This window comes from Sceloporus occidentalis, unplaced genomic scaffold, assembly GCF_023333645.1.
Source record: "Sceloporus occidentalis isolate IW3139 unplaced genomic scaffold, rSceOcc1.0.p SCAF_3, whole genome shotgun sequence".
NCBI lineage: Eukaryota > Metazoa > Chordata > Lepidosauria > Squamata > Phrynosomatidae > Sceloporus > Sceloporus occidentalis.
This window is the reverse complement of record NW_028316983.1, coordinates 79,831,596-79,975,774: the sequence shown is the minus strand read 5'-3', so window position 1 is coordinate 79,975,774 and position 144,179 is coordinate 79,831,596. Positions and strand designations below refer to the sequence as shown.

Genomic DNA, 144,179 nt, shown 5'->3' with positions numbered 1-144,179 from the left:
CTTCTAAGTGGAAGGAACTAAGCTGTAATGGATTTGTTTTGAATAGAGATTTGATGGCTGGAGAGGGGGGAAACCCTACAAACATTCGGCGGGGGGGAGATCTCAAATTTTTCTGAATTTTTTAAAAAAACGGATTATGAAATATTGGCTTTTTGAATGAGAAATAAAAAAATAAGATAAGGTGTAAAAATATTTACTCTCCCCAAATCATTTTGAAAAACTGTATAAGAGGATGTATTTTATGTAAGTCTATATACAGTATCAGATAATTACAATTCCTGGCCTTGGTATCACTCCTCTCCCCTCTACTTTGTTTAATGGAAACAAATGCATAATGTCTGCTTGACACTATGGAGAACTAATGGAGGCCAAATAATTTCTGTTGAATCTGTTGAAGAAGAATCAGACCCCTTCCAAAAATGCCCAGTCAGGCTCCAAACTTAATATGGCAGTCCATACAGCTTCCTAATGGCTTTCCCTCCTGCTTTTGAGGTCCTTCCTTGTTATTGGGATGAATGGAACCTGGATGTCTACCATGGAGTCCTGCCAAAAAAGGAAAAAAAAAGAAAAATGTGTGAGGAAGTAAAATTTAATTACAGTTGTAAACTAGCATACAAATGTATAACTATCCTAAGACAGAATGGCCCTTTCTTTTCTGACAAATAGGCAAAGATGTTTTAGACAATAGAGGGGAAAGGCATTTGTAAAAGAAGTAGGACTGAACACTGGATTTGATATATTTTAAATTGCTCTGAGCAGTCAATGTGAGCTATTCTGTCACATCTTTGAAAGTCTCTTGCTAGTTTATTTATTTATCTATTTTAAAAACCTACGGTACTAATGTAACCTCAACAAGGAGACAAGAGATGTCACTTTCTTGATGGCACCAGTGACAAGGGATATGTCACATGTGAATAGAAAATCACTTTCCAAATGCACATCTCCTTTGCTGCCTCCTTGTTTCACATAATCTGTACACAAATCACTTCCACACTTCATAAAATTCACGTACTTCTTTCCCTCTGGGGAGAAGTTTTAAAATTGCTTGAAGTGCCCCCGGGAAATGCCACTCAGCTGTCAAGAAAGTTTTTTAAACTTTCATAGAAGGAGACAAGAAAGTCAGAGTTTGTAAAGTATTTGTGAAGTCGAAGGGTTTCATGGCCAGCATCCATAGTTTTTTGTGGGTTTTTCAGGCTATGTGGCCATGTCCTGGCAAAACATCAGGAAGAAACTCTTCTAGAACATGGCCACATAGTCTGAAAAACCCACAAAAAACTATGTAAAATATTTGTTTGTTTCACTCATTTGCTTGTTTTAAATCAACTGAAATTTGAAACTTTGTCAGAGAGCAAGGAGGGAAAAGTCACTGATTTAATTAGGTTGGACTCACTTTGTCTGCGATGTACATTTTTATATCTCCATCTCATTTACTTTTCATCACCCTTAGGCCAGTCCAACTGATTTCTAGCTGTATGCCTGCTTGCTCCATTCCTGCCCTCAAAACTAGTGGTTTCAGTAATTCCCATCCTTAAATGTAAAAGGAGCATTTTGCTTCAAAATCTGCAGAACCAAGTTCTGTTATGTAAGCCTGATGGCACAAATTGCTTTTGTAGCATCCACTGACATCTTCAGTTGCCAATGATCCCTCTCATCCACCTCTTTAGCTGGCCTTGGTCCTTGGCAAGACTTGCCTTCAATCAGGTGCTATCTACCTCTCTTCTCCCATTGTATGGATCATAAGATCTTCTGGAAAACAGGTACTTGCCTTTCTCTTTGTCTCTCTGAATAAACTTGAATAAGATGACTTTTAATAACATGAATATCAAAAGGCTTAGCATTCAAATAAAGAACAGCAAAGTAGCCCAATTTCTTAAGAGAGAAGATGGAACATTGCATTTCTCCCACCCATTGCATAAAGACCAACATTCTCCTTCCTTTATCAGTCTGAATTTAGGGAAAATATGTACCTCTTTTACAGGTACCAAAGCTGTAGACATGGTCATTTATATTAAATCAATTATATGCTTTACCTCAGGGGGAAAAATTATTCAAGTGGGAAATTTGTTATTGTGAAGGCGGTAATAGAAGAAGCAAGAAAAATAATTTTGATAAAAATGCCATTCACTGGCAAGATCAATTTTACAGTCCTTTTAAAGTGCCTTCATTTAAGTAGAGGAGATTGACTGACAGGGGCAATGAACCCTGGTAGTTAAGGTTTTGCTAGAACATAACTTTTTAAAAATAATTTGTTTCATTATTCTTTATAAGCCCCCCAAATAATTTGTTTCCATTAGCTTTTCATGTGGTTCAAATGACATGTTACCATACTATTTTTGTTCCCTGATGGTTAGGTACGGTATGTAACTATACAAGCTGGTTGGAGGGGCTCTAATTTTTTTGCTTTTTAAAAGGGACTGCACTGATCAAAGCAGAACAGAACCTATCAGGTCCAGCCAGCGGTATTCTGTTTAGAGTAGACTAAAATGATACAATATTCTAGTTACTCTACAAAGTCTGCCTGCCATTCTTCAATCACTTTTCTGGACCATTTTCACATTACCCAGTTATAGCACTATGATTTCATTTTAACTATCATGGCAACATCCTATGGAATCTTGGGATTTGCAGTTTAGGGAGGGATATACAAGCCCTGAGATTCCATAACCATGACAGTTAAATGGAATCAAAGTACTACAGTGGGCCCTTGGTATCCTCTGGGTTTGGTTCCAGGACACCCCATGGATACCAAAATCCATGGATGCTCAAGTCCCATTGAATGTAATGGCATAATAAAATGGTGCCCCTTAAATAAAATGGCATAATCAGAGTTTCCTTTGTGGAATTTATATATTTTGGGAATCCTGCTGCTCCAGAAAATAGGACCTGGAACAATGGATTCAAGCAACAGGAAAAGGTATTCCACCTCAATATTAGAAGGAACCTTGTGACAGTAAAAGCTGTTTGACAGTGGAACACACTTCCTCAGAGTGTGGTGGAGTCTCCTTCCTCAGAGGTCTTTAAGCAGAGGCTGGATAGCTATCTGTTGGGGTGCTTTTATTGAGAGTTCCTGCATGGCAGGGGTTGGACTGGATGGCCCCTGTGGTCTCTTCCAACTTTCTATTATTCTATGATATTTTTAAAATATTTTCAAGCCATGTATACTTGAATCTGTGGATAAAAAATAGGTGGATATGGAGGGCTGACTGTATATTGTGTGATGTGAAAGGGCTCCATGAATGTTTTAGTTTGGTGGTTCTCAGCCTTGGGTCTTTTAGGTATTTTTGACTTTATTTCCCAGTTGGCCCTCTGTATGCACAGATTTTTTTTATCCACATATTCAAGTTATTATTATTATTATTATTATTATTATTAAGCTTTATTTATATAGCACTGTAAATTTACACAGCACTGTACATACAATCTTTTAATTAGACGGTTCCCTGCCCTCAGGCTTACGATCTAAGAAGACACGACACAAAAGGAGAAGGGAATGGTGGTGGGGAAGGGGATCAGGTCCTGGAGTTCATCTCTCCCTCTGAAGCCTGGACCAAGGCAGATGGACTGGAGGGAGGGCTCTGTTTCTTAAGGATAAGCCCGATCAGGGATGTAGCCAGGATTTTGGGAAGGGGGGGGGGTCCAGACTAAGTGCTACCATTATAATGGGGCTTGGGTGCAGCAGCGCAGCACCACACACCATTCGTTTTATCTAATGGAGGGGGGGTCCGGACCCCAAGAACCCCCCCCCCCTTGGCTACATCCCTGGCCCGATGGTGTTGGGCCTGCCATTTCACTCCCTCCAGGCTGGATGGCTTGCCTTTCTGGTGGATGGAGGGGTGGGCTCTTCTTTCAGGGAAAGCCTGATGGAGCTGGCTTACCCTTCTCTCTCTCTGGATGATGGTGGATGGAGGGGTGGGGTGGGGTTATTAAATACAAGAGCATAATATAATGGTGTCCCTTATATAAAATGGAAAAAATCAGGTTTGCTTTTTGGAATATATATATATATATATATATATGAACATTTTCAAGCTGCAGATGGTTGATTCTGTGGATAAAGAATCCATGGATATGGAGGGTCAGCTGTAATTGTACCCAATGGACCTAAATTTAGTGCAAGTTCTTGGCACGTGGGGGCCTGGGTGATATTGCACCTTATAGCCTGAGAGAAGCAGTGATCAGAGCAATCTGTCCACTATGTGGAATGATAGCAAATAAAGTGAAGTTATAAAATGAGGAAGGTAATAAGGAGGAAAGTATCAGCATGGTTTTGGGGCTTGAGTGTTGGAATAGGACTCTGGAGATCAGTGATTTGTGGTTGTTGTATGTCTTTCCAACCCTAAAGTGAACCTATCATGGATTTTCTTTGTTTAGAGGGGGTTTGCCTTTGCTTTCCTCTGAGACAGAGAGAGGACAAATCCTGCCATGATAGATTCGCCTTAGGGTCACCAGAAGTCAGAAACAACTAGAAGGCACACAACAATAAACAACAACAAGCATTTTGGAAATGATTGACAAGCAGATGTGCAGGGAGTAGAGACTGGAAGCTTTGAGGTCAGTCCAATCAGAATGGCTGGTATAGGGTTGAAAGGAGGGGAAATCCTAGGATATTGGTAAAACAAAAGTGGAGTTTATTACCAAAGGAGTCAGTTTCAAAGGAAAGTATCAGAAGGTAAGTGACGTACAAGAATTAAACGTCTGAATGCAGAACATTGAAGAATGATAGACAATTTCTCAACAGAAGTTGACTTCAAGGAAACTATCACAAGGTAAGTGTTTTGCAGAACATTTGAGAATTACTGAGGACATTTCAGCAGAAGTGATCTTCAAAGAAACCATCACAAGGACTGAAGCTGCAGAATGCAAGAAAGCTGGTAATATCTGCGCGCATCCCATCACTCACAACAAGGTGAAGCAAAAGTTTTGTTTCTAAACATTCTGGAAGCCATTTGCAACATCACCCATGCCGTTTCAGGCACTATAAACATTGCATAATAAATTGTTTTCTTTCCAGCATATCAAGTGAAGCTTCATGAAACCCTCCTCATGGCTGGTAGATATGAACAGCTGAAATTATGCACCTATTAGAGCCACCAGTTACAGAAATATCCATCAATGCCATGACTTCCATTGTGATGCGCTTATTGTTCTATGGCAGTTAGGGCTGTTCAAGGTACCCAGGAGGAGGCAGTTAACTGCTGACATGTGTCAAGAAAAAGGCAGCAAATGGCTAGGTATTTCAAGTTGTTATTTTAGCCTTCCTTCTGGGAAGGGAAGCATGGGAATGTATCACACGGGGCTTTGTGGGGATTTTTGGAGCTCAGATCTGGGGTGACTGCAGATCCACAATGTGAATTAACGTTATAACGTGAATGTGTTATCAGACAAGATTCCTTTCTATGGGTGCTCCTTCCGTGACGCTTCCGCAGTGATTCCAAAGTGACCCCTCATTTTGGTAAAATTGGAAAAAAGTGAATTCACAAAATTCGCTTTCAAGCTCACTTCGATTTCACTTTAAATTGGTCTGGTGTGGAAGAGCACTCTGATGTCGCCCCCCTTAGCCCCCTGCATCTTGCTCCCTCATCCCCCTTCTCCTCCTTCATGCCATCTCGTCCTCTCTGCCACCCTGCAACCTATCCCATCATCCCCTGCCTTCTGCATCCGAACCCTGGCCCCAGTGACCCCCTGCAACCTATCCCATCATCCCCTGCCTTCTCCTGCATCCGAACCCTGGCCCCAGTGACCCCCTGCGACCTATCCCATCATCTCCTGCCTTCTCCTGCATCCAAACCCTGGCCCCGGTGACCCCTGCAACCTATCCCAAGGTCTGACTTAAGGCAACTACCCCCCGGGGGTGGAGGACCTATTAGGATGGTCCACCCTCAAAGGCTGATGGAACCCAAAAGGTTCCAAGAAGCCTTAGAGGGGTTTATGGTTGGATCTGACGGCGATTCTGTTGATGCCCTGACCAACATCTGGGATAACAACCTCTCCAGGGCTATATACAGTATCGCTCCTAAGGGTCCTTTCCGGCCCGCTTCTAATAAGAAACCCTGGTATACAGATGATCTCCAGGAAATGAAGCGGGCCGCGCAATGACTAGAGAGCAGGCTCTTTTGAAGTCCTATGGAGTGGCAATAGGTACAGCAAAGAATTCTTTCTATGCTGCACGTATTGCGTCTGCAGAGTCACGTCCAGCAGAGCTGTTCAGCCTCGGATACCAGCCTATCTTCAGTGGCAGGGTTATATTTGCTCAAGGGAATGGAGGAGGACATTTGTTGTTCAGCAAATCTCTTTAGTCAGCTTTGGCAGGGACAATACTATGTGATCCATTCAAGAGAGTGGGCCAAATGGTGGAAAGGAGAAGGGAAAACTGGTGGGAGGGGATGGATTCATGTTGGAAGATGAGAAGATCCAGAGGGAACCATCCAAGAGGTTTCAGAGGGAGCCATCCATGAAGAGTCTGACCCCCAAATGTCTCACTACTTCCCAACTGCAGCTACTGCCACTGTGACCCATGACTCCTTTCTTTTGGACTCATGTCTTCCAAACCAACTACTAAGTCTAGTTTGCTTGCTGGTCTGTATAACTTAAGAGATGGCTTCAGTCAAGTGAAGCTGCATGAAACTCTTCTTATGGCCAGAAGATACGAATGGCTGAAGCTGTGCACCTTCAGATGCTCCAGCTGGTTTGGCTTCATCACCAGGGAAGGAACTTTGCACCCAGAAATGTGAGTATTCCTTAATCCTAAAAGTGACGGTGTCCTGGCAGACTCAATCCTCCAGGTGAGTATTCTCCACTTCACTTCTCCCACAATACATCCTCTAATTTTTGTGCAAACTGACATCTGTGCATTGATGCTTCTTTTCCTTCATCTTGCACTTGAGTGACAACAGGACTGAAGTATACAAGAAGGAAACGGTAGACAATAAAGTTGGGAATGTCTGAGCACAGCATCCCATCACTCACTACAAGGTGAAGCAAAGGTTTTAGTTCTAAAATTTCTGGAAGTCATTTGTAACCTCATTCCTCTGTTTTGGGTACTATAAACATTGCATAATAAATTGTTTCCATTGCAGTATAACAGGCTCCTGCAGGCGAATGAGGAGAGGTCATAGAGAAAGCCCATGAATTCATGGAAACATCTCAACAGAGGTCAACTTCAAAGAAAAGTATCAGAAGCTAAATGATGTACAAGAAAGAAATGTATAAATGTAGAACATTGAAGAATGACGGACAACGTCTCAACAGAAGTTGACTTCAAGGAAACTGCAGAACATTTAAGAATCATTGAGGACATCTCAGCAGAAGTAATCTTCAAAGAAATTATCACAAAGACTGAAGCTCCAGAATGCAAGAAAGCTGGGAATATCTGACCACAGCATCCCATCACTCACTACAAGGTGAAGCAATTCGATAGAAGTCAACTTCAATGAAAACTATCACAAGGTAAGTGATGTCCAGAAAATGAACCCTGTGGGTGCAGAACATTTAAGAATGACTGAAAAGAATTACTTCTTTCCCTCCATCTTGCAGCCTTGGAAGACTACAGAAAGACTGAAGTATATAAGAAGGAATTTGTATATAAGAATGCTGGGAATATCTCAGTACAGCATCCTATCACTCACTGCAAGGTGAAGCAAAATTTCAGTTCTAATATTTCTGGAAGCCATTTCCAACCTCACCCTTTTCTTTTCAGGCACTATAAACATTTTATAATACATTTTCCTCCAGCAAACCATGCAAACCGACAGCTGTGCATAGATGCTTTTTCTCCTCTATCTTGTATACTTGGATGACAACAGAAGGACTGAAGCTCCAATGTACAAGAAAGCTGAGAATATGTGGCTGCAGCATCCCATGTACAACAAGGTGAAGCAAAAATTTTGATCCTAAAATTTCTGGAAGCCATTTGCAATCTCACCCTTTTCTTTTCAGGCACTATAAACATAGTGTAATAAATTGTTTTCATTGCTGTATATCAGTTTCCTGCAAATAAATGAGGAGAGGTCATCGAGAAAGCCCGTTAATTCATACAAACATTTCAGCAGACTTCAAAGAAACTATCAGAAGGCAAGTGATGTAAAAGAATGAAACCTGTGAATGCAGAACGTTTAAGAAGGATGGAGAACATCTCAACAGAATTTAACTTCAAGGAAACTGTCACAAGGTAAGTGATGTCCAGAAATGAACCCTAAGGATGCAGAAAAGGGCTTATTCTGTGAGCCTTAAGGTAAGAAGGAATGTTTGGCCTGAGCAAGAGTTGGCAGGTTGGTGGTCTGTGGTCCTTGCTGACATGCCCAGGGTAGCACTGACCGCCACTTTTGGGGTCGGGAAGGAATTTTCCTCCAGGGCAGATTGGCCAGAGATCTTGGAGGTTTTTCGCCTTCCTCTGGGCATCCAGCAGCGTCCACCTGTTAGGATGTTTGAAAAATTATTGTATTTTGTTACTGTTGTTGTTAACTGCCTTCAAGTTGATATTGACTCAGGGTAGCCCCATAGATGAAACAACTCCAAGCCCCTCCATCTTCAACCATTCTGCATACTTTTTCAGGCTTTGAGCTAGCCTCCTTAACTGAGTCTATCCATCTGGTATGTGCTGCACCTCTTTTTCTCCTACCCTCTATCGTTCCAAGCATTATTATCTTCTCTAGTGAGTCGTGCCTTTCCATAATGTGACCAAAATACGACAGTCTTAGTTTGCCCCTCCTGGCCTCTAGGGAGAGTTCAGACTTGATTTGTTCCCGTATCCATGCCTTCCTGACCATACATGGTATCCTCCACACTCCTCTCCAGAACAACATCTCAAATGAGCTGATTTTCTATCAGCTCTCTTCAGTGTCCATCTCTCACATCCATAGATGGTGATGGGAAATACAATGGTATGGATGATGCTTACTTTAGTGTTCAGTGTTATAGCTTTGCATTTTATGATCTTGTCTAGTTCTTTCATAGCTGCCCTTCCCAGTCCTAGTCTTCTTCTGATTCCTTGACCGCAATCTTCGTTCTGAATGTTGATGGAGCCAGGCTATGAGAAGTTTTTGCCTTTTTCAATGTCATCATTTTCTAGACTGAATTTATGTAAGACCTCCATGACCATTACTGTTGTAAAAACCTGACAAGTTGAACTTGGCAGAGAACAACAAGACTCTGAAAGAAAATTAATTAAAGATATACATAGTGATTTTTGAAGCCCATTTTCAAAAGAAGAAATGCTACAAGGTCTTCAGAGATCCAAATAAGAAAACCCTTACCATTTGGAAATGGGGTGTAGCAAGATGTCGAATATTATTCGCTGCAAAATGATACTCCAGTAAGAATTAGCTGATCCATTTTTTAAAAACCCTGCTTGCTAAAATAGAATTAGATAGCAGCACTGTTCTCTAAATTTAAAATAAAATTTAGAAGAAACATCACGCTGTCAAGACAGGATGGCTTTTCCTTGATGATGAAGATGGATCCTGGAGGATGCCAGCATGTCTTCTACATGGAGAGATGGAAGGAGGGAGCCTCCCCATTTTCTTGCACAAGGAAGGCCCTTGTCGACATGCCCAGGGTAGCACTGGCCGCCACTTTTGGGGTCGGGAAGGAATTTTCCTCCAGGGCAGATTGGCCAGGGATCCTGGAGGTTTTTCGCCTTCCTCTGGGCATCCGGCAGGGGTCACCTGTTAGGCTGTTTGAGAGATTCATAAGAATTAAATGAAGCTTATAACTTTTAAAACTTGCCAAACTGAAGATGGCAAATAGACATAACAACCATAATGCAAAATGAATAAAAATCAGAACCTTGTAAATAATTCTGTTTCTTTCTCTTTTGTTTCCTCAGTTTTTGTGTTGAAACATACAGTTGTGGTACTGCTCTTGAGTTCAGTTCAGACAGAACAACATTGCTCTCCCTTTAGGTGGAACTTTGTGTCACTTTAGAAATCACTGGGCTCTCAGACTGTTGTCCCTCTCACCTGTTCTCTCCTGGAAAAAAAGTGTTCAGGAAGAAAGGAATTTGCAGAGGCTTCAGTTCTACCAAACAAACTAGATTTGACACTGCTTGAATTATCATGGCTCCATCCTATGAGATCCTGGGATTTCTTGCGGCACCAGCACTCTCTGACAGAGTATGCTAAACAACTCACAAAACTACAAATCCCAAAATTCCATACCATTGAGCCATGGTAGTTAAAGCAGTCTCAAACTGCATTAATTCTGCAGTGTAGATGCAGCCCAGGGGGATGTTTGGGATTCCACATACATTCTAAACTAGAACTCTTTGGCAAGGAATTCTAAATCCGTCACCAAATAACAAATACCAGGATTTCTTAGGGTGTAGCCACAACAGTCAAACTGATATCAAACTGCTATTGGTGTGCTATATGCATTTGCCCACATTCAAAATAGAGGACTCTTCTCTACAAAGCAAGGCACAATCCTGCTATGGGTTGCCTTTTACTATAACATATTCTCCCTATCAATTTTGGGATTTCAGATACCCAAAAACTGAACAGATGGCCCAGTTTAAAAGGTCCTAGATACCAGCTGGGGAAACAGATAAGAGTTTAGGAAACAGCCCTTCCAGATCAGATCTGTTCATACAAGAGTCAGGTAGTTGGCTATAGGAAAAACCAGAAGGAGGATAATGTGTCCAGCAAAAGCACCCTCCTGCTTCTAAAACTAAAAGACAAGGAGATAAAAAAAATATGAAAATAATGTCTTTTTAAAAAAGAGGAAGTAAGGGCAGAGGACAGGAGGAGTGAGTCAGACAAAAGGGTTTTAAAAAAGAAATCCCCACATCAGCATTGTTCGGAGCTGTCCAAGTTCCACAAGTTGCTTCAGGTCCTTGAGATCTGGCTGAGAGCAAATGGTCATTTGTGCCATACAGCCAGGGATTGTGGATCAAGATAATCTGAGAATTAATAGCCCTGGTGGTGCAGTGGTTAAATGCCTGTACTGCATCCACTCACTCAAAACCATAAGGTTGCGAGTTCAAGATCAGCAAAAGGGCTCAAGCTCGACTCAGGCTTGTATCCTTCCAAGGTCACTAAAATGAGTATCCAGATTGTTGGGGGCAAATTAGCTTATAGTTGTAAACTGCTTAGACATTGTTTAGGCGGTATGAAGCGGTTTATAAATGAAGCTTGTTTGTTTGTTTTAGTAGCCACAGGATGGAAAGATACCAGGTGCAAGAGAGCATGAGCTTCCGGCAGGGAAGAATCCTTCTGCCATTGATGCATTTCGTTTTCTTGTTTATGGGCGATTTGACTTTTTCAAGAGACCATGCCCTCTTCATTGCTCTCCTGGAAGAATCCTGCTCTAGGCCTAGAAATGTCCTCTGTGATCTCTCTCAAGTGAGGGATCCACAAGTATGTTTTCCCCCAAAGTGCCAGGGATGTGGAGCCAATGGCTTGAGGAACACCACAGGTTCACAGCACATCACTTTCAATAGCATTGATCTAGAACAGAGGTTCTCAGCCTGTGGATTGTGACCTGTTTGGAAGTCAAACAACCCTTTCACAGGGGTTGCCTAAGATCATTGGAAAACACATATTTTCCATGGTCTTAGGAACCAAGATGAAAATAATTTTAGGGTTGGGGGTCATCACAACATGAGGAACTCTATTAAAGGGTTGCAGCATTAGGAAAGTTGAGAACCACTGCTCTAGTTGCACCAGCCACTAATACATCACACAGAATCTCAAAAATTAAACTGTCAGTGTAGAAGTCAGAAAAATTCCATGAACTAAATAATAAGTAAAATTATCACACTAAAATTTTAAACAAACAAACTAAGGTTCAAGGTACGGTATTAGAAATCATTATATCAGCAGCCACCAGTTTTTTTTTAGCAAACTTTGCTGTTATCTGTTTATCTTGCTCCACAAGGAGAAAAGATAAATACAAGTCAGATGAATGCCTTTGTATAGAAACCAATAGTGGGTAATTACAAACCTCTATAAAAAGAAGCAGAACAATAGTACATAAGCAAGTGCAGTATTTCAATACCATCACCACATCAAATAGCGCACCAGTGTACCAATGTATGTAGAGGGCAAGACAGAAAATAGGGCTTAATCATATGAAGGGTATGTTTTTCTTATGGCAGACAGGTTACTACCTTGTTCATAATCATACAGATGCTGCCTTACTAATGCATCTTTATCTTTACTGAGATTGGGAATTAATGACTGTTATGGTGAAAACCCAAAAGGGTAAAGCTGAAATGTGATGGCTTACCTTTAGTTGCTGTTGTGAGAATCAAGCAGAACTAAAGGAACCAAATCAGAGAGGGTTATATTTAAATATTGCTAATAATTTAATGCCCTAAACCAGCTCTGAATGGAAATAGAGGGAAGACCAGATTCCAGCTGCAAAGAGACATTTGGAACACAACATGTAACAACAAAATTAACTAATAATAATTGTGACTGTCACTTTTGTAATTATTTTAAATTGGCATTACCTTCTATTTGACTCCCATAGAACAACTGACCCAAGGCCATGGCCTTATAGATCTTCATCACTGATATTATATGATTATTACTATTTGTGTGGGAGAAATGCATTAAGCTTGTAAAACCTTTTGCTCAGCATATTCCTTCTGGGTCTGCTGATGCTTAAAGAATCATGCCAAATTACTTGGAAAGTCTGACTTGTTCAATCAGCTGTTTATTGAAAGACCATTTATGGAGTCTATGGCATTCAGAGTACATTGTTATATTTGTCCAGAAAACATCATTATTTTTGTCTTATTGTTATTCACCTCTAGGTGTTCTTTTTGACAATATTTAGAAAATGCCCTTAACAATGCTAGACTTCCTCAAGTCTGAGATAAGAGTTGAGCCTCATCTGCATATAATAGATTGAAACAGGTTTTGTTTGTGGACATGATAAACTGGAGAGATCAAATACTCAACAGTGTTATTAACATTAAAACTAAATAATGTATGAGCTAGAGTATAGCATTGCTTAACCCCCTTTGCAGACAACAAAGGATATGTAAGACGTACCTCTGTGTAATACACTACACCTCAGCCAAGTATTATTATATAGCCTTTTATCTATAGCTGAGAAGGATAATATTTTTCCAGAATCTTTGATATGGAATTGAATACAATACTCCTTCAGATAGACATATGTTACATAAAAAGCATAATCTGTTGGGTTTTTTTAAAAAAATATATATATATGTTTGACATTTAGATGAGTTAGAACAAAACAGTGATCCCAGAGTCCCAGCCTGGGAGAAAGGTGAAATATAAATAAAGTGGTGATGGTGGTGATGATGATGATCTAAGATGGAGCCACCCTTATTAAACCTGCCTGTTCATCTGTCACAATACTTCTATCTTTTATCAGTTTCTTGTAAAGATGCTTTGCAGAAAGCTTGCTAATTACACATAGCAGACTAAGTGGGCAGTAATTTGCAGGAGCAGACAGCAATAATTACAGCAATAGCCAGAGCTTCAAGTATTAAACCTTTTAGATCAATTTATGGAAACAAAACTGCCAGCAAAGGGACCCGCCATCTAATATTCGATTTTAACTATTTTAGTGGTAAACTAATGCTTTATTTTTCAGCAAAGAATAAAACTCTTAAGACGTTATCAGACATGGGAAACTGGAAGTATAATGCAATGGCAATCCGAACGTAATCATGGGGTTTAACGTTATTGCATGATAGACTACCACACGCAATTTCGGGCAATGGGAAGTCAGTCTGAACGCAATCATGGGGTTTCACGTTATTGCGTGAGAGGTGATCACACGCAATTTTGGGCAATGGTAAGCTATTTTCGGGCAATGGGAAGTCAGTTCGAATGCAATTCAAATTCACGTACATTCGCTGAACTAGCGAATTCACGTGAATGCGCTCTGGCCCCACTTTCTTTTCATTTGAAATTAAGAGAAATCCCTCCCGTGTGATAAACTCCTCTGTGTCAGCCACTGTAATTGGCAACCATTTAGGTAAATTTTGTGGAATTTTGGTATTTGTCAAATTTGATGTAAGGGTTAGAGAAAAGCAACAGAGTACTGCAACCATTTATCAGGGCCTATTATACATAAGCAGAGCACACATTATCTATTAAATCTATTATTGTACACCAGAAGAGGCACCATCCTTAACACTAGAAGCTTTTATCAGAATTTGCCTCACATTTTTCTTACTTTCTCTCTCTCTCTTTCTCAGCAAGTACTTAAATATATGCTTGAAAGCAACATATTTGGCAAATATCCTGTGCTGATGTTCATGTACTTGTGATGGCTTTTCCTCAGCTGACATTTGTTGTGTTTGAATTCACTATTTAATCAACCTATTGTAGAGATTCTTCTGAACCACTGTTCTTTATTTTAGCATTTAGATGGGTTCATAGTCTATTAATCAAGGTGTGAAATAAATGTAATTGGTGATTGTGCTGGTTGAGAGAACAGAATTATGAAAAGCTATGAATTCTTCAGTCACTAAAAGATAAGGAGAATGTCCACTATTGGTCATCACAGGTGGGATACAGACCACCCAAAAAGGGTGGACTGCCACCGCCTTCATTCCGCCAGTGCAAAGCCTCAGCCGCCAAACGGAGAGGCTTCCTGGCGGCAGAAAAAGAACCCGCAAAAAGCCATTTTAACGCCCCCATCATGTGCTAGGGGTGAAGCCAATATGGACAGTGCATCCTCAACCAATCCCTAGCACATGACGGGGGCACCGTAAAGGCCTGTCTAAATTGGGCCACAGTTCCCTTAATAGAGTCACATCTATATCTTTGATGGACTACAACTGAAATTCTAAACAAAAACTGCTGTGTACTGAACATGCCTATATGAGAATCAGAAGCAGATATTTATTTTCTATTTCCAGGTATCAAAATGAATACCCCACATTTGCAGAATAAAAAATCGTTACATAATGAATTATATTGCCACTCCATTCTGCAGTTAGTATCCCCCATACAGCTCTCCAGCCGCAGTTCTTTTATTGGTACATATTGGTTTCCATCCACATCATTAAAAAACATTTCCTGATTGATTTGTGCATTTTTCTGTTAGTGGGAAACTTCCTAGTCGCAATGGAGTTAAACGTGCCACTTCATGTCATGTGAGTCAGTGGAGAGCACTGTGTTTAATCAGGGTTTTTACTGAGCTATATTCCAGTGTGGCATAATGGTTTGAGTGTTGGACTATGACTCTGGAGACCAGGGTTCGAAGCCCAACTCAGCCATGGAAATCCACCAGGTGACTTTGGGCAAGTCACTCTCTCCCAGCCTCAGGGGAAGGCAATGGCAAACCTGTTCTGAACAAACCTTGCTAAGAAAACCCCTTGATAGGTTTGCTTTATGGCCACCATAAATGGGAAGTAACTAGATGGCACACAACAAAAACAACAACAGAGAAGCAGAATCATCAGAGATGGGGAAAGTTCAGCCTGTGGATTGCATGGCTCCTCTGGCCTTTTTCTTCTTCTTACAGTTTCTTAAGCCTCAACTTCAACAGCTCTCATAAACATTTTAAAGTGAAAATCCCCTGCCCCCTTCCCAGCTCTCATAAACATTTTAAAGTGAAAATCCCCTGCCCCCTTCCAAATGAAAATAACAATGCAAAGAAAGCCACCAACATGCAAAAATATTGTTAAAATGCTAGCACTCCTGATGGGAACAACTGGTTGTGGCTTCTAGGCTATTTTGAGGGGGAAACCAGCAGGTATGGCCCACCCTGGGGGCAAAAATTGTCCCTCACCCTCCAGTGATGTTGTCCATCTCTGATCTATAACTGTAAATCTCCCAACACTGCTTTTCTTTACCATACAATTTGGTACGATGGTATATCAAAGTCTACTTGATTTATCCTGTTCTTCCTGATGGCTTACAAGGTCAAAACAAAGTATAGCTAAAAATATTATTACCGGTAATACAAATATTTAAAAACACAAGTAAAAAACAGTTTTTAAAACACATTTAAAAATAATTTTAAAAATGGTTACACAACACATTCTATTAAAAGTTTTGTCTGCTGCAACAAGTTACAAACCAAAGACCTACCTAAACAAAAAGGTATTTGTTTACCAGTGGAAAGAAAGCAGGAAGGGGCCAACTGAATTGTCTCCATGGAAGGAAGTTCCATACCTTGGGGGCTTCCACTGAAAAGGCGCTCTCTCATATCCTCAGCAAACTTGCCTTTGATGGTGGTAGGAGTAAGACCAAAGGAAATAGCTTCAGATGTTGTTTGGCCCAACAGTCCCAATTGAGAAATGTCCCTTTAAAAAGATATACATGGACTATAACATCACAAGGGGGTCATTCAGATATGTTATAAACCGGTTTGCAACCCGGTTTAAAAGTGGGTCATTCACACTTGCATTGGGTTTTTCCAACCAGAATTGGGGTGAGCCCAGCGCAGATCCCGCTTAACCCAAGTTTTTCGGAAAGAGGGATTTCAGCATGTCTTTTCAAAAGAACTGGTCTTTTTCTACCGGCAGCAAATGAGAAATTGCTGTCAATTCAGTTTGGTGCCAAGGAAGGGAGGGGTTAATGCACAGAGGGCTACCCCTTTGCTCTCTCCCTGTTAGCCAAAGCCAAAGCCAGTGAGAGGGTTCTCCCAGGAAAATCATTAGTGTACTAATTTTTTTAAAAAAATGAAAATAAAAATTGACAGCTTATGCGCACCTTTGCTATTGCATGACCACAGTAGACAGTACCTTTGAATACTCACATCGCCAGTATGACAAAGGTGTGCATGATATGTTTGACATTTTTTAAAAAAACAATCAGTGCGAGTGGGGGTTAGGGGTCATTTTTTCTTCTTTTCTCAGAAATAAAACCACATCAGACTCCACTCCCAAGTTTTAGTTATATTTCATTTATGCCCCACATTTAAATCTGTAGGGGTTTCTTGGCTGAGAGAGTTAGCCCCCAAGGCTAATCTAACCCAGGGTTTCTTGCCAAGGATTGTTCTGAAGGGTTTGCCAATATCATCCTCTGAGGCTGAGACAGTACAAATCTCCTGAAGGCGAACCTAGTGAGGAGCATTCTTGGCAAGGGTTCTTTAGAGGGGCTTGCCATCGCCATTCTCCAAAACTGTGTAGCCCCCCCTAAGGCAAACCTATAAAGGAGCATTCTTGGTAAGGGTTGTTCGGAAAGGCCTGCCAATGCCATCCTCTGAGGCTGAGACAGTGTAACCTCCTTCTAAGGCGAACCTATCGAGGAGCATTCTTGGCAAGGGTTTTTCAGAGGGGCTTGCCATTGCCATCCTCCAAGGCTGACAGGGGGGAGGTTGGATTCACCTGAACAGTGTGACATAGGTGCACATCATTTGATTGAGTTTTTTTAAAAAAGTAAACCATGTTTACCAATTGGAGAAAGAGAGATTACATGGCTAAAATCACTCTCTTCCTCAAAGTAAAGACATATCTGTTCATCTGTTTCTGAACATTGTGGGTTAATCTTTGGTGAGACAAATTCCCCAAAATAACACTTATTTAGTGATGGTAACAACTATTTGTCCAAACTCCAAACCAACTCCAGAGTCTTTTCAAGTTTCACATATTGATAATTTCTCACTTTTATCAAACACATTTCTGTTGAAATAACTTCAGTTTAGTGACAGACTGTTCTCTGCAGCACTACACTAAGGAAGAATAGCTGGAACTTGCTCAACCTGAGAGTGGTCTGCAGATGCACCAGTGGAGAACCATTGGATAAGAACCATTTAGCTCTAGTGCTTCAGCTCATGCCCAGAAGAATCAGACCTGTGGCAAACATTTCCCAATTACACAGCTAAGGAAAAGGGACTGCAGTCTGTCCGATGTTATGGATTGTTTAATCATAAAATATAGAGGACTGTCCTCCGACAACATCTCAAAGAGAGAACTGCTCTGTATTAAGTAGGATTTATGGCCACGTTATAAATCATACAGCATATATCATGGTATGGAATGAGATCTATATTATAAATAGTGCAACAGGGCAAATTTTAAATGTTGCAATACTTTTTTAAAATGGTACAACAGTAGAGATGTAAATGGCAAACAACACTTTCATTTTTTTAAGATGCAGATCATGAATCTGGTTTTCCTGTGTATAGTATATTGTCCTTGGCACTGCATACATCCTAGAAGTGCATAATCCACGAACTGTCATGGTAACAAATGTAGATGAGTAACATTAAGAATGCAGGATACATCACCTTGTCCTATAAATGTCAGGCAATCGAGAGACAAAGGCAGCATTGAGCTTTGTTCAAGATACTGCAGAAAAGTAATTTAGGTGCTTCTGCTGTAAAATGAACTTTTCAATGAAATTTATAACACAATAGAAAATGTTAAACTACATGAAATGTAACAAAATGTCTGCATTAAAAGATGGGCACAGTTTACGCTAAATGAAATTTTAATTGCTGCTCAAATTATAGTGGTTAAGTGAGAAAGAAATTTACAATAAAAAGTATTGAGTACCGCTTCATACAGACAAAAAGGATTTAGACTGTGGAGTGGCAGACACAATAGTTTCATCCTTAATGATGACTCTGGATTTATTATCTGGATAATATCTAGGACAGATGAAATGAAGAAGAAAAGGACCTGCTACAGAATGGGCAATTTTAATGCAAAAAGAAAAAGAGGTAAAAAAAAAAGTTAGTTCTAGTATTGGGAATAAGGTGGGGACATTTTGTTCAGTTCAAAAAGGAATAATCTGTATTAAACAATTGAAATGGTAGGCATCCATGTGTATGTAGGCTAGTAGTCCTCCACTATTTTTCTTTTTCTTTTCCTTTTCCTAAAAGACTAGCTGGGTATTTATTTTAATCTGATAAGGCTATAAACTAATTTTTCCAATTTTCCACCTCTGATGCTCTGTTATAATCCAAGAATATGTGTGTCACAAATCTTTCCACATCACGGGCTTTGTTAGGTGTCACATAAGACAAATTCGATTTTACATTGGATGAGATATTAATTCAGTAGCACTTGTTTATTTTAATTAATGGAATGATTCAGTAGAACATTTTTGCATTTGCCTTAAACAAAGAGAATGAAAGGACAATTTTTTAAAAAAAAAAATCCCAAATAAGCATTCATACACCAGAACTCAATTTTATTTTAAGACTAATAAAGTTATGTGCTATATCTAAAATGTTTGATTTCCAATGCTTTCATATATTTACTTTTGACCAGATTGATCAAATTGTATAATTAACATTTGTATCTATGTGGCTACTGTAATTGTCACAAATTTATCTTGATTAGATAATAGAAATAAATATTTTAATCTATATGCCATCACTTTAAATCAAACATTTAAAAGAGGGGAGAAAACTGTGACCTTCATATACAGTGGACCCTTGTTTGGTTTGGTTCCAAGATCCCCAGTCTATAACAAAATCCGTGTATGCTCAAGTCCCATTAAATATAATGACATAGCAAAATGATGTCCCTTATAAAAAAAAAATGGAAAATCAAGGTTTGAGATTTGAAATTTATACTTTTTTTGGGAATATTTTCAAACCATGGATGCTTGAATCCGTGTATAAAAAATCCATGTATAAGAAGGGCCAACTGTACTTTTTTTGTTTTTGCTTTGTATGGTTGAGGTTTCCTTTTGATGTGGTTCTTTCCACCACTGAACCATTACACTACATGGGTTGTTTCAATGTTGTTGTTAACTGCCCTTGGGTTGACCTTGTCTCATAGCAGTTGTATGGATGAGACATTTCCAAGACTCTCTGTCCTCCTCTGCTCTGCTCAACTCCTGCAGGATAGATCCTCTGGCCTCCCTGATTGAGTTTAACCATCTGACATGTGGTCTTCCTCTCTTTCTACTGCCTTCTACTTTTTCCAGCATCATTCTGAGTCATGCCTTCTCATGATATGTCATCCTGGCTTCCAGGGAGAGTTCAAGCTTGACCTGTTGTTTGTCTTCTTGGCCATCCATGCAGTCTTCTCCAACAAATTAATTTTCTTTCTATCAGCTTTCTTCATTGTCCAGCACTCACATCCATATATTGTGAAGGGGAATACAATGGCTTCAAACACCCTAACTTCAGTATTAAGAGTTATATTTTTGCACTTTAGGATCTTATCCAGTTCTTTCATCGCTGCCCTTGTCAATCCTAGCCTTCTGCAGTTTCCATTCTGATCAATATTTAATCCAAGGTATGGAAACTCTTTGATTATTTCAATTTTCAATTCATCTAGGATGAACTCTTGTAGATCTTCTGTAGTAGTTACTTTTGTTTCTCAGTCAACATTAAGTCTACTTTAATACTTTCCTCCTTGACCTTGTTCAGTAATTGTTCCAGGTCTTTGTTGTTTTCTGCTAATAGTACTTTGTCATCTACATATCTTAGGTTGTTGTTGTATCTTCAGTCCTGCTTCCTCTGAGTCTAAGTCTGCTCTGCATATGATATTTTCTGCATACAGGATTAATAAATAGGTTGATAGAATGCAGCACTGCCTGACTCCTTTGCCAATTGGGAATTATTCTGAGTAGATTGGGAACTATTTTGTTTCCTCATATTCTGTTTTGACAAAAGCATCTTGTCCTCAGTTATGCATCAGGTTATGCATCAGGACAATCTAATATAGTTGCTCTCCCAATCCCCTAAGAGCAACCCCTAACTTTTTGTGATCTATGCATTCTAAGACTCTGCTAGAATCAATAAAGCACACGCAGATTTTCTTCTCAAATTCTTTGGTGTTCCCCATTATCCAATGCATGTTTGCAATGTAATCCCTAGTGCTCTTTTCTTTCCTGAACTCATCTGGCACCTCTGGGATTTCTTGCTCCAAATATGGTAGGAGTCTTTGCTGCAAAATTTTGAGCATGGCTTTGGTTGCATGGGGAATTAGTGCAATAGTTCTGTAATTACTTCAAACTTTCCTTTTCTCCTTTTCTATGGATGGGAATGTATATTGATTGCTTCCAGTCTGTGGGCCGCTGCTTTGTTTTCCATTTTTGTTGGCAGATTTTGGTTATAACTAAACTTGATTCTGACTCTGTAAATTGTAGCAGTATGTCATCTGTTCCTGGTAATTTATTCTTCCCAGTTCCTTTGAGTGGCCTTTACCATTTCCTTTAGTTCCTTTACCATTTATTTATTAAATACTTTAAATGTGATGTTACATTTCAAGGTTTCTTTGAAACGGATGCAGCATAAGGTGATTTGGAATTGGGTACAGAATTGTTAAAGGCCAATGAAATTGTTTCATATTTGTGGCCTGTACTCTATTCACATATTTATACCAGTACAGAATGTTCAGAGTACTAGTGTACATTCCAAGAACAAGGTTAAGGTCAGTGCTTGTTAAGATATAATGTAATATACCTGGAACATAATAGGTGTATATGTACAATGATGTTTTTGGTGGGTAATAAATGCTAAAACCATTTCTGTGGCCTTGGCCAGAAAGGCAGAGTAGAGACATCTTCAGTCAAAATGAAATACATGAATTTACTAAACTGTTAAATACAATGGACCCTTGCTATCCACTGGGGTTTGGTTGCAGGACCCCCCATGGATAGCAAAATCTGTGGGTGCTCAAGTCCCATTATTTTCAATGGCATAGTAAAATGATGTCCCTTATATATATATAAAAAAGACAAAATCTGTCAAAATCCAGGTTTGATTTTTGGAACACACACACACCTTTATTTATAGAGCGCTGTGAATTTTACACAGTGCTTAACATGATATAAATCAAAATAAAATAGCATAGTAATAGCAATAAAACTTGCCATATGGCATACAATCTAGAACATCAATATTACAAAATAAAACAATTCTACAATAATACAGCAAGGAAAATAAATGGGCACAAAGACATCATAATGGCTTAACAACCATTAATATGGAATGCCTCCTTAAACAAAGTTGTCTTCAACTCAGCCTTAAAACTAGACAGGGGAGCGATAGATTCCAGGGAGGAGATTCCAGGCATAGGGAGCAGCAGAGAAGCGACTCTAGTATTCTTTTAAAATTCAGTTACAAACAGAAATGCTAAACTTGGACATTTTAAAAAGAAATATAATTTCCCCCCTAAGGAGTAGAACTGGTTTGACTGTTACCAATGTAAGGCTCCTATCATGTTGTCTGCCATAACTATGCAACTGTATAGTTGCATATAGCATATAGCAATAGTGATGGGATGAAATAGCTGTAGGTGCATTAACAATGTGTGCAAGCTGTGAGTACAGCAAAGAAATCTTTCAGAACCCTCACAATCAACAGTATTGGAGGAAATACATCTAGACAATCTGGAGGACACGGTGTTGTGAGAGCATTGTGACCTGCTGCTCAAACACTTCCACCTATTGAATAAAATCATCCTAGCTTCACATTCTTAACTATTGAAAACATGTCTATCGTGAAAGGACCTAAAATTTCCTCCAGTTATACAGACATTTTGTGACTGAGACTTCATTCTCCTGGGAGAACCTAGTATCTGCTTAGATAATCTGTTTGAATGTTCAAAGATCCTTTTACACATGACACTGAGATGGACTGAATTGTTGCTTCTAGCAAGATCAGGTGTTTGGATGCCTCTTTGATTAACCAGCTGGACTTCGAATCTCCCTGTTTGTTTACATATCCGTGCTTGTTTACATATGTTGTCTATTCAAATCTGCACATTTTCTCTTGGAAGTTGAGTAAATTCTTGAAATACAAGAAGGCTTTAATACTAGGTAGTTTATACTGTGCTCACCATCTTGGGAAAACCAATTGCCCTGGATATTTTCTGCTTTAAAAAGTGCTTCCTCAATCCCCACCCAAGAAATTGCATTCATTGTCATCACTACTTTGTCTGGTTCTGAAAAAGGATAGCCTTCTCTAAGTTTTTCTGATTCCCTAAGGAATGACTTCTTTAAACCTGTTATCCAGGGACGTAGCCAAGGGGGGGGGGGGGTTCTTGGGGTCCAGACCCCCCTTCCATTAGAAAAATGAATGGTGTGTGCTGCTGCGCCGCCACACTCAAGCCCCATTATAATGGTGGCACTTAGTCTGGACCCCCCCTTCCCAAAATCCTAGCTACGTCCCTGTGTTATCAATTCTGCCTGAGAGTAACATCTGTTCAGTATTGTAAACTGTTGCATCTGCAGAAACAGCATACCTATTTTCCTTTCTCATGCTTTCAGGCTGCAGTCTATAAAATTCAGGTTGATTTTTCTTCTGATTGTGTGTGTGTGTGTGTGTGTGTGCGCGCGCTCCATTAGCCAAAATATACTTATAACCACCAGATCTACACCTAAGGAAAAGTGTGTTGACAGTGCATTATTGAGTAACTACATGGTAAAATCCAATTAGCCCTACTAAGGCACTACATGGCAATGCACCAGCTGTTTGTCCATGCTGCAACTGGATTGGGGTGAGGTGGGGTGGGGTGGGGGACAAGGAATACTCTGCTGTGCTATCACTTGAACCATTTCATCAGTACACATTTGCCCTCTTGAAGAGTAAATTAAGCTTACCAATGTCCTTTCCCCCCTTTGTTGTGGGGCATGCACATATATCTGGATTGATGCAGAATGATCCAACACCACTTCCCATGGCTGTATCCCTAATTGTCATTTCTGACAATTTCCCCATGCTCTATTCTGGACTCCACTCTAATCTGAATCTCACTTCTCCACAATATGTCAAGAATCTACTCATGCCAGACACCCTATGGCTTTGGTGCTGTGTTGAGGTTCCAACATTGCAAATGATCCTTGCCAATAGATGTGAAGATGCAGATGTGCTCAGAAGAATTTTGGGGGAGGGGGGCAAAGAAGCTGGTAGAACAGAACAAAGAAAAGGAAGCAAAAGAATGCACATGGAATGGCAGACAGAATAAAATGGTAACAAATGGAAGGCAGAAGAACAGAGGTGGACCCAGGTACTGATTAGCTAATAAGGGGAAAGCCTGTGGAAAATGAGCAAGGGCCACTGGCAAAAAGAGGCATGCCTGCAAAATGAATAAACTCCTGTAAATGATAACACTGCAAATGAAAGAAATTAACTGGACTTTCACAGAAAATATGGAGTAAAAGAGGTTCAGAAAATGCTGGTCTAAAGTGAAATTTACTGTGTTTGAAAGGGGCTTGTGTGTGTGCATTAAAAAGGGTGGAGCTGATATAACACTGTTTTTCCCACTGGTGTAGATCCAACTAATATGATCTCTAGTGCTTCCTTTTCTGAACCTAACTTGGACCCCTGGCGTTTCTTGCACCATGTATGCTAAAACTCTTAGATGTAAAGTCTTTGAGCGCCACTTTGCATGGACTGGAGATTAATGCAATGGTCTGATGGATGCTGTATTTCCTGGTATTCCTTTTCATGGAAATTCAACTGTATATTGTGTGCTTCCAGTCTGTGGGCCATTGTTTTGTTTTCCATATTTTTTGGCAGATGGGTGGATTTGATTTCTATAGCTTGAAACAGCTCTAATGGTATGCCATCTGTTATAGGTGATTTATTTCTCCCAAAAGCTTTGAGAGTAGCTGCCAGTGCACTTTCTAAAATTGTAGGTTTATTGTCGAAAGGTTCTTCTTTGAAGGATTCTGTCATTGTTTCATCCTTTTGTGTAATTCTTCAATGCATCGCTTCCAATGTCTTTTTGTTTTGTTCTGATCATATAATGTGTTCCCTGATGGATCATATGCCTTTGGTTTAAATTCCTTTTGACTTAGACTATTTGTCTGAATAATATACTTTATTATTTTCTTTGGGGGAAACTATTCTGGGACATTTCTCCTATTTCTCTGCTTGATCTGAATATGTAGTACTGCATTACTGTCTGCTTACATTCTTTACATACAAAGGGGCAAAGGAATGAGAAGTTCATCAGTAATTTACAAATCATTAAAAGGTCTTAGGCATTTATACAGCTGGGCTGTTTATCAAAACTTACTCAGAAATACATGGGAAGGCCCCTGACACTGTCAGTTTATCTGGGTGGAGCCAAAGAAGAAAAGGTTGTCTGGAAACTGGAAGACGTAGCAGCACTCAACTGGGACTGAAAAATATTGTCTTAATAAAATATAATATAATATATAATATAAAAATATTGTAATAATCTGGCCGGACTGCAATGCCAGGAAGCAGCAGTTGCAAAGGATGGGCGCTGAGCTGAAGGTGAGTCAGGGTGGAGTGTGAGGTTTAAAAGGGAAGAAAGCAAGGAGGTGGTGGAGGCGGGGGGAAGGCATGAATTGAAAAAGTGTAGGATGCAGCAGTGGGGAGTTACAGCTGAGGGATGAGACAGGAGATATGGAGTGGGCAGTTTGCACCATTGCCCCTTGTTGCCAGGCTCTAAGGCAGTAGCCCCCAAACTGTGCCCTTTAAGAGATTTTGGTCTTCACCTCCCAGAAGCCTCAGCCATGTTGGCCAATAGTCTGGGATTCTTGGAGCTGAAGTTCAAAATCCCTTAAAGAGTACAGTTTGGGGACAACTGTGCTAGGGGCTCAGCCCAGAACTACATGCTGGAAGTGAGGATGAAGAACCAAGGGAGGGAGGGAGGGAGGAGACAAGGAGGCATTGCTCTCTTAAGCCTGCTCAGCAGTGGCAGCCAAGTCAGTGGGATGTAAGACAGCAGGAGAATGGAGCTGGAAAATCAGATCAGAGGCAGAAATCTTGCAGAGCTTCAGTATGTAAAGCTGAGGTTGGTACAGAGGGCTACTGATAGAAATGCACAAGTGGGTGAATAATGAGAAGGAAGGCCAGATTATTGCTTTGCAGGAAAATTAGGGACCAGGCCATGTTGAAGGCGAAGGTTTACAGACTCAGGTTGGATCCATACCAACAAAATAATACAGCTCCAGTGTACAGTACTCAGCCCCAGTTTCACCCTGTTTACACAACAGCTACTGGTAATACCTCTGACTCAAACTGTATTGATAGCCACACATTTCCACTGCCTGAATTCAAATTGGTACGAAGGGGGCAATTCTTCCCATGTCTGAATCAGAGTATTTTAGGTTACATGGTGTTAGTGGCTGCACTTCTACCCCTTCCCAGCATTCATAAACCTATCATCCAATAGCCTACCAGGGGAGGAACCCACTTTCTGTTGGATCCCAGTGCTTGGATTATCTTGACAGTGGTGAGGTGAGCTTAACCCAATTCAGCAAGAGTGACTATTATTACTCACTTTAAATGAAACCTTGCCAACTCCTCCTTTTGTGTCATGGAGGTACATGTGGGTGGAACACTCTCATGTGGGGGCAGGACCATAACAACATGCAATCAATATTATACTACCACACATGTGGACCTTTTCATATGGGCAAAAGAGACGGGAGCATAGTGTGATGCTCCCATCAGTGTTGTGCGATTTGGTGAAGATTTTCAGATGACATTGAGTGACATCGCAAAAATCCCGCCATTATCTCATGTACAAAAAGGCATTTTTGAGTCACTTTTCTTTCATGGAAAGTTCCGTGAATGAAAAGCGGCTGAAAATGCCTCTTTGTTCACAGAATAATTGTAGGATTATTGTGATATCATCTGAAAATCTTCACCACATCGTGCAACACTGACGGGAGCATCACACTATGCTCCCATCTCTTTTACCTGTATGAAAAAGTCCATATATATTAAAAGTGCCATCATCAACAACAAAGGCAATTTATGACACCTTGCCTGCTAATATCAATATTTTTGTTGTTATGTGCCTTCAAATAATTTCCCACTTATGGCAACCCTAAGGCAAACCTATCATAGGGTTTTCTTGGCAAGATTTGTTCAGAGAAGGTTTGCCATTGCCTTCCCTTGAAGCTGAGAGCATATGACTTACCAAGGTCACCCAGTGAGTTTCATGGCCAAGCTGGGAATCAAAGCCTCGTCTCCAGAGTCCAACACTCAAACCACTATGCCATGCTGGCTCTCTTGATATAAATATGCCATCACCTTATGCTTTTATCAAGTCCCTTCCTTCAGTTGAAATGGCAGCTTCAAATAAGGGTTATGTTGCCCCCTGTTAATATCTCTCATCTCAATATCAACAAGGTCTTTAAAACATCTTTATAAAATTCACCTTGCCACTGAATGGCATAATGATTAGAATTATTTTTGTTGATGCTGTTCCCATTCACAACAACAAGTTTCCCATTTAGCTTTTTTCTGATGTAAAGTATGTAATTGCTTTAATATCAGTGATCACATCTATTATTTAAGTAACCTCAAAACAAGTGTATATTTCTCCTAAACCCAAACTAATGTAGTAAGAAGAATGGTGGTCCTTATGCACTGGGAGAAACAAAATGTTCCCTTTCCCCTCAAATATAGGCCTGCTTTATTTGAAAGCTAATCCTTTAATGTTCAAACTTCAAAATGTTCATGTTCATTCAAAGCAAGGAGGGAAGAAAACTAACCTGTTTTTGTTTTCTAGAAGATATGATGGTGTGGACCATACAAAGAGAGAATGAAGTAAACTTACCAAGGACTAAGCCTAGCCAAAGAGGTGGATAAGAGGAGCCCTTGGCAACAAGTGATGTTAGTGGATACAATATAGACAATTTATGAGATATGGGTCACATAATAGAACTTTATCCTGCTGGGTTTCCCCCCCCCCCCAAAAAAAAACCCCTCAGAGTTATATATTTCATGCAAGTATTTTGGGGACAGGAGTGAAATGAAGGTGCAGTGGATTTCACTCAGTTTCAGTGATGCCATTTTTGTCAGTCAGAGTGAAAAAATCCTCCAGGGCTTGCTCAGTAAATGTTTTTTTCACAGAGTATCCTCAGTGGGTCTTGTGAAATTCATGCTGGCCAGGGTGAAAGATGTATATATACATGTACTTGGGCTAAGATGGCCACACCATGATAATCCCATGGCTAACTAGCAGTATGACAATCCTACCTCAGATTCCCACACCTTCCCTAAAGGTATTGCTTCTACCAAGATCCACTTCCACTAAAGGGCTATACAGACCACCTCAAAGGGGCGGTCTGAAACTGCCCATTTACTGGCTGGATTGGGACCATGGCAATCTCACGCCACAGCCCCAATCCAGCTTCCAGAGGGCGCAAAAAAGGAGCTGCAAAAAGCAGCTCCTTTTTGTGCTCTCCAAGCGGCGCCATAGCCATGGCCATGGCCGCATGGCTTTATGACGCCCCTTCGGTGCTGCATTGTGTAGTGAGTCATGTCATCATGCCATGCATTGTGTAAACCAGCGTGCACCAAACTGGCACCCTAGGGGTGGAGTTAAGGCGTCTAGTGTGCAGATGCTGTACCCTATCTCCACCCACAGACTGGTAGAAAGTGCTGGTCTGTATCGGACCTAAGTCTTTGTATAAGGCTATTCTAAGGAAAGATATTTCATTTTGTGCATTTTTTCCCTGCTCAATCCCTACCCTAAAACACAAACACAAACCCCTTGATTCTGACCTGTTATCACTGAACTCTTACGCTGTTATAAAATAATTTTGTTTTTGAAGAGTTAGTATTCTTGTGATATCAAGATACCGCATTTTGTGGTATCCCCAGTTCCTACCTTTTCTAATAATATCATTGGGCTTTAGTGTGATGTTGACCTAGCAAGCCTTATGTTAGGATGAACAGAGGGTCAAAGGCTTTCTTTGGATATCCACAGAGGTCTTGTTTATAGACAGTGTGCCACTTAAACATTGCCAGAGAAGAAGAAATGCTTCACCTGAAACAGGACACCAATTTGCCAACAATATGTGTAATTTGCTGATTTATAGATAGAGATGCACATATAAAAATAATGGCTACATAATTGGAATAGAAATATATCTTCCCACACTGATAAAGACAATGGGTCAAACTGCACACTTGAGCAAATTGCTTGCACCCTGACATAACTCTTTCTTTTTCTTCCCAAGTATGTTTGTACATACATAATTTGGATTAAGACCAGTTTGCAGATGCTAGAGGGGTGTTAGACCTTCTCTAATCTGGTTCCAATTTATTAAATCTCTCCCCCCCCCCTTCTCTCACACACCTATGCAGAAGTTTAGAAAGAAATAATAAAAACCCAATTGGTTACAAAGTATTTGTCCTCCTTTTTTAACCTTAGTATAGTAGAAGGTTCCCTACATTTTAAAAAAATCTACTGACATGGGTATGGGATGCATGTAGTCCACTGCTTCCCCATCACCCACCATTATTTGTTATATTAGCTAAGGTAAATAGAGTTGAAGTCCAGCATTATCAGAAAGTCCACAGAATTTGCACCTCTGCTGTAGCATATCAGACCCATTTCTAAACTTGTTAATCCTGATGCAGAACTAGCTGCTGGAAGTATTTGCTCCAATATTCATTATTCAATAGGTTCAAGCTTGATGTACGGTCTAACTCCCATTATAAGAGATAAGAACATCAAGTGTGGTGCCTAATGCTGTATTTGAATATCTAATCAAATGCTAAATTCCTACATAAAAGTACTGTACTTTTCTTCATAATTAGATCAATTCTGAGGCAAGAAAAGGGAAAATGAAGACTTTTTTTCTCAGTCACAAATATACTCTTTGAAAATGATTTTTAAAAAAGCCAGGAAGTTTAGATAACTGAAAGTTGAAAGGAAAAAAATGTTAGTTATTATGGTCAAAAATCATCCTCCACAGTCAGAAAATAGATACAAAATGAACATGTATACATTACAAGTCTAGGAAAGTACAAACATATACAGGTACAATGACAAAAACATAAATGTCCTTAGTAAGGAAATGATTTGTATTTAGCAGAAAGTCATGTTTGGAATGGCATCATTTAATTACCCAGATCTATGCACAGACTAAAGCCTAAAAAGCTATGTAATCCTAAATCAGATCAGAGCCGAGTATTTCCAGTTCTAACTAGCAGCATCTCTCCAGAGTGTTTCAGGCAGGATTCTTTCCTAGTCCTGCCTGGAGATCCTCTGTGATCTCCCATCCAAGGTTTAACTAGGTCCAGCTCTGCTTAACTTCTAAAGTCAAATAGGACTGGGTGAGTTCAGGTTCTGGTACAGTAAACACGTGTATTACCCAAGTGAGCCACCCAAGGAAAGGCAGGCTATGCACATAATGGAAATTGCCCATTTTCTTAAAAGCAGCAAAGATAGCTCTGCAATCTAGATTATGTGGGGATCCAACAATCAACTTTAATTAGAATCAATGGCAATGACTGCAGTTATTCTCTGTCTCCTTTTTACAATTTCTGTTTTCTGTTTTTGTTTTGCTGCAGAACTGATAATGCTGTGCTCTTGAGGAATTCCTGTTTTCATGTATCAGAAAGCTCAGGGGAGAATCAGAGATTACATACCATCTCATGCTAATAAACAGAAGTATAGGAGGAAGAAAAGATTTATGCAAATTGCATAATTGCTATTTTCCTCTAACATAATAATTGGTAATGGAAACATGATATCAGACTCCGCTGCAGACTTGGTGAGTGCTACTAATAAGTGAACAATATTGCTGGTGATGATCCTACCCCTTGTGATACAATGAAAAAGGAAAGGAAGCATTTTTAATATATAAAGAAAAAGATGGTCCTATATCATGGGGAATCCTGATGAATATCTAAGAGTGTTCAGGTGATGTGATCAGTTTGGCATATCTATTCATTTCACAGCTAAAACTCCCAGAATTTCACTGCCGACACAGCCAGGAGCCATGCTGATCAGGGATTCTGATAAGCATGATGCAAGCACAACTTTTCTAAGCTCTAATGGGGATTCCGTCCCTCACAAATTCCTTTGCAGACTAGATGACAGCAAAAGGTATTGCCATAGCCCAGGGATGTAGCCAAGGGGGAGGGGTTCTTGGAATCCAGACCCCACTTCCATTAGAAAAATGAATGGTGTGTGCTGCTGCGCCGCTGCACCCAAGCCCCATTATAATGGTGGCACTTAGTCTGGACCCCCCCTTCCTAAAATCCTAGCTACGTCCCTGCATAGCCTATGAAGTCCTCCACTCCCCAGCTGAAGCACCATCTGAAATTTTACCAGTCAGCACTTCAGCCAAGTGACAGCTTTGATTGTGCAGGCTTTTACTAGCCAAGAATTCACTCTTAGATTATTTTATGACATTCAAGTATACTGGGTAGCTCTGCTTTAGGCCCTTTCTGCACAGGCCAGAATACGCTGGGAGCAGCTGAGTATTCTGGTCCCAAAGCTGTCCCAATGTCCCTCTGTTACCTGGGACCCTTCAGTGCAATTCTGTCTGGCCGTTTGCAGGGACATCCCACTGTTCGGCCTAGAAATCTAGGCTAGAAATGGTCTGATATGATACATTGCATGGCTACTACCACAACAAGTCACTGTTTTGACTTCAGAGTGAGAGACCTGCCACTGGTGTGGCTGTGCCATGTGGCACAGTGGGATGCCCCTGTCAACAGCTTCCCAGCATCACAACAGAGGGCTCTGGATCTTCTAGGAAGATCTGGATCTAAAAGCAGTTTAATCCATTATAAGGAGGGTACTGAACATTGTCTGGACTGTTCGCATCAGAACTGGGAGTTGGGTTGTGTGTCATCCAGACTCCTCTGAGAGGATGGAGGGAGGATGTTTCATTTGGCCAGTGCAGACAGGGCCTCAGTTACTTGCTTTTCCCAGTGTAGGCAATTACATAACTGCAGGACACCAGCTGCATCTGACAATCTTTAAACTTAAATTTCCTCTGCCCCATCCCGGATTCGCCCCTTTTTACTTTCTGCCCCTCACTCCTGGAACCTTCTTCCCCCACAAGCAAGAGCCATCACTTCTTTAACCAGCTTCAAAACGGAGCTGAAAACCATCCTGTTCAGAGAAGCATTCCCAGGCATTGCATAATTGTCGCTTACTACTTGATGTTCTTTTGGTGCCTGTTTATCAAACCATTTCCTGTATTGCTATGTACTATATATGTATTATCCTACTTGAGAGTATGTATTTTCCCTGGAAAATGATTAACCATCCATTATGAAGCCTCACCCTCCCTCCAGTCCATCTGCCTTGGTCCAGGCCTTGGAGGTAGAGAGGAACTGCTGGACCTCTTACCCTTTCCCGCCACCACTCCCTTCTCCTTCTGTGTCATGTCTTTTTAGATTGTAAGCCCGTGGGCAGGGAACCGTCTAACCAAAAAGATTGCATGTACAGCACTGTGTAAATTTACAGCGCTTCATAAATAAAGGTTAATAATAATAATAATAAATGGGTCACAGACAATGTTTGTGGTACAGAGAGGAAACACATCATTGTCATGTTTCTAGCTATTACTTGAGAGACCAGTTTTCTTGCCTAAAAATCACACTATGTTTATGTGTTTCCTATGTACTGATTACAGCTTAGCACCTCTAGTTTACTGTAGTGTGTTACATTAGTTTCCTATTCAGAACAAAGTTAAATGTTTTTGTTACTGAAGTGTCACTTTTTTATAGTCAGAAACAAAAATGCTTCTTCCTTCCACATTAGCCAGCTGTCAGGAGTGGAGAAGAAATAGCCCTAAATTTGTTTGATTTTTCCCCCAATGGCAAGATTGTTTGATGTACAACACGTAACTGAGACAGTAATTTCTTTTAGCCGAAATGTATGCTGAGGCAAACAAAAAAGTGCTGTTTGGATAGCAATGTTGTATTTTTAAAAAAATCTTCTTAAGTTTTTTCAGATGTCAATCCTCAGTTGTTTCTCTTGATGTTCACAAACTTAATTTGCATATTTCCAGATACAATTAGCAGATATATGTGAACTGCTTTTGAATGAATCCCATGCTTCTTGTCCAGCTTAGCAGAGATGCTGAGAAGAACTGAGAATCCCAAATGAAACCTTATATAACCTGTAAAACCTGTATACAGACAAGAAAAAGCAGTATGATCCAGCAAGATCTCACAGTAGACCAGAGGTATTAAGCCTTCTCCTAGCCAGATAGTATACATCTGGGTGATTTAGAGTCATTACGAAAAAAACAATAGCTGCATGCAGTCTGAATGACTAGAATTTTTTAAAAAATTGGCCAATACTTCAGGCACACACTTAACTGATTATTTTTCCCTTCCAATATCTCAAGGTAGTACCGTGTAACACTATTTCTGTGTGACAGCCTAGACAAATGCATATAACATTTTTATGTAACAGTAAACCATACAAATGGTTTATCATGCCATCGTTGCCAGCTACATTTAAGTAACAAGATTCTTGATAAAAGTTAGCAGACTATCACCTACCTTGGCCACCAAAATAATGAATTAATTCTCGTCCAGTTACTAGAAATGGAGTGTGCTATACATGCATCACATGAAAGAAATCAAAGCAAATTTGTGTAGTCTTGAGATTTGCAGATGTTTCCATTTCATAGTCTTCAAAAATGGAGATTTACATTTCCCCTGGGGTAATGTATTTAAATATCCATGAGCTTCTCTAGTAGACCAAATTTTCTTCAGGAAACTAAGCTGTGCTCAGCAGTCCATGTATGATTTGGGGGGGGGGGGTATCCACTGAATGTGGAGGAAACTAGAGTTTGAAAATATTGAAATATTCAGTATCACAGTTACGAATGCATAACCTGGAGTTAAACATCCATAACTGATCTTTATTTATGATCCCTACAGAGTCATGTTACCATTCAATCTTCATTTTAAAATTAAGTTGCTGAGTGCAGACATTGCAATTATATGCACAATGAATTTCACATCAGTATGTTCTTCAGATGCTTTTGCTGGCATACAATATTCAAGTCAGTAGTGTGTTCCATCAGCACACCTGAAGAAGTGGGTCGAAACCTGTGAAAGCACAAGGGAGAATAAATTAGTCTTAAAGATGCTGCAAGATTCTTCCCTCTCTCCTTTGTCCCCTTTTTATACTGAAGCAGACTAACACTGCTTTCTCTTTGAAATCTATATGTATATTTTACAGGTATGTTAATTAAGATCTGTTTTCATGTCTGTGCTCCATGCTTCCTAATGTAGTGAGAGTGCCATAGCAGTGTCTTGTTTGTTTTTATAAAGAAATGCAGGGGACATGCACAGTTAAAAAACTAGATGTCTCACCAATTTGAAGGATGGTTGAAAATTGAGACATCATGAGGGTAATTCTGAATTGGTTTTATGTTTACTGACAACACCATAGAATAAAGATTGCATCAAAAAGTATCATGATTCTTTTGTTGTTTCATAGGTTTATCGAATGCACTAGATAACTTTCTCTCTTGCTCTTCTTCCTTTACATTCTCTTTTGGTTACCAAGGGGATGGCTGGATAATTGGCATCAGATCCAAGTTATCCTGGTCTTTCAGTACAGTATAATGGTGTTGTTTCAACCTTTTCAAGCTAAGCAACAAAAATGCTAGAAGAGGGGATTGTGGTGACTTTGCTCTTGTTGTTGTTAACTGCCCACAAGTCAGTCTCAGCTCATGATAACTTTGTGGATCAGCCCTCTTGAAGACCCCCTGTCCTCTACTGCTCTGCTCAGGCCCTAAAGGCTCAGGCCTGTGGCCTCTCCGATTGAATCCACCCATCTGGCATTAACTGTCTTTTCTAATTATTTATGGCTTCTCATGAAGTGGCCAACATACGACAGCCCCAGTTTAGTCATCCCGGCTTCTAGGAAGAGTTTGGGCTTGATCTGTTCTAGAACCACTGGTGACAACTCAAAATGTCAGGGGAGTCTTGTAACCCCATGCAGACCAAGAAGTTATTATATCATAAACTTCAGATGTATAAAGAGCATGTATACACATGTTTAGTATGGCTAGGATCAGTAATTAGTGAGCTCAGGGGGAATTAAATGTAAAAAATACAGCAATACTTTTTAACAGTGGCCATTCACAAAACAGAACTTGGATGAGCTTCCATTGTCTATTTTCTCTCCTTGATAAAGCTGTCTATTTGGGATGGGATCAGGTGTCCTTATTATGGTCTTGTTGATACCCATTTCTATCATTTTGTAGTCTAAAGGGCAAAATGGCACCTCTTCTTAATCTGTTGAATGGACTGCCAGATGAATCTTACTTTAGCAACACAAGCAATAGAATAATATACTCATACCCCCATAGATGATACAGTACACAGTACACTGCTCTATTGTGCAACAGACAGGAGTTTACCAGGGGCCACAACCACTTACCCCCAATATCTATTGTCTGAAATGGTCACCTCACTCTGCCTAATGGCAGGGGTGCTTTTAGTCGCCAGATACATTATTCTCCATGGTTCAGCTACCAGTCTTCTTCATGCTTCCCACCTCTAATAGCTAAATCTCAGGAGCAGGAATGCATTTCACTGCTGGGATGTACATATTCATGACAATGTATATGGATGGACACTAAAGCACTATATAGTCTACATTACAGCCTGCCAGCTGAGATATATTTTGAACTGTCAAAAGCAGATTCAGGACAATAATGTTTTTCTAACACAGTGGTTCTCAAACGATGAGGTGGGACCCCCGGGGTGTGTGCAAGAGTTGCTCGAGGGGGCTGCAAGATTTGAAGGCCCTGATCCCTTCTCTTCCCAAACCTTTTTATGTGTACAATTTACACATATATTGTGCCAAATACTGAATTTAGTTAAATAAAACTATTCTAATTTGAATGATGTTATTTACTTATAAAATGTTAAAATATGAATATATATGAATGTACAAATGAAAATATAGACATGAAATAAAAAAATATTTTTATTCATCTATTATGTTGAGTGGGAAGCCACAATATCTACATCTAGGTGTAGATGTACTGTAGATGTAAAGCCAGGATGAAGAGAAAGGGGCATGTTGGGGGTAGGGCAGTCATCTACTGGATGGTTCCCAGATTTTTAAAATTTCCCCTTCTGTTGAAATCAGTAGTTGAGAAAAGAATAGCTTAAACATGGGGCCCAGCCCTAGGGATTAACATGAGAAAAAGGGAGCTTTTCATTCAATGGATCCAAAACTACCTGCCTCCAGAATCCTGTATTTCATAGCCTGCCACTGGCGACTCCTGGTGGTAATATTGTCAGCAGTAGACATGTTCCTATGGCTGTTTCCATGGGCATAAATGGGACCTGCAGGACAGACAGTCTACTCCACAGGTGTAACTTCACTCCACTGGTAGATGGGAACCTTTTTATCAGCCTAACTCCTTCCAGCCAGCATAAGTGGGTTTTAGGATTGTACAGTACTCTAATATAGGCAGAGTGGTAATAGCTTTAGGAACTATTCATCTATCAGGCAAGCCTTGTTGGAACACATTAAAATTCCTATGGGGTACAAAAAGTAAATTCTGCCTATTTTTATTTCTCCGTTGAATGGATTTGTAACACTTTTAGTAGAAGAAAAACTTACAAATTTGCTAGGGGGAAGGGACATAAGAGCTTGCACAAGCCAAAAAATTAAGGCAAAATATAATTATGCAAAAAGTTCTGTTTCAAAAAGCCTTTCAAATTAAGCATATTTAAGTAACTGCATCAGAGATAAACTTGAAAAGGTGAAGCAACTGGAAGCCAGCATACACTGTGGGTTTTTAAATGTCATTATTATTTAAGAGATGTTTTACAAGGGCATTGGTCTGTAGAGAGGAATACATTTGTATTGATCAGTACCACAGCTTGCAGCCTACTAGCACTGTATTTTTATCCAGTTTTTTTAAATATATATTTTTTTCTGTTTCCCATATTAGTCAAACTCATACTGAGATAGCATTATTATTTTATTGAATAATCAATGCTGCAGTGAGTTGTTCTGTCAGTTTTCAGTGCTCAGATGCCAATTTAAAACTAGCAACCCTGACAACTGGTGGCTTCCATTTCAAAGACCAGTAACTCTTCTTCAGGTTTTAGTTTGAACGTTAAACAAACTATCCAAAGTGCTGAACCTTATACACAAAATAGTCTCAGTATCTAGTTTCTTTAAAGTTTAACTGAAGCAGAGTTGATTCACTGTCCAAGATATGGAAAATATCACTCACCACTAATTAGCCAAAATGTCACTATTAGCTCTGTGTTATTTCCTAGCGATATCTATCTGGACACTTCTGAAAACAAGATGGTTGAAACTGATGCTTGGTCTGCTATGATAAGTGTTTTGGGTCCAACTTAGGGGTGATGTCCCTCACTTGTTCAAGGTTTGTGTAAAAATATTTTGATATTGCCTCTAATTACATACAAGTTTTGGTACTGCTTCATTTCTACTAAACTCCAGTGGGAGTATAAACACTGCATACATTATGGATATGAAAATACTGATTCAAGTTGCATGCTGAGGAGACCCTGGGCAAGTGACACCTTACATCAGGGGTAGGCAACCTTTTTGACCCGGGGGCCGGGTTGTTGTCCCTCAGGCAACTGGGGGGCCGAAGCCAAAAAATTAAATAATTTTTAACTGGGACAAATGTAGGACAAAATTTTCAAATGGAGGACACTTTTTTTAAAAAAATGGAGGACACGCTGAAAAAATTGCTGATTTTTTAAAAAATGTTAATATAAATGCATGTTTCTGAGGCTTCTATAGACAATTGCCCCCCTTGCCCCCGCCTGCTCCCTCTTGCCTCCCTTGCCCGCCGCTTGCCCCCACTTGCCCGCCTCCTCCTGATAGGCCAAAGGCCCCGGCGGCAATCAGCGGTGTTGCTGATTTTAAAAACAATTTCGACTTAACGCTTAATGCTTTCAACTTAAGGTGACCCTAAGGCAACTCTATCAAAGGTTTAATTGACAAGATTGTTCAAAGGGGGCTTGCCTTTGCTGTCCTCTGAGGTTGAGACTATCTATCTATCTCTGTCATTTATTTATGTCATCTATCTACCTACCTACCTATCTCTGTCATCTATCTATCTATCTATCTATCTATCTATCTATCTATCTATCTATCCACTTACCTATCTCTGTCATCTGTCTGTCTGTCTATCCACTTACCTCTATCTATCTATCTATCTATCTATCTATCTATCTATCTATCATCTATCTATTTATCTATCTATCTATCTATCTATCTATCTATCTATCTATCTCTCTCTGTTATCTATCTATCTATCTATCTATCTATCTATCTATCTATCTATCTATCTATCCATCCACTTACTTATCTATCTCGTCATCTATCTATCTATCTATCTATCTATCTATCTATCTATCTATCTATCTATCTACTTACCTATCTATCTCTGTCATCCATCCATCCATCCATCTATCTCTGTCATCTATCTATCTATCACTATTAGAGAGAGAGGATCCATAAACTTGCCTGGTTCTGGCGAGGGCTGAGCCTCCCAGATGCCCTCCTTTTCCAGGGCATGTCCTCCATTTCTCCCTCCTGTCCAGGAGGACTTCCAAATCGCCCTCCCCCTGCCTTCTTCTCCCACCAGCAGCTCTGCTCTTCATTAGAGGCTCCATTAGAGGACAAGAGAACAGAGCAAGGAGGGAAGTCTGTGTGTATCCGTTTAAGAAGTCTTCTCTCCCAGGGACAGCAAGGCCACTTGCGAAATCAGATGCACCTGGAGCCTTGCATTATCATACAGCAGCCATTACCAGAGAAAACAGAGGTACTCATAATAGGCTCCCCTAGCCTGGGCAGGGAAATTTGTCATCCTGTCCTAGATGGGGTTAAACTTCCCCTAAAGGATACAGTTCGTAGTTTGGGAGTACTCCTGGATCCATCTCTACAATTATCATCTCAAGTAGATGCGATGGCCAGGAGTGCTTGGTACCAGCTTCGTCTGATACGCCAACTACGTCCCTGTCTGGACCGAAAGGACCTAGAAAGTGTAGTACATGCACTGGTAACCTCTCGTTTGGATTTCTGCAATGCGCTCTACATGGGGCTACCTTTGTATCAGGTTCGGAAACTTCAATTGATTCAAAATGCAGCAGCCAGGTTAATTACGGGGACGGCGAGATCTGACCATATAACACCCGTCTTAAAATCTCTTCACTGGCTGCCAATCCGTTTCCGGTCCCAATACAAAGTGTTGGTTATTACCTTTAAAACCCTAAATGGCTTGGGCCCAGGTTACTTGAGGGAACGCCTCTCCCTGCATAATCCACCCCACACTCTCAGGTCAACAGGAAAATTGGTACTCAGTCAGCCTAGGGTGAGATTGGCAACTACCCAGCAAAGGGCTTTTACAGCAGTAGCGCCTTCTCTTTGGAACGCTTTACCCAAAGAGATCCGCCTTAGTGGAACGGTGGAAGCCTTTAAAAAGGCATTAAAAACTTACCTCTTCCTACAAGCCTACCCTCCCAATTCCTTGTAATAAAGTTTCCCTCCCCTTACTGTTTGATGATGTAGGTATTTATAATTGCGATTTTAATATTGTGGAATGTTTTTAGCCAATATTTGTGGAATTAATGGGTATTGATGTGTTTTAATATGTCATTTGTTTTGTATTATATTTACCTTTATATTGTACACCGCTTTGTTCCTGGGAAAAGCGGTTTATAAATAAACAATTTATTTATTATTTATTTATTACATGTGAGCAGCCAAATGCAAGGAAAAAGGGACAAGTGAATCTGGTAGTTTTGCGAGTTTACTTATTTCCAGATTGACCTCATATTCACCCTGGATTCTCATCTGATTGGCTGCAGCGTCATGTGGAAAGCAGCTGCGAATTGGTTCCTAAGTCCTGGATGACCTTCCATTGGCCCTACTTTAAACTTCCAATTTTGCCCCGTGTGAAAACGACCTATGACTTGACCAAAGCTACCCAGTGGGTTTCCATGACTGAATGGGGATTTGAACCCTGGTTTCCAGAGTTGTGGTCCAAAGCTCCAACCATGCCAGCTCTCTGGGCCAATTTGATAGTCAGTTATTGTAGTAATCTGGTTTAATGCTGCTCAGAATGAGGATCCATGGACCAGTGCCTATCCACAAGCCATAAGCTGCTAATCCATTGTGAGTTTCCAGGGACAAAAATAAAAGCAGCCAATGGGCACAAATATTGTACTGTTTCTGGCACATTGTGTTTGGGGGGTGGGGGTGCTAGTCTCCCACATCAGATAGCTTAAGAAGCACTGGTTTAATGTTGCTGTTTTGTTCCTCAAAATAAATGCTTCATTTCAAAACTATTTTAGTTTGTTGTTTGCACAGAGTATCACAGCACTCTACACACTGGAATGAACAGTTCCAGAAATAAAATGTAAGCAGAACTATAAGTTGTACATTCTAGCAGACAGATTGTTCTGCACATGTAATGCAGTGACTGACGAACTAAATACACTGTAGACTTATTGACTTGCTTTTCACTATCATTCAGAGGTGGGGGAGGACAGAAAAAGAAAGAAAGCAAGGGTGGGAGCTGATGAAGCAGTCTTATCTGCTCACCCCTTTTCTCTTGTTTTGCTGTTCATGAATGCTCTGTAAGGGAATTTAACAGCAGCTGCTGTTTACAGAATGCTGGATGAGATAGACCTTTGGTCTAATGCAGAATGGTTCTTCCTGTGCTCTAAAAGACTGCATCTTCATCAGCACAAGCAATCTTCAAGAATAGGTGCTAGCTGTCCACTTTCCCGCTTTTGAAGAAGCTTGCAAGCTGCTACTGAGAACTACAATTAAAATACCAACATAAAATCTTGGATCTCTTCACTGTGCATCACTTATGCACATCTGCATGAAGCAACAACGTTTAAAAGTATGTTTGTTGCTTGTTAACTGTCTTTGAGTTGATTTTGACCCATGGTGACCCTGTGGATGGGACATCTCCAAGAACCTCTGTCCTCCACTGTTCTGCTTAGTTCCTGCAAATTCATACCCATGACCTCCTTAATAGAATCCACCCATCTAGCTTGTCCTCTCTTTCTACTTCCCTCCACTATTGCTAGCATTAGTTTTTTCCAATGAGTCGTGCCTTCTCATGATGTGTCCAAAGTACGTCAGCCTTAGTTTTGTCATCTTGGCTTCCAGGGGGATTTCTGGCTTGATCTGTTCTAGGGCCCATTTGTTTGTCTTTCTGGCTCTCCTTGGAATTCTCAGCACTCTTCTCCAGCATCTTATCTCAAATGAATTGACTGTCTACCTATCTTCTTTCTTAACTGTCTCACTCTTACATCCATACATGGTAATCAGGAATACGATGGCTTGTATGAGTCTAATTTTTGTGCTCAGTTATATATTTTTGCATTTTAGAATCTTTTCTTTCATATTCTTAATCTTAATTCCATACTCTTCATATTCTTAATCTTCTTCTGATTTCTGGCTGCAGTCTGCATTTCAATCAGTTTGATCCCAGGTACAAGAATTCTTTTACTATTTCTATTTCCTCATTGTCTAGGTTGAATTTGTGTGGTCATTATTTTTGTTTTCTTTATGTTTAACAATAAGCCTGTCTTTGCACTTTCTTCCTTTATCTTTCCTAGTAGTTGTTCCAGGTTTTCTGCTAGTATTACAGTGTCATCTGCGTATCTTAGGGCTCAACAGACAGCTCCTAAGGGGTGGCTCAGTGCCGCCCCTTTCCTCATCAGATCGGGGCTGTGACAACCACACACCAAGGCCCCAATCTGGCCTTTCCACGGTGCAAAAAGTGGCTCCTTTTCGCACCACGGAAAGGGCGCCCTAACTGCCATGGTGGCAGCTTTTTGGTGTTTCTTTGGTGCAGCAAGTTTAAACACAGTGTGGTTGGGTACAGGGCGTGACACCGGTATGGGGGTGGCTGGCATGTGTATTCACTTCCTCCCTAATGGCTGATAGTCTATTACTATCTTTTCCCTATCTGCTTTCTGACAGAGTCAAGCTTGGCCAACTGCCCCCTTCACAGGCAGATGCTCAAAGCCAGAATAAGTTTTCCCTGAATTTCATCTTGGTGAGAAAACAGTACCTACTCCAGAAATGAGATGTATGTGCTTCCACAACAATGTCACCACTAAATCAATGGATGGCTGTGCACACCCTTAAGTACCCAACCACTGAGTGCTAACTGAACTGGATTCCTTAGCCACATTTCTTCAATCAAATGGAGCCCTTATGTCAAGGTAACTAGAAGCTACTGTTTACAAAGGAAGATTTCCCCCTTCTAGGCCCACTTGTCAATGTTGAGGTATGCCGGGTTTGTTTACTTGAAAGAGACAATAACCACCACTGGAACTTCAGAAATAATGTCTTTAATGTATTCTGAACTGACCCTGTTAACAAAGGATTAGTGTTGCATATTACAGTGGTAGTATGGAAAAGCTGTCACACAGAGATGGCTGCCAGTAGAGATAAGACACAGGAAGAACAGAGTACTTGACAAACATCACAGGGTCCAAGTCATTGATCATGAGGATATGAATAATACATCTGGCCTAAGAAAGTTGTTTGCATCTTTTGCACCATTAAGAACAGACACAGTAATTCCAAGAATACAAAGATAATACAGATTTTGAGATTTCCACCAGAATGCACATTTTCTCAGCCTTCCTGAACTTTCCTTAAAGCACCAGGGTGCACTGCTTTTGCTCAGATGACAAGTCTTTCCCAGCAATGGGGACAAAGGAGATCAGCTCAAAAAACTTGTGGGCAAACCATGCAGTTTCACACTTTTATTTATGATCATAGTTTTAAGTCACTTGCATAAACTCATTTCTGTAAGTGTTACATAAGCATAGGTGGACAAATAACAACTTTAAGATTTGTTGTCTCTTTTTGGTGTTGCTGTCTGTATGTTTTCTGACATAGGAATAGAAGGCCTTTAGGATATTTTGAAAAAAATATTCATATCATTCTCATTTCTAATTTTTTTTATGACAAGAGTGAATGCATGACTATATGAGAACTGAAAACATAATTTTCTGGGGAGGCATTCCAGAAAGATTGCACTATTGGCTTCAGAAAGTCTGTAATATGGACACATATTTTTTAAAAAAAGAACTCCACCCTTTAAAAATGCCTTCACTACACAATCTCTGTTCCTTCAAATAGTCACACACCAGCTCCCATCAACCCAAGACAATGATAAGGGATGATGGGAATCAGAGCCCTATGACATCTGGAAGGGATGCTGTTTGCCCATTCCATTCTAAGCAATGCAACTTCAAATTATCTTTACATTAATTTAAATGTACTGGAACATAGAGTGAACATTACAGAAAGAGAAATATGACAATATTAGGTGTTGAAAAATCATGAAAAGAGGTGACAGCTTATAAATGGGGATTCAGAGAGACCAGGGAGGTGGAGAAGCAAGAGGTAATAACAGATTGGAGGCAAGAGGCTCATGATGATGTGAGCAGAGGCAGAAAAAGAAGGGTCAGTTAAGAAATGTGGGGTCCAGAGAAAGAGAAATTCTAAAGAACTCCATCATTCTGTGCAGGTGTGGCTAGGAAAAGGGGAAAAGATGAGCAGAAAGGGGGGTTCTGGGAAATCTGTACAGGTGAAAAATAGGAACACAACAATATGGAGCACAAGGGGAAGGAATGTCATAAAAAATGAACTGAAATCACTGAGTCCATACTGCACAACAAAATAATTTTCTGTGGATAATGTCATGATGTGGTTCACTTGCATTAGCGTTAGTAGAAACAGAGAAGTGAGCCCTCAGACTCATACAAGTTGTACATCTGTACTCTACACAATATCCCTTTCCTGCTATGAAAATAGATTTGTAGAAGTGGGTTCCTGTCTGCTCACACTCACAAGAAATTAATTACTGCAAGCCTTGAAAAATACAAGTGTCACCTTGTAACACTTGTAAACAAAGTCACTAATTATAATGTGCTACAAATTATAAATATTAGACTTTGATGCATAAGGCAGGAAGCTGTTACCTGAGTCTGCATAAATTCTTAAGAAGGTAAACTGGATGGGTAGAGGTGGTAGCCTGGACCCCGATTCATTTGGGGGGAAAGCCACACCTCAATTCAAAAGTGAAAACTGGAATTTCCTTTCAACCCCCCTTCTCCACAAGAAAAGGGTTTCCTTGATCATAGTCAGGGCTTAACTGTTTTACCTCCACTGAATAGAGAACTGGCAAATTGGCTGAGGCTGGTACATCCCCCATTTGGAGATACTGTACAGCTTCCAGAGATGTTGGGCAACCTGGATTTGAAAGAAGGCAAGTGTCTATACTTAATTGGGTTTATCTCCATTGTCCTCTTATTAGTGCCTGAAGGGCATGTTCCCATTTGCCTTTTTTCACAAGCTTTGAACTCATCATTTTAAGCACGTTTTTGTTTTTTGAACCCTTCATAGAGCAACTGAGGTCATGTTTTGCCCCACCCAGAGGCACTCCCTTCACTTTAGGAGCCAGCCTCCAAGTTAGGAAAGGTTAAATGCAGTCACACACACACACACACACACACACACACAGAGACTCTGTGGGACCTGTTTGCCTGCCTTATGCTGCTCCAATATCCAGTCATCTAGACACCACATCAGAGGGAGAGAAAATATGTGTGTGTGTTTTAGTCTGTAGTCCCTTAAGCTTTACTACACACACCCCAACCCTCTTAGATTGATCTCTTTGACCTTGATAAACAGCTTGCAGTGAATATAGACTGTTCTGGCAGTTGCTGCTGCTATTTTTTCTGTCTTTTTAATAAAGAAATTATTGGCGGGTTACAGACCGCCATAAAGTACGCGCTCTGCGCGTACTAAGGTTAGGAAGGGCCATATTAGGGTTAGGAAGGGTCTTACCTTCCTCACGGCCCTTCTCCGTAGTATGCACGGAGCGTGTCGTAAATGGCAGCGCCCATCCACATGGGCGCCGCCATTTTGACGTCTTGGACGCATAGCGTCCAGACGTGTCGCGGTGGAAGTGACGCCGCGAGGGCGTGCTTCGCTCCTCGTGGTGCCACTTCCGTGTTTTGAAAAGGAGCGCCATTTCGGCGCTCCTTTTTCGCTGCGCCGGGAAGCCTCACGGTCTGGCTGCTGGGGCTTCCCTCCGCAGCGAATGGCGGCGGCAGGAGAACAACCGCTTGAGGGCGGTCTGTAACCCGCCATTGTTTTTGCTGCAAAATCAGTTTTTCCTTCCCTTTTACCTGGTTTCTTCCCTTTTACTTCATTTTCACTTGGAGGCACTCTGGTTAATTGTCCATTATTAAACAATCAGCTTGTAAGGTCCTGGAAAGAGTTAGTGACTGGTCGAACCTCCCCTCCATGCAAAAAATTAAACAGTGCACTGCCCTTAACAAATTATAATAATACTCATTTATTTCTCAGCCAACTTCTCTATGGATTGAGGCATAGAACAACAGATTAAAACACAGCAACAAATAGACACATAACATAGTTAAAAACATGAACACTAATTAAAAATACACAATAAGTCAAAAGAGCATTAGCATCAGTTAAAAAAAGCATACATATTAAAAACAATCAATTCATAATTTTAAAAGTCATGATTTAAACACCATTTAAATAGTCCTGGCAGAAGAGTTTGGCCTTCAATGTTGTTGTCTCTTCCAGCAGGTCATTCCATAATCTAGGAGTGGCTGAAGAAAAAGTCATCTGGTTAACAGTTGCCAGTCCTGATTGACCTTCAGAAGACCCAAATATGCATGGCAGATTATACAGAAGACAATCCCATAGACCCAAACCACATAGAGCTTTAACCACCATTTTGTATCTTGTTTGGAAGCTAATTGGCAGCCAGTGGAATAATTTTTATACAGATGTAATATGATCACTCTTAGATGCACTAGAAACCAATCTGGCAGGCAAGTTTTGTACTAATTGGAATTTCCAAACTTGGAACAGAGGTAGCTCAATGTACAGCACACTGCAGAAGTCCAGCCTTGAGGTTATCAGCATGTGGACTATCATTTTGAGGATCTCCAGCTCAAGCATGATTAGCATGCTAAATAAATATATAGAATTCTTAGTCCATTGCTTATTTAAGAACAAACTGAAAAGACCCTATTAATCCTCTAAATAGATTTCTTTTTATAACCACAAGAAGCTGAAGAACATCCTTGAACCATTAGCTGAAAAAAGATGTAAACTCTAAGATTATCTGAATTTTTGTTTTATCAAATCATTTTAACTCAATGACTTGCAAGTGCTAATTTGTACATTTCCATTTAGGGTTGTGTAACTAATAGATGTCTTCAATTTTGAAAACAATTCTTATTCTTGTTTATGGTGTTGTTTTGAATCACGTCTTGTCATTTTTGTACTGAAATTTGAATTACTATATCTAACTTAAAAAGTATATACATATTTGTAGAAGTGATCAAACGGCCACGTTTCAGCCATGTGAAGTGAAAACATGAGTGAAATGCTAACAAGCAGCAACGAACGGAGCACTCAACAAGCCACACACTGTTTGTTACAAGAGCTTGTACGCAGGTAATTCTAGGCAAATAGTGGGGCGCAAAAGTTTACTTTCTTACAGAATGGTATGCAAAATTAAAATACACTATTTCATTCTTGGCACAAAAATCCTGGCATATAAGGAAATCTGTATGAATGTGGGTTGTTGTTTTTTTAAAAAAAAAAACAGACCTTATTACTCATCTCTTTTTTAAACAACAGTTTTTTAGTTAATCTAAAATTCTTAGTTTGCACTTGTAAGACAATACTTGTCTCTAAAAAGGGTCACTGCATCAGGTCCTACAATGCTACATCAATGGTTACGAACATTATTTTATATCCTTGTGTATATACATACTGTATGTTTTGGCTAGCCGATAAGAACAGACTGTCATCACAGTGGCTGTAAAACAAATTTCAAAGAACTCTCAGGTTCTTGCATGGGATTCTCACCATCCACATTATAGTTCATACATTTATTTTTTTCTGTATGGCTTTGGAAGCTGCTTTGCTGGTACCTCCTGAAGAATGCAATTCTCTTCTAAGGAAACAAACAGAGAGCACTGTTATGGACACACTTTCCAAGTCATCTGGCTAAAAAGAAATATGAAGCAAGTTTTCTATACAGGAACACTCTAATGACTATAGCAAGGACTCTGAGAACATTCTGTATACAGATTTCTTTTTAAAAAAGATAATGACCTACAGTAATTCTATGGTGAAGCACAACATGTGATTAACACTATGCTGGAATAATGCATAAGGAAGACACCAAACAAAATGGGAAATACATAGAGCAGAATCATAAGAATGGTATGCTTCCACTTGCATCCTTCACATCACATTTTAACCTTTACTTCTGATTTAACTTCAGACAAAAAGGCTCCCAGAGTAGTTTGCAAATAGTTAACTTGACAGTTCTCTGCCCTTAGATTTACAATCACAGAAAGACACACCACACCATAGAAGGAAATGGCAGTGGGGAAGAGGCTTATATCAAGCAGATGCTAGCAACTCTTCTCTTCTATAGAGGCCAGAGCTGTGGTAGCTGGGATGGAGGGAGGACCTTTAACCAGCCTCCGGGGCCTATGCAAAATTGAGCTGTGCCTGCCTATTCTTTGAGTTGTTTAAATCAACTGCTCTCTGTTGTATGTACCGTCAACGTATAGACAGATAGAAGCTGAAGCTGAAGCAGGAAAATGCTCCCTGACACTCTGCTGAGCAGGATGGATCAATAGTGCCCTGGGATAGAACTGCAGCGTGACTTGTATTTTAACAGCTAAAAATGAAAAACCTTGTGGAAGAGAACTAGGAACCATCACTATACTATAAAGTAGATTTATTTTGTCATTACTTTTATATGCTGCCTTTTCTGCAAATGATCTCAAAGTGACATACATGGCTCTTCTCTCTTCACTATATCCTTATAAAGTAGATCAAGCTGAGAGGGAATGACAGGCTGAAGGCCAACAATGAATCTATTGCTCAATCAGGACTAGAAATTGGATCTCCCAATTCCCAGTGTGATACTCTAACTGATACACTTTACTTCACCTGTCTGCTAACAAAAATTTGGCATCATATGCCATAATCAGACCTGCCTCCTCCTCCACACAGATGCCCCTAACGGAATATGCCCGATGGCAGGAAGAACACTCCAGGCAAATGTAGACAGATTGCAGAGCCAGAAACACATCAGCACTGGACAGCACCAGAGTAAGGATTCTCCTGACACCAGCTGGGGTCCTGATTTCGATGCCACTGAAAAAGGCAAATTTTGGGGGATGTTTCTTTTTGGAATTAGAGCTTCCTTAATCTCCCAGATAATATGGCCAAAATGTGGTTCACAATTTTGAAGTGTACAGAAATTGTACACTGACTCCTTTCTGACCTCTATATTTTGTTATGTATTTTGGTCTCTGAAAATAAATGGCAAAAACCACCCAGTCCACTCTGTGTCATCCAAAGTAATGCAGACGCAAAATAATATATTCCATTTATTGTCTAGGACATGAAAAACAGGCTAGCTACAGATTTTTTTTAAAGCCCCCTGGGGTTTGGATGTTTTCCTTTTACTCTAAATCCTTGCTGATCAGTTCTTGATTCCTTCTTTGAACTAACTCTCACTGAGTGTGAAATCCTAAACTTTCGCCACTATAAAAGCAATTCCCATCTATTCAAATGAATCTGTATTTATCTCATAGCTTCCCTCCAAACAATAAACCATACTGCTGAATCACCTCCTCTATGATGTTTCCCTGCCCCTCAAGCCGATCTTTGCTATGGTACACAATCAGGATTTAGGAAGCAGAACAATGCTAAACCTCTTAACTCAAACTTCATTCTAAGGGAATCCTATCTTCCTAACCCAAGAGGCCACAGGTCTGTTGCAAAAGAATAACTTTCATGAAAATGTTCCACTGTTGGTTTCCATAATGAGTTTTAATACTTCTAATGCCAATTGGGAAATTATCTAATTTGATATAAAGCAGGAGTGGGCAACACACTGCCCACAGGCCACATATTGCCTCCCTGCCTATTTTCTCAGCTCTCAGTGCCTCCTGCTGCTACTGCCAACAAACAAACAAAAAACAGAGATGCATACCACTAAATTTAACACTGCTACAAAAAGATCAAATTTCCTCCTTTCCTTTTCTGCTGAAAGGGAAGGAAGTATTCTGTCTAATATGTCTGTGTTACAGGGGACACTTTCCTGCCCACAAAGTACAAGCAGATGTAAAGTCGAAGGCTTTCATGGCCGGCATCCATAGTTTTTTGTGGGTTTTTGGGGCTATGTGGCCATGTTCCAGAAAAGTTTCTTCCTGACGTTTCAGCAGCATCTGTGGCTGGCATCTTCAGAGATGCCAACCACAGATGCTGGCGAAACATCAGGAAGGAACTTTTCTGGAACATGGCCACATAGCCCAAAAACCCCACAAAAAACTACAACCAGATGCCTATGAGAAGCCCAAGGCCCTGGTCTTAGGTTGCTTACAGGCATACCTCAGAATAGTCAAATGTAGGACTGCTGTTCTTTCTGCTGCAGCCTGTGTTCAGATTCATCCCAGCTTTGCCGCTGAACTAAGACACATACAGCTTATGGATCCATTCCCCACTGCTTCTTTCTGTTCAAATCTCCTTCTATAGTTGAAGCTATTTGCTTTGTTTTGGAGTACAAGCCATTGTCTTCTGACTAAAGGTCTGGTGTTTTATTTCTATTTATTTATTCCTTTGTTGTTATTGTGTATCTTCAGGTCATTCAGGGTTCTCTTGGCACAAATTGTTCTGATGGGTTTGCCTTTGCCTTCTTCTGAGGCAACTTGCCTAAGGACACCCAAGGAGAAACAAAATACACTCATCCCTCTATATTTGCTGCTTTGATATATGCGGATTTGATTATTCACAGATTTGATTAATATGTTCTCTCTAGGAATATCTAGGTCCTCCAATGCAACTCTATGGTCAACTTTAACTAAAGGTTGCACTGTAGGACCTGGAGATTCCTAGAGAGAATACTCTACTATGGCTAGGAGTGCCTGGCACCAACTGTGCCCCTACCTGGACCAAAAGGACCTTGAAGCAGTGCTACATTCACTGGTAACCTTTTGTTTAGATTTCTGTAATGCACTCTACTTGGGACTACCCTTGTACCAAGTTCGGAAGGTTCAATTGCTTCAAAATGCTGCAGCCAGATTGGTACACCTAGGTTTGACCATATAACACCAGTGTCGAAATCCCTTCACTGGCTGCCAATCAACTTCCAGGTACAGTACAAGGTGTTGGTTATTACCTTTAAAGCCCTACATAGCCTGGGCCCGAGTTACTTGCGGGAACACTTCTCCTTACATAATCCACCCCACACACTCAGAACATCTGGGAAGAATTGATTGAAATATTATAACAGTAGATTAACCACAACTTTCCATAGAGCATTCACTGCCGCAGCCCCTAAATTGTGGAATAGTCCTACGAGAAGAGATCTGTTTTATTACTTTAGATGCCTTTAAGAAGGCACTCAAGACAGATCTCTTCCGGCAGGCTTATTCATCTGATTCCATATAAGAGATTATGGTAAATGCTCCACTCCTGATTATGACTGTATGATCATTTGATGAATGGATATTTTAAAGAACTAATAGAAATGTTGTAATTCAGTATTAGTATTTTATAGATTGTCTCTCTGTACTTGTATTATTTTAATGATGCAATCCCGCTTCGATCCTTGGGTGAGGCGGGAAATATAAATAAAAATTATTATTATTATTATTATTATTATTATTATTATTATTAGGCATTTGTAGCTCCTCCAGTGCAGTTCTATGGTCAGTGTCTGTTGGACGCTGACCACAGAGTTGCACTGGAGGACCTAGAGATTCCTAGAGATGTAAAAACATGGTGTTTTTTGTTATTTGCGGTTTTTCCATATTCACGGGGGTCTTGTGCCCCTAACCCTAGCAAATATGGAGGGACAAGTGTAAATAAATAAAATAATAAATAAAAAAATTGCCATAGTACCCTGTTCAACATTACAATATAGTGATAATAATACTGACTTAATATGCAAAATTGTTAAAAGGACTGTGCAGATGGAATATTACAAACACTCCAAAATAGAAATAAGTGTTACAACCATTATCAGAAGTGGCAGGTATTAATCATTTCTACAGCAAAAGGTGCAGAATGGTTTGTAATCTTTCTTTTTCAATAGTTGAAGTTCCATAGATTCTCCCTCCTGACCATATAGAACCTGATCTAAAACAGAAATACAAAAGAGGAGAATAAGGGATGTATAAAAAAGAACACTGTACCTATTTGAAGAACTGGTATGTACATATCCTGTTCTGTACATCTTTCTTTAACATAAAGAACTCCTCCTAGTTTCTATATCTGAAAAACAAAACAAAAATAGTTTTCTAAGTCCAGTTGGTATAAACCAAACATTTTTCCATGACAGGCCCCAAATGATAGGTCTGGGGGTGGGGAGGAGTATTATTCTACTGTAGTAAAAATAACAGAGTCTTTTGACACCCTAATATTTTTAATTGGCATAAATTTCCATGAACTGCCACTGAAGCACATTTTAACAGATGCATGGAATTCTGTCTCAGATAGTAAACTGTTACACACATTTTTATATAACATAAATAAACCATGCCCATGTGTCTATATAATGCTGATTTCATGTATTTGATGAGATGACCTGCAATTCCTAGAACCTTACGTGCTAAAATATACGTTACCAGGCCTGAGGAAAAATACTCCAGTAGTTAGAACAGGGGTGGAGAACCAGTTGTGTTCCAGATTTTGTTGGACTCCAGCTCCCATTAGCCCCAAGTAGTATGGCCACTTGCCAGTGATTATGGGAGTTGTCACTCAGAAACCTCTGGAGGGGTTTGTGTTTACTCCACCAAGTTACTCAGTGGAAGGGCTGATTGAACCTATTTCTTTTCTAGTTCTCACGTCCAAGTTCCTGACATAAATGATAAGAAAGGATGATTTCCCATGAGCTGTTACAAAGTCCTCTTCTAGATTATTGAGTTCCTTCTATACCCCAAACACTGAGGTTTCTGACTCATACTTACCAGGGCAGTTTCAAATGCTTGGCTATTTGTACTTAAGTAGATTATATTCATTCAAGGCACCGGTGTCTACTCACAGATTAAATTAACATATACGTGATTGTGCTAAAGCAACCTTATCAATAAATCTTGAAGTAATAATTAAGAAGATGTCAGTTTAACTGCCAAGGTTGTACTGACACACAGAAATTTAGTAGAGTAGCGGTACAATCCTATATATACCTACATAGGAGTAAGTCCTACTTAACTGAGACCTCCTTCTGAGATGTGTATAGCTCTTTAGTATAAATGAATTTCTAGCAAGATAAGGGATTAAAATAAATCCCTATTGATACATGTTTCAAACCAACTTAGTTAAGGTTGCCATAGTTACCAAATGTGCATGTGATCATTCTTAAATCATGCAGATGAAATTACAAATTATTTTATCTGAAAAAAGCACCTTTAACTGACCCAGACAAGTTTGGCTGGCTTGAAAATTCTCGTAATTTTATCTTTGTTGACAACATTTGCTCCCCCAACAACAGAAATTAGTACCTTTATTTCCCTCCTATTTCTTGGTGGCAATCTTTATATTAATGATCAGGAATGTCTGTAGGGGTCCTCTGTTCAAGGGAAGGATGAACAGGGAATTCTTGCAGATATAACTGAAACTTTTAAATTAAATTCACAAAAATCTAAAATTTAAAGGGGGCTAGCTCCTCCCTCCTTTTCCTAACAAGGTTCCTATGCTTTTATATTTTAAAATACACATACATGGGTATATAAAAATAAAGGGGAGGAAGTTGGCTGTAGTTCAGAGGAAGGAACTAGCAAAACCAGCTCTGGGTTTTCCGTGCCTAAGAAAATCCTATGAAATTCATGGAGTCAATTAAGTCAACAGACAACTTGAAGGCATGCACACACATATACACTCACTGTCTTTATGAAACAGGAAAGGCTGGTACATTAGGCAACAACAACAAAAGCATGAGAAAAAGAAGTTTTGAAATGCTGTCTTTCTTTCTTTCCAGCATATTTCAGTACTCCTTACCAGAGGGGCTCATATAATAGCACCAACTTGGATACTGGCTTCTTGACACTGAATATTCCTGGATCACTTTAGACTGAAATCCAAAGGATGAGGGATGGAGAAGGATTCACTCTGAGGTTAGGGCTTTTGCCCAAGGCATGCTGAAATCTTTCCAGCAGAGCGGAAGCCTTAGCATTCTCCCCTTTGTGAGGGTTGTTCTTCCCATGTTCCCTAGTTGTTAGACAAGGGGTGAACAACTCAAGAGGATATGAAGACCACCCTCACTGTTTTAAACTATTACCCATAGAAGGTGGTGGTGATGGTGGGAACAATTACACACCTTTGAAGTGTATCTAAACCCTCGAATACGATAGGAATATGGTTGGATGTGAAAAGTCACTGGCTTAAACAGATGCAGAATCCCTTCCCTCCCATCCACCCACCATCACATTCCCATACCTGCCCCTTCCTGTTGTCAGACATCCAGCAAACATTGACCACGGAATTGTATTGGAGGATGTACAAATGCTTGGAGAAGTATTTTTTTCTTGGAATCTCTAGGTCAGGGGTAGGCAACCTGCGGCCCGCGGGCCAGATGTGGCCCAGCGAGGCCTTGGGACCGGCCCCAGCCCGGTCCTGCCGCCGATTGCTGCCGGGGCCTTTGGGGGGCAATTGTCTATAGAAGCCTCAGAAACATGCATTTATATTAACATTTTTTAAAAAATCAGCAAATTTTTTGCGTGTCCTCCATTTTTTTTAAAAAAAGTGTCTTCCATTTGAAAATATTGTCCTACATTTGTCCTGGTTTATTTATATATTTAATTTTTTTTAATTATTTAATTATTTATTTTTTGGCTTCAGCCCCCCTTGAAGGCATACAACTACAAAGACAAAGTAAGCTGTCTAACTTTATGGTCTAATTATGCAAAGTGGATGATAAAAGGGGTGATTTTAAAACTGCAGTCAGTGTAACTGGTAAGATTAATAACTGCATTTTCTCCAAGAGTCATATTTATTTATTATGGAGGCAAGAAACATTCAAGGTAACAGCCTCAAACTAATACATGCATGTCTATACAGAAATAAGTCCCTATGAATTAGATGCTGTATAGAACAGGTAAGCTGTTATAGGATTGTGCCCTAAGTAATGTCAAAGAACAAGGCTACTGAGGACGAAACAATTTTACTAACCCTTAACATGGGAAGAAGCAAAAACAACATATAATTATGCTAGTTTTGTCCAACATCACAGGCTAAACAAACATTAAAAAGCAAGAGGACAGCTTTGCAAATAAAACTGGTGCAATTAAAACATTAATAAATCCATTTTTAATCCAGTGGCATTGCCACCAACCAGCCTAGAGTACTGTGCTGCCTGAAGGCAGCCCCCAAAGGCCTTCAGGGTCTGATGCAGCTGCTCACATCGGACAGTGAAGGCATCCCCCACTACTGAGGAGGGCAGCACTGCAGCCTCCGGAGAGCCAGTTCAGGGTCCAGTGTGGCTTCTAGGCAAATAGAAAAGGGTGTACCACCCCACCAGGAGACACCTTCTTCTAGGGTGTCACCCAATGCAGTCCATACCTCTCATGACTCCCTGTGACACCTGCACTAACTGTGGCTGTGTTTCTACTCGTATCTACCCAGTAACACATTCTACTGAGTTCAGTGGGCTTGCTCCTAAGAAAATGCACGTAGACTTACAGCCCAAATCTACCTATCTCTGTTTCTTGAATAATATTTATGCCTTTTTGTTCTCCTCTTACATCTAGTATCCAGGCAAGCAGATTGAATGACAATGCTAGTACCCTAACCAAATAAATTTATTTTTAAAATGACACAGCCTCTGAAAATAATCCAGCTGAAATATAAATTACGTTGAGATTATTTATATTTTTCCTCTAGTGTGTTCTTTAGGGCCATCATTTTCAGTATAGAAATTTAAAAGATGGGTGTGTTTTTGTTAATCAAGTCTGAGACTATTAACAACCCAAAACAGTGCTCAGATCAGAGGCAGAAAAACTTTGGTCCTTCAGATACTCTGGACTACAACCTCAAGAATCCCTTGCCATTGGCTGCGCTACCTGGTTTTTCTGTGAAATGAATTTCAAAACATATGGAAGGCCAAAGTCTGCTACCCTTGATTCAAATGTTTATCAGACTTCACATGTACTCAGTGAGCTGTATGTTTTCCACTTCTTGCAATGACAATAATTGTGCTGTTGAGAACTACAACTCTCTGTAACTATTATTTTTTGCATCTATTAACTTTGAAATATCAAAATAATTGCTAGGAAAAAGCTGATAGCTTTTCTTATTTTGGCTTTTCTTATTCTGGAAGAAATTCAGTCAAGTTCCATAAATATACAGAATAGATGCTTTGACTAAAATCATAGAATCATTGAGTTGGAAGAGACCACAACGACCATCCAGTCCAACCCCCCTACCATGCAGGATCTCACAATCAAAGGAAATAATGTGATAAAAAGGGCAGGATACTAGCATTGAGAATAATCTTTTTATTAAACAGCAGGCTTCTCTACCTGGCATCTCTTGTCAATGTCCCATTAGGAATCACTTATAAAGATGTGGCATGCTGTTTTTGTCTGAAAGAGCTTTCCCACTGAGGAAAAAAGAATGATATCTTCTAATTAAAATCAAGTAAGAGCACTGCCCTTGATCTCCATCATTTGCAGACTGCACTCAAAAGCCTTTTTGCACCTATTTATTGGGACCAGGACATTTTTCGTTTTAAGAAGTTCTTTTCCTTACATAAGATTCAGGATTCTGACTAAAACTACCCATTTCATGCCTCTTGAGATTTGGTGGGAGACAAAGTACATCTTCCCTCAAAATATTTAACATTTGTGAGGCTTGTGGTGTATTTCATATGCACTAGGCATAAATGTTAAAAATGTGAATGATTGAAATGCACCAGGAGGCATGCTATTGCTCTCCACTGTGCATTTTCCAGGATCACACAGTGGTGCCAGACACAATTGCTGCCATTGCACTGAGAGGCAAAAACTGCTAGCTTCAACCAGCCTATTACTCAAATGCACTATTTCTTTCTTAAAAACATTACTTCTTTCATGGCTACAGTGTTCACTTCTGGGCATAGGGCCACAACAGGTTTCTGGCCAAACATATGAAAGATGCACACAAACAGGCTTTAGACAATGAGGTAAAATGTGTACAAAATGTGTGCATTGGAAAGGATGTGTAAGTGAAGCCATACATTTTGTAATATATGTATGGAAAATATGCACCAAACTCAATGTGGTTAAAAAAAACCAGGGTTTCATTACATGATTCTAACAAGACGAGGGGGAGATACAGGTACGTAAATTAGATTTGGAGAAATGTAATGCAAACAGGTTTTTCACAACCTGTTTTCCTTTCTAAGCTATGTCTAATGCTCCTTCAGCCCAGATGAGGGTACACGTCAAAGAGGGTAAGAAGAGGCCTGTTTTTATAAGGAAATTTTGGCTTCTATCATACATTGTAATTTATGTAATTCACCATTATACTAAGATGTGAGATATTTAATGAAGATAATTTTTTACATTTTCTGCAAATGAATAGGCAGGAAGGGCTTATCAGTTGCACAAATCCAGGGCTACTCAATCCAGGACTTGCTGAAAGTTGATGAGAGTCTATAGTTTGTAAGTGAAGCAACACAAGACAAAAGTGATTAACTTAGGACATACATGCTTCAGAGAATGGAACTGCCTAGGATTAGGGTATCTGATGGATTGCATTTGATGAATCAATTTGTGGTTTAGTATAGTATAGCTTCTTGTCTTCCCTCCTAAGCCCACCCTTCAATATTTCTTTTCTATCACTGTTGACAACATCTCTATTTAGCTGGTTCAGGAAGTCCGCAGTCTTGGTTTCATTTTTGACTCCTCTGTCATTTATCCCTCAGATCCAGGCCACAGCCAAGGCCTGTAGATTTTTTCTCTATAATATTTCCAAAATCTGTCCATATCTCTCTGCTTCTACTGCAAAGACTTTGGTCCATGCCCTAGTGGTCTCGCGATTAGATTACTGCAACCTTTTCTTGGCAGGGCTTCCTCTCTCTCACCTCCACCCATTGACTTCTGTTCAGCACTCAGCTGCTCGTATTATCTCACTCGCTCGCCGGTACGACCATGTCTCCCCCGTTGTCATCCCTTCACTGGCTCCCCTTTCCCTTCCACATTCAGCACAAGCTTCTCCTGCTCAATTTTAAAGCCCTGCATGGGCTGGCCCCTCCCTATCTCTCTGAACTTCTTTCTCCCTACATTCCCACTCGTTCCCTCCGTTCTGGTAGCCAAGGTCTCCTGTCCCAGCCCAGGATTTCCATGGCCCCGTCCCGGATTCGTCCCTTCTCTCTTGCTGTTCCTCACTCCTGGAACCTCCTCCCCTTACAAGCATGACTCAACACGTCTCTAACCAGTTTTAAAACCGAGCTAAAGACCATATTGTTTAGGGAAGCATTCCCAAGGAGTCTGTGATTGTGACCTGGTTGTTTTGATGCTTGACTCAATATTTGATATTTGCTGTTTTAACTTTTCTTATGATGTTTTTAACTGTTGTTTTAACCTCTAGATTATACGCAATAGACGGGCTTTTTATATATCCTTGATTTTATGTGGGTTTTGTACAGCGCCGTGTACATTTACAGCGCTTTATAAATAAAGCTAATAATAATAATAATAATAATAATAATAATAATAGTCCTCCTGGACCCAATACCATGCCCTTCAAATGTCTTTATTTGGCTAAGACAGCCCCAATTAAACCTTTGTCCCAGTATTTTAGTTTCTTTAAAAATGTCCCAGTTTCTCTCTCCTCCTCCTACATTCACCCTTCATCTGCAGCATACTTCAATTGCTGCAAACTGAGTTTAAAGTGCAAAGGTAGTTTGCACTGCATTTACTCAACAGGAAGGAGAGGAGGGGACAGGATCTTGCCATTCCCAGAATGTTCAGGCAAAAGCAAACTGCTGCAGTCTTTTCTAGCTTGTGTGTTCTTCCTTATTAATAACTTTTGCTACCTTCACCACACTCTGATATTGCTTGATCACACGTGTTCTTGTTTTCATCTGTGAATGTTGGAGGGTATGCAACACAACCTTTGGACTCAGCTGTCACTAAGTGGACATTTTATCAATTTGTATATTATAGCTATCTTTAAACCTACAGTCAGCCCTTCTTATACACAGATTTTTTATACACAGATTCAAGCATCCATGCTTTGAAAATGTTCAAAAAAGGTATAAATTTCAAATTATACTTTTGAAATTATACTGGTCTTAATAAAAGCATTGTGGATTTTGGTCTTCTATAGTATGCACCCTTCAGATATTTGTAGCCTTCTGTAGATTTTTGACTGGTCCTACTAAAGATATCATCCAACTGTGGATGTATTAGACAAGAGACATAAAAGGAAAATCCAGCACTGTTGCCCATAGGAAACAAATGAAAGGACAAGATCATATCTGCATAAGCTTGTGCCACATTCATCCAATACAAGATACTGTGGTGGTTGATTTATAGGCAAAAAGAAAGACACTGATTTTCTTAAGCAATACAAATTATCATTAACAGAGATGTGAAGCCCAGGTATGTCTCTTTTCTAGTGAGTGATACAACATTCTTCTCCCTTTCTTTCCCAGTCAGAACAACATGGAGACCTGCCAGTTTGCATGACTGAACTGAGCTGAGAAACTGAACTAGGAGTTTTCTTCTTTTGCTATATATCCCTTCAATGCTTCATTTTCTTTTCACCAAACTTTCTTCAGAACTGCAGCAGGGGTAAACGCTACCTCCACCATCTGTTCTTGGAAGGTTCGAAAGGATTATTATTGATGGAAGATTTGCAGAGCTGTAACTCAGAACACTTTAAAATCCAAGTGGAAAGGTACATCAGGCCTACTGAATATGTCTGAATATGCTCAGCTGAATGAGGGAGTCTTACCTGCTGTCTGTAAGCTTAAGCTTAAGCCTGTCTCCAATTTTCTGCGTGGCTTTGTGCTGATAAACAAGTAACAGAGAACACACACAGTGATGATAAAAGCCAGCAGGACCACTGCTGCGACTGACAAGCCAACAAGTGCTCCAACACTAAGAAAAGAAAAAGCAATGAAATTTAATGAGCCAGCTAGTCTGAGGATACTGTCAGGCCTGCAGCCTGGGAAAGCATTTTGGGTACATGCATTTAATGGAAGAAGATAGACATTTTGACAGTATAGGGACAAAATGATTTACCTTTAACGTTCTTGGGGTAGCCAAAATCATTTCACAACAATTCATTGCCAGCCCATCCTGACATTATTTAGATCTGTAGACCAAACCACATTATTGTATTATCTAGCATTAATGAATTTGACCAGTGCTGTTATTTAAACATGTATAAAACAGAACATACTTCTTTGAAATCAGGGAAATTAAATGGAAGTAAATTTAATTTGAGTAAAGTTTCTGTCTATCCTTTTTGTCTTCTGAAAATAAATATATAAATGGATAAATGAGACGGATTGTCTGTACATTCTCAAACACTCATCTTAAATAGGCAAAAAAAATCCTTCTGTCCAGAAACAAAATATCTCTGAGCATCCCTTATCCAAAATGCTTGGGACCAGAAGTGTTCTGTATTTCAGATTTTTTTAAATTGTGGAATGCCTGTATTTGCATATAGGTATATCATGAAATATCCTAGAGATCTATACACAAAATTCATTTCGGTTTCATATACACCTTATACACATAGTCTCGAGGTTATTTTATACAATATTTTTTAATAATTTTATGCAAGAAACAAAATGTGTTTACATTAAACCATCAGAAAGTGTCACAATTTCACAATCCATGAAAAAGGTTTTGGTTGTTGGAATATTTTAGATTTCAGAATTTTAGATAAGGGATAACAGGATTTCTGATGGGAGGATGTAAACACCCTGCATGGCTTGCAGTTAGGAAGTCATGGGCCAGGAGCTGCAAGACTGGGACCCAGAGGACATCTGATGAGGAGGCAAATCTTCCAGAGAACAGCCTGCAACTCTCCCTGTTGCAGAGGAGCCTCAGCCAGCTCTCCCTTGATGAAGAGCCTCATCCAATTCATCCTGTCGAACTGCAACCTCAGCCAGCAGGACAAAGGCAAGATGCACCTGTTGATGAGGCAGAGGACACAGCTGGGGTCCTAGGTCCTCAATTAAGGAGAAGGGACAAAAGGATGCAACAAAGGATACAACAAAGATGCTCAGCCAGGCTGTGGGCCAAGCAGCAACAGAGAAGCTGATTAGGACAGCGGATGACAGGCCATTTGAGAGCTGAGTCTGCCCTAAGGTGAATGCTGGAAGCAACTCATCTTGTTTCCCGACCAGCTTTCCTGTCCCTGATACCTGTTTCCAGACTCCTGCACTTCATAGTTCAGACTTCCTGGCTTCTTCAACCCTTGGACTGTGTTGAACTTGATTCGTGTTGCCTCCCTTGACTTGGACCACTTGACCAATACCTTTCTCATAACGGTATCCCATAGGCAAGGATGGTTCCCAACCAGCCCTTGTGGATGTGTTTGGTGAATCAAGACAAGCAGTATCTTATGGAAGGAGCCACACATGTGATGGGTAAAATGTCATCCCCTGATTCGAATCTTGTCCTGCCTGGTCCTGCTTTGACAATGTAATTAATTTCCTCTTGAATTTCCCACACACAGATTTTTTTAAAAACAAAACAAAAACCTGTATACTTAATTTATTGTATTTTTAGCTGATTAGTCATTAGGTCAGTATACCAAAGGGAAAAGGGAACACGTGTTTTAATCTTGTGAATATCCCCAAATTCAATGATTCAAAACACGGAAGATCAATTTTTCTTGTTTTAAAGGATATTGCCTACCTATGCAACCCATTCCTAAAAGAAAAGGAAAAAAAATCAAATCCAAGGTTGCTTTATAAGGAATAAATTAGCAGATCTGTTTTTGAGGACTATTTCAGAGCCCAAGAGGTTTGGTGCGAATCTCTCATACTCAGCTCACATATCAAAAAGTGACTACAGTCACCCCTCCGTTTTTGCGAACTTGGAGTCCGTGTCCTTTGCCCATTTGTGGGCAGCAAATGGAGGGGGACAAAATGAGGCAAGTGCCCACGGGAAGGTGCCACCATTCAAGTCAATGGGGCTTGAATATTGGCGATTTTCCATTTTCGTGGGGGTTTGTCTGGAATGGATCCCCTGGAAAAACAAAGGGGCAACTGTACTTCTGGCTGTTGTTTTCCAGTGTGCGCTATAACAAAGCTGAGGATTTTCTAGCCACACAAACCATGAATCCAGGAAGGAATTAGGAAACCAGAGGGCAAGCAAAATCAAGAAAAATTTAGATAGGGAAACTCTTGTCACAGGAACTCCCAGACCTGCTCCTTGGGCTGAACCCAGTAAACCCCTTTGTCCACTAGGCTGGTTTTCTAAAGCAGGAGCAGGGAAAGTGTAGCCCATGGGCCACACATAGTCCTCTAGGACTATTTGACGTCCTATGACATACACACCCCACATACACACACTTATCCATGTTTTTGCACATCCCTAGGCCATTTTAGGCCCAGGAAAAGCTTTTTTTCAAACACAAAGTAAACTGTAAGTTGATTTCTGGTTTTCTTGTGCCTCTCAGGCATAAAACATAACAAAAGGGGCCAAAGGCAGAGTGAAATTACTTCCTGCAGACTCCCTGGGGGCATGCAATAGCTTTAAAAAAGGTTTTAAAAAACCCAGAGTATATGGGCAGTGTCTCTTCAGTCCCCATCCCAGTCCCTGGCAGTTGTCCATCCCTGTTCTAAGGAGTTTGTAGCTAAATTTAGGAAAGTATGGGGGTAAAAATTGCATTTGACTGAAATATCAAAACCATCTCTACCAACTCAGCATGCTATCCCCCCTTCTCCTGCATGAGTGAACCTGGCCAGAATGTGATACCAATGAGAAATAAACCCAGTAACTCCTCTTTGCAAGCCTCTAGAAAAATTTGTCCAGCTATTTCATTCAGATAATAAATAGTATGGGGGACAAAAAAAGAGTCCTATAGAGCACCACCAGCACAAGTATCAAAGTGATGGACTAGTCACTATAGTCACCCAGCACTATAGTCACTCCCTCTGGACTGGAGGTCACTGTTTTTGGAACTGAGTTGGAGGTTTCTTGGACTGCACCATTGCCCTCTGGTCACATAGAGCACTAGTGCACTGCCAGAGCCTGATCCTAAAATATTTAATCAGAATAAGGCCCTTCAGATATACTAAGAATTGCAAAGCAGGGCTGCTTGTATTCTAGAGAAAGTGCTATGGTCAGTTAATTTTTATTTCCTTTTTTATATCCCTCCTCACTCAGAACGGTGCCCCAAACTATGTCAACTTATCTTCATGGTAGGTAATCATTCTTTCCCCAGAGATTCCCAGTGTTGGAAGTTTAGAATATACTAGATGTGTTATACAGTAAACATGATTCTAATGTTTCGGGTTCTATTCCATTATTGAATTAGTGGGACCACAGAGGTCTATAGTTTCATCTATCTATGTAACTCTACAATCACACTGCTAGGTTCACCAGCAGTATAATGTTCAGTTTGGTTGCTGCTGCTATTTTTAGACACAGTATTATAATTCTATATTAGATAGTAATCCAATTTACATAGGATAATGAAAGTGATGAGGGTACACTTTTATTACAGTAGCATAACTATTTAAAAAACTTAACAGGTTTTAGTTCACTTTTTAAAAAAAATATTCATTTGAAAATCTTACATCAGAGGTTTTAAAGAATAATTTGTACAAAAAATATATTGCTAGGAAGAATGCACCCAAAGCCATAATTAAAATAATTGTGTTATCTTGCAGTTGTAATGAAAGAATCTACAACTTAAATAGCTAGAGAAATAACACTATCTGTCCTGGGAAAATAAAACCATTAAAAATGTTTATTAAATTTACAATTAAATCATATACATGTCTATTTCAAAGTAATGACTTCATTGGGACTCACTCCTAGGGAAGTATGTACAAGATTGCAGCTTTAGCATCTGTAACACTGCTGCCATCCTTCTGTAGTGAAATGACTGGTAATACCCCAACATCAATTAATGGAATTTGGGCTCTGAATTAAAATCTATGGTAGATGATCAACAGAGACCCTACAATGAGCAAATTCTTAAGCAATGCATTAAACAAATTTCTCTACTAATTTTTGTCATGATATACCACAGCCATGCTCTTCTCCAGCTCAACCTGACAACCACCTGAGTTCTCCAGAGGTGCAGGAGGTAGGAGAGAAAGTTCCATGTCTGAAGGAAAGGTGAAAGCTTCAGTATTTGGCACAAACCCAGTCCCTCCCCTGCAGAGGCTGCGCACACACAGTGAGGAAACACCCTCCTGAAATACTGTACAGTCTACAACATCCAAACAATGATACCTTTATTGGGCCAACTAAAATGTACAATTACATGTTGCAAGCTTTCAAAGTCATACTGGCTTCTTCATCAGGCAAACAGGAGAAAGAAATTGAAGATGTTATTCATAGGCCTGCATTTTCTCTTTCTGGTCTTAGTTCAGATGGTAGGGAGGCTAGCACCTCCCCCTTTGGCCATGTGGTCACTAGTAGATTTTCAAAGTCAAGGAAATTTAATGTCCATTTGCAATTCAAAGAAGATATTTCCTTGGAATCCAGCATGTCTCCTTCCTTTGTGGAGCCACAGGCTCCTATGTAGGTAGAGAACACTAAATTTCTGGGAAGCAGTGCAATATTGGAAAGAGGGGGCCCTTGAAAAAATTAACATGCTACATTTTAAACAAACAAAAACAAATTATTTAATTTTCATGTGATACATTGCAGACCATTGGGACTTGCTACAGGGTTGTGTGGCCAGACCAAACAATGCAGCTACAAGCAAGAAACAAATGCACAGAGATGTCAAAAATAATGAATAGAGGAAATCAAAACACACATCCTTTTGCCAAGGGGGTCCCTAAAAAAACACACGCACACACACACAGCATTAAACTAAAATAATGATTTGATAAAGAAATAAAAATTCAGCACAGATATTTTCCTCCTCTACGCTGTATGCATTTTTCCGTCACTTCTCTGAGAGCTACTGTTATGCAGGAAATGTAACACAATTGCTTTAGCCTATTTATATTTGGATTTCATACACTGTCCTGTGTAAAGGCTAGGAGACTGCCAGGTATATGGACCATTTCACAGCCAAAAGTTAAATTAAACAATTTTTGAAACATTTGTATCTGTAGTTCTATATTTTAACATTCCACACAATGAAAAGGCCTTTAACTTTGTATTTCAAGATCAGATTTGTCAATAACTAAGGCAATAGGTGACTTGAAGATGCATAAACATGCATCTTCCCAGTTCCTCCCCCATCTTCACACTGGTGTGCAGTCCACATGCCAGTGAAATAGTTTGCCCATTCCAGCTTGGTGCAGAGCAAACTGGGCTATTTTTTGTGCCAGCAATTAGCCTCAGAGCAAAGCTTGGTTCCATTTTCCTCCTCTTTCGCCACATGCGTCATGTGAACAGGTGGGTTTCATACCAGGGCAGGGCTGTTTCTTTTAGCCCATCTGGACAACTCCTCAGTCATTAATTATAATAGAGACTGCATTCAAGAAATCAGAAGAAGACTAGGATTTGGAAGGACAGATGGGAAGGAACTAGACAAGATCCTGAATATGATTGAATACTAAAGTTAGAATTGTCTGTGCCATCATATTTCCTATTTCTATAAATGGCTGTGAAAGCTAGACAGTGAGGAAAGCTGATTGGAAGAAAATAAACTTATCTGAAATGATGCTGGAGAAAATTCTATTCTTTAGATACTGGGCCCTAGATAGGGTTGCCATATCCCGGCGGGGGGCGGGACTTTCACGCTTTTGGACCGTTGTGCACGGTCCCGCCACGTTTTTGCCTTTGTCCCGGGCGCCCTCCCGGGTTTTGTGAGGCCGCCGCGGCCGCGGCGCCTTTACCTGCTTTGGCGGCGGCGGCCCTCGCTTGCTCCCCCTTGTCCGCCGCCGCCGCTGCCGCCAAGCAAGTCCCCAGAGCTCCGCGCCGCCGCGCGGGCAAAGAGGCGCAAGCGAGGGTCACCGCTGACCCGCCGCCGCGCAAGCCCCCAGAGCTCCGCGTGAGCGCGCGGGCAAGGAGGTGCAGGCAAGGGCCGCCGCGCAAGCCTCCACAGCTCCGCGCGAGCAAGAAAAGGCAAGCGAGGGCCGCCGCCGATCTGCCGCCGCTGCGCAAGCCCCCAGAGCTCCGCACAAGCGCGCGGGCAAGGAGGCGCAGGCAAGGGCCGCCGCGCAGGCCTCCACAGCTCCGCGCGAGCAAGGAGGGGCAGGCGAGGGCCGCCGCCGCCGCCGCAGCGCAAGCCCCCAGACCAGACTAGAGCGCGCAGAGCTCAATTGGAGGCTGGAGCTCTGTTCTGCCAGGGGGCGGGGCTTTTCCAGGTCTCTGCCCCCATTGGCTGCCCAGCTCATAGAAGAGGAGCTCTCCCCTGTTTGTTCCCCGGCCGGCGAGGAACTGAGGTGCTCCAGGCTAAGCGGTGATAAGAGAAGGCAAGCGAGGGCAAGCGGGGACAAGGGGGAGCAAGGGAGGGCAATATTATTAGCACCCAAAGACCTAGCTCTGTGACGTCAGTTTGCAAAGGGACCTTCCATGATTGTTGTTGTTGTTATTATTATTATTAGTCAAAGACCTAGCTGTGTGAGTCAGTTTGCAAAGGGACCTTCCATGATTGTCGTTATTATTATTATTATTATTATTATTACTCAAAGACCTAGCTCTGTGACGTCAGTTTGCAAAGGGACCTTCCATGATTGTCGTTATTATTATTATTATTAGTCAAAGACCTAGCTGTGTGATGTCAGTTTGCAAAGGGACCGTCCATGATTGTTGTTATTATTATTATTATTATTATTCAAAGACCTAGCTGTGTGAGTCTAGACTAGAGTAGGGCTGCCCAGCAGATGAGCAGGCCTGGTTGTGGCCCAGGGGACTGGTCACCCTACAAGAGGTGTATTGGGGAGAAATCTGTGTGTGTGGATTATGGCTGTGGTGTGTTTATATAACTTGATGGCTGTGGTGTGTATGTGTTGTTGCATGCTTTCAAGTTGTTCAGGACTCATATCACACTCTCTCAGCCTCACAGAAATGGGGATTCAAAAATGGGTTTTTTCTTGGCAAGATTTCTCTTTGCCATCTTTCTGTGAGGTTGAGACAGTGTGACATGCCCAAGGTCACCCTCTGGATTTCATATCTGAGTTTGCATTCAAACCCTGATCTCCAGAGTCATGATTAAGTGTTCAAACCATACAGGACACTGGTTGCCATAGAATAAATTTACAGGGGAAAATGATGATGGCAGAAGAGTTACAAGCCTATACCCCTTGGAAAATAGTGAAAGCATCATTATTAACATATTTCTGGATCCGGTTTCCTTGGATATCAAGCCTGCAAATGTGGAAGGCTGACTGGATTGATCATATATTATGGAATGTAGCTAATAAGAAAACATTTTGAACCCTGTATTAAATTACTTGAATATCATTGTTGATCTGATTAAACTGGACATCAGTATTAGTGAAGTCTGTAATTTTTATTACTTGACAGGTGGTTGGCCACTGCTTGCTCTCCTATTAGTCAAGTGACCCACAGCAACCTACAATCATCCTCCATTTTCCTTGAATTTACTACATTTTGACTACATTTCACTATCCTAAACCTATGGGCAGCCCAAACAGCCTAGCCGACCTTAATTTCGGCCCCTACCTCCTATCCAAGTTGGGCACCCCTGCTTTAGCACCATGCAATTTCTTTCCCAAAGAAGGAAAGGAAAGGGCCCTTTATTTTTTATTTATTTTATGTATTTTTTTTAATTGTTTCATAACAGAGGTCTGCCTTGTTGTGGCAATGGTGATGATATTGATACCATCAGCCTGGTATCAGTATCATCACCATCAAGGCTTTGCGATGATCCAAAAACTTTTGGAATGGAGGGGGGAGGTTTGGCCAGAAAGGGAAGTACATTTCTGCCATCTGTCTAGGAATATTGCCAAAATGTCTTCCATTTTGATCATGCCTAAGAAACATGCATTTATATTAACATTTTTTAAAAAAAAAACAGCAATTTTTTTGCGTGTCCTCCATTTTCAAAAAGTGTCCTCCATTTGAAAAATCTTGTCCTACTTTGTCCTACATTTGTCCCAGTTTAGAGGTCCTGACTTATGGCAACCCTAGCCCTAGAGCAAATCAAGCCTGAATTCTCCCCCAAAAGCCAAGATGACCAAACTGAGGCTGTCATACTTTGGCCATATCATGAGAAGACATAACTTTCTAGAAACAACAATAATACTTGGTAAGGTTGAAGGTAGTAGGAAAAGAAATAGACCTCATTCCAGATGGATACTCAACTTGGGGAGGGAGGGGCTCATTCACATGGTTGCCATAAAGCAAAATTGACTTGACTGTAGTTAACAACAAAAGTTGTGCTTGCTCTCACACTCTCGTGTGCGTGCAAACACACACACACGGAGTATGGTTCCAGGCACCTGTTTGCAAGAAACAGATATGCCTCTAGAACTGGGCAAGAAAATTTTTTAAATGGTATGTGAAAACATAAAGTTGGAGAACCTTCCCCCACCATTTGTTTCCCAAACAAATCCCTTAAAACTTTATTTAAAAAAATTATATCAGGGCTTTGTTACACACATATTTGCATACCCATGTTTGTTCCTTGACTGCAATATTGACAAGATGCCAGTCTCTAAAAGAAATTGGGTACAGAGGCATGCTAAAGAAATCCAGAATTAGATATTCCTGCTATGATGACAAAATTATGAATGTTATGCCAAATTTTATCAAAGTACTGTTTCAGCAATCATGTTAGAGATTAAACTACCCCTAATTTTCTTCTTCCAGTCACAGTGCTTTTTTCAGTTATTAAACTTAGATTCTGCCCTTTCTCCAAAGAGTTCAAAGCAATACATACATTTCCAACCCTGGAAATGTACGTTATTTTGAAGATAATTTGCTAACATTAAGCTATCAATTAATTTAGCATTAACTATTTTAACAAAAATTACAAAATTAATTTGTCGCATTTTTATATAATAATGTGATGGTTACACATTAGTTTTATATATTTAAACATTTATTAAACTTACTAAAACAGTAAATACCAAAGAAATAATTAAAATAAGATGAAATGTTCATAATTACTCATCCTGTTAACTGTGATGGGTGTTTAACAATTTAAATAATGATTTCTAAAACAATTTTTTTAGCAAATTAGGAATAATTTGATGTAATTACAATAATTTATTTCTAAACTCTGTTTATTTGAGCCTTACAACACAATTTTGCAGTATCCTAAACTAAGAGAATGATTAAGACCAGTGTTTATATTAGTACATCAGTACATGCATGATGTTACACCTGCACAACCTTAATGTGCTTCCTTCTTAGAAAAATCCCTTTGTCTCATGTAAGCAGCACTTATTTTAGATTATTTAAATATGTCATTTGAAACGTATGAATTGTACAAATGAATTGCACAAATTGTACAAATATGAATTGTAGATAACTGCTTACACAAATAGTCTAATTTACATGCACAATATGCAATCTGTTATTCTAGCTATGGGACACGCAAAAGCCAAAGAGAACATCTGCCAGCGCATACGGGACATTGAACTACAAAATCATAAAAGTGCAGCCTCTTTACACTCAACTTTTAAAGACAGTGGGAGAGGCTTTGTCATTGCTGCATATCTGAAAAATCTAACAAATCCAAAGTATAGGAAAGCCTTTACCTTGGCCAAATTTAATGTACTTCCATAGGCCTTACTTGCAGGAAGGTATAATAACAAACCATTCTGTGAACGTTTATGTCCTTGTGGGCCTGGGGGGGTAGAAACAGTGAGGCATGTTTTATTGTATTGCATCTTTTACCAGGATCTGCAGCATTGTTTTATAGTACCAATTTTACAAAAAATACCAGGTAAACCTGATACATTTTACATTGATTACCTTCTGGCCGATCAGCAGCCAGGGATTACAACCAAGGTGGCAAGTTTTTGCGTTGCTGCAATAGCTTGTAGAAGAAAAATGGTGTCTTAATTTTTAATTTTTACTCTATTGATTTCACTCTATATAGTTATTTGAATTTATGGCCTCCAAGCTGTATTCCTGTTGTATTTGTACTGTACCGTTTGCATTATTTTGTTTTTTCCTATTGGGCATTGTATAATATTGTACTCTTTTATATTGTTTTATGCTGGTCATCGACCGTAATAAAAATTTTATTATTATTATTGTAGTGAGATTGCAATACAGTCATAAAGACAAAAATCAAAGTAACTTTTCTGTCCATGAAGGACAGACATTCCACTGCTCATTAGCAAAAAATGGCCCTAGTCAAATGTCAGCTGAAACTGCCTGTAGTCCTGAATAAACTTACTTTTGAGTTTTACTTCCAATTCCCATTAAAGTCGGTGCAGTTTATTTCTTAGTAGGCATGTTCAGGTTAGTGCCCTACACTGCTATTTTACTCTGTATACAGGGTATATAATATAGGCAATCAGAGGTTAAGATGACACATATATAACAGCCCTGATTTATGAAAGGTTGAATAAGGGGGGGGGGGTTAGAAGTGTTTTACAGCCATTTAGCACCAGCTGGTATTTTGCGTTATGATATATCTTGTAAATACCCAAGCACTAGGCTTGCCTGTGCAGATTATGAATCACTTCCAGGTGATTAGAAATAAAATATTCTCTTTTTTTCTCTTGCTTTTTTGAGTCACAAATAAATAATGCAAGTACTATTGGAGAAAGGCTAGCCAATTCCTTTTTTTATGAGCTTTTAAACTTTGGCATGCTTCTATAAGGCTGCAATATTGCAGCAATCCTTATCACTGCCAATAGCTTTCCCACAGTCAACTTCCATATTGCAAATATAAAAAAGACAAAGTACAGCTGCTTGCCTAAGGCCACCTAGGTAACAGATGATTGAAATGGCTTTTGGACCAAATCAGTTTCTTGCCAAGAGTCTCTTTCACTCACAATTCACAACGGGACCATTGTACAAGACCACAACTGTCATTTGAATTAATTTTAGTTTAAAATAGTTAACACTACTTCCCTTTTCTATATCATTAATATGACATTGCATCTATCACTCAGTAGGAAGCATGCAATGAAAAAATAGGTAGAAATCCAATGTTTTATTAGCCACCAACAAAGTGGTTAGAAATATGTTAAGGAGAAATTGTGTTTTTGTTGCTATCAGGAAAGAGAGAAGATAACCCCACATTAACCACTCTGCTGTAAACACCTGCATCCTTAAAACTGTGGTAAATTATTCTTCCCCCTCCACATAATTCAGTAACCTCCATAGCAAGCTCTAGCCAGATGTGTAACTGAGGTCCCAAAACCATTGTCTGTGCAGAACCATCTGCAAATGATTTATAGCTTGAAGTAGAGAAGGTGCATATAGTACCCAAGGGCCATGGAGCTGTTTTCTCATATGAGCCTGAAATTCTCTGACAGTAAAACAGAAACATAGCCATCTCAGTATGCAAAGAGCTCTTCTAGTACCTCTGAGACTGTTTGAAAGAAACTACTATGGAGGTTGGTGAGCTATGGAAGGCTTCGTCTACTTATGAAAGCTTATGCTGCTACAACTTCTTTCATGCAGTTAGCCGGTAAAAACAGAGTAAAAGTAAATAAGGAGCTATTTGCTGGACTGTGAGGACACTTCAGACCTGTGATATTTGGAGGCAGCTGGGGAGAAAAATGGAATATAAATGAAATAACTATATGGCCAGCCCTGAGTTTGTGCAGCAACACCAGTCCTGTGTGTGTATGTTTGTATGTGCCTTCAAGTCACCTGTCAGTTTATGACAACCCATTAATTTCATAGGGTTTTCTTAGGCATGAAATACACAGAGGTGGATTTGCCAGTTCCTTCCTCTGAAATATAGCCTACAGCATCTGGTATTTGTTGGTGGTCTCCCATCCAAGAACTAACCAGAGCTAACCCTGCTTGGTCATTTCCTACTCTAATCATTTCATCTCTAGAACTCTTCACATTCTCAAACTTTGATTATGGCCAGAACCTAACCAGCTGTTAAAGAATTGTCTGGAAAATCAGTATGCAAAGGGACCTTGTAGCACACGTTTTTGTAGACTTGAGCATGAGCATCTGACTGCATGCAGCTGAGAAAGTAGGCTCTAGTCTTCAAAAGCTCATGCTACCAATTTCTCTCTTTCAGTTAGGCTGCATCTGCACTGCAGAAATAATCCAGTTTGACACCACTTTAACTGCCATAGCTGAATGCTATGGAATCCTGGGAGCTGTAGTTTGTTGTGGCACCAGAGCTCTCTGACAGAGAAGGCTAAATGTCACACAAAACTACAAACCCCTGAATTCCATCACATTGAGCCATGGCAGTTAAAGTGCTGTCAACCTGGATTATTTCTGCAGTGTGGATACAGCCTTCAAAGGTGCTACAAGATTCATTTGCACAGCTGTTAAAGTGCAGTACTCTGAGCATGAGCAGCGTGCACTTGTCCTTACCTGACTGGTGAGCAATTCCAACCTGTACTTGCAAACTGAGATTATGAGAGGGCTTCAGGCTCCTAGAAAAGAAGTAGAAATGTTTTTACTTACCTGTGATATGTCCATTTCCAGCAGAAAATGTCCAAACATCCTCTATACGTTCCCAGACCCTTCACCATTTTAGTCTCCAGTTTCTCAACATCCTTTTTGAATTGTGGTGCCCAGAACTGGATGCAATATTCCAGGTGGCGCCTGACCAGAGCAGAACTGAGTGGCACTATTACTTCCCTTGATCTAGACACTATACTTTTATTGATGCAGCCTAAAATTGCATTGGCCTTTTTAGCTGCCACATTGCACTGTTGTGGACAGTGTTGCCAACAAACCTCAAGGATATCCCCTGGAATGTTTTACCAAAATCCCCAGAATTATTATTATTATTATACAGTCAAAATCCCCAAAAATAAATTAATTAAATTCCCTGGATTCCGGAGAATTCCCTGGAAATTGGCAACACTGATTGTGGATTTCTTTTCCTTAAGAGAGACCCAAGACTAGCCATGTTTGAAAAGGAGACATAGGGCCTGAACAGACAAGCCAAAATAAAGCTGCTTCAGGTCTCTTTGGAGGTATGCTGTTTAAATGACACATGCATCTTAAGAGGCCAGAAGCTGTGCCAAAGCTGCACTCCAGTCCTTAGGACTTTGGTGCAGCTTCTGGCCTCTTAGGACGCATGTAGCATTTAAACAGCATACCTCCAAAGCGACCTGAAGCAGCTTTATTTTGGCCTATCTGTTTGGGCCTGTTTATATTTTTAGCTGCAGCTGTTGTTGTTGTTGTTATTATTATTATGCTTTATTTTTATAGTGCTGTAGATTTTACAAAGTGCTGTACATACAATCAATAAAACAGATTTAAAAAAATTAAACCTGCCCATGGCGTACATTCTATGAAATAATAGCATAATACATATAAAATAATAATACATAACAATACAGGAAATGGTTCAATGAAATAAGGCAGGCAACAAATTAAAAACATCAAATAACAATCACGCAATGCCTGGGAACGCTTCCCTGAACAGGAAATCTATTATCTACCGTCCCCAAACTGTCTATGCAGTACTTCCTTTTATTTGAGTTAAAATCTCAAGTTAGGAGCCATTTCCAGATTGTTTACATTCTATTACAGAACATTTGACATGACCTGGAATAACAATTATAATTTTAGCTCCTGAGCAAGTAAAATTCTGAATTTTAACTATGCTACCACACCACAAAATGGAGGACCTTCTAGAAAGAAATTGGGGGGGGGGGGGACCTGGCGAAAGAAGGAAAAAGGAAAACTTTTTAGGCTGCATCAGTAAAAGTATAGTGTCTAGAGTCAAGGGAAGCAATAGCACCACTCTATTCTGCTTTGGACAGGCCTCACCTGGAATACTGTTTCCACATGAATAGGCAAGAAAATTGGGCCAAAGCTAACAAAATGAAACTCAGCACGGAGAAATGTAAGGTACTGTACTTAGGGCAGAAAAATGAAATGCAGAGACACCTGGCTTAAGGAGACTACATGTGAAAGAGATCTAGGAGTCCAAGCAGACCACAAGTTCAACATGAGCCAACAGTGTAATGTGGCAGCTAAAAAAGGCCAATGCATTTTAGGCTGCATCAATAGAAGCATAGTGTCTAGATCAAGGGAAGTAATAGTGCCACTCTATTCTGCTTTGGTCAGGCCTCACCTGGAATACTGTGTCCAGTTCTGAGCACCACAATTCAGAAAGGACATTGAGAAACTGGAGCCATGTGTCCAAAGGAGAGCGACTAAAATGGTGAAGGGTCTGGGGATGTTTAGCCTGGAGAAGAGTTCCAGCTGCCACCTGGGTGACCAGGTGAGGGAGGTTTCAGGTGCACCAAAGTAGCCAACCTCTGGTCCTTTCAGTTGGGGGACGGAGGTGTGCCCAAATACCACCCAGCAGTCTTTGCGTGGTCTGGGATGAAAAGTTTGCACAAAGGGGCACTGGGTACCCTATTGGGGTCGTCGCAGCAATACCTGACGTCCTGGAAGCTGCAGGTGATATGATAGCCCTGTTTAAACATTTTGAAGGGGTGTCATATTTAGGAAGGAGCAAGCTTTTTTTCTGCTGCTCCTGAAAGCAGGGCATGAAGCAATAGATACAAAGTAGAGGAAAAGGGATTCCACCTCAACATTGGGAGGAACGTCCTGACAGTAAGGTCTGTCTGACAGTGGGACAGTGTGTGGAGTCTCCTTCCTTGGAGGTCTTTAAACAGAGGCTGGGTGGCCATGGGTCACAAGGGGTGCTTTGAGCCAGAGTTCCTGCATGGCAGAATGGGGTCTCTTCTAACTCTGTGACTGTAAGTGGTGGCTTGGTCCTCCTTGGTGCTGGAAGAGGCGTGTGGATGGTCCCCCTGGGAAAGAAGTTTCACACACACACACCACACACACCCCCAAAGCGAAGAAGAGACACAGAGTGTGCGGCCAGCCCTTCCCTTGCCCTTCTCACCTGAGCCACCACATGTAGCTGTGCTGGTAAGGGAAGAAGCTGTTGGGGTCGTCGCAGCAGTACTTGACGTCCTGGAAGCCGCAGCAGTAGACGGCGCTGGCCTCGTCGCCCTCCTCCCTCCGCGGGCAGCGGAAGGCGCTCACCAGCACTTGCTGGGCGTCCATGTAACTGGCGCAGTCGGCGCTCATGGCTGCTCAGGACGAGACCCCTCGCCCTCCTTCCCCAAACTCACTTCTCTCCCTTCGTCCTCCTCACAGCCCTTTGGCGGCTGGTTTTCTTCTCTCCTGAGGAGACTGAGGCGCCTCAACCGTCGCCACGCCCGGCGCCATTATGCCCCGCCTCGAGCGCCTCTGGTCTTCTTCTTCCCCTCATCATCATCATCATCCTACAAGAATAAAATAATGTTTGAAAAACAAAAATGGACCCAGGAAGGGTTTACTGTGTTTGTTTATTTCGTTGTTGTTTTTCTTGGCTGCATCCAGATTAACTGAACATGTTAAATAAATTTAAAATAATAATAATAATAAAGTTAAAATATTTTAAAATAATAAACAAATTAAAGATTAAATTAAAAATTAAAAGTAAATAAATTTATTTAAATTTAAATAAATTTATCTACTTGTTGTTTGTGGCAGCAGCTTCTCTGACAGCTCACTATCTCGTTTGTGTGGGGTTGTTTGTGTTTTGCATCCCTTCAAGTTGATTCTGACTTATGGCGACTCTAAAGTATCACTATCATGGGGTTTTCTTGGCAAGTTCCTTCAGGGGTGGTTGCCATCCTCTGAGGCTGAGAGAGTGTGACTTGCCCAAGGTAACTCAGTGGGTTGCTTGCCATGGCCAAATGAGGATTTGAATCCTGGTCTCCAGTCTCCTAGTCTAATGCTCAGATCCCTACACCATGCTTCCCCCCTCTCACAAAACTACAAATCCCAGGATTCCATAGCATGGAGCCATGACAGTTGAAGCGCTGTCAAACTACATTGTTTCTGCAGCGTAGATGCAGCCTAGAATGTGTAGTTTTGTGCAGGCTTACCGATGAATATAAAACCACACTATGCTGTTATTCCACTTTTTCAGCTATGGCTGCCTCCTGTGAAATCCTGGGATTTGTAGTTCAGTGAGTGGTATAGTGGTTTGAGTGTTGGGCCTGAATCCCAGCTCAGCCATGTAAACCCAGTGGGTGACCATGGGTAAATCACTCTCTTCTCTCTCTGCATCAAAGGAAGGGAATGGCAAAAACTCTCTGAAGAAACTTGCCAAGAAAACCCCATGATAGATTTGCCTTAGGATCTCCGTAAGTCAAAAAATGACTTCGGAGGCACACAACAACAACAAAATTGCAAAAAGGATTGCAAACAAGGACATAAAAAGAATGGTTAGACAAATTTTGTTCTTTTAGCCAGAACAGAGTCGGTTCTCCTAATATAAACCATCAGGTTTTGCTTGTCCTCAGACTGAATTGCTTGAGTCTCATTCCTGGGAGAAATGTGGAACATAAATCAAATTTTAAATAAACAAACAAAGATCCCCGGGCTTTCTCTCTTCTCAGTTTTTATTCAGCCAATGGCATGGACTGAGGAATCTCATAACAGTAAGAAACTGTTCTGTTTCTTCAGTTTCTCTTTTCTTCCCCATCTCCTTTTCATTTTGTGTCCCATTTTTAAGACTATCCAAGAGCAGCACCTGTTTTATTATCTTTATTGAGATTCTATGAGCCTTTCCAACTGTAGTAGTAGTAGTACCTGTAGTAGGTAGAAGTAGTGTTGGAAGAGACCACAAGGGCCATCCAGTCCAAACCTCATAATCAATCCAACCCACCTGCCATGCAGGAACTCACACTTGTGTTCCTTGAATTTGTTTCCAAGTGATGGCGAACTTATCATGGGCTTTTCTTGTTAAGATTTGTTCAGAGCAGGCTTTGCATTTGCCTCCCTCTTAGGATGAGAAAGTGTGACTTGCTTAAGGTCACCATTAGGGTTCCATGGCAGAGCAAAGATTTGAACCCAGGTCTCCTGAGCTGCAATCCAGCTCTGAAACCACTATGCCAGACTGGCTTTCCAACTGTAGAGTGAAGTATAAATACTATAACACAACCAAATATATCCTTATCACATTTGTTCTAGTCAGTGCAAGTCAATACATGGGAAAACAAAATCCCATAGGGCCAGTTTGTTGCACTATTGTTGTTTGAGTGCTTCCAGTAATTGCAGTCCAGATGTATAGTGCTCTTCAGCTTCCTTCCAACCTATATAACTGACAAAAACAGGCTTGGAGCCACTGAATATTGTCCATGATGTGTGGCTTCTTATAGTTCAGGGTCAAACTCTATTCTAGAATGTGGCCCTAAATGCCAGCTTTCCACGAAACCATAGTCCAAAACACACTGCAGAAATAATCCGGTTGGAAACTGCTTTAACTGCCCTGGCTCAGTGCTAGAAAATCCTGGGAACTATAGTTTATTGTGGCACCAGAGCTCTCTGACATTGAAGGCTAAATGTCTCACAAAACTACAGTTCCCAGAATTTCCTAGCATTGAGCCAGGGCAACTAAAGCGGTCTCAAACTGGATTATTTCTGCAGTGTGTTTTGGACCCATGTCTGCATAGGCACAAGTAGGTGGTTCCTGTGGAAAGTCTGTGGCTTCTGGCATCACTGCCATTTCAAATTGTGTGCATCTGTTGAACGGGTAGGTGTCACTTGTTATATTGCATACATACATTGGATAATTTAGCACATCAAAGAATCTTCAGAAGAAAATAAACCTGTGCTTTATAAACTATAGTAAAGCCTGTGATTGTGTTTAGATCATTAAAAACTATGAATCGTTCTTAAAGAAATGGGCGTACCACAAAATTTGACTATCCTAATGGGTAGTTTATACTCAGGACAGGGGGCCACTGTCAAGACATAATACAGTGTAGAGAAACAGAATGGTTTGCCATTGGCAAGGGGGTCAGGGAAGGCCTTTTTTTATCACCCTATCTGTTTAATTTGTATACTAAAATAAACAAAGTTGGATTAGACTTGCAAGGAGGCATGAAAACTGGAGGAAAGATCATCAAGTTTTGCAGATGACACCACACTGCTAGAAAGAAATAGCAAAGGCTTGGCACAATTACTGAAGAAAGTTGAAGAAGAACACGCAAAGGAAGGCTTACAGTTTATTTACTTAGCTATTGTTACAGACATGATTGTATATATACAGTTCAGTAAAGGCAATTTTCGCTAAGTTTCTTTTCTGGCTATTATTATTATTATTATTATTATTATTATTATTATTTGTTTCATTGCATAATTATAATTGGGGGGAAACTGTAAAAAGGAAAAAAAATGATCCATACCAGGTGTCAAATTTACTAGGCATGCCACTGAATATATATGACAATTTCCCTTTAGGGATGTAGGAATTAACTTCAGTGTAGGTGGACAAACCAAGCTACTGTTGCTAATCCACAGATCTACAACACCAGAGCAAAATGTCTCTATATAGGGTTGGCCCATCACAATTTTGCTATTAGAAATGAAGAACGGAGCCTTTCACCACTCCAGGTATGGAAGTGTACTTGACTAGCAGCTGAATCTTCCTTCAAAGTTTGCAATGAGCAGTGCCCCGTCCGTGTCATGTTAGAGGGAGCATATTAGTTTAGGTGGCTCAGGGCAAATTATGTAGCGTACACATTTTTTGCCTGTCAACATACTAGGAAACAGCAAGGCAGTTCAGGAGGAACAACCAAGATGCTGCTATTTATGCCCTACTACAACATCTACTACCTGAGTTTGTATCCAGGAATATGTCACATTAAACATGTAATTGTAAAAGGACATGTCATTTTTAGTTTGAAGGGGAAATGTCCACAAGTGAGGAGAGTGAATGTTTGTTTAATTAATTAATTTTATTACAATATTTATAGCTTGCCTTATATCCAAAGATCTCAAGATACTGTTATTCATGCCTTCCTACAGCATCTACTACCTGAGGTTATATCCAGGGACATGTCACATTAAACATGAAATTGTAAAGGGACATGACATTTTCAATTTGAAGGGAAAACATTCACAAGTGAGGAGAGTGATCATTGATTTAATTAATTAATTCTATTACAATATTTATAGCCTGCCTTTTATCCCAAGATCTCATGGTAACGTACAATAAAAAATATATAGAACAATTTAAACTTGACAATAATTTTAAAAGACTAAAAGCATCTTAAAATACGTCATTTTAAAACCAGTGAAAACATTTTAAAAGTAATGCAAGCCTTAGTGTATATGCAAATGAATAAAACCAATAGGTCCCAAAGGCTTTAATCCAATTTGCACTCCCTGTGTCACCTGAAGAGATCAGAAGTACAAGCAGGTAGCATCTTCCCAAATGAATGAGCAAGTAAGCAATCAGGGAGACAGGTGGGATCACTTGTTCAACAACACTGTGCTAGACTCCAGGATTACAGTAATGGGAGGTGGAAGAGACAGACACAAGAGAGATCAACATGTACAAAGACAACATTTTTACAATATAAGCTACATGAAATAGAATGCTGCAAGGAGTGGGGAAATGGGGATTTAGGCATTAGGAACAATTGGATGTAAAGTTGAAGGCTTTCATGACCAGCATCCATAGTTTTTTGTGCATTCTCTGGAGATGCCAGCCACAGATGCTGGTAAAACATCAGGAATAAAGTATTTTAGAAAATGGCCACATGGCCTGAAAAAACCACAAAAAACAACTGGATGTAAGTTATGGTTTTTCATCATATGCACAAATCATCAGAGAAACCAGATATCATCCAATGGAACATTCAGTCAGAGGACACATAGGATTGGAAGCCGCTGATACTGTTCAAAAGGATGCAGAAGTTCTAAACAGTTCTAACTGATACAGAGAAACCAGTAGCATGATAATATATAAAGGAAAGAAACAGAGCAAAAAGTTTGGTTCAAAATGGTAAGTGAATGAAAGGCAATGAGAAAAAGGTGGGATATAGATTTTTAAAGAGCCAGTAATATGAAATTTAAATGGGCAAGTTATTTTAAAAAAGAAATCACTCTTCTTCAAAGGGAGCTGAGGATTAGAAGCCAGCTTCCTCTTGGGACAGAACACTCATCTCCAATCCCACTCTTCTTTATTTTAATTATTTTTTTATTACATTACAAAGCAAGAGTTCATCTACCTTGGGATCTATCTGCAATTCCTCTTGCATATTAGGCTATTTCATAACACACCAATGGACATCCTCCTTTTCTGGATATGTCCACCATTTCAACCCTCTGCCCATGAGGAATTCCAAAATCCTCCATTTTGAGCATGGTTAAGAAGCATGAATTTAATATTTATATGAATGTGTTTAGCTTTTATTTGATAATGTCTTCCATTTTTCTTAAAGCTCCTACATTTCACGGTCCCTTGACCTCCTTTGCAGTGAGAACATCTGGTCACCCTGCCAATGCAAGAATATTCCCCATTGATTTTCTTGCTTCTATTGGACCAGACCACTAACCTGCAGACAGAACCCAAAAGATCATTTTGAAGGTCAGGTCCTCAACTGAGCCCCAAAGCTGCAATGCGGTGGCCTTATGCCAAAAAGTTCAGTGAAACAGAGCCACCTGCAGATAGGGTAGTTGTGTCTGTGACTTTGGTGTATAGCATGGATTCTTAACATGTGGTCCATTTATCTGTTCGGGGGGTCCATGGATTGGCTTCAGAAGTCCTTTAACTAGCTGCAAAATAAATGTTTTTCTTCTTTTTCCTTCATTGTATTTTTCTGGGGTGGGGTTTCCTAGCTTCATCTGGTTCTCAAGGGGATCCATGATCCCCAAGGTTAAGAACAACTAATGCATAGGAAAGACTATTCCTTTGTTATGGAAAACAGAGAGAACCCCTCCGTCATTTCAAATCATTGCAGACATAATCTGGTTTATTGTCTTTCTCAGATAGTGTCTTTCAAAAATGTCTTGATAGTGATGTTTCCATTTTTATTTTCAAAGTAGCTTTGTGTTCATTATTTTTAAAGAGAAAACAGAAACATAAGATGTTGTAATTATAGAAGAGGTGGAGATGATGATGAAACAAATCGAATATCTAATTACTACTTACAAAACTATACTTTTCTATTAAAACTAGTGGGACATATTATTTCATGCTCTTTTCGCATTGCTAGATCTACAGTTAATTTATTCATCTTCTTATCCTTTCACTTCCTCAGAAAGTTTGTGAATGTTTTTGGTTTATGGAGAGCTATAACATTTCTCTTTGAATTACCCCTAGAATTCCTCAAGCTGTAGCTACACAGTGAGTGGTGGGTGGGTGGTGAGTTGTCTTGCCCTTCACCAAGGTATTTTGGGTCGCAAAGTATTTGGGACCTGATTGTATTCATTTTACTTTGTTTTGGCTGCTTCATAAAGATAATGCATTCTTTACACTGCACTAAAGTTTCTGCCCTAAAAACAGTGCTGCCTTCTGTCACTGAATGGAAGTACTGAATCCGCCCAATCAATCTTCTGGGAAGAGGAATGACTAAATATTTATGGATGGCACTTTCATTATCTGTGTAACTAGATCTTTTTAAAGGATCTTTACCACTAATGGCATTTTAAGCAAAATCGATCAATACAGCCTAAATGCCATCTGCACATCAACCTCTGAGGTCACCTTGAAATGACCAGCATGGCCATGTAAACTATTTCACTTGTGTTTCTGTTTCATAAATTTTCTATTTTTTTAAATATTCTACACACAAATGTAATTTGTCTGGGTTCTTATGTGTCTTCTAATCTGCTTTGGATGCTTCCAGACTGATTTTTTTTAAAAAAAAAACCTAGAAAGCCCTGGATTTTATTCTTATTCTTTCTAATTTTATTTTTGAGAGCCATGCACATTTTGTTTATGCCAAGATATTTTCTATCAGCTTCTTGTACAATCAGACACATTTTATACCCACTTCCCAGGTCAGTTTATTGTAAATCTGTATAAAATAGGACAGAACAGGAACAAAATCTGGGATTTTAAAATCAGTCTGGATGCATTTTTCCCTGTCTTCTTGCTAAACAGCCATCTTAGGAAATGAAAAGAGTTTGCAAATTCAGATATGCTAAGCAAAGTACATTGAACTGTCTTATATAAAATGCCTTTCTCATGGGAATTTGGATGACTAAACAGCATGAGGTAGTGGTTTGAGCTTGCACTATGACTTTGGAGACTAGGATTTGAATCCTCACTCAGCTATGGAAAACAACTGGGTCTCTCTGGGCGAACCACACACTCTCAGCCTTGGAATAATAATAATAATTATTATTATTATTATTATTATTATTATTATTATTATTATTATATGTGTTTATATCCAACCCTTTCCACATAACTGGGACTTAGAGTGTAATAGGACCCTGTGATAGTTTCATCTTAGGATCACCATAAAATGGATTATAAACGATTTGAAGACACCCAACAACAACACACTTGTAGGATGAGAAAACAGCTAAAGTCACCAAAAAACGGCAAGAAAGAAACAAAGAACTGGCAATATTTCGCCCGCCTGCCCCACATAAAACACAATTAGGAAAATGACTTTTCTCCTAGGCATGTTCTGCATTTTCCTCTCAGTAATACATTTGTTATGCAATAATATAAGCAGAAGCTAAAGTATAATGTTTAAAACATATCTATTATGAATTTTTTACTTTTCAATTAATGCAATTTTCTGTGCACAATTGAATACTAAACTGTGTTTGGCTGGGAAACAGGAGAAGCTTATCTAGAAGGGAGATTGTAGACTCAAGGTGGTTTTTAAAATGGACACTAATACATTTGCACCACTATAAATTACCCTTTCTGCTCCATTTGCAATCTCAACTTTCCAAAGAAAAGTTAGGAACTGTTACTCCAGAGGCTCTCAGCAAGTACAGTTCTCCAATTAATCACAGTAAATCTTCCCCCTCACCATTGAAATATCTTTAAGAGGCTCTAAACAAAGGTAGGACGTTAAAACTGGAAGTAACTAGAAAAATCACTTCCAATTTTAAAAAAAATAGCAATGTGCTGTCCATAGTTCTATGATGTCAAAAATGCATTATGTACAAGCACAGACCTTGTGGCTGCCTGCCCCCCTCACAATAAGTATTTAGATCTACTTACATGATTATGATTGTGGATGGAGGGAGTGATACTTATTTTGAATTAATTAATTGAATATACACTATATTCTGCTAAATACCATTTCAGTTCTATCTTCCATAAGGCCATTGAAATTAATTATAATTGTTAATCACAACTAATTTAAGTCTTATTCAGTTCAATGGGTTTACTCTTGGTAGGAAAGCGAGTTTGGTATAGTGATTTGAATGTTGGACTAAGACTTTGGGAGTCCAGGGTTTGAATCCTTGCTCAGCTATGGAAATAATCTGGATTGCCATCAATCGGAAACAGCTTGTACAGGCCACAAACATCTAGTTAGCACTCAAATTAGATTTAGCACATTATTTTTATGAGTTTACCTTCCTTATGGGTACCAAAAGATTTTTAAAATGTCAGTTACAGAGTCATGCATCTGCATTCACATGTTTTATGCGCCTTAACTAGGCAAAATTTAGGGTTGAACTAGATACAGTCAATACATATTGCATTGATGGGAACAACTTTTAAAATGATACTATTCATCATCCTCTATGCAAGATTTATACTGCGATAGGCAGGAATTGTGGTTTAATGTTTCTGCTGTACCACAATCCTCTGCCCCTTGAGTGTAACACCAGGAAGGGAAAATGAGGGCATTGTTCACCCCCACAGTAAGAATTCAGCATCCTCACAATGAAATTTTCCTTCATTCCCCAAATTTCTAGCATTGCAGAAAGTGAGGATTTGAAAATCCTTCACACCTAGTGTTTGCATTCCCTTTGCGATTTTGCCTGTCCCTTTTTTTTAGATGCCTAAATTATATTTCTAAATGCTCAACTGAAGTTTTATGATACTGTGATGCCAGAAATTTGGGAATTGAAGCGAAATTTCTTAGGGGGGCATCATTCTTATTTTGCGGCAATGTCCTCACTTGTATGAACCTGAGAGCTGGACAGTGAAGAAAGCAGATAAAAAGAAAATCAGCTAATTTGGGATGTGGTGCTGGAGAAGAGTGCTAAGAATACCATGAACAGCCAAAAAGACAAACAAATGGGTCCTTGAACAGATCAAGCTTTAACTCTCTCTGGAAGCCAAAATGATAAAACTGAGGCTGTGGTACAGTGGAGCCTTGCCTTATGCAGGGATCTGTTCCAGACCACCCCCACCCCAAGTAAGGCAAATACAGCGTAAACTTGTGCTCGCACTGGCACGACATGCACTCACCATGGGCACGCGTGCCATTCAATGTATTGTAGTGCGGCTTCCACATAAAGTGGAAGCCACATATGGTGCACTCACGTATGGAGCGGGCGTGCTGTACTTTGGTCACATCATGAGAAGGCATGACTTGTTACAAAAGACAATAACTCTAGGAAAGGTAGAAGGCAGCATAAAGAGAGGAAGACTGCATGTCAAATGGCTAGACTCAATTAGGGAATTCATGGGCCTGAATCTACAAGACCTAGGCAAAGCAGTGGAGGATGAGGGGCATACAGATGTCTCATCCACAGGGTCACCATGAGTCGAGGTCAAGTTGGGGCAGCTAACAACAACAGCAACCCCTCATTTTGCCCCTCTATAGTTACATCTCCCCCATACTTCCCCTATACCAAAGCTGATATTAGTTAAAAGAGTGATACTTTCCATTGGTGCCTATAGGAAATTCCTTCTTGAAGCAAATTTTGAGGGGAATGTCCCACACACTTAACACCCTGCTTCTGACCGTACCCCCTCCCCATGATTTTTAACATTTTAAAAATGTGCCCATTAATTGATTTAGTATAATAAAAGCCTCACACTTGGCTTTTAATCCAGAGTAAAGGAGTCAAGAGAATACTTTGCTTCCTCTTCTTGTCTTATTATTTGCTTAATTTCATATTCTGTCCTTCAATAACCAAGCCTGCAAGTTCCTTTCAAATAAATTATCTCTGTTGCTCCCTTTTAGCCTCTCAGTTTCCCTTCTGCTTGTTTGTATTGTTTTTATTGTACTTTAGCAGAGCTTTGTCATTTTTAAAAAAGTAAAAACAAATGGTTCCTAGAGTAGATCAAGCCAGAGATCTTCCTGGAAGCCAAGATGATAAAACTGAGGCTTTCATACTTCGGCCATATAATGAAAAGCGAGGACTCACTGGGGGGAAATGCTAGGAAAGGTGGAGGGAAGGAGAAAGAGAGGAAGGCCACATGCTAGATGGATGGACTCTGTTAAGGAGATTGTGGATATGAGTTTACAGGACCAAAGCAGAGCAGTGGAGGACAAGGAGTCTTGGAGATGTCTCATCCACAGGGTCACTATGGGTCAAGATTGACTCGAGGGCAGTTAACAATAACAAAAAACGGAATATATAACATACAATAGTAAAAAGCACATAAAACATAAATGGCAACTGTCCACAAGCAATTATGTCACACATACAAGGACAACAACTTTTTTTTGCTTTAGATCTAGGGCCAGCTCTACCACTAGACCAGGCGGTGGGGATTGAAGCCTGTGGACTCCCCGCCCCACAGCTCCCAAAATTTAGGCAGCAAATGCCCCCTACAATCTGTGAGAGCAATTTTTACATGTTATTTTATGCTTGTTAACTTCTAGATGACTTTCTGTTGGAAACAAAAGTTCTCTCCTGGGCTTAAAATATCACAAAATATCACAAAATTTCCTCCATTTCCCTGAGGGAATATTGAAGGCATTTGGGAACAAAAACTGTTTTCATTTTGGGTATGTGTGCAGAAGAGGAGATGGCTCCAAAAATTTCCGGGGGGGGGGGCAGTGTGACCTTCCCAACCCACAAGAATTGCCCACTTGTATTAGATAAAATGAGGCAACCACCTCAAACAGCTTGGGGGAACAGAGACAGCAGGGTTCTCTATCTTCTTGGGGCCTCTAAAATAGTCAGCTTTCACAGAACTGAAATAACAATGCCAACACAATTGGCTTATCTAAAAAGATATGGTAAATGAAATGAAGCATCTTTGTCTCAGCCAAAGAAATGCCTCAGGCCAACTCTGTTACAATCATATCTGAGAATTTATGAACTGTTTATCCAGTGATTTCCAGAGCTCATTTAGGAGACAAACTGGTGCATAACTGATCTGGTTTTGTTTTGTGGATTTAAAATTCCAAGCTTCCATGGCTATTCTCCCTCATATTATACCGTTATTGATTTCAGAAGCACTAACACCCAAGAAAAATATATATATATCTTTTTAAAAATCTGCTGATCTCATTTTTTTTGTCTTAATGTGCCAGGAACCGTATGATGAAATTGAGACAAATGTTAATATTATCAATGAAAGACAGCCACTAAGAGTAACATATAACATCAACAGAAAGGTGTACAATGAAGAAGAATTCGAAAAAGATCATGACCGAAAGACTTATTCCCCAACCAATAAGGATATCGAGAGGCCTCCAATTGGGCGAAAGATTCAATGCAGGTGAGAGTCAAACTTTTGTTTCTTTGAAGATAACATGTCACCTTGTATTTTAAGTAAGCGGGCAGAATATCTTTTCATTTGCATATTGATGGTTCTCAGAACTGCAAGGTAAAATGAATAAGAATATTCAGATAATAACAAATACAAATAAGCACAGAACAAAATCCTATTCAAAATATAAAACACATGGCAAGGCTCCTGTACCTTTAGTAGTTGTATTTAAGAGAGAATTTCAGAAGATGTTGCTTGTCATGCAAAGTCCGCTTGATGAAGTTCCCTTTTCCATTAAAGGCATAGGGGTCCTGTTTTTCACTCAGCACCCTTAATGGCACTGCACTCAAACCTCTCCTGGTGATTTCTTACAGAGTCCTTGGGGGTTCACGTCTATCCTACAGAAGGTTTGATACACCCCACAGGAAGTCTAATTTATCCTACAGGCATTGATGTATTAACTTCTTTTACTCCAAGTCTCATGTCAAGTCTCTAGCCTCTACTTTCAAGTCTCAAGTTGAGTCTTGTCCTTTCAAGATAATTTTAAGTCAAGTCTCAAGTTAAGTCTCAAGTCTGGTAGCCAACTTTAACAGGTAAAAAAGGAGGTGGTAGTGTGGTGGAGGGGGTAGATTTTCAATAATTAGAAAATCAAGAAGTGCACAAAGATAGGTTTAAAAAAATCTCAGAGGGGAACAGCAAATGTGTTAGGCAACCATCTTGAGGCAAATGGATCATTCTAAAGCTTTTCAGAAGGCTCCTCTAATGTTCAGCAAGGAGAAGTTGCTGATTAGACATCAACTCTCACTTCAGTCCCATTGCCTAATGTGTTTGCTGTTTCTGAATGAAGTTAGGCCAGCAAGCTGGTTGCTAAAAAAATATACAAGTCTCAAGTTAAGTCAGAGCGTCATTTATTGCCAAGTCAAATCCAAATCAAGTCACTGAAGTGACTCAAGTCTAAGGATTTTATCGCTCATCTTTTAAATCTGGGGCTGGAGCCGGGACGAGGGATGAAGGCCAGGATTATCGCTCATTAAATCACCGCCGAACTACCAGCCACCATCAGCCCGGGTCAAAGCTCGGTCCCAGCTGCACTCCGCCAGCAGTTTTTAGAAACCGGAAAGCTTCCAGCTTCTAAAAGGTGCTGGCAGAGTGCAGCACTTCATTTAATGATGAAAGGGAGGGAGTTGGATTCTAAGATATATTTGTAACATTGGAGCAATCTTAGACCGGGGAAAGTGTTGTACCATTCCATTGGAAACCCATCAGGGCCAGGATATTTCTTAACCTCAGGTCTCCTGTTTAACCATCACATAAGTAAAAACATGTAAATCAGATGGTGTATATGTTGTATTGTTGATATTTGGTTCATATGTAAGAACACTAGAAGAGCCCTGTTGAATGAGAACAAAGGCCTATCTTGTTGAGTATTCTGGTCACACTATGCCCATCTAGTGGCCTATGGAAAGCCAACTAGAAGGAAATGACTGCAACAGCACTCTTCCATACTCTCCAGCACTGTTCTCCTGATTTCTTATACTGGATAATTTCATACATTTCTACCATACATGTGTATAAGGGAAATTATATACCTCATCATCTATCATTGTTGTATCATAAGAATAGGATAAAAACATCTGAAGTGGAAGTAGGAACAACTTTCCAGATGGGAAGATTGTCTAACTATTCAATCCAAATTGTTTCAGATTCTCATGTGCACGGTGCAAAAACTTACTCATTAAGATGTTTCCCATTCTAAACTGGATTTGTTCATATCGTGTCAAAGAATGGATTCTAGGAGACATACATTCTGGCATAAATGTGGGCATGGTGCAGATTTTTCAAGGTAAATAAGATATTCTCTCTCTCTCTCTCTTTCTCTCTCTCTCTCTCTTTATTTTTTGCTATAATTCCTCCATTTTCCTTTAGTCAAATTGTCAAAATTAAAATGGCCATCTTTTGGTAATACAAGCTTCAAAGGTGGCTAATATTATACTCCATAAGTGTAATCCTCTTATCTTTACCATCTATTGAACAATGTCCCAGAGCAGAGTTCCTTTCTATACTATGAGATGAGGAACTGTGATTCTCCAGACATGTTTGGTCTACAGCTCACATGAGCCCTAGCCAACATAACTGGCCTATATAACAATATAAAGGACATACAAGTCAGAAAATATCACAATAATTTATATCCAACACTGAAGAAAAAAAGATTTACAAAGATAAATACCTAGGAATTTGCTAACCTTATTTGATACCCATTTTCTGGTCTCTGAGGTGGTCACTTCACTTTGCCTAATGGTAAGGAGAGTCATGCCACTGAATTTAATGAGTCTAATTACAACCCAAATCTCTTTAGTAAATCTAAAATTTGTACATTCGCTTCAGGCAACTATTATCTGATTATTCTACATTGGATAAGAACACAAATTTATCCTGTACTACTTACTATATACTTTATGTGTGGCTGATTGACAGTATCAAACAGATTGTAGAAAGATTTGGTGTGGGTGGGATTCAGCATCTTAGTGCATTCTGTAAATAAAAAGTGTATTGAGTAAGTCAACAGACCATATCAGAAACAGACAATAAAAATACCAAATACTTACAAATTATAGTAAATGTGAAAGAAAAGGAAAGGGAATCTATTATATTACTACTTTCATTAAAAATGCTTTTCTTTTTTCCCTTAAACTGGATGCTTTAACTACAAATAGGGCAACTTTCTGCATCATTAGTTCATTAGAACCTTGCAGAAGAAAATTCAAAATTTTCTCAAAACTCCCCCACCCCAATTTCCCATATGTAAAAGGAGACAAATAATGTTCTCTAGAATTGGAATACAGTACAACTGGAATGCCAGTTAAGTAGTGGACCAATTTGTCCACATGAGTTGCACAATGTGTGAGATTTAAATATATCATACAACTGACAGAGATTCTCTTTCATTTTACCAGATTGTGGCTGTTGAACATCTTTGAAGTTAGGACTGAACACTGGGTTGTGCAACAAAAAACAGGGAAGGGCTAACACCTATAAGGCCTTTTGTGCCTTGGAAAATTCCTTCAATTTTAAAAATGTTTTAAGATGTTTTAATGTCATTTTTTAGAACTAAAAAGTTCTGAACAATGGCTTGCAATGAGGAAATGTTAAACACCACAATTAAAAAAAATCTATTTACTAAAACTATTTAAAAAATTGTAATCCTATTGTCTTTAAAAAAAATCCATCAAAATGTTAACCTAGCTACCAACACAGAAATGCAGCTGAACTGATCATATGTCAAAGACAAATTAAAACAGACATTTATTCAGGTACTATCTGAAGGAGGTAAAGGATAAAAACATATCACAAATTAATTTAATAACTGATTATGACAATGGGTGAAGGTTGGCTTACCATCTCCCACCAGAAATTAATAATGCATTTTCCCTCCAGCACCATCTGATCAGCATGTTTTTTTTTAAATGTATATATTTGCAGGACTATCAGGAATATTGTTAACTGGGTTACCACTACCAGTTGACAATACTTTTTATTCTGCATTTTGCTGCTCTTTAACATATGTCATATTTGGAACATCACGCCACATATCAATTGGTAAGTACTGTTCTTTTAATTTAGACTAAGTAGTTATTTGAGAGATGGCAGGCAGGCCCATTTTTATATTGTTTTAAATTATATATTTATTTTATTTGTATCCCACTTTTCTCCTAGTACAGGACCAAAGGCAATTCATATTAGCAATAAAAAAGGTAAAAATGCACTTTAAAAACTTTTTCATATAAAAGTTAAGGAACACTAAATAAACATTTCTATTAAAAAGACTAAATTACAGCAGTTACAAATATTTATTTTAATATGGCTCATGGTTCATTGAGATTGGTAAATCTGTGGCCCTTCTGTTATATCTGGCCTAGAAGCTTATCATATACATTTTCCCCCCATTATGGGAACAGGAAGGGGACACTTGGGGCCACACGTGCTCGAGAAAAATTGGATTTTACCGCACACCAAAGTGTCCTCAAAATGGCCCCATTCCATTCCCCAGCCCCAAGCTGACCTCATTCAAAGCTGAGGCATGCCATCTTGCTCGGCCTGAAGACTTCCCACCCGAACATTTAACGCCCCTCAGCACTGTGGTAAAAAAATTTTCTTGGTTACGCGCAGCCCTGAGTGTCCCCTTCTAGTTCCCATAATGGGGGGAAATGTGTGCAATAAGCATCTGAGTCTCTGTAAAAGACAACAAGGTCAGATTGAAAACTGACATGATGCTGAGTTTCTGCTTTTTAGCTTTTTGTTTGTGCTTCTGGCTGGAGCCACTCCAGCTAAGAGACAAAAGACAGAGGTGTATTCGGTTACTGGTAGGATGCAGTAGTGCAGATACCTTTTCAGTCTGGTGTCACATACTTGTGTTTATGAGAGAGAGTGGATTTCTTTTTCTCTAAAGCACAAAGCTCGCGCGCACACACACACACATTTTTTATGGATTGCTGCAAAACCTGATTTATCTGAGCATGTAAATCCATCCTAGGAATGAAAATATTTGGTTATTTCAATCTCACACACAATAATGAAACATTTCAAATGTTTTCTCCCATCTAGATAAGATTACAAGATGGCATTTCGGGGGATGGAGTGATATTTTGAGATCTGGTGTAGTGTAGTGGTTTGAATATTATTATTAACCTTTAACCTTTAACATCGAACTGTGACTCTGGAGACCAGGGCTTGAATCCCCACACACACACACACACAGTTGGCTATGGAAACCCACTGGGTGACCTTGGGCAAGTCATACTCTCACAGCCTCAGAAAAGGGCAAAGGCAAATCCCCCCTGAAAAATCTTGCCAAGAAAAACCTGTGACAGATTTGCTTTGGGGTTGCCATAAATCAGATAAAACCGAAAGCACACAACAATAGTGATATTTCACATTTCATGACTTTTTGTGAACATTTTGTATAGGAATTTTGGGCACCCCCCCCCCCCCATAGAGTACATTTTTGGGGAGGGTATTTTTTTTTTTTTTTTTTTTTTTTTTGTTCAAAGTTGTCCTTTGCATGCATGCATTCCCCCACATAAAAGTTTGGACATTTCTGTCTGATGCAGAATTCCTGCAAATTGTTCAAGGTTGTGGAAGCAGAGTAATACATGTTATGCCATTGCACATGGATGCACATTGTTTTTATTAATATAGAACTTCAAATTAAATTGACTTTGATTTCATATTTATTTATCTTATAATAAACACACAGACCACAAATTATTTGTGCTGTTTGCACTGCGGTATTATTTTTATCATTACAATTTATTATGGTAAAATGTAACCTTACTTATGTCAAGAGGCTTGCACAGGTATTCAAGAAAATGTAATAAAATGTCAGGACTGATCTATCTCTTCACTTTACCAAATCTGATTTATTATTATTTAATTACATAATGCTGTTGCCAATTCTCAGGGCCAGGACTGAATTCTCAGGAAATTGCTGTGCTGCTCCAAGTGGGGAGACAAATCTCAAGGCAAGCAGCATCAGAGGAGAAAAAATATTAAATGTTTGCATTTAATAGTAATTTAAAGTTGGCTTTAAAGTAAACCGGCTTAAAAATGCCAGCCCTAGCAGAAATGGCAGCAACTGCTGCAGCTACTGAGCAGATCTTCCCACCTACCTGGCCACCAAAAAAAAAAAAAAAAAAAATCTCTCAGGGTAGAGCTTGTTTACCTGGGTTTCACCCCAATAGAATAAGACACTAGCCAGTCCAAAGTTCAGGATTACAGAAAGCAATACTACCAGTCTAGTCCAAGATCAAGAGTGCCAGAGGGTTGGTCAAAGTGTGCATTCTGAGGTCAAGGATTCAAAGGCAGTCAAGGGTCTAGGAAGCCAGGAGTCAGATCAAGCAGCATTCACTAATGAGAACTAATAGTCTCTGGCAGGAGAGCTCAGCGTCTGCCAGGTGTCTTATATCTAGCTCCCTTATCACAGCTGCTGAGTAGCTAATGAGCGTTTCTTAGCAAGCCTCTTGGAACGCTGAAGGCACGACTTTCTGATCTCCTCTGGCTAAAGGTAGGTACCTCAGTGCTCTGCTGCTCTATGGCTCCCAAGTCTGGCACTTCTACTGGGGCAACACTGGGCTGCTGAGCCCCAGGCTCCACTGGAGGAGATCCCACAGAGCTAGGGTCTGGCTGATCCAAATCCACTGAGGCTGAGAGAGCAGAGCTGGGACCTGGCAGGGCAGAATTGGGGCCTGGCACAACCTCAGGTTCCTCCTGCACCTGAGGAGTCGAGTCCTCCGCCTCATCCTCTTCATCCTCCTTGTGGCTGGCCATGACATCTGCCTTCATGTCTCTTCCAACATCAACTGACCCAGAACTGATTCCATCCTGCCTCTTAACTCTTGCTTGCTTTACCTCTGTGACAAGGATCCAGCACTATGATATAGGGTCTATCATTGTGACAACACAAGGACCTACCTTTTGAATTTGGAATCTCAGTGAATGGGAAGCTGCTATCCTCGGAACTATTACATAATTATTCTTCTACTTTTTTCTCTGAAGTGTCACTGCTACATTTACTTTTGTCTAGATTTGGCTGCTCGGTTTGTTTTATAAAGGGATGCAACAATGCACAAAGTGAGGTTTTGAGGTGACTGCCACGACATTCGCTGTGGTGGTTTTTCTGGTTCCTGGGAGAAGCAATTTATCAATGAAATAGGCTGCAGAGGTCTCCTGCACTGTTTAAGCTCCCCTCAAAAAACTTTCTGTTCCCTTTCTTTTTTGTTGTTGTTTTCATTTTTTGGAACCTTTGTAACCCAATCTTTTGGGTTAAAAGATTGCCTCCTTGCACCAACTGCACCTGGCCGTGCCTGGGACAGCATCACTCTTTGGATATGTCTCTGTGGGAGGAAACTAAACTGGATGGTTTTTAAGGTGTACTTTGAAGCCACTGAGCAATCATGAATGGCTGTCTCTTGTCTTCTGTGACACACTCTGAAAGATACTTCATACCCTCCAGTGCTTCACAGGTGAAAACTAACACATGTGGACAAGCAACATCAGACTGTGGTCAAGATGGCAAAAATGATTAATGAGGAAGAACACACAATCTAAAAGATGCTACGTTTGCTTTTGCCTGAGCCTGCTGGGAAGGGTAAGGCTCTGCTCTGCCCTCTCTTCTCCTCTCCTCTTCTCTCCCCGCTGCTGAGTAATTTGAATACAAATTATTTTTGCACTTTGAATACAGTTTGCCGCAACTGAAGTAAGCTGAAGACAAATTGGGAAAGTGGGAAAAGGAGAGAGATAATGGGACATTTTAAAAACAGTTGAAAAAAACGTGATGAGAGATGATTAATTGGGACTGTCCCTACCAAATCAGGACAGTTGGAGGGTATGATATTTTGTTCATTGGCTCCTTGTTAGAAGGGTAAAATAACAATTACAAGTAATAAAGGCATGTTAGTAAGTAAAGTGGTAGTTAGAATTGCTTAGTCTTTTTTCTTCTTTTTGGTAACAGGTTCTTTCAGCATTCTGAATGCAATGGCAGCAAACTTTCATAACGCTCTTAATTTCAACGTTAGATTATCAGGTAATGTCAGTCTGGCCAGTTTCTCCGATGCAGCTTTTATGAAAAATTATATGGAAGCATTAACTTACACTGCATCTACAACATTTCTTGTTGGCATGATTCAGGTAGGAAATGAAACTGGGTTTTAAAAATTTTTATGATTATTTGTTTAAAGAATACTGGGTTGAACTAATGATATGTGGAAAAATTTGCTGAAAAAGTTCTCCCAACATCTGTGTATACAATGTATGTAATGTATGGACATCAATAAATGGGGCCCTTTCAAACCTGTAAGTAACATTTTTCAATAACTCATTTCCCATTATCTATCTACATTCATGAGATGAAAATAGGCTCTGCATTAATAGACCTCTAGGTTAAGAGGTGATATGATAGCCCTTGTTTAAATATTTGAAAGTGTGTCAAATTGAGGAGGGAGCAAGCTTGTTTCCTCCTGCTCCAGAGACTAGAATGCGGAACAATGGATGCAAACTGCAGGAAAAGAGATTCCACCTCAACATTAGGAGGAATTTCCTGACAATAAGGGCTGTTCAGTAGTGGAGTGGAGTGGAGTCTCCTTCCTTAGAGGTCTTCAAACAGAGGCTGGATGGCCATCTGTCGGGGATGCTTTGATTTAGATTTCCTGCATGGAAGGAGGTTGGACTGGATGACCCTTGTGGTCTCTTCCAACTCTATGATTCTATGAATCTTACCATGACTGGAATTCCAGTTCATGCAAATACTTGTAAACGCATTCTCACATTTCCCTAGAGATGAAAAAGTTGAGGGAGGGCTAGCACGTATCAGTACATCGACCCCATGCATACAAATAGATTACATGGGAATGTTTATATCCGGGGGAAATGTATATATCTTATGCTCAGTTCTTTGGACATACTAAATTTAGTGTTTTAACAGTTTTCAGTGCCTGAATAATTCAACAACATTAGGGGATAGCATGTTATTGAACTGTTATTACTTTAAAACAGTTTCATATATTCCAAAAAAAATAATCCTACGGTAACACATTAATAATATTTGAATATAACATTTAAAGTGAGTTAAGCATTAATTTATTATTATTATTATTATTATTATTATTATTATTATTATTTTCTAATCAAATATTGTAGTTAAGATACATTTGAGTGGAGGGGGGAACCTTATGTAGCATGTAAAATGCTGTAAACAGCATGTACAGTGGACCCTTGTTATACGCTGGGGTTTGGTTCCAAGATCCCCCGTGTATAACAAAATCCATGTATGCTCAAGTCCCATTAACTATAATGACATAGCAAAATGGTGTCCCTTATAAAAAATGGAAAATCAAGGTAAATTTATACTTTTTTGGAACATTTTCAAACCGTGTATGCTTGAATCCGTGTATAAAAAATCCGTGTATAAGAAGGGCCAACTGTATAATGTTGTATATGCAAATATTTGTCAAATCAAATATGTAAGTTAAATAAAATCCTGGTAGATTCAGACATGAAATATTGTTGAAAGAAAAGTCAGAAAATATTTTAGATTACATGGTTTTTTTTTTGTGGGTTTTTCGGCCTATGAGACCGTGTTGGTTGAGAGGAAGCGATTTAAAGAATACCGTGCAGCTGTGGACAAGTCTACATAGGGACCACCAAACACAGTATTAAAACACAAATAAAAAAAATGAGACACTGCAGACTGGGTCAGCCAGAAAAATCAGCAGTAGCAGAACACATTATAAACCATCCTGGGCATAAAATAATGTTTGAAAACACTGAAATTCCAGATCATGCCAACAACTATCAGGTCAGAATGCACAGGGAAGCCATTGAAATTCATAAACAACTGGACAACTTCTATAGAAAAGAAGAAAGCATTAAAGTAAACAAAGTTTGCTTACCAAAATCAAGACCCAGCAAATGCAAATGAAAAGCACCCAGGATGAGGGGGGTTTCCCAGCAGACAATGGATCATTAATTAAATAGACACTCTGAGGCCTTACCATTCAGCCAAAGAACAATACACAGATTAACATGTAAATCGCTTCCTCTCAACCAACAGTATATATACCCCACTCTCTTCCATGCCAGCATTCTTCCAAGATGCCAGCCACAGCTGCTGGCAAAACATCAGGAATAAACTCTTCTAGAACATTGACTCAAAGTCTGAAAAACCCACAAAAAACGGGATGCCGCCTGTGTAAGCCTTCCACTTCACATTATAGATGACATTTTTCTGAAAAGCCCACAGAACTGATTTTAAGTAATCAAACAAATCTTTGGTTGGAAATCTACAGTGAGGATAATTGCTTTTAGATTTATGTAAGTAATGTATTATCTTATTGAAGTTCCAAAAATCTGGGGCCCTAACTTGCATTTTATGCAATTTATAAGATAATATATGGAATGTAGACTTTAGAATAGAATCCTAACATCTTCAAACTCCCACTGGACAATATGCCAAACCTCTGTAGGGAAAGGTGGTATTGTGGGAAGTTTCAGTTTATGTCTGAGCCTAAAAGCTCTCCTTTTCTTATGCTGATGCTCTCCTGTCTTCCTTTTAGATGCTTTTAGGTGTTTTTGGCTTGGGATTTGTCACAATGTATGTATCAGAAAGTCTCATGAATGCTTACCTCACCGCAGCAGCACTGCATGTTATTGTATCCCAGCTTTCTTTCATTTTTGGAATCGTAATTGACTTTCATTCAGGCCCTTTGGGATTTTTTTACGTGAGTAAACCAACCTTTTATTCATAGTCATGTTTATTGGTACAGGAAGGGAAGGTCAGCTTGAGAGATCACAAAGGAAAGGCTGCAAATGCTAGTTTAAATGTTTCTTCAAATTGCCTTATCACAAATGGGTCCAATATTGTTGACAACAAGAATATTGCTGTTGCTAGTATTATTCAATGAATATCCCTGCCAAGATGAAGTTAATCTCAGAAAAGAGAGATAGAAATATAGACAGAGTGTGAAAGACTCATGTGGATCAACAGACCTTCTTCATGGGCTCAGCTCTTTTGAAGACCATAGCTTTCAAGGGTAGTTCCAGGAATTAGAATGCCATGTTATAGTAAATGAGAAGAAGATTGTGGGGTGTATGCTCCACTCATACAGACAGCTTCCACTTGGCTTGTGGATTGTGGACTCTGTATAATCATTCTGACTCCTTAACCCCACATACCCATGCTAGGCTGGGTAACATGCTAAGTATTGTATCTCTAGCCATAGAGGCCCGTATTCTTCTTTCCCTCTTGGTCCTTCCTAGAAACAGCAAACAAAACAATAACCTGTTTTATATATTTTATACCCATTCCACAGTGAAAAAAAATAGTTGCATTGGGTTTTAACATTATATTGCTTTCAAATGTCTCAGACTGAACTGTCTGCAGTTAGTTGTAGTAAGTAGAACCAAACTGGGGGAGAGGCAGTTTACAATAGTAGATCCTGTCCCCCATTAATTCATTAGATTGTGTGCACATTCCTATACATATACAAACTGCAGACATAGGCATACATATGTGATTACATCGATGCGTGATTTGTATTCAACCCTGTTGAATATTCATACAAGAACTGTACATGCAGTCTAGTAGGTGGATGTAGTTGTGGTCAGGGCTGTTTTTTGAGATACTGTTTCCACTTCCTGCACATTTATTCTGCTTGTTTAGAATGTTTATATAAGAGTTTTGTCTGGATTTGCCAATTCTAATATTAGTTTAACTGAGTTAAGGTGAAGTCGACTAGACTATGATGGTGAAGCACTACATGCTTCATCATTGGCAATAGTGAGCTAATTCCTTCTCATTTTTGTGGGAAAGAAGTATGGCATTCTTTGTTTTCTCTTCTGACCTTTACCGCCGGTCAATTAACACCTTTGAGAATAACTGAAAGAAAGAAGTTGGCAGCATGAGCTTTCATAGACTTAAGTTTACTTCTTCAGATTCATTTGGTACCCAAATTCCCCAAATGCATCTGAGGAAGTAGACTTAAAAGTTAAAAATGCATTTTGGTATCACTCTTACAAGTAATTGCCAGTTGAAACAACCACGGCAAGTGCTTAATGACACGATTAGGAGTATTAAAGTTGAAGCTGATGAAATCTCAGACAGATATTAGAATTAGGTATTGCACACCCACAATCTCTATCAACCTTAGCAGCTTTTACCGAATCCATAATTTCCAATATGAATGGAAAATAAAAAGGGGAAGTGAACTAATGCATACAAAAAATGATTAATGATGCAAGCCTATTCTGCACTTATTATGGTGTTCAAATGCCTTTGCACTAGTAGAATACCAGCAATAATGGGATAGTGAAGTTACATCATCATTGCATAGAAGAAAACCTGAGACAGCAGACATGTTATGACAGTGGACAACACAAGGTGAAGATAGAAAATAGGTGGAGTTGTAAATGTGGTCTGAGAGGATCAGGCCAATGGAACTATGTCCAGTATATTCTAAGAGTACTCCTGCTTCCTCTGCTAGTGCAAAGTTAAAAGCAGAGTCAAAAGTAAATGCACACATAGAGAAGACCGTGAAAAAAAACCTATGTGTATACTATATTACCTCTTCCTTCAAGGCACACTGTCAGAATTCTGACATATAGTCAAGCTAACTACCGCATAAGCCAAATGCTGAGCTGCTTTCCACTCTGCTGAATACATCTCTGAAGCAGAAACTCTGGCAATTAAAATTCAAGACATCTTTGTGCAATAGTGTGTTGACCCTCATAAGAATGAGCTCATTCTGAATTTTTCCCCCTTTATATTTTCTTTCCCAGAATTTGACATATTATTGCATGGGCCTTCCAAAAGCAAATTCCACTAGTATACTGCTCTTCTTGCTTTCTTTGCTAATGCTGAGGGTCAGTAAATGCATTAAGATAACTTACAAACATTACCCTGTTGAGTTTCCTATGGAGCTTATTTTGGTATGTATTTTAGTTTTTTTAATTACATTTGAATTATGTTCCACTGATCAGCCTTCCCTTAGTAGTTTATACCCTTGTTACATGAAAAATAACAGCTTTGTCCTTTAGGTCATAGAACTGGATGGTAGAACAACGGTCTTTAAACTTTGTGTTATCTTTAGACTTTGAAATAGAGAAAAGAACACCCATAAATGGTGAATGAGGTGGGGCAATGCACCTTAAAAGACCAATAAAGAGACACCCTGTATCTCTATATGTATATATGCATGAGCAACTTATTGTGAGATGTGTACAGTGGGCCCTTGTTATATGCTGGGGCTTGGTTCCAAGATCCCCCGTGTATAACAAAATCTGTGTATGCTCAAGTCCCATTAAATATAATGGCATAGCAAAATGGTGTCCCTTATAAAACAAATCGAAAATCAAAGTTTGATATTTGAAATTTATACTTTTTTTAACATTTTCAAACCATGGGTGCTTGAATCCATATATAAAAAATCTGTGTATACAAAGGGTCGACTGTATCTGAATGGACAACAGAAGGTAGTTTTCAAAGTAGTCTTGTTTGTCAGGATCCATGCTTGCTGCCATATGCTTGCCTTATTTCTTTGTAATGCTGATTGCAACATGAATTACTCTTGCCCTGTCTGCTGTGATCATACCTTAATTATGTCACTTTGCAAGTAGTATTAGCAGTTGCAGTCCACTTCCTCATGCAATCAGAGTCTTATCAGTAAAGATAATGTATTTATTGCAAGAGGATGAGAGGGAGACACACATACAAGCACAACCAGATAATTAGTTTTTGGATCAAATAATTTCTGATCTAGTGGATAATTCCATATTTTATTTTACAGATTATTGTATTTACCATAATTTCTACTCAAACACGCCTGTATGCTGAATCCAGTAAAGGAGTTTTTACAATGTCTCCACACAGGTTGGTAATCTACAGCTAATACAACATATCACATTACTCAGTACAGTTGTTCAAATTTCACTTGAGGTTTTACATAGCTGTATATAGGAGTGCTCTCAAGGGTCATCTTCCAGATTTGGTATTCCTTTCCATAGAATGCTTGTTTGAGCTTGAGTCTGAGGTTGAATTCTTGCAAATCTCTTGGTACTTATTAGTCATGTTTACTGTCAGTCCACACTGGTTTCCAGCTCTTTGCTGCAGTGATCATGTCCATGTCCTTTGCTTTCCAAAGTCAGCACAGTTAAGTACATCTGAATTATTACAGCCTGTTTCCTTCTCAGCATCTCCCTGTAATAAATATGCTCACTTACCAAATTTAAAGTAAATTGTTCTATGTTCTCATAATTATTGCTGTGCATGTACCACTGGGAATCATGAAATTGTGTAATTACTGTGGTGTTTATTAAAGTATACATTTTCAACAGGCGTTCAAAACACTTGCACAGTATGGTGGTGGATTAATTTCTGTTTTAAATTACAGCTAATGATAAATACTTAAAATTAGGTGTTTGAGGCCTAAAAGTCTTTTCTCATTTCACAACTAATCTCCACTATTCTCTTAGTAGTCAATCTGTCTGTGGTGAAACAGAAAGTCGTAATTCTACAAATAAGCAGACCTACAGGCCTTCATCATGAACAGAGTTATCAAGACGTTTCTTTGTAGAATGGAAAAAGAGACTCACAATATCTCTTTTATTTCAGCTTTCTGCATCCTACATTGCCAGACGTTTCAAAATGGAGCAAGATTGCACTACATGCTACATCATTGGCAATAGTGAGCTATTTCCTTCTCATTTTTGTGGGAAAGAAGTATGCAAATATTCATAATTATCACATCAGGCACACCCAGGTATGAGTTAAATGGCATATGCCACCTGGGGGATTCTGGGAATTGTGGTGCATACAAAGTATCTTCTCCAGTATCTAGATGTTTAGTCATTACTAGGATATTGTACGTACTGAGGTATAACATCATATAAATGTAGCAGATAGAAAAATATTATTATTATTATTATTATTATTATTTGTTATTGTTGTTGTTGTTCTGCCTGAACGAAAACAGCAACAGACACATCTAGGGAATTCAGCAATGGGCTGCCACATCAGAAGAGATTTGCCCCTTGTAGCCACCTGCTTTACAATAAATTAGGTATTCTCAGTACAATTTAGAATAAATTGTAAGATTCTGTTTCATCAGAAAGAGCAGATATATCTATAGAAATGTAGGTCCTGAGGATAGGAGGACATGATGGAGAATTCTTCCTAGGTACTTTAAGGCAGAGTCAGTGCTTACAGAGATTTCTAGAACATTCACTGGAACAGCTTCTTTCAAATTTTGCCCTGTGGTAACTGAGCCCAGAGGGCCTGGAGGTGAGCTGAAGAGGGAGGGTGATGGGACTCTCTTCCCCTGGAGAAAAACCCACTGCTGTTGAGATCAACTAAGCTCAGAAGTCCTGAATGTGAGTGCCAGTGGGAGAGAGAGCTCAGTGGGACTCTCCAGCAGTCAACCATCACCTCTCTCTGCTACAGGGGAAATGCAGCCCACCGGTGATAACTTCTGCTGCCGTTGCTTAAACCAGCATGGCCCAGAGGACTTGGAGGGCACTCTGAGAAGGACAGAGGGCTGACAGGGAGGCTGGCAAGACTAAACGGGGAGAAGGACATGAGGGGAGGAAAAACAAGAGGGTAGAACCAAAGTATGGATGAGCTGATGGCAACTGAAAGATCAGAGGGAAAAGGAGGTGAGAGAAACTTGATGGGTCGGGGAGGGGAAACAACCCAGTCGAGAACACACAGGTATTGGGCATCTGGAGTAGCGGTAGGTGACATTGATGTAAGATCTCACAGAGAGAACAGCAGCAAAACCATAGCAAATACATGTGCAAAGAGAAGCAAAGGTGAACCTCCTTGTGAGACCTTTTCACCAAGAAAATGTGAGATAGCCCCAAATAAAACAAAAGGAAGGATTAATACACAGACAAAGGTAGTTGTGGGAAATCACAACAGAAAGTTGATCAGGGCACAGGAGAAGTCAGCATGTCACTAGACACGTTCAACAATGCAAAGCTTGTCTGAAGCAGCACTACACGTATTACAGGAACATGGAATGTGATAAGCATGAGCCAAGGGAAGCTAGACATAGTAAAATAAATAAATAAATTGAATGCATAAACACAGTAATAGTAGGGATGAGCAAGCTAAAATGAACAGGAATTGGTCACTTTGATTGAGATAACCATGTATACTCGACTATGTCGACTTCATGTACAAGTCAAGAGCAGGTTTTGGGGGCAAAATTATGGATTTTGATATGACCCATGGATAAGTAGAGGGTAAAATTTAGGGGCATGTAACAAAGGATGCAAAGGATGATGCAAAGGAAAATGATGCAAAAGAACTTAGAAAATTCTGGCAGGCATAACCTAAAGGCTGGATGGATGAGAGAGGGGACCCATGCTTCCTTTTGATGCTCCCAGGATGGACTAAGCTCTCACCTTTTACAACTCTATTCAAAGAAAGGCGTGACTCCGTGTGTGTGTGTGTGTGTTAAAGTACAGTACTTACAATGACCCGTGGATAAGTCAACCCAGGGTGTTTTGTTTTAGGTTTTTTTTTTTTTTGGGGGGGGGGGTTGGTCAATTTTTTTGTCTTAAAATTTCTAGACTTATACATGATTACATAGAGTACATAGTGTTCTATTCAGAAATGAAGATATTTAAAGAAACGGGGTAGCTTTCTATGCTAAGGAGAGATATAGCAAAAGTAGTTAAAGGATACAAAAAACAAAGTCAGACCAAACCATGCCAGTAGAATTTAAAGAAAAACTTATAAATATTGCCATAATCCAAGTATATGCATCAACCACAGAAGCAAAGGAAGAAGAAATTGAAAGATTCTATGAAGATGTCCAGGAAGAAATTGACAACACACCAACACAGCACTTCAAACTAATAATAGGCGACTATAATGCTTAAGTAGGCAGCAAGAGGAATCAAAAACAGTAGAAAGATTTGGACTAGATACAAGAACAAAGCAGGAGACCAATTGATAGAATTTTGCCAGACCATCAACCTATTCATTGCAAACATCTTCTTCATATAACCAGAGAGGAGACACTGCCAGATGATCAATACAAAAATCAGATAGATTATATAATTGGAAGCAAAAGACGGAGAACCTCCATTCTTGTGGCCAAAAGGAGATAGGGTGTGGACTGTGGTACAGATCATGAACTTCTTATATCAAAGATTAGAGTAAAGCTGAAGAAGAAAGCAAAAACAGTTATCATAGCAAAATATGATCTGAACAATATTTCAACAGAATGTACAGACAATTTAAGAAATAGATTTGCACTATTAAGGGTAATCAACTGGGAACCAGAAGAACTATGGTCAGAAGCCAAGGACATAATCAAGGAAGATTGCAGAAAGACACTATCAGTGGCCAAAATGAAAGAAAAGGAAAACGAATAACAGGAAAGAAAAGCAGAAGAGAAACAAAACCAGAAATATGAATTCAACAGTTTAATTACTAGTGTGCAATAACAAAGAATAGTACTATAATTATAAATGCAGAGAAGTAGAAGACAATAACAAAAAAGGAAGAATGAGAGACCCACAAGATTTATTCCTTTATTCCTTCAGTGATAATTCTCTAGTCTATTACACATTTGGTAACTGAGGTAATGGGGAGGGGCTTCAGAGAAAAAAATGAAAAGAAAAAAGGAGAAATTATAACATTGCTTCTACTATTAGAAGTCAGATACTTCCTGAAGGCCACAAATTCACTGCATTGCAAATAACAGATACATGATCAAAATTCTTACTGTTTCTTCAAAAGATGATTCTCCAAATTGGTGCCCTACACAAAGTTTTGGGATGTTCCTCCCATACAGACCATAATTCACACTGCCTAGAGTTAATGGGTATTGAAGTCCAAAACATCTTGAAGGTGCTGGATTGGAGAAGGTGATTCAGATCAATATTATATCCTATGACAGTGATGGCGAACCTATGGCACGCATGCCAGAGGTGGCACTCAGGGCCCTCTCTGTGGGCACACATGCTGTTGCCCTAGCACAGAGTTTGCCATGGTTTCTTACTAGAAAGCCAGAGGGACGTGGCACTTTGCAATAAATAAGTGGGGTCCAGGTTGCAGTTTGGGCACTCGGTCTGTAAAAGGTTCTCCATCACTGTCCTATGAGATTTGCTTTCAGTTGTTTCCCTTGAAGAATAATCTATGCATTTTCTTTGAGTACTGCAGATGCATAATTCTTAATGAGTGCAATATTTATTTTTATCACAATAATCTGAGTGGGATTAATTTTCATTAATTTATCATACAGGATTTAATGGCAATTGGCTTGTGCAATGTCTTCAGTTCATTTTTTAAGAGCTTTGTTGTCAGCTGTGCTATTTCTACAACTGTTATTCAGGAGAAAACAGGTGGAAAAACTCAGGTGAGTTGGTTGATTTAAAATACAGGGTCTGCAACATTGGTGGCCTAGTGAACCACAGATTTGATTATCCGAGGATCGCCACACCCCATATTATTAAATGGCAGCATGTGCTACAGATGCGCTGATGCAGATATGCACCCATCACCACCCACTGAATAATATTGGGCATAACCATCCACAGTTTTTTTCATCCATGTGGGGAAGGCAGAACTGAATCTCCGTGGATGGAAAGGATCTGCTGTAATTGAATCTTTCAAATTTTCCTTTAGGTTAATTTACTTGGTACTAATTTTTCTCAACACACTACACACCTGAAATAGGTTCCAAATATTATTGTTCAGTCTATCTGAATCACATTTTAACTAGAGTATATATTTAATGGATTAAAATCTCTGTGAGATTTAGGAACACTTCATTCAAGGTAATTATTTATATCTGCAAAAACATTCTTAGATCACTCTTTATCCCTAAAAGTGTTCCACAAGGCAGTTTTCAACCATGTAAAATCTTGCAAATAAAAAACAGATAAAGATTAAAAACAACTAAAAATGAATCCCATCAAAATGATTCTTCTCTTCTCCCTGCGTGATTGAAGATAGAGCAAGCCTCTGAAAATGAGCATAACTGACAAATAATTGTTCAAATATTCTAATTCCAAGTCATTCTGGTCTTAATGATAATCTCAGCAACTTGAATTCTGCTCAGAAAGAAACTGACCATCAGTGTGATATGAAAGTGCCACATAATTAACTTGTTGTGTGAAACAACTGATGTAAAGTGATATCCCTCTACATGGTTAACTACTAACATAGCTAATGATGTGATAGAAACTGGCATTTTAGCTTACTAATCTCCTTTGAATTTATGGCTTTGAATGTAGTATGAAAAAGACGAATGTTGTGGCTGACACAACATAGACATCTACTGATGAACTCAGCAAAATGTGAATGTTACCAGAACAAATGTCTAAAGTAGTATTGTTGTTTTTTTTAATTAGCTTGCAGCTCTAATTGGAGTCTCCTTAATGCTTGGGGCTGTACTAAAATTGGGATACTACTTCCAGTTCCTTCCTAATGTAAGTCAATGTGAAGCAGAATCTCAGTAAGATGATATAAGTAATTGGACAAATGTATGTAATGTTAATTTAGAAGATGGCTATTTATAAAACACTGGGTTTTCCATTACATGAACATTAGCATATTTGTTGATTTTACAAGATATGTGATCCATGATCCCTCCCCCCTCCCTTATTTCCTACTTGTATTCATTAAATGACTATTGAATAAAATAGGTATCACAAAATACTTCCTTTAACAGCTCTCTAGGTCAGATATACAGTGGGCAGTGGTAATTTTGAGGTTCATCATCATCATCATCATCATCATCATCATCATTATCATCATCTATTTATATTGTGCCATCGTATTATATGGCGCCATCATGGTGCTCCAGTTTAGAAACTCATTTATGCAAGTCCTCACAGTCATATCCCACAAAGTGACTCCAGAGATACAGAGGTTTATAAGGCAGATCTCATAGATACACTCATAAGGAGAATCCAGAAAGGCAGGCAACTTTGTTGATTTATGTCAGCAAACCAGCTGTGAAGTTTCCATTGTTGTTGTGTGCCTTTTAGTTGTTTCTCACTTCATATCTGTAATATGAAGGTTTTCTGGCCAAGATTTGTTCAGAGAGGGTTCGCCTTTGCCCTCCTCTAAGACTAAGCCCAAGATCACCCAGTGTGTTTCCATGGCTGAGTGGGGATTCAAATCCTGGTATCCAGAGTTGTAGTCCAATGCTCAAACCACTACACCATGCTGGCTCTCAACAGTTTATGGCCCAAACCCAATTGTTGGTCCCAACAAGAATATAGCTGTTAGATTAGTAGGATTTACTCTGTGTTAACTCACTATTCAACAATCGATTGAGTGGATCTACTCAGATTGGGACTAGCCACTAAGGGGCCAAACAGGTGGCCCAGAAAAGCCAGCTTCTAGGTGGCTTGGGTACATGGCGTTTTGATGCTGCACACCCCAAAGATATCTGAAAGACACCCAGCTGTTCATATGGGGGCAGCTTCAAGCTGCTCTGGGAACATGGCATTTTGATACTGCACACCCCCAGAGTGGCTTGAAGCTGGTTATGCCAGGGCAGCCTAAGGTGGTCCTTTACTATCCCAAATAGGAGCAGATCTTTTTATCCAGTATTTATTATCAATATATATTTTTTATTTTTAGGACCATTGCAGTTGCAGATTATCACATTTGATAATAAAGCATCACCAGTAAATATAATAGTTGATGCTGTGGTGCAACCTTCCCCAAACTACTGCCCAATACAAATACATTGGACCACATCTACATCATCCCCATCTGCAAGTTGCCTAGGACAGAGCTTAGGAGCATTAGTGATAGCACCTCATCATTAATATTAAACTGTTAAAGAAACAGTTCAATTGGCATTAGATGACATTAAAACACTGAGGCTATTTACTCATAATTCAACATGAGAGTTCAACATGAGAATCAGTTAAATCACTAAACTGTAAAAATAGGTTAGTGGGCCCTTGGTATCTGCTGGAGGATTGGTTCCAGGACACACATGGATATCAAAATCCATGCATACTCATGTTCCATTATATATAATGGCATAGTAAAATGTCCTCCCTTAGATGCAATGGCAAAATCAAGTTTTGCTTTTTGGAATTTATTTTTGAATATTTTTAAGCCCTGGTGGCACAGTGGATAAATGCCAGTATTGCAGCCATTCACAGCCACAAAGTTGTGAGTTCGATCCCGGGTGGGGCTCCAGTGTCTACTCAGCCTTGCATCCTTCCGTAGGTTGCTAAAATGAGTATCCAGCTTGCTGGGGGCAATTAGCTAACACATTGTAAACTGCTTAGGGAGTGGTTAAGTCCACCGATAAGCAGTATAGAAATGTACTTTCTGTTTCTATCGCTGAATCTATGGTTGCACAATCCAGAGTACTAAAATTATCAGTAACAAGGTAACAGGCACTAATTATTGTTATTTAAAAATGTTGGTGGTGTTTAATTACTAAAATAAGAATTCTTTAAATTGTTGACAATTTTAATAATTTGGTGGCAACAAATGAATTCTTCATTAGTTGTTTCCAAGCTCTGATCTGGGCAAAATGATATTTGTATTTCATCAAATCTGGACAGCATCAGTTTGAAAGGGTTGCTCTAGAACTGCACAGTTTATATGCTAGTATAACATTAGCTGGTTAACCAAGCAAAAGCTGTTTGTTCCTAGTGAAATATCTCAAGTGTTTATTCTGACAGTATGTGTACTGTTCAGTGTATTTTGTGCATAGTATTACTCAGTAAAAGCAAAATAATCTTTTTTCCCTAATTTGCACAGGCTGTTTTAGCAGCTATTATACTGGTCAACATGTTCCCATTTCTTGAGAAATTTATGGATATCCCTTTTTTGTGGAGACAAGATAAATATGATTTTGTAAGTATCACACAATCTACAAAAGGTTGGAAAGAGAAATTAAATGTGCTGGCAGTTTAATGTTATACCCAGGTTGTGGAGAGATTCACTTCCATGTGTCTTTAAACTCTGTTTACTGAATGGATCCATTTAGATGATATGAGAGAGAACCATGATTAGAATTCCTTTCTATATGGGCATGTTTACATGGACCAATTAAACCAGTCCCCCCCACCCTTGCCATGATCTGTCTTCAAAGCACCATGCACATGAAGCCAGTTTACAACATGAAGCCAGTTCCACATCAAATCCTGCCTTAGAATGGTTTTAAAAGGCCTACCTTTTGCTCCAGATTTTCCAGGGAAATCTGAAGTGCTCCACAGCAATACCAAGCAGCTGTTTACACATCGTCCAACTATGCTGCCTGGTTCTGCCACCACTGGTCACTCCCGCTGAGGTCACAACGATGTGCCCAGCCATGTGATCAACACTGCACCCCTCATTTTCAACTTCAGAGGGAGCGATCCATGCCAGCCATGGCAGGACCAGGCAGCAGAGCAGAACATGCGTGTAGACAGCTGCCCAGCATCCCCACAGAATACAAAAGTAATGGGGAGCTTTGAGGCCAGACTAGTCCAGGAGGAGCCTGGAGTATTCTGGTCATTTTAGACCCACTCTTGATATATATTTTTACTAATAGGATAAGGAACAGCTCCCAAGCTAGGATCCTGGGAAAGGTAAAGGTTTCCTTCCAATCAAGATATGAGTCCAGCATCAATTCTTGGAAATCATATCCTGGTTTGGAATAAGTGCTTAAACCATAGTCTCACAGTTCAAATGTCATAGAAAACTGATTTTAAGAAGGTCGGAAAACTGAAAAATGAGCACAAAAGCAAGTGAGGGAATTCAAGGGGTAAAGATATATGGACATATATCCTTGTTTCAGCTATACTGAAATATGCTTTATCAGCCAGGTCCATCATCTCTCAACTGAACTATTACAAACAACACCACTCAGAAACAGAGCTTGGAAAGTAAAATCGAAAGTTTTCATGACTGGCATCCATAGTTCTTTGTGGGTTTTTCAGGTTATGTGGCCATGTTCTAGAAGAGTTTGTTCCTTGTCTGCAGCTGCATGGTATGCTGTAAACTCCTGCAGCTGTGAGAGGGTTTACCGCATACCATGCAGCTGCAGACAAATCTACATAGGGACCACCAAACGCAGTGTTCAAACACGAATCAAGGAACATGAGAGACACTGCAGACTGGGTCAGCCAGAAAAATCAGCAGTAGCAGAACATATTACAAACCATCCTGGGCATAAAATGCTGCTTGAAAGCACTGAAATTCTGGACCATGCCAACAACTGTCAGGTCAGAATGCACAGGAAAGCCACTGAATTCCACAAGCACCTGGACAAGTTCAACAGGAAAGAGGAAACCCTTAAAGTTAGCAAGATTTGGCTACCAGTCCTGAAAAACACTAAAATCAAGAGGCAGCAAATGCAAATGAAAAACACCTAGGATTAAACAGACAGTAATCCTCTTTGCATATCCTCCCACCTTGAGGGCTTGCCATTCAACAACAGAACAATACATAGATTAACATGGAAATCACTCCTCCCAACCCAGGGTCATACCCACACTCACTTTCAAGTCAGCATTCTGTGAAGATGCCAGCCACAGTTACTGGTGAAAAGTCAGGAACAAACTCTTCTAGAACATGGCCACATGACACCAAAAAAATAAAGCTTTGAATACTGTTTTGATTACAACTCCAGCAATACTTACCATGTTGGTGGGGATTTTAGGAGCCTGGCCCAAATATTAACTTTTCCAAGTGCTGCACAGAAATATCATCAAGCAGAGTTAAGGACCCCATCTTAAACTAAGACGTGATGGATTTTTAAAAATTCTTGAGCATCTGCTTTCTCAGTGGAAAATGGAGGCCCTGTCACACCTGTATTGTTTAGTTTTCTAAAATTGCCAGTATGGTGCCTTAATATTATACTTATGCCTTATTATAATACTTAAATAGCTAATACCATTCCTATTTCATCTTTTCTTAAAGGGAATTTGGATTGTGACATTTCTATCTGTACTCTGCCTTGGTCTGGATATAGGCTTGGGAATTGCTATGGGATTTGCCTTTTTCATAATAAGTGTCAGGTCACACAGGTACTGTCTCCTATTATAGTGTAGTATTATTTAGCTGCAGATAGATGTATGTGGAGAAAAGAAACATATGCAGAGTATATTGGAAAAGTGTCCAGAAAGATTGCTTTTATGTGGAGGGGACCTTCCTATAATATGATGGGTAAATATGGCAGCTAAAAGGAATACATGTAGTGCCTAGTTTGTTAGATTCTTTATCTGTTGATATTGGTTGGGTAAACATCAGTGGAATGTTGTAAAAATAGAAATAAAATAGAAATATTACAGTGCGCCCTCAGCTTATGCGGGGGATCCATTCCAGACCCCCCCACGTAAGCCAAATTCCACACATGCTCAAGCCCCATTGGAATGAATGGGGCTCATACATGCAGTGGCATGGTGGCGCAGTGGTGTGCACATGCCTTTGGCGCACACCCCATTCATTCCAGTGGGACGTGCCGCCCCTTGCACCTCGCACGCTCCTGCACGGCTCTATGCAGGTTTGAGCATATGCTCAAATCTGCACATGATGCGGGCAGGCACACTATATATCCTCTGAATCCCAGGCTTCATTAACCAGGTTGTAGCTTCACATCAAGCATCTTAATGTATTGGGAGGGGGGGGGGTTTACACTACACTCTGCCCACAATATTTGACCAAATGTTTTCTTCCATAGTGGAGTAAGAAATAAGACCAGCCTTTTAATATCTCCCCCTCTTTTTCTTTTCTTTCTTTTTTCTTTTGGTCATATCTATTTCTCATGAAGAAATAAGAAACTGTGAAGAATTGTTGTTGTTGTTGTTACTGTGTGCCTTCATTTCATTTCCAACTTATGGCAACCCTAAGGCAAACTTATCATGGAGTTTTCTTGGCAAGATTTGCTGAGAGGTGGTTTGCCATTGCCTTCCCTTGAGGCTGAGAGTATGTGAGTTTCATAGATGCATCTAATTTGTACAATGGACCTGAAGTTTGGTTCCAAGATCCCCCGTGTATAACAAAATCTGTGGATGCTCAAGTCCCATTAAATATAATGACATAGCAAAATGGTGTCCCTTATAAAAAATGGAAAATCAAGGTTTGATATTTGAAATTTATACTTTTTTTAACATTTTCAAACCATGTATACTTTAATCCATGTATAAAAAATCCGTGTATAGGAAGGGCCAACTGTATAAACATTCCACTATTTTAAAGCCACAATCCCATTTATGTAGTTGCCTATCCACCATATTTTCTTTCTTTTGGTATAAATAAATGATTATTTCACTACAAGCATATTCCCACGTGGGGAAGAGGGGAAAGTATAGCATTTAGAGCAGTAGGCTCCACACATTAAGAAGGGCAATCTAACATGTATTTTGTTTCAGAATGAAGATGCTGACACTAGGCCAGATTCCAAACACCAATATTTATCGTAGTTTTTCTGACTACAGTGAGGTAAGAGTGGGGAGGTAAATATTACTTGCTATAACCAACCGCCATCACTGGCATACCTGTAAGTGATACATCAAATTTAATTGATTCCAACATTGGTATTCTGATCAAGCACTGAAAATAATTACCACAGTTGTGACTGGAAGTGAAGAGCTATATTTGAAAAAGCACAGTTGCTGGCATCCCAACAGCAGTTCTGAAAAATATGTGACATGATGCTCCTTGTGTCAGAACAGAGTCAACAATTACAGTGTGTACAGCTTGCTATTGCCTTGTTATCCTGACATGAACAATGAAGCTAGATCTGTGGCAAACAGTTTGTGATGCTACTTGTATTTGGTTTGCAGAAGTACAGAAAGAATCAGAGAGGTCAAGGGAGGAAAGCTCAATAAATACTAAACATGCTGACTGACTCACACAGGGGCTACTGCCACACTGTAGAAACAAAGCAGTTTGACACCACTTTAACTGCCATGACTCGGTGGAATTCTGGGATTTGTAGCTTTGTGAGATATTTAGCCTTCCCTGTTGGATTGCTCTGATGCCCCACAAAACTATAAATCCCAGAATTCCATAGCATTGAGCCATGGAAGTTAAAGCAATGTCAAACTGCATTATTTCTGCAGTGTGGTAGCAGCCAAGGAGACAGAAAATTACAAGATGTAGGAATGGAATAGTATATTCTTGGACTCTGTGCAACATTTTTTTTGCAGTTCTTGCAACATTTTGCTTTGCTTTTTAGGCTGTAGAGATTCAAGGGTTAAAAATATTCCAGTGCTGTGCCTCCATTTCATCGGCAAATATGAAACATTTCAAAGCCTACATTTTACAAAAGGTAAGCAGTGCTTTTCTAATGACAATGGCCAGAAATTCCAAACCCCTGACTTCAAAAAAATTGCTGTCTCTGATAAGCTATCTCTGTTTCTGTTTCAGATGAATATGAAGGCAGTGCCCCTGGATGAAAATGAGATGAGAGCTTTGATCTCAGTCAGTATGTCTAACGTTAAAGGACAGAAAAAGGATTTAAACTGTGTCTGTGTTTGTGACCCCCCTGAACCATTACCCAGGGTCAGAGATTTCTTTTGTGTGGTTCTGTTTGTTTGTTTGTATGTTTGTTTCATCACATTATTTCAGTGTTCCCCATCAGAAGTCACTGGGGCAAGTGTTTTTATATTCCACAGAGCTGAAAACTACAGCTACTGGGTATGCATATATGCATAGAATCTGATAAAAATAACAACCTTCAGACTATTCGTATACACGAATTAAACATGATACTCCTTAGGAATATATAATTGGAAGAGACAAGACAGCAAAGCTGGCTGCTATACCATTTATATTGCTCAAAGTATAAATGAGCTCATAACCCCTAATGCAAGAGGATTACTTTTCCCTTGCTGTGGGGTGATTGCACTTATGTACCAAGGGCAAAAGCTCTTGGTTCATCTGTACAAGAAAGATCTTCTGTGGCACACGAATTGTGTACACAGAATAGAGAAGAGGATAGAGCAGTCTCGTCGAAGATAATGATATCAATATCTACCCTGTGGTGGTATATTATGTGCAGTAATGGTCCTATAGGTTATATTCAGAGGACAACAACAGACTGATAAATAATGTTTCTTCTTGTGTTTTTTTGCCTTCATTCCCTTGATCTCTTTCTTTTAATGGCTTTTTGGCTTCCAACAGTTAAAGCTATTGTTGTTGCTTTTTCTTTTGGAGTCTAAAAGTGCCTTTGTTGGTATGGAAAGACGGTATAGGAGGAAGTCCACTCATTCTCAAGCACATGTATCAGGATAAAAAAGCCATTTTTAGTCCAGCACTGAATGAGAATTATTATTGATAGTCATCCAACAATAAACCTGGCATAGGTTGCATCTGCGCTGCAGAAATAATGTAGTTTGACACCACTTTAACTGCCATGGCTCAGTGCTATGGATTCCTTGGGATTTGTAGTTTGTAATGGCACCAGAGCTCTCTGACAGAAAAGTCTAAATATCTCACAAAACTATGAATCACAGAATTCTATAGCACTGAGATGTGGCAGTTAAAGTGGTATCAAAATACATTATTTCTGCAATGCAGATGCAGACATAGGTACATACTTATAATCTGCTTTCCAGTCCATTGTTCTTTATCCATCAAAACAAGAATGTTTGACATTAAACTTTCTTTCAGTTATGTTACTAATACAGTTTAAAATTAACATGTTTGCAGGTAACACTCCCTTATGTAGGTCATTTATAGTCTAATCTTATGGTTTGTATATTGAGAAGACCCACTGAACTCAGTGGGTGTATTCTGTCCCAAATTCTGTCAAAAATCTTAAGTGGAGAATAGTAGAAATTTTAGATGTGTCGAGATTCTGGGTGTACAATTGTTTGTTGTTGTTGTTGTGTGCCTTCAAGTTGTTTCTTATTATGGCAACCCTTAGGTAACCCTTTCATGGGGTTTTCTTGGTATGATTTGTTCAGAGGAGGTTTGTCATTATCTTTCCCTGAGGCTGAGAGCATGTGACTAGCCCAAAGTCACCCAGTGGGTTTCATGGCTGAGCTGGGAAATGAACTCTGGTCTCTAGAGTCACAGTCCAACAGTCAAACCTCTATGCCATGCTGGATGCATTTTTTTTTAAAGATTCATATTTTTATTATGTACTATGTCTTATTTTCATTTATATCCCAACTTTCCTGTAATGAGTTCTAGGCAGGATATATGGATTCCCCCTCACACTTTACCCTCACAAAAGCCTGTTAGGTTGAGAGACACTGACTGGCTAAAGGTCACCCAATGCATTTTTTTTCTTTTTTATTTCATTTAGAGTATTTATACCCCACTCTTCTGCCACAAAGGCTCTCTGAGTGGCTTACAAATTGTTCATTGGACAGTTCCCTGCCCTGAGCCTTACAGTCTTAAAAAAGACAAAAGGAGAAGGGTAAGGCAATGGCAAAGGGGATCAAGTCCAGCAGATACTGGTGGTTATTCTCTCCCTCCAAGGCCAGGGCATTGGCAGATGGAATGGAGGGAGGGCTTTTCCTCTGTCCCTGCACCTAGTCATGGTGGAATTGTGCCTGCATTTTCTCATCTCTCTCTGATGCCAGATTGGTGGCAGCTAAGATGGAGGGAGAGGCTTTCACCTGCCTCTGGGGCTAGGCGTGGTGGAGCTGTGCCTACCTTTTCTCTACCTCCAAGGCCTGTGCCTGCCTCTTCTCTCCCTCTGCAACTTGGATCTTCCAAATGCTAGTTCAACGCCTTAACCAATAAATCACACTAGCCATGTTAAAGATATTTAAATAAAAATAAGGAAAATTCATAAATGAATTGCAGTACCATCATACCCTGTTCCAGAATCTCAACTCTCTCACATTCTAGGTTCCTTATACCGAGAAACTTCTAAGGCGAGTTCTTCCAGCTAATGAATCATTCTCTTCTTCTTCTTTGGCCTTGGTACGTTGGACAAGAAATGCTAATAGATATCCTTCTGATACTGACTATGTGGAGTCTGCAGCTGCCAGAGATAGGGCAGCAGGTCATGATTATGTAAAGAAGAAAGAAAATTTTAGCAGATTATGGTCTTGCTCTGAACCTCCTTTAACAAGATCCACAACTCAATTGTACCCACCTGATTCAGATTCTGCAGTATATGTGATACACACAATTATTTTGGACTTCAGCATGGTGCACTTTGTTGATTTACAAGCATCTTGCTTACTACGGGAGGTAAGTCACCTGAATTATTGTCACTCCGTTGATTTATTATTACTAATGTAATTCTTCTACAGCATTTATTTATACCAACTCTCATAGTATATAATTTTTAAAGTCTAGTGCATAGACCCTATTTAAATACAGTATTACTGTGGGAAATGAAAAATTTTAGTGTGAAAATTATCAAGTACCATGGCATAAATTAATAGCTGAAGAAACTTTTTCCCCAACAGCATGTTTCCCATCTACTATGACAATTTAAAAATGGAGTAATTGTTTTTTGCAGTTATTCAATAGATACATAATTGACATGGAATTTCATCCTGCACCAAAATCCATCCACATTTAGGTTCTGAGCCCACTTTATATTTAGTAACTCATTTTAAAGGTAATTGGTATAGATAACCTAATATTTGATATGGTTTAAATGTACTAAGTACTTCTCCAAAGTACCAGTCCCAGGAGTCCTTAGGATGGAGATATGACCATCAGTGTGGTATGAAACACATTTAACTATGTATTCCACATACATTTTTTTAAAAAGTACCAAACAATTCTTATAATCATCTTATATCTTAAGTTGGAACCTGTTAGATTTGTGTGGGTGTGGTGGTCACCTAGTTGATTAACAGCATGCACTGTAACGGTAACCTAGGTTCTCAAACAGTAGGGCACACTCTCTGGGGGGGAATGACAGTTTCTCAAGAGAGGTGCCTACCTGAGATGGATTAGCTGACCCTTCAGAGAAGGGAGGTGTTTGGAATGTTTTTCCAGCACCCCCTTCAGATTGCATGGCAGAGAGTGAGAAGATTATTGCACCGGGATTAAAACGTTCCCCAGTGCGTTCTAATGGGGACGCGCACGGAGCGTGACAGGAACGTGATGGGGCCCAGAACACAAGTTTACTGCACACTGGAACACCGCCTTTGCTACTGGGCATTCCCATCGCGTTCCCATTGAGTTCCAGGGGATGCCATTTCTGGGAACTGTTTCAAAGCACCCCTGGAACTCAATGGGAACCCCCGGTGGCAAAAGCGGTGTTCCTGTGTGCAGTAAACTTGCGTTCTGGGCCCCATCGCATTCCCGTCACACTCCGTGCATGCCCCGCGCAGGTACGTTAGAATGCACCGGGGAACGTTTTAACCCCGGTGCGATAATCTTCTGAGAGAAGAGAAGAAAGTGAGTATCAGGTGGGGAGAGGAGACTGGAACTTGTGTGTGACAGCAGTTTCAGAGGGGTGAAGTAAAGTTCACTGCCTCCCCCCCTTCCTCCCTTTTGCTCTCTTCAAAGGCAAAATCCCTCATTTTTGCCTTTGGAAGGAGCAAAGTTAACTCTTTGCTCTTCCAAAAGCAAAATCCCACAGCTAGTAGAGTTTCTGTCTTTGGAAAGACCACCATTAAAGCCCTATCCTTTCCCTTTTCTCTTTCCAAACACAAATTCCCATATACGGTACTATCTTGATTGAGAAACACACACACACGGCGACATGCACATGTAGATATAAAGGGGAGCCCAGAGGGGAAATGTTTGAGAATCACTGCACTAAAAGATAAATAAGGAGCTTTTGTGTATCACATCAACAAAATTTGTCTCTTAAAATATAGTTACCAGGAGAAACAATTTATAGAAAGTTGTACACTCATCCCTCCACATTTGCTGTGTTTAGAGTCACAGGACCCCCGTGAATGTGGAAAAACCACAAATAACAAAAACACTATGTTTTTACCTGAGAGAACACCTCTCTAGGAATCTCTAGGTCCTCCATTGCAACTCTGTGGTCAACATCTACCAGACCCTAGAATTGTGCTGGAGGAGCTACAAATGCCTAGAGAAGTGTTCTCTCTAGGAATCTCTAAGTCCTTCAGAGCAACATTTGGTTAAAGTTGAAGGTAGAGTTGCGCTGGAGGACCTAGCTATTCCTTATTTATTAATAAAATCCATGAATAATCAAATCTGCAAAAATCAAAGCCGCAAATGTGGAGGGATGAGTGTATTAGGTTCAGAAGATGCATTTTTTTGGTCATCCCATATCTACATTTATGAAAGAAGAAAGTATAATTTATCCTCTAATCATAGGCTTAAAGAATGTAAAGCAGATTTCACCAGCTTCTTAGATGAGTCAGGAGTGGGGTACAAAAGGAAGTTCAACAATATATCTAGCAGTGGATGATATGTGATTTTCCACAAGCTTCTGAATTAATAACTAGTAAAAAAAAAAGTGGCAGCTCCTGCTGTTGCTGCTGCCTCCTCTTCCTTCTCTCTTTATTTGTATCTGTTCTTTCCCCCCAGATTGGGACTCAAGGCAACTTACAATTTAAAACAAGTACAAAACAGCTAAAACCATACAAAAGGTCAATACTAGAGCAGAATTAAATTATTCACAATACTACAACAATATAAAACATACACTTTAACAACAATTAAAAACAGCTCAACTTAAAACAATGCAACACCCTCAAAAGCCTGTTCTTTTAAAAACTGTTCTTGAATAACTGTTGGAATAAAAAGGTCTTTGCCTGCTAACTGAAGGATAGCAAGGAGGGAGCCATTCTGCTCTCCCTGGAAAGGGAGTTCCAGAGCCTAGGGGCAGCCACCAAAAATGGGACGGTATGGGATGACCACCTTGTGTCCCCACCAGCCATGCCCATGAAGGTGATAAGACTGAGAGAAGAGCCTCTCTGAGGATCTCAGGGCCTGGGCAGGCTCATATGGGGAGATATGGTGAGTCAGATAGCCTGGACCTAAGCCTTCTAGGGCTTTATGGGTCATAACCAATACTTTAGGCTACAACCAGGCCTAAAATCACATTGAAATAGATCTAATTCTGGTCTTCATACTAAAAGCAAGCCAATTAAACTCTTGAAATCCTATCATATAATGCCGTATCAGTCTATGTATAAAAGGTATAAATATAGTACTATCAATGTTAATATACTGGCTTCTTTTTGCAGCTCTGTCATGCATTTCAGAATATTGGCATCACAATCCTGGTAGCCGCATGTCATCGTACGTACTGTAATTTTATTTCTCTAGCAATTTTGGATATAATTCATATGAATAATATCGGTTCAAAGCTGGTGACACATATAATCCTTTCTGCATTTTTATTCCGACAGCCACTGTAATAAGAACCTTTGAAAAGATGGATTTTTTTGACCATTGTGTCACTAAAGCACGATTCTTTCCAAGTCTACACGATGCAGTACTTTATGCTGTGGAGCCAGATCTTTTGCAAGAGACAGTGCCAGTGGAAGCAAGTATAGCCCCTGATGAAATCTTAGCTGATGTGCATTTAGATGACCAAAAGGTATACTAGTTCATAAAAATCTATAATTAATTCACTAATCTGACAGTTGTAAATCTGGAAAAGTCATTCTCTATAAGGCTAAGGAACACTCCACAAAGCAATGGTGTCCCTGCACTGGGTGTCACTTGGTGTGGGGGGCTGGGGCTTCTGGAGTGGGGATTCCAGGGAGTTGCATGTGCTCCCTTCCCCCATGCCACCCCGATAAGGAAAAGGATGGGAGGGGGCAAAGGGTGGGGTGCGTGGGAGTGAGAACACAGAAAGGGGGGGAGCACAGGGACAGTGCAGGGGTTTGGAGCATTCACGGGGAGCACGGGGATGGCACGGGATGGGAACACATGTGGGGGAACATGGGGACAGTGCTGGGAGGGAACACATACCACTGCCACAACATATAAGTTTATCCTTTTGTGTCAACCAAATCAGGCAGGAGCTTCAAAACTCCAAGGAAGTACAACTGTTGCTTCCAGCCCCCGGAGGCAATTTCCTGCCTTGCCAACTGATCGGATAATAAGCCCTCTCTCCTTAAAATTGATTAAAACTGTTAGATAATTATAATATTAGGGCAATAATTAGGGCCCTCCCTGATATGGTGGCTTTGGTATATCCCTTGTGTTATGGACTCTTCCTTCAGCCTCATGGAGAATGAGAGGTTGGTATTTACAGAGAAAGTCATTCTTGTGGAACTGAAGGAACAATCCACTCCTAGCCAGAGGAAAAATAATATTGTTTGATATTGTTGGAATGGTTAACAAGGCTAGAAAACAAAACTGAGGAGAGAGGGTTGGAAGCAACAGTTATAATGTCTTGGAACTTTAAAGATCCTGCCTGACTTGGTTGACATGAGGAGATAAACCCATGTGTTGCACTGTTCCTTCAATCACACAAAGATAATAATTTTCAGTAAGTACACCAACCACTCATTTGATCATTTTAGACTAGGAATCATTTAAATAACTGGCCTTACTAGCTTATTGCTTTTGTTGTTAACTACTCTTTATTCAACCCCAACGTATGATGTACCTGTGCATGAGACATCTTTAAGCCCCCCCCCCCATCCCCCACTGCTCTGCTTAGGTCCTGTAGGTTCAGGCCCAAATTTGTGCACCATGCAATAGTTAAGGAGACAATGAAACTATCTATAGAATTAAAAGCAGCTAAAAACATGGCCATTACAATGAAAAGCAAGAAAGGCATAAAAGCAACTCCAAACAAAAGCAGATTCGCTGACAAAGGGTAAAGACCCCTAACCCCTTAGTCTAGGAGTGGGTAACCTCACCTTCTTCAAGGGCTTAATTTTTGTATCAAAGTAGGCTTGTGGGTGAAATGATGAAAACTCACATCTCCCCTACTTTACTTCCCTATGCTGATGCTCACTTCAGATGCTTTTCTCCTAGCCTGAGAGTGACACCAGGTGTTAGATGGACTGGAAGAAAGGTACTTGAAGCAATGGAATGCAAGGGGTGGGAGAATTCAAGATATAACCATGTTAGTCTGTAGAATCAGTATGCAGAGAGACCTTGTAGCACCTTTGAGACTAACTAAAGAAAGAAGCTGGTAGCATGAGCTTTCTAGACTTGAGTCAACTTCCTCAGATGCATTTGAACAGGGTGGGAGAGTACAGCTACTTCATTCATGGATTCTTCCCGCCCACTTATTTATGTTGGCCATATACATGAATAAACAAATGTGACTGCTCTGGTTTGTCCCTGAAATTCTTCTGTATCACTAATTTTTCATGCCATGTTCCCCCTTGAGATCTCATCTTCCTCAGAAGATGAAGCAGACATACCTTGTAAAGGAACTGCAGCAGATACCTGACACCCAGCCAAGTTCTCCTTCAGTTTAGCAGGTCAGGTTGGCTTCAGAGCAGAAATAGGAGTTGGAGGAGAGCACCTCCATTTGTCCCTAGAAAGGTGAAGGCTCAGGCATCAAGCTCATACTGTCCCTTTCAGACAGAGCTACCTCAGCTCCCTTGAACTCAGTCTCTGATTTATGATTTCCTCAACACTGTTTTGATGCTGGATACTTCTTGTTTCCATGGATTCTGACTTTGGCTCCCTGAATTCCTGCTGCAGGTTGAGAGCAGGACAGTTCTATACATACACTTTGTGCACATTTCAGAAGTATTCCCCTATCACATTTGTGAAGTAACAGGATATATAACCACACTTCAGCAGAGACTTTATATTATTGTTGCATTTTTATAATCAGTACAGTATATAGAACTGTTGTTTGCAGTAGCTCAGCCACTAACTTCTTGAATTATTTATTACAATGGTTTTAAAATTGTTTCCTTTCCCCAAAACCTACTTTTTATTACTGTTTTTTAAAAAATCTATCTTATGATTTATGAGAGAATGTTAGTAAATTCTGTTCAAACAAGAACTTACGTTTTTGTTATCCACAAACCTTGTTATGTTACAATTTGCATTGGGGGGGGGGGGAACTAATTATATATAACTGTGTTGCTTTTAACTCATTATTTCCAGAATTTGATCTGGACAGTGTGCGTATGTCTGTTGCATAGATATCCTTAAGTGTGAGCTGCAGGGTTGTTTCTCAGCAGTAAGACCAGTTGGGACAAATCTCATAAAGGTTACCTCTGAGAGTCAGCTGTTTGTTCATTCTAACTGAAAACAGCAACAACAATTTGATGAAAACGCAGAAAGAGCTGCTGCCTATATATGCTTGTCTCTTGATTCCAGCATAGCTTACCATATTCGAGGTTTGGCCAATGCAAAAGAAATATGGGATGAACTACAGAAAGCATTTGATTCTCCAAGTACTTCTAATCAAACAGCTCTCATGATAAAACTTGTTAACACAAAATTGTCATGAGAGCTGTTTGATTAGAAGTACCTGGAGAATCAAATACTTTCTGTAGTTTATCCCATATTTCTTTTGCATTGGTCAAACCTTGAATATGGTAAGCTATGCTGGGATCAACAGACAAGCAGATATAGACAGCAGCTCTTTCTGTGTTTTCATCAAATTGTTGCTGCTGTTTTTAAGATAGTGCTGGGAGTGCAAAATGAAACCAGAGAAACTAGAACCAATCTGCCCCAGTCATGCAGGAAGCTTGTAAGCTGTGTCTCACCTCTGTGGAACCTTTCTGTATTTCTTAAGACCTTCCTAATCCCTTTCCAACTCATCATCATGGAAGATTTTCTGTTTTTTAAAATTGTTTTGTAACTCATGCTCTCCAAAACCTCTAGGAGTAACAATTTTGTCTTAAAACAGGTTGCCTCTTGTCTTAACAAAACAGGTTGCAGTCATTCTTTTGTTTTGATTTCCTCTTCTAAAATGAATGCTTGTACACATAGACTTTTTTGTTTCTAGAACTGTGTTATCACACAAGGAGTCATACATATGTTGTAATATGAGTTGGGTTATTTTAATTATATGGAAATAATGTGGTACCAGACTGAGATACATCCTGATATATCAAAATCGTTCTGTGTGCATATTGGCACTGTATATTTCTGTGTGTTTCAGGACAAAAGGAGTCAGCATTCAGGCAGGAGTCGGCAATCAGACAGGAGGAGTCTGCAAACAGATGGGATCAGAGATTGTAACTCGGTGAAAACAGTTCAGAGTGACACTTATATTGATGAGCCTATATCAGATCTTTTCCGCACCTTTTCTCTCCAGAGTGACATAGACACTATCCCTCACCATCATGAAACATCTCCCATGGAGGAACATGAAGATGAGCAAGATTGGGAGGGGAAATGGAAATATTCCAATGAGGTCTAAGTTATGAATGCTATCAGAATTTAGCTACATAAAAGTGTCACAGATGTGGCATAGAAGTGTCATAATTCAAGTATTTTTGACTGAATTTTTTTTGTCTTTTGATGTTTAAATTAATGTTGTTAAAATACTTAACCATTTTTGGTTGACTTTATGGAGGAAACACTGCAGGGTTTACAGAATATAGAAATGCATTATTGGTAGAATACTGATTAGACAATAGAATTAGCTGTAAAACTTGGTCATCAGTTAAAATGTATAATTTGCAAAGCTTTTCAAGGCATATATGCTCTGCCTTTTGGCATGATTTTGAACATCCATTCTACTTCTAAAATGTACATGAAAGGGGTTATCTCATAACAGTCTTTCATGATGCTGAATGTGAGGTACTCATTAAAGCATGTTTTGCCTTGTACTATTGCATGAAAAAATGAACAATAAGGCCACAATCTAAAAAAAGTATGAGGAACACCTGCTTCAGTTGTTGTTACAGTGCAATTTCCATCACCAACCAGAGGTGGCTGGGCCAGTTGCTTCCATGCCAATGGGGCAGTGAATCTGTTCTACGTGTTACTTGAAATTTAAAGGCACTATTCAAGGTGCAGAACTATTATGGGAACAGAATTCAGCACCTTGTATGGCTCTTCTAAAGCCATGTACATGGAGCATACCTTCCCACTGACATAGAAGCCAACAGCTACCACTGTCGCTGCTTATTCTGGATAATGATAATGGGAGCTGCAGCCCAACAATATCTGGAGGCCACGTGTTCTTCATTCCTGCTATGAAGTTTAGAAAACAGATTTCATCAACAGAGATTTACAATCCTCAAAACAAGATGTCACATTAATCTTTCAAAGGAATATTTACTTTCAAGTTCAAACTGGAGACTTCTTCAAATTTGATTCTGGACCTCTGTGGAAATGCTTGAATGTCTTCACAATTCATGGCATTTAATACATTCTTGGTACCAAGAGCTGCACCCACTGATAGCATAATCTCAGTGTTGCTGTGCCATACCTCTGAAGCCTGGCTCCAACAGTCTCACAGAGCACACATTACAGTAATGGATGTTCATTATTTCAGCTGAAAATAATAGATTTTTCCTGTTTGCTAAATCAGGCTGGAATGCGTTTAGTCTATTAATAGCAAACTCTCCCCACCTTAAATAATGCTCCTCTTATCATTAGTTACCCATTTGTTGTTTGGCTCGGGATCAGCTTGCTTCTGTTGTAAAACTTTTCAGGCTGGAACTCTGATCATAAGCTGTGTGTATGTCTACTGTATAAGGATAAATGGCAGCTATAGCATCAGTAGGGGGATTTAGAACAGGGGACTGTCATGGAAGATGAATTAAATAATACTTTCCCAAGCAAAGTGAAATAGTTGTTCAGCTCAATAAATGACAGACCACATGAATCTTAAACTACCTATAAGGCAGGGCCAGACCTCCCATTCAGTAGAGTGAACTGGTTGCATTAAGCAGTAGATGTCTGATATAATGAAAAGCAAATTGTTAATTGCTGTTAATGTATGATTGTTGTATTTTTAGTGCTGATGGAAACATGGGATTTTTGGCTCAGGTACCAAAATTTCAGGCACTGCACGCCTTAATTGGTGAGGAGGGACAGGCCCCTGCTGCTCTAATTTGTTGAGTTGCCTCTTTTTCCACTGAGCTTACATCTCCATGAAGAAAACAAACCCACCTCTTTGGTTCGCTGTAAAATTTGCATGCATCCAAAGTAGCATAGTAAACTCCAACCAAGTGATATGTACCTGTAAAGATTTACACAGATCATCTAGGCTCAAAATCCACAGTTGCTCTGAACTGACATTTCTTATACCTCATATTTGTGAAAGTACTCCTCCTAACTTTCAGCACATCTGCTGATAGTAGTTTTCTGAATTCAAATACAGCAACTTCTTGATGGCACCCATCAGCATCTAATCAGCAAAAAGGTGAACAAAACATTTATGAACCTATGTGAACATCACACAGTTTTTAAGGTCTTCACTTTATGTGTGTATACTAGTCACTTTCTTTAAAACCTGCTGCTGTATTGTCACCCACCCTTGTGATGCATCTGCTTGCGTTTCCAATATGGGAATGGTTTTGAAGAGTTCACATCATCTTTCAATTTAAAGTGAGAAACCAGGAGCCAAATTTCTTTTGAAAGCAAAGCCTCTAAGGTTCCCCTGAGGAACCTTATTGGTTCTTCTTAGATTCGTAATCAAGAAAATGTTATCACTTATTTGTCTTTCCACAACACAAGTATTTGTTTACTTTGGACTACAAAGGATGTTCATAAACAACTGGCAAAACAATACTGGGATCCCTTTTTATTCTGGTTCAGGCTGAAAAATCTCCATCTCTTTTACCAGTGATTACAAGCATGGACATTTTCCAGTTTGGGTAGTCACATATTGATAATATGGTGATTACAATGTAGGAAATAAACAAATGCTTCCAGATGACAATTCCTTCTCTCGCCTCTATAAAAATGTTGAATCCCCATGTAGGAAGAACTGTACTGTGCTGGAAAAAAACATAGCTTGTTCATTGACACCTACCCATCTCAAGCTGAATCTGGAGAAATTTGAGGAAGCTCACAGATCTTTTCTGGACTCATAGTGTTAGTGGCCAGGGAAAGGGTGGAGTGGGAGGGAAATAAGAAGCCTCATCAATTTCTCTCGCATATTGCAATGAAGAATTGATGCCCTCAATTGACAAGGTGCTCCTTCTCCTTTGTGGTGAATCCAAAGAAGCCCAGTGCCAGTTTTAGCAAACGTCATGGAAGGAAGGAGTTCTTGCACTCATATATGTCTTTGAATCCAACAAGGCTGCTGAAAAGAAGGGAGGGGAAGTGGTTTTCATTAATTTTCACTGGCCCTATCACCCCTCACTTCCTCCTATGCTGTTGTGTCAGTTCCTCTACCTCTCCAGTACCTCCAGTTTGAAGAGAGGTACTAAAGGTACCAGATCCCATCTAGTTTTGGAAGCTAAGCAAGGTTGACTGTGGTTAGTACCTGGATGGGAGACTACCAACCAATACCAAGTGCTGTAGCCTGTATTTCAGAGGAAAGAATTGGTGAAAAACGCCTCTGAGCATTCCTTGCCTAGGAAAACGCTATGAAATTTATGAGGCTGCATAAGTTGATAGGCAACTTAAAGGTGCATACATATACTGTAGGCAAACTGGAGACAATCGTCTCTCCTTGGCCTTCCATCAAAAGGGGAGAGCAGTTTGGCTCATCAGATGATGCTGAACTACTTTCATCAAGACAGTTTGGGGAATGACTGGAACAATGAAGACTTTAGTCCAAAGAGATCCAAAAAATCACAAGATCCCCATCCCTTTCTGTCATTGGAAATTCACTCACAAGATGTTTGTATCCAACTCACTGTCTGGATTTTAAGAGGCAACTGACTGAATAGCTTCAGTACCACAGAAGATACCTTATTCAGACAGGTATTATAATTTTTGAATATAATGACTGCTCTTATGACCACACAAACTATCTAGTTATCTTTTTTGGTAGTGCCTGTGTTTTGGACTTTGACTTCCAGAACCTTGACCATTATACATTTTGGCTAGGGCTTCTAGGAGCTGAAGTCCAAAACATCTGGAAGACCAAAGGTTGAGGAGCACTGATTTAGGGTATGGAAGCTGAAGAAATTGGCTACATTTTCTTTTAGGAATGTTAAGAGGTAAAAAATAACAGTCCAAATTGTAACTGGGCTACCAGAAAAAACCCAACATTGCATATTTTAAAAGTCACAGTTCGTCTCTCTTCTTCAGGATGATATTTCTCACAAGTTCAGTGACATAAGGTTTTATTTCTTCAATAGTGACAGTAGAGTCCCAAGCCTTCACTGCTTTTCCATTTGGATCTACAAGGTATTTCCAGAAATTCCAGGTTGGCTCCTCACCAGTGGATTCTGCGCAAAAACGAAAAAACGAAAATGGTAGTTAAGCAGTATGAAAAGGAGGTATAAACAAAATATTAGGAAAAGTAAAAGTTTAATTGGTTTTGTGAATGCACTAAGATATTGGCAATAACATATCAAGGTCATCAGCAATTACTTCAGCCAAATGGGACCAACTAGAAATCATGAAAGGGGGTATAATTCATAGCAACTATCTGAATACTCTACTCATATGCTGACTTTTGTAATTTTTTCCCCTCAATATTGATTTATCATTAGCTTCCTGAAGAGACTGAGGAATTCGTTTATATATTTATTTGCGATATTCAGCAAAAGAAAGTCTATACAATTCTAGATATTATTTATCATAGCTCTATTTAATCTTTTCTCAAGAACAGCCCAAGGTAGTTTTCATCTATCTCACGAACATCTTTGAGCTAGAACATAAAGACATCAGTATGCAAAGGGATCTTGTAGCACCTTTGAGACTGAAGTCCAGAACACACAAAAATAATCCAGTTTGAAACCACTTTAACTGCCCTGGCTCAGTTTTAGGGAATCCTGGAAATTGTAGTTTATTGTGGCACCAGAGCTCGGACAGAGAAGGCTAAATGTCTCACAAAACTACAGTTCCCAAAATTCTCTAGCATTGAGCCAGTGCTGTTAAAGTAGTCCCAAACTGAATTATTTCTGCAGTGTGTTTTGGACCTTAGTTAGAGGAAGAAAGAAGCTGGTAGCTTGACTTTTGTGGACATCTGAGGAAATAGACCACGGATCGGCAACCTATGGCCCACGGGCCAGATCCGGCTCGGCGAGGCCTTGGGACCGGCCCCAGCCCAGTCCTGCCACCGATTGCCGCCTCCACGACCCGGGTCCCCCCCAATCCCGGCCTTTGTCCCGGCCTCCGGGCCGGGCCCGCTAATGCGGCTGGCCGCCAACCCACCTCCTCCTCCTCTGTCCTGCAGCACCGCCTTCCTCCTCCTTGACAGCTCTGCCGCCGCCGCCCACGGCGGGGCTTTCCTGCCCACCTGCAGGGCTAGGACAGAGGAGCTCAGCTGGCCAAAGGAGACGGGCTCCTCTTTTTTTGCGCGCGCCGCCCGGGCTGCAACATGGGCCAGCGGCAGCGCGCACACATACCCCACTTGCATGCCTGCGTGCGGGGCTTCCCAAGGAGCCTTTGCGCCGAGGAGGAGGAGGAGGAAGAGGTGGAAAGGTGAGTCAGTGGCCATTTCAGGTCTGCCTTGGGTTTTTTTTTAATTAATTTTTAAAAATATAAAATACTTATTTTTGTTTTTTTATTTTATTAATTTTTATTATTGCTTTTTTATTTTATTTTATTTCATTATTTTTTATTATTGCTTGTTTTTTATTTTATTTCATTAATTTTTATTATTGCTTGTTTTTTATTTTATTTCATTAATTTTTATTATTGCTTGTTTTTTATTTTATTATTTATTTATTTATTTATTGGCTTCGGCCCTCCAGTTGTCTGAGGGACAACAACCCGGCCCCTGGCTCAAAAAGGTTGCCTACCCCTGAAATAGACAATATTATGCTACTAACTTCTTTCAGTTAGTCTCAAAAGTGCAGGGTGACCAGATGTCATAACCATAAATGAGGACAAGGCACCACATGATGTAGGACATTTGAGGGAAATGTAGGACATTCCAAAACAATAGCTAAAATACTAGTTTAAATATAAATTCATTTCATATGGTTTATTTACAATTATATCACATATACTATATTTGTATAGTGTAAGTACAACCGTATTTTTCTGATGAACTTATCTTTATTAAAATGCCTTGTTCGCTTGCAATATACTTATAGAGTTCTGAGCAAGACAAATGCTTAAAATTGTACTTTATGTGCAACAAACCCTTGACTGAATCTACATTTAAATTATTCTTTTCATTTGTCCATTATGTTGAAATTAAGGGGGAAATGCCCTTTCTATATTTGCATTGTCTTCTCAAGCAGCCCATTGCCTAACATGTTTGCTTTCTTTTTCCCTTCAAAGAAACACTCAGCTCTGGGAACAAGTCTTTAAAAGGAAGCATCATACCCTCTTTATTTGCACTGAAGACAGGCTGCCAAGTAGATTTATTTCTCAAAGGGATACAAGCAAACATAATATCACTCAATGGGCTTCTTAGACATGCCCAAAATGGAGGACATTTTGGAATTTCTCCTGGACAGAAGGTTGAAATGTAGGACATGTCCTGGAAAATGATGACATCTGGTCACACTGGAAAGGTGCTATAAGATCTCTTTGCAGCTGTAAGACAGATTAGGCTGTCAGGCAGAGGACTTTTTCGGCAACCACCCCTAGACTGTGGAACCACTTGCCAGAAGAGATTAGACAGCTGAATACACTATCTGAATTTAAAACAGCATAGAAGACTAATCTCTTCTGGCAGGCCTATTCAGATGATTTTTAAAGCTGTAAATTTTAAACAATGAATTTTAAACATAGATAGTCTTAATACATATGTATCTTTTTTGTTCTTTTTAACTGATGTATGTTTTAATTGAAGATGTGTTTTAATTTATGCATATTTATTGGTTTGTTGTTGTTCCCTGCCTCAAACCATGGAGAGAGCCAGGTAAGAAATAATAATAATAATAATAATAGGCTTGGTACACACGGGCGCTTTGTGGCATGGCGGCGACAATATTAGAGTTCGGGAGCATGCAGCCACCGCATGCTCCCAAACCCTAATACGTATAGGCACCAGCATCATGGAGGCCTCCCATCCATACGGGGGCAGCCATGATGCCACCACCACCATACAGCAACCATACTTAGCTAGCAGGAGGTAGCATCGTGGCGGCAGCCCTTCCTGCTTCTGGCATCACAAAAAAGAAGCCGCTTTAGGTGGCTCCTTTGTTGTGGCGCATCTGTGCTGCAGCATGGGGATGCTGCAGCATAGACATGGCATACAGGGGTGGCATGTAGCCTCCCGTCTGTACTGCCCCATAGTTTTTCCTACAGCCTTATCTACAGCTATCTACTGAGACTCCTGGACTCTCTGGCTAGCTTGGGTCCACACCCACATTTAACACTCTCCACTTCAGCACATTGCCTCTCTCATATGGACACAGTAAAATGCATGGATCTAGGCTGAATTTTAAGCACAATCTGTCAGCATTCTCTAGAAACTTCCTGACTGTCTCAGTCCAGCAGGATTTATCAGCAGGGCTTCTTTCAGCCTTCCTACTGCCAGTGTGAGTGGAGGTAGGCTAGGTTTTCCCAGCCTCCCAAAGGCAGCATTGTCAACAGATGGGAAATTTTAAAAGGAAACTATGTAACAGAAGTGGCAAACATGTAACCATCCTGAAATTGCTCGATTACCACTCCTATCAGACTCAAGTGCCACAGTCATTGATGGGGAATGATGGGAGCAGCAATCCAACAACACCTGGAGCACTACAGTTTCCCCATACTATTATAGAGGAGGCCCCTTAGGTTTTTTCCCCCCAGACACATCATCTATTTGAGTTACAAGAGATTGGAAAACTTTGTGGTACTTTCGTTTGAAGGACAAGGCAATTAAACCTTAATTGAATATCTGTTGTCCCTACTGCCAGGGCATTGGAAAAAGACTGAAAACAATCACAACAAATGCAGAAAAGAGGCTCTGCTTTTTCACAATTTAACCTTGAATGTACAAAAGAGCCTTGGACTTTGCTGAACGTTACTGACCTCCCACGGCACTCAATTTGAAGTGGCTTTACTGTTATAAATTATCTACAGTTCCCAGAAGATAAACATTCGGTCAGATGGAATTGCTTTAGTACTGCCTGTTCTACTCACCAATTAAATATCTGAAGGCTGGATTCGCCCCTGTGCCTAAGACTGCAATTTTGCTGAACATGGGAAAGGAGACTCCATATGTTTTTCGGGCAAAACTCTCTATTTCTTTATTAGTATTTGGTTCTTGCTGTCCAAACTGATTGCAAGGGAATGCCAGCACATTAAAAAGAGATGAGCCAAGTTCCCTCTGTAGTTTTTGCAGTGCTTTGTAGTGGCTGTCAGTATATCCACACTCACTTGCAACATTGACAACTAAGGAGACCTAAAGAAAAAGTAACACAAGAATTAGAATTGAAATTCTCAGGAGGGTTCTGTCCCTTAGTAGATAGCTTTGCTGTTTAAGTCACACCTTAGAAAACAACATTTATCTCTACAATGTAGATGCACCCTTAAATACATTGTCCCAAATGAGTAACAAGAGAAATTCTTAAACTGGTACCAATTTAACTCACTGAATGATAGTTGCATCTGATGTCAGTATCAAGGATGTAGCCAAGGGGGGGGGGGGTTGGGGGTCCGGACCCCCCCTTCAGGCCCTGGGGGCGTTCAAGCTCCTTCCTCCCCCCCCTCCTCTCCTCCATCAAAACCACGGAGAACTTGGAGAGAGAAAAGGGGAAAGACAAAACAAAAGTTGCAAGCTCAGAGAGAGAGAGAGAGAGAGAGAGAGAGAGGAGGGGGGGGGAGGGAGGGGGTCCTTGTGATTTCTTTCTCTTTCATTTCCATCGGAGTCCGGCTTCCACTCCTCCTCCCCCTCCTCCCTTGTGCTTTTGCCAGAATAAAAGTCTCTTCCTGTAGGAAGAAGAAGGGAAGAAGGGAAAAAAGGAAGGAAGAATGATAGGGAGGGAGGGAGAACTGAAGAAAAGAAGGAAAAGAAAGGGAGGAAGAGGAAGGGGAGAAAGGAAGAAAGAAAAAGGAAGGAAGGAAGCTTCTAAAAGGAAATATAAAAGAAAGAAAAGGTGACTTCTAACTTTCCTTTCAGCAGTTATATCCATATACAATATAGTAAAATAATAATAATAATAATAATAATAATAATAATAATATCCCTTACCCAAAATGCTGAGGACTAAATGTATTTTGGATTTTGGAGTTTTTCAGAGTTTGGTATATTTATATACAGTATGTCTAATGGGATATAATGGGAGATGGGATCCATGTATGTTTCATATGCATCTCATAGACATAGACTGAAGGTAATTTAATACACAATATTTTAAAAATAATGTTGTGCTTCTGTACACTGAGCTTCAGCAAAACCCTGAGACCACTATTCCTTGTATAATTCAATAATTCAATAATTTCTCTAAACCTTCAGGATTCCCAGGTGTCTTTGAGTTGGGGTCAGACCAGATGCTCTCAGGGTCAGTTTTGGGTTTTGGAATAATTTAGGTTTCAGAAGTCCAGAGAAAGGAGACTCAGACTCTACTCTGAACATTTCTCCTGAGAATGGACTCATGTTTTCAAAAACAGTCATTTCTGGATTTTTGCAACAACAAAAAAGAGGAGGGTCTGTGATGCAAAAAAGCAAGAGGCTTCCTTCCAGCCTTGTTTTTTCTCTTTTTTAAAAGACAAATAGAATAAAATACAGTTAGCTGGCCCCTTTTTAGCATGTCAATGGGGATGCTTTGATGGAGAGTTCCTGCATGGCAGAATGGGGTTGGACTGGATGGCCCTTCTTGGGGTCTCTTCCAAATCTATGATTTTATGATTAATTCATTAATATATGGAATCAATCTAAGATGATGAATCGGGGTTGTGGAGTCCTATGGCCCTGCTCCAGGCAATGCTAGACTGCAGGCCCCATCACCCAGCAGCACCACAGACTGCTGGGAACTGCAGTCTAATAAGGCTGCACACTGCAGAAATAATCCAGTTGGACACTACTTTAATGCTATGGAAAATCCTGGGATTTGTAGTATGTTGTGCCACCAGAGTTCTCTGACAAAGAATGCTAAATGTCTCACAAAACTACAATACCCAGATATTGTTGTTGTTGTTGTTGTTGTTTTCTTATATCCCGCCTTTCTCCCAATATACAGACTCAAAGTGGTGATTTTCCATAGCATTAATCTATAGTATATCTTTCTACAATGTAGATGGACACCTCCATTACATAATTTGTTGAGGATGCTTTGACTGGGAGTTCCTGCATGGCAGAATGGGGTTGGACTGGATGGCCCTTGGGGTCTCTTCCAACTCTATGATTCCATGATTCTACAGCACTCTGAGCCTACTGTGATTTTAATTGTTTTTAAATGTATAAAGGTATAAAGTCTTATAATGCAAGCCATGCACTGATGGACTATTGCACTATAATTTTTTATTGATTGATTTTATACCCTGCCTTTGTCCCAAAATAGGATTCTCTTAAAGGGGTTTGTTTATTATAAAAAGAAAGGAACGTATAATGGCTTGGAATTAAAAATTATGATAGATAGATAGATAGATAGATAATAGATAGATAAGTCTTGGAATTAAAAAGTGTGTGTGTGTGTGTCTTAAAATTAAAAATCCCTCTTGGAAGTGGGAATGAAATGTTGTGTGGATGCAGCCTGGGTTCTTAGCTCAGCTTAGAAGTTGGAATACAGTGTCTCAAAGCATGAGCAGAGTGTCTCTGAGCATGAACAGAGTGGCTGCCGCTCATTGCTCGAGCAGCTGCACTTTGCTTTATCGAGCTGAATTTATCTGATGTAAACACCTTCAGAGGAAGGACTCAGTTTGCATCTGCACTGAAAAAATAATCCAGTTTGATGCCACTTTAACTGCCCTTGGCTCCATGTTGTGAAATGCTGGGATTTGTAGTTTGTTGTGGCACCTGACAGATGACTCAACAGGTCCTCAAAACTACAGATCCCAAGATTCCATAGCACGAAGCCATAACAGAAGTTAAAGTGGTGTCATCGAGGTGTCGAGGGTAAACGCTCAACCCTCTTTTTGTGTCTTTGGGGGGGGGGGCTCTTAGCCTCTCAAAATGGTGGCACTTAGTCTTGACCCCCCCTTCCCAAAATCCTGGCTACGTCCCTGTCAGTATGTCTGAAAGTTGCAGTCCACAACACATGATTAAAGCTGGATCAGGATCACTGTATGTATCTGCAAGTTATTGCATCTTAGCATTAAGTCTGATTTCAATTGCACTTACTTCCAAGGAAATGTGTTTATTCCATCAGGTATATATTTGGAAATAAAAGTGACTTACTACACACAGTGTTGCAGTTTTTAAAAAGTGCAAGTAGATAAATAGGTACCACTTTGGTGGGAAGGTAACAGTATTCTGTGTAGTCATTCTGGCCACATAAGCACAGGGTCGTCTTTGACAATATTGGTTCCTCGACTTAGTAACAGAAATGAGCACCATCCCCTGCAGTGAGACACTGCTTGACAACCTTGTCAAAGGGGAAACTTTTATCTTTTTACTTGGAAAAATAGTGGTTGGCTAGGTATGTGAGTGTGGGTGGTGTATGTGTTCATTCCTAAGGCACTGATTGAAGATAAACAAGCACTGTCTCTGAGGTGTAAAGCACTGTGAATGTAACAGAACTGACAATATTTATGTAATCCTCAAAGTCATGACAAAATCTGATGATGAAATGAAGCACTGTCTAGGCACCAGTGATTGCTGCAGCAGTGGTGCAAAAGGAGTGCTGGATGAAGTTAACAATAGGCCAAACCACGTGGACAAAATAAACTAGTTTCCAGCCACTTTAAAGATGGGTCATTTAGATGATGCACACCTTGAAAGCAGCTAGAAACCAGACTGAAATTATGCTCTGGGGCAAAAAAATGGAGCAAAAAGAAGCAGGAATAGTCTAGCTCAAGGTGGAAAATATGCATCTTTGCACCTGCATATAAATGCCGATAAGCGTGTGAGGCTGTGGCAATGCAAAGAAATGAAATGCGACAACTCTGATTGATGTAATTACAATATGCACAAACCAGATAGTCCAACAGGGTGAGGTGAAGGGGGCATGTATAGGGGCTTCAATTATTGTGCTTTGCCAATATATCACTCGCACACTGATGCACCTATGCCCTGTACCACTGGAGCATCACCCATGCAACTGTGTGGTGGTTCAAAGGCGCAGCCATGCAATGGAATGGCATCTGGGCAGACATGAGGGGGGAGGTACTTGGAGGCTGCAGGTGGTATGTTTGTGTGACAGTGTGCATGTATGGTGGGGAGGCAACAAAAATGTGATCCAGTGGTGCAGCTTGACAATACGCAGTGCAGTCAGGCTGTGAACATTTACCCCACCTTGGGAGCAGGCCATGCAGGATCAAGCCACTTTTTCCTGCCTGTCAGCTTCAGCCCAATATGTGCAGCAACATAGGAGTTTATCACACGGAGGTCCTTCCGTGTGCTAAACATCACATAAGCACCCCCCCAAAGTCACGCAAACGCCATGGGTGTGATTTCCCCATGGCGCTACGGAAGCGTAATCGCGGCTTCCGTTCTGTTCCTGTCATGCAGTCATAACCGGAGGAGCCTCCTGGAGCACTTTTCTTATTAATGATTTATCCCGTTAATAAGAAAAGAGCTCCAGGAGGCTCCCCCGGTTACGATTGAATGATGGGAATGCAGCGGGAGCCGCGATTACACTTCCGTAGTGCCATGGGGGATCCCACCCATGGTGCCTGCGTGACATTTGGGGGGCGCTTGCGTGACGTTTAGCACATGGAAGGACCTCTGTGTGATAAACTCCATAGCTGGTTCCAAAGCAGCTACACATATCTGGTTACATACAGAGTACTCAGGTGGTTAGTCCCAGGAATCCACTATCAATATAAGATCACAACGACTGAAATGTCAGTAGTTGTTATTTTCAGTTTCTGGTTCTTTAATTTTTCAACTCATTTTTGTTTTATGAAGTATACTTATTCCTATTAAATCCTTATATTACTAGCTACAACTCTGTTTCTTTGGCTTCGTAATGGAGATGAGCACCACCCCCTACAGTCAGTCACGACTAGACAATTTTGTCAAGGAAAACCTTTACCTTTTATTGCAAGCTTCACATAACCTTGTTTCCTATTGTATATTTTATTTTCTGGCTACCCAACATGTTTCCAGCTGAAATTTAGAACAACACCTTCGGGGAGTTTTTTCTTGCTTCTAGCAACTGAGAAGAACCAATGCCATTATCTACCAATGTACTTATCACATCAGCATTGAGACGAATATGAATCAAGGTTGCCATCTAGTGTATGCTATAAGCACTTCCCCTGTTTCTCTTCTGGAAATTACAAAGGCAGTACTGTCTATGCGGTGAAAATTTGGAGAATCATTTGGATGAAACAAAAGCTTCATAATTATTTTGGAAAGTAGAGCCAGTTTTTAACTACAAATAAATGGCAAATACAGTTCTCACCACTGTTAAGTATTATCTCGTTTATACATGCATGGTTAGAGCATTTGTTACAAAATGTTCAATTGCTGATCACTAATATTGGGGGATGGGATAGTAACAAGGTTGAGAAAAAATATTAGATATTTGAATTCTAAGTGTGAAAGTAGTGTTGAAATTAACAATGGTATAACTTGCTTTTAAAAAATGAAGATGGTGTTTCTATGGCGTCCATGGATGTGTGTTCATGTCCGTATGATTAAAACAAGTAAAAATAAGATCTGTGAGAATATGGGTTTCTCAGTCCCAACAGCTATTTGTCAGTGTTGTCCCTAAACTAAGCTTCTGTACTACAGAAGTGTTGGAAGAAACATTAAGATATTTTCTTAGAGATATGCTAAAAGGGAAAATGTTGAATATTTGTGGAAATTGTTTCTTTCCATATTGCCTTGGGAAGGCCCTTGATTTTCAAAAGGGAATAGGAATGCACAGAATGGCATTGTTATGTGCCTTCAACTCTGACTTAGAGATCTTAATCCTAGGGTTTTCTTGGCAAGATATATTTTAAAAAACATTTACTATTGCCTTCCTTTTAAGGCTGAGTGTGTCTTGCACAAGATGTCCTAGTCCTACATTCAAACCACTACACCATGCCAGTTGTTATGGCTAATAGGATTCAATGTGAATGAATGAATAGGGTTTATGCATTAGATTTTAGAGCCTATTCTCAAATGGTCAAACAAAAGTGATGCTCTACACAAAGTGGCTGCTGGAATGCATTGGACTGCTGTTCTGAGATGGAATGCCCAGGAAGACTGAAGTATTCTGCAACTGGTTTTTCTGTATTCTCTTTCCTAATGTCTGATTTATGTCCATTTATTCTCTGGCACAGAGACTGGCCTGTTTGCCCAATATAGAGTGCTAAAGGTCCTGCACCCTGATGACATTTCCCACTGTAACAGATGAGCATGCCTATCCTTCAGAATTTTTCCCTGGACTCTGTTGCTAGCTTCCAGGACAGCCTTCCCTGACTAGCACACTCCAGATGGACAGGGTACAATGCCTGTCACCCCTACATGGCAAAACAGGGTTATAATCCAGACCGTGATAGGCATCAGGTTGAGAAAAGCTACTTTTAGAAGATTATCACACACGTCTTTTAAACCATTATTTCATTGGGAAGGAAGTGGCTTTGGTGATGCTGAGTGCATGATGCCACCTCTCACCATAGCTGTCCCATCCCCAACCCGTCCCTTTTCATTCATGGGGGAAACCTGTGAATGACCTGGCAATCCCACAGTGCCCCATATGCAAAATGTCATTCACAGGATAGTTGCGCAATTGCCAGTTACATTGTGTCAGTGTCCCCCTTCCCCCATTTCCCCACTCCCCTTCACTAGTTCTTCTAATTGCCCCTCTGCAGTTTTTTTGTGAAGTTTCGGAGCTCTGCAGCCTCAATTTAAGTTTTAAAAAACTTTTTTAGGCTTAAACCATTGGCCCAGAGCTCAGCAATTGTGCCAAAAAAATTGGAATTAAAAAACCCGTAAAGGCTATGGGCATAAGGAAGAGCCCTCCCTCCAATCCATCTGCCTTGGTCCAGGCCTTAGAGGGAGAGAAGAACCACTGGACCTCATCCCCTTTCCCTCCATCATTCCCTTCTCCTTTTGTTTCGTGTCTTTTAGATTGTAAGCCTGAGGGCAGGGAACTGTCTGATTAAAAATAATATTGTAAGCCGCCCTGAGAGCCATTAGGGCTGAAGGGCAGGATATAAATACCTAAATAAATAAATAAATAAATAAGGGAGGGAGGCAGGATTGAGGGAGAGGGCAGAAAAGGAGCATGATGGGGACAGCAGCCCTGGTCATACAAAGAAGAAGAGGTGCCGTGGTGGCTGCACAGAAAGCGGTATGCGCCCATTTTAATTTAATTATGTGATTGCAGCAAAAAAGGGACTGGTGTGATAATCTCCTAATTAAGAATGAGCATGCATAGAGGGGTTGGAGGGGCATTTTTGGGTTCTTGCAACCCCAAGGCCCCCAATCATTTTCTAGTTTAGCACAAAACTGTTGCCTCTAAAAGTATATTTCAGACAAATTGTGAAATTTTGACTTTTTTTTTTTTTTTGCAGGACATTCTGGGAAGCCCACGCTTTGCATAGGAACCCCTGAATTTTCCTCCCATTCCTAAATCCTTTGCGTTAATGTCTAACACAAACTGGACTGCGGGCATAGGGGAACAGATCCATTAAGAGATAGTAATTATGTTGCCATATATTTCACACTCATTCTCAAGAATTTAGGGAGCTACTTTAAAAATAAATCCTTAATTTGGGATTTCTGGAAAACATTCTTAACAGTATGGTCATGTGTGTTTATTCATAAATAAGCCCATCTGAATTCAATGGAGTTTGTGTGTACGCACCTTCAAGTCACCTGTTGGCTCAAGGTGACCTTACTGCCGGGGAAGAAAATAGGAACCCAAGAGTTCCCCTAATATAATGGTGGAAACTGTGTGGATAAGGTTGAACTACAACTTCCAACAGCCCTAGCAGTCCTAGTAAGGAACACTGGGAGTCATAGTTTAACATCTGAAGGACCATTTTATTCTCACTGTGTGTCTCCATTGGGAACAAATCATCAATTGTGCAACTCATCCTCAGTTAACTTGATGCGGACCAGCCATGGATATACTTAGGTATAAAAATAGACACTACTTGGTAGGGAGATATAGTGGGTCTTTGTTATCCGCTGGAGTTTGGGTCCAGGACCCCTATGGATAACAAAATCCGTGGGTACTCAAGTCTCATAGCACAATGGTGTCCCTTATATAAAATGGAAAATCAAGGTTTACTATTTGGAATTTATACTTTTTTAAAAAATAGTTTCAAGCCATGGATGCTTGAATACATAAATAAAAAATACATGGATAAGGAAGGCCAACTGTACAAGGTTCCTTTGTATGCTAATCTTAAGCCATCCATTACTCACTTTGCCATCTCAGTTAAACTAAGGGTTTTGTTCTGTTTGCAAGTGTGTGTATGTGTGCCATCATGAGTTTCATGAAGTTTTCTTAGGTAACGAATACAGTGAACCTTTGGTACTAACTGGTTTTTAGTTCCAGGACCACATGTGGATATCAAAATCCATGGATGTTCAAATCCCATTAAATTCAATGGGGTAGCAAAATTGTGTTGTTGTGTGCCTTCCAAGTTATTTCTGACTTATGCATCTTATATAAAATGGCAAAATCCAGATTTACTTTTTTGTAATTTGTACTGTATATATGTTTGAAGATTTTCAAGCTGTGGATGGTTGAATGGATATAGAGGTCTGACGGTACTCAGAGATGGTTTTGCTAGTTCCTTCTTCTGAAAAATAGCCCACAGCACCTGGTTTTTGTTGACAGTCTCCCATCCAAGTACTAACCAGGGCTGATCCTACTTAGCTTCCAAAATCAAATGGGATCTGGTTAGGGTTGCCATATCCCGCCGGGGGGCGGGACAATCCCGGTTTGGGCGGTGCCATCCCAGTCCCGGTCCGGTTTGGCGCCCAAACCGGGACGGCCCCGCCCACCGCGGCCAATTCAGCCGCCGCGGCAGCTCCAAGGCCTTGCTGAGGCCTGGGAGGGCTCTCCGCGGTTGGAGCTCCAGCCGCGGAGACGCTCCCTCCCGGGCCCCAGCGAGGCCAGGGAGGAGGAGGAGGAGGCGGCCGCTTCCCACTGCGGCGATCACTGCGATGAGGGGCGGCCTCCGCCTCCTTCCCGGCCTGGGAGCCGGCCGAGGCTTGCTCCCAGACCGAGAGGAGGAGGAGGCCGCTTCCCACCGCGGCAATCACCGCGATGAGGGGCGGCCTCCGCCTCCTTCCCGGCCTGGGAGCAGGCCGAGGCTTCCTCCCAGGCCAGGAAGGAGGGGGAGGCCGTTTGCCACCGCGGCAATCGCCGCGATGACAGGCGGCCCTGGCCCTCCTTCCCGGCCTCTGTGGAGGCTTGGGCCTCCACAGAGGCCGGGAAGGAGGGCCAGGGCCGCCTGTCATCGCGGGCGCTCTCCTCCCTCCTTCCCGGCCCCTATGGAGGCCCAAGCCTTCACAGAGGCCGGGAAAGGGAGTGGGGGCCGCCCGCGATCGCGGCGATCGCGGGCGCTCTCCCCCCTCCTTCCCGGCCCCTATGGAGGCCCAAGCCTTCACAGAGGCCGGGAAAGGGAGTGGGGGCCGCCCGCGATTGCGGGCGCTCTCCTCCCTCCTTCCCGGCCCCTATGGAGGCCCAAGCCTTCACAGAGGCCGGGAAAGGGAGTGGGGGCCGGGAGGAGGCTGCTTCCCACCGCGGTGATCGCCGCGATGAGGAGCAGCCCTTGCATCCTTCCTGGCCTGAGAGGAGGCCGAGGCTTCCTCCCAAGCCAGGAAGGAGGAGGAGGACAAGGTTTTAAAATGTAGGACCTTTAAAAAAAAATGGTCCTACATTTTTAAGCCTTGTCCTACATTTGTCCCGGTTCGGAGCTCCTCATTTATGGCAACCCTAGATCTGATGCTTTTAGAGTATTTAGGCCCTTTTGTATGTATGTGCGAGCCAGCATGGCCTAGTGGTTTAAGTGTTGGTTTAAGTCTCTGGAGACCAGGGTTCGATTCAATTCAGCCATGAAACCCCTTGGGCAAGTCACACTCTCTCAGCCTCAGGCCATGGCAAAACCTCCTCCAAACAAACCTTGCCACAAAAACCCTTAGGGTGGCTGTGAGTTGCAAATGAAGGCACACAACATTCACATACCCACCTATCAGTCTGGAGAGAGATGTTGTGGCACCTTTGAGACTCACTGAAAGAAAGAAGTTGGCAGCAGGAGCTTCCATAGACTTAAGCCTACTTCCTCGGATGCATTTCAAGTAGACTGAAGTCTAGGAAAGCTCCTGCTGCCAACTTCTTTCTTTCAGGGAGCCTCAAAGGTGCCACAAGATCTCTCTACATCATCATCATCATCATCATCATCATCATCATCATCATCATCATCATCATCATGTCCAAATGCATCTAAGTAGACTTGTCTAGGAAAGTTCCTGCTGCAAGATCTCTCTCCGGACTGATCCCACAGACTGAGAGGGCTATCTATGTCTTTGAATAATACCCACCTATGTATGCCAGGAACCATAACTTTGCCCCAGAGGTTTAGTAAAGAGGCCACGGATGCCCATCGGATGCCTTTTGTGTTGCAGAATGGAAAGCAAGTAGCCAAAAGGGGGGGCGAAAAGTTTCCAGGAGGCCATGCTGCCTGTTTGCCACGTAGACAGAGGAGAAAAAGAGGAGAGAAGAAAACAAGAGGCGTTTGCAAACTCTGGTTTTTAATCGAGCGACGCTGCAGACTGAAAAGGTATCAAACCGGAACATCTCTCCAGTGTGGATGCAACCCTAGGTGAGGATGAGACTGAGAATCCATGCAAGCATGCTGGGGAGCCTCCTTGGCTGGTTAGTGGTTGCAGCAGAGTCAGCATGCATCTCCTTCTTCTCTCCCTCCCTGCAACCAGACTCACCGCGCCTCTGTATTTGGACAAGGAGACCAGCTTGCCCCTGATGTTGACGACTTGGAAAGCGTAAAAACCGTCCTCTTTGGGCTCAGAGGCCGAAAAGGCCAGCAGGAGGAAGGCTCCCAGGACCAGCAGCATCGTGGCTAAAGGGAGGAGGAAGGCTTTGGAGGAGGCAGGGGCGCTTGCTGCTGGCTCTGCACTGCCCTCCGGGTCTTGCATACTGCAAGCAAGCAAGGGAAGGAATGGAAGGATTAAGGAAGGAAGGAAGGAAGGAAGGAAGGAAGGAAGGAAAGAAGGATCTGCTGGTGCTGCTGGAAAATGAATTTTGAACACCTCCCTCCCCTTCCCTCCATGCCACAGAGTTGCTTTAAGAAAATAAGAACAAGAAATTACAGTGGATTTTGTTAGTTCCAGTGGACCCCAAACTGTGCCCTTTAAGAGATTTTGGACTTCAGCTCCCAGAAGCCTCAGCCATGTTGGTCAATAACCTGGGATTCTGGCAGCTGAAGTCCAAAATTCCCTTAAAGAGCACAGTTTGGGGTCCACTTTGACTTTTGTGGCTTTATTTGTCAGTATGTTTCTCTAGAAACATCTAGGTCCTCTGGCACAACTCTGTGGTCAACTTTAACCCAAAGTCACACTGCAGGACCTAGAGATTCTTAAGGAAAACCCTCCACTCCAAGGACCTTTGAGACAGATTGAAACAAAGAAATTGACAGCATGAGCTTTCCTAGACATCAGTCTACTTCCTCAGATGCATCAGGAACTAGACTGAAGTCTAGGAAAGCTCATGCTGCCAATTTCTTTCATTTAGTCTCAAAGGTGCTACAAGATCTCTACAACATATCTGTGAATAATCAAATCCACAATATAAATTGTTTATTTTACTTATAAACCGCTTTTCCCAGGATCAAAGCAGTGTACAGTATAGAGGTAAATACAATACAAAACAAATGACATATTAAAAATACACATCAATATCCATTAATTCCACAAATATTGGCTAAAAACATTCCACATTATTAAAATCGCAATTATAAATACCTACATCATTAAACAAAAGTCAAAGCCACAAATGTGGAGGGTCTCTCACACAAAGATTTTCTCCTGCCCTGTTGAGTTCCCCATCTTCCTCCTCTCTCAACTTTCTTTGGAGTTTATCACACAGGGGGAAATTGGAAGTTTAAAATGGTCAAAACCCGTTATTAATTCACAATTGCACAAATGGTTTTCACACACAAAGCGCTGTTATCCCGTGCAGAATCTGAAATCAATCTGCACTTGTGCGCAAAGGTGCAAATGATTTTAACACGAAGGGACCTAAAGTGCCTTCACCCCGATAATGATAAAAGCATATGCATCCCGAAAAGCGATCAAATGTGTACATGATTTTCACACGTAGACCATGACAAATCTCTGTGTGTGTGTCAGCAGCTGTTCCTTTAAGAGCCCTGACTATGGGGGCTGAAGGAGGAGACAGATATATACAGGAAAGAGTGAGAGGGAACTCAGGCTTTTCTCTATCTCACTTGCGCTGACCCTGCCTTTGCTTCAGTAGCTGTTTCTTTAAGAGCTCTGGCTAGGAGATAATAATAATAATAATAATAATAATAATAATAATAAATTTATTTATATACCACCTTTCCAAAGGATCAAGGCGGTTTATAAATTTACATAAAATACCTAAACAATATGTAACGTATCCAAACTAAAATTCCAACCCTCATCCCTTACATAAAATACAAACATCAAATTACAATTTAATTCATTAAATATATAAAATAAATGTAACATAAGCAAATTTTAAACTAAAAAAAAATCAGGTTGAAGTGATCCGCAAACTGTCCCCTTTTTTAATCCATGGATTCAAGCATCCACACAGCTAGAAAAGACTTTTAAAATAGGCAAATTTCCAAAGGTAAACATTGATTTCGCCCGTTTATATAAGGATTTTGGCATTCATGGTGTGTGTGTGTGTGTCCTGGAACCAAAGCCCAGTGGATTTTATTGTACTGTACTTTGTAATATGGCCAAACCAGCTACTCTGGATATGTAGCATGCTAAAATAAAATAGTCCATCATTGATTTTCTTCATTTTTACCCCAATTTTTTTCTTGGCTTTTTTCCTTTTTTTTCCTATTTTGCCCCCAGGTTTTTTCCCCCAGGAAAATAATAATAATAATAATAATAATAATACCCAAGAAAAAAATGAAAAAAACAAAGAAAATAAATTATGGGATATTTCATTTTAGGATGATTCAGGAAAAACATGGACAAAAAAATGTTTCTCCCCCCCTAATTTTCCCGCCGGCCTTCACATTTCTATCCCAAGGTCACAGGGAGGTCCTCCTTTTCCAGGACATGTCCTACATTTCAACCTTCTGTCCAGGAGGAATTCCAAAAATGTCCTCCATTTTGAGCAGAACTATTTATATTTATATGAGTGTTTTAGCTTTCCTTTTGTCATTCTTGAAGGGCCTGCATTTTGCGGTGCCTTGTCCTCCTTTGCAGTGAGGACATTGGCTAGATTACCACACTACACTCTTATAGTGCTGCTATTCCACTTTAACTGCTCTGGCTGCCTCCTGTTGCATTCTGGGATTTACAGTTTAAGGAGGGCATTTAGAATTCTCAGCCAGAGAGCTCTTGGGCCTCACTAAACTACAAACCCCAGAATGCAACAGGAGGCAGCCAGAGCATTCAAAGTGGAATAGCAGCACTATAATAAAAGTGTGTAGTGTGGTGAAGTGTGAAATAGTCATCCTACACAGGATCACCATTGGAAATGCCTTGAAGGCACACTCTCTGAACCCTCTGGGTGACCTTGGACCAGTCACACACTCTCAGCCTCAGAGCATGGCCTTGGGAAACCCCCTCAGAAGCATCTTCCCAAGGAAACCCCATGAAAGGGTCGCCATTAAGTTAGCAATCACCTGAAGCCTCACAACAACAACAACAATAACAACAGTGGGGCGGGAGGATCTTCCTTGGAGAAGAAAGAGTCAGAACAAGTCAGCCTTCTTATTCTTAACCAGAAGAGTTTCGGTTCTAGTAGGTTTCGATTCTGGAGACATGAAGAGTCATTAGCCTGAGAGTAGTTTCGGTTTTGCTGGGGGAAGAAGAGTCCCTTATTCTCTGGAGTAGAATGGTAAAGGATTATTATTATTATTTGATTGTGTATTCCTGCATGGCAGGAGGCTGCAGTGGATGGCCCTTGAGGTCTCTTCCAGCTCTGAGTCTAGTACTACTACTACTACTATTATTAGTGCTTTGACTCTGTATTCCTGCATGACAGGAGATTGGACTGGATGGCCCTTGAGGTTGCTTCCAACTCTATGATTCTATTATTATTATTATTATTATTATTTGTGCTTTGTGTATTCTTGCAGAGCAGGAGGCTTCAATGGATGGACCTTGAGGTCCCTTCCAGCTCTGATTCTATTATTATTATTATTATTATTATTGCTTTGGCTGTGTATTCCTGCATGGCAGGAGGTTGGACTGGATGGCCCTTGAGGTATCTTCCAGCTCTATGAGTCTATTATTATTATCATCATTGTGCTTTGTGTATTCCTGCAGAGCAGCAGGCTTCAGTGGAGGGCCCTTGAGGTCTCTTCCAGCTTTATGATTCTATTATTATTGTCTGGTTTTTCTTCTTCTTCTATTATTAATTATTGTCTGTTGTTGTTCTTAATCATAGAATCATAGAATCACAGAGTTGGAAGAGACCGCAAGGGCCATCCAGACCAACCCCATTCTGCCATGCAGGAAATCCAAATCAAAGCATCCTCGACAGATGGCCATCTAGCCTCTGCTTAAAGACCTCCAAGAAGGGAGACTCCACTACACTCCAAGGAAGTGTGTTCCACTGTCGAACAGCCCTTTCTGTCAGGAAGTTCCTCCTAATGTTGAAGTGGAACCTCTTTTCCTGTAGCTTGCATCCATTGTTCCGGGTCCTGTTCTCTGGAGCAGCAGAAAACAAGCTGGCTCCCTCCCTCAATATTACATCTTTCAAGTATTTAAACAGGGCTATCATGTATCCTCTTAACCTTCTCTTCTCCAGGCTAAACATCCCCAGCTCCCTGAGTCGTTCCTCATAGGGCATGGTTTCCAGACTCTTCACCATTTTAGTTGCCCTCCTTTGGACACGCTCCAGTTTCTCAATGTCCTTTTTGAATTGTGGCGCCCAGAACTGGACACAATATTCTAGGTGGGGCCTGACCAAAGCAGAATATAGTGGCACTATGACTTCACTTGATCTAGACACTATACTTCTATTGATGCAGCCTAAAATTGCATTGGCCTTTTTAGCTGCTGCGTCGCACTATTGACTCATGTTCAACTTGTGGTCTACTTGGACTCCCAGATCTCTTTCACACGTACTTTCATTCAGCAATGTGTCTCCCATCCTATATCTGTGCATTTCGTTTTTCTGCCCTAAGTGCAGTACCTTACATTTCTCCGTGTTGAATTCCACTTTGTTAGCTTTGGCTCAGCTTTCTAGTCTGTTCAAGTCATTTTGAATCTTGATCCTGTCCTCTGGGGTATTAGCTGCTCCTCCTATTGATTAT

General features: G+C 40.2%; 3 protein-coding genes and 1 long non-coding RNA gene across 16 annotated transcripts; 2 read left to right on the top strand and 2 right to left on the bottom strand.

The window, feature by feature from the left end:
• Nucleotides 1-5,209: 5,209 nt before the first annotated feature.
• On the top strand, nt 5,210-7,134 carry LOC149316294 (uncharacterized). The gene is made up of 4 exons (XR_016280700.1): nt 5,210-5,231; nt 6,497-6,727; nt 6,885-6,972; nt 7,077-7,134. It is a non-coding gene; the product is annotated as an uncharacterized LOC149316294 (long non-coding RNA).
• Nucleotides 7,135-44,628: 37,494 nt separating this feature from the next.
• Nucleotides 44,629-73,943, bottom strand: LOC149316293 (protein shisa-like-2A). 5 transcript variants are annotated; one of them, XR_016280699.1, is made up of 5 exons: nt 73,751-73,943; nt 58,610-58,755; nt 50,866-50,944; nt 46,416-46,598; nt 44,629-45,237 (listed from the first exon to the last, which is right to left on the bottom strand). XR_016280699.1 is itself a non-coding variant. In XM_089518658.1 (4 exons), the coding sequence occupies exons 1-3, from the start codon at nt 73,936-73,938 to the stop codon at nt 50,913-50,915; spliced, it is 366 nt and encodes a 121-aa protein (XP_089374784.1). In that variant the 5' UTR covers nt 73,939-73,943; the 3' UTR covers nt 44,629-45,237; nt 50,866-50,912. The 5 variants fall into 5 exon arrangements, 4 of the variants coding, with proteins under 4 accessions (XP_089374784.1, XP_089374783.1, XP_089374785.1 ...); XM_089518658.1 differs by lacking the exon at nt 46,416-46,598; XM_089518657.1 differs by lacking the exon at nt 44,629-45,237 and having other exon boundaries at nt 46,175-46,598.
• Nucleotides 73,944-78,608: 4,665 nt separating this feature from the next.
• Nucleotides 78,609-123,348, top strand: SLC26A8 (solute carrier family 26 member 8). 8 transcript variants are annotated; one of them, XM_089515151.1, is made up of 20 exons: nt 78,609-78,694; nt 85,107-85,294; nt 86,989-87,128; nt 88,769-88,885; nt 92,796-92,971; nt 95,395-95,559; nt 97,616-97,765; nt 98,623-98,705; nt 99,447-99,594; nt 103,090-103,203; nt 104,201-104,278; nt 106,587-106,682; nt 108,732-108,838; nt 110,183-110,252; nt 110,992-111,084; nt 111,183-111,236; nt 113,619-113,966; nt 116,906-116,960; nt 117,071-117,261; nt 120,757-123,348. In XM_089515151.1, exons 1-20 carry the CDS (start codon nt 78,692-78,694, stop codon nt 121,015-121,017), a joined length of 2,637 nt encoding a protein of 878 aa, XP_089371277.1. In that variant the 5' UTR covers nt 78,609-78,691; the 3' UTR covers nt 121,018-123,348. The 8 variants fall into 8 exon arrangements, with proteins under 8 accessions (XP_089371277.1, XP_089371276.1, XP_089371278.1 ...); XM_089515150.1 differs by having other exon boundaries at nt 111,183-111,317; XM_089515152.1 differs by lacking the exon at nt 88,769-88,885 and having other exon boundaries at nt 111,183-111,317.
• Nucleotides 123,326-139,827, bottom strand: LOC149316291 (protein peroxidase GPX7-like). Of its 2 annotated transcripts, none has more exons than XM_089515158.1 (3): nt 139,615-139,827; nt 128,760-129,021; nt 123,326-124,954 (listed from the first exon to the last, which is right to left on the bottom strand). In XM_089515158.1, exons 1-3 carry the CDS (start codon nt 139,825-139,827, stop codon nt 124,791-124,793), a joined length of 639 nt encoding a protein of 212 aa, XP_089371284.1. In that variant the 3' UTR covers nt 123,326-124,790. The 2 variants fall into 2 exon arrangements, with proteins under 2 accessions (XP_089371284.1, XP_089371285.1); XM_089515159.1 differs by lacking the exon at nt 139,615-139,827 and adding an exon at nt 129,212-129,385.
• Between the last annotated feature and the right edge of the window lie 4,352 nt (nt 139,828-144,179).

Excerpts from the sequence above, each read along its gene's own strand:
- LOC149316293 (XM_089518658.1), bottom strand. The coding sequence starts at position 73,938 with ATGAGCGCCGACTGCGCCAGTTACATGGACGCCCAGCAAGTGCTGGTG. Across the intron at positions 58,756-73,750 it reads AGCTACATGTGGTGGCTCAG|TGTTGGAGCACTTGTTGGCT; the intron begins GTGAGAAGGGCA and ends TTCTTTTCTTAG. Across the intron at positions 50,945-58,609 it reads CTTAAGCTTACAGACAGCAG|ATATAGAAACTAGGAGGAGT; the intron begins GTAAGACTCCCT and ends TTTGTTTTTCAG.
- SLC26A8 (XM_089515150.1), top strand. Across the intron at positions 106,683-108,731 it reads GACAAGATAAATATGATTTT|GGAATTTGGATTGTGACATT; the intron begins GTAAGTATCACA and ends CTTTTCTTAAAG. Across the intron at positions 111,318-113,618 it reads CCCCTGAACCATTACCCAGG|GTTCCTTATACCGAGAAACT; the intron begins GTCAGAGATTTC and ends CTCACATTCTAG.
- LOC149316291 (XM_089515158.1), bottom strand. The coding sequence starts at position 139,827 with ATGCAAGACCCGGAGGGCAGTGCAGAGCCAGCAGCAAGCGCCCCTGCC. Across the intron at positions 129,022-139,614 it reads TGTCCAAATACAGAGGCGCG|GTCTCCTTAGTTGTCAATGT; the intron begins GTGAGTCTGGTT and ends CTTTTTCTTTAG. Across the intron at positions 124,955-128,759 it reads AGCCTTCAGATATTTAATTG|AATCCACTGGTGAGGAGCCA; the intron begins GTGAGTAGAACA and ends GTTTTTGCGCAG.